The 144,179-nt window shown below is 43.5% G+C and overlaps 6 protein-coding genes across 11 annotated transcripts; 5 read left to right on the top strand and 1 right to left on the bottom strand.

Moving 5' to 3' along the window:
- The first annotated feature begins 13,567 nt into the window (after positions 1–13,567).
- htr1b (5-hydroxytryptamine (serotonin) receptor 1B) lies at positions 13,568–16,048 on the top strand. Its single transcript, XM_048974755.1, has one exon. It carries the CDS (start codon positions 13,838–13,840, stop codon positions 15,083–15,085), a length of 1,248 nt encoding a protein of 415 aa, XP_048830712.1. The 5' UTR covers positions 13,568–13,837; the 3' UTR covers positions 15,086–16,048.
- A 14,005-nt stretch (positions 16,049–30,053) lies between these two features.
- Positions 30,054–42,441, top strand: LOC125707529 (interphotoreceptor matrix proteoglycan 1-like). The gene is made up of 8 exons (XM_048974756.1): positions 30,054–30,747; positions 37,061–37,276; positions 38,378–38,544; positions 38,759–38,793; positions 39,469–39,512; positions 39,590–39,645; positions 39,737–39,910; positions 42,219–42,441. Exons 1-8 carry the CDS (start codon positions 30,681–30,683, stop codon positions 42,321–42,323), a joined length of 864 nt encoding a protein of 287 aa, XP_048830713.1. The 5' UTR covers positions 30,054–30,680; the 3' UTR covers positions 42,324–42,441.
- Positions 42,442–43,443: 1,002 nt separating this feature from the next.
- Positions 43,444–59,051, top strand: LOC125707527 (interphotoreceptor matrix proteoglycan 1-like). Its single transcript, XM_048974754.1, has 9 exons — positions 43,444–43,470; positions 43,549–44,017; positions 44,484–44,812; positions 45,297–45,386; positions 52,989–53,202; positions 53,626–53,836; positions 54,504–54,681; positions 55,472–55,552; positions 58,445–59,051. The coding sequence occupies exons 2-9, from the start codon at positions 43,576–43,578 to the stop codon at positions 58,460–58,462; spliced, it is 1,563 nt and encodes a 520-aa protein (XP_048830711.1). The 5' UTR covers positions 43,444–43,470; positions 43,549–43,575; the 3' UTR covers positions 58,463–59,051.
- Positions 59,052–60,069: 1,018 nt separating this feature from the next.
- myo6b (myosin VIb) lies at positions 60,070–99,498 on the bottom strand. Of its 3 annotated transcripts, XM_048974751.1 has the most exons (33): positions 99,329–99,498; positions 90,420–90,557; positions 87,806–87,875; positions 87,481–87,554; positions 86,764–86,893; positions 85,761–85,866; positions 85,448–85,503; positions 84,993–85,090; positions 84,699–84,863; positions 82,916–82,996; positions 80,745–80,925; positions 79,566–79,710; positions 78,054–78,211; positions 77,883–77,974; positions 77,124–77,196; positions 75,853–75,980; positions 75,104–75,199; positions 74,618–74,788; positions 71,985–72,023; positions 71,759–71,852; positions 71,421–71,551; positions 71,242–71,319; positions 70,663–70,792; positions 70,187–70,277; positions 69,831–69,981; positions 68,809–69,017; positions 67,658–67,736; positions 66,687–66,847; positions 64,214–64,317; positions 63,453–63,584; positions 62,369–62,395; positions 60,997–61,215; positions 60,070–60,644 (listed from the first exon to the last, which is right to left on the bottom strand). In XM_048974751.1, the coding sequence occupies exons 2-33, from the start codon at positions 90,534–90,536 to the stop codon at positions 60,445–60,447; spliced, it is 3,786 nt and encodes a 1,261-aa protein (XP_048830708.1). In that variant the 5' UTR covers positions 90,537–90,557; positions 99,329–99,498; the 3' UTR covers positions 60,070–60,444. The 3 variants fall into 3 exon arrangements, with proteins under 3 accessions (XP_048830708.1, XP_048830709.1, XP_048830710.1); XM_048974752.1 differs by lacking the exon at positions 62,369–62,395; XM_048974753.1 differs by lacking the exons at positions 60,070–60,644; positions 60,997–61,215; positions 62,369–62,395; ... (18 more) ...; positions 79,566–79,710; positions 80,745–80,925 and adding an exon at positions 80,963–81,016.
- A 6,044-nt stretch (positions 99,499–105,542) lies between these two features.
- colec11 (collectin sub-family member 11) lies at positions 105,543–111,188 on the top strand. 4 transcript variants are annotated; one of them, XM_048975706.1, is made up of 7 exons: positions 105,543–105,698; positions 106,538–106,709; positions 107,381–107,452; positions 108,624–108,695; positions 109,191–109,244; positions 109,425–109,520; positions 110,283–111,188. In XM_048975706.1, the coding sequence occupies exons 2-7, from the start codon at positions 106,580–106,582 to the stop codon at positions 110,672–110,674; spliced, it is 816 nt and encodes a 271-aa protein (XP_048831663.1). In that variant the 5' UTR covers positions 105,543–105,698; positions 106,538–106,579; the 3' UTR covers positions 110,675–111,188. The 4 variants fall into 4 exon arrangements, with proteins under 4 accessions (XP_048831663.1, XP_048831661.1, XP_048831662.1 ...); XM_048975704.1 differs by having other exon boundaries at positions 110,265–111,188; XM_048975705.1 differs by having other exon boundaries at positions 109,422–109,520.
- A 1,769-nt stretch (positions 111,189–112,957) lies between these two features.
- On the top strand, positions 112,958–128,703 carry LOC125708151 (doublecortin domain-containing protein 2). Its single transcript, XM_048975731.1, has 13 exons — positions 112,958–113,250; positions 113,380–113,428; positions 114,127–114,203; positions 114,349–114,480; positions 114,899–115,048; positions 115,263–115,317; positions 118,907–119,051; positions 119,576–119,623; positions 120,888–120,988; positions 121,578–121,700; positions 121,788–121,883; positions 127,286–127,333; positions 127,881–128,703. Exons 1-11 carry the CDS (start codon positions 112,958–112,960, stop codon positions 121,881–121,883), a joined length of 1,269 nt encoding a protein of 422 aa, XP_048831688.1. The 3' UTR covers positions 127,286–127,333; positions 127,881–128,703.
- Positions 128,704–144,179: the final 15,476 nt, after the last annotated feature.

The following is a 144,179-nucleotide window of genomic DNA, read 5'->3' as shown; positions in this document are numbered from 1 at the left end:
AGATGAAAGCATAAATAAGCATTTCAAACTCAGCTCTAGACACTACTGTACGGAGCTTGGAGATTTGTCTTAAATGAATGAAACAGGATCGCATAAGTGATTTAATATGTGCATCTAAAGACAAAGACTGATCTGAAACCATTCCAAAGTATTCTCGGCTAGACTTCCACACACCCACAGTGAATGGGTGATTTGAGTGAAAATCAGCCCTCAATCATTCATTCCCTAAGACAGGCGTGTCAGACTCCAGTCCTGGGGGGCCAGAGCCCTGCACATTTTTGGGTTTCTCCTCATTTAACACACCTGATTCAACTCCTTGTGCTAATTACCACACAGCTCTTGAGATGAATCGTTTATGGTGGAACAGGGAAAGAGCTAAGCTACACAGGGCTCCGGCCCCCCAGGAATGGCGTTTGACACCCCTGCCCTAAGGTATTGGGACAGCAGTTCAACATCTGCAATTTAGAACTTGGAAAGTCTTCTGGGGTGAAGGAATGATAGCAATGGAGGGTGGGGCCAGGAAGGATTTAGGGGCGTAGCATGAGTTCCAGATGGGGGCGCAGAGTGGGAACGTCAGTCAGTCCTCTTCTCCTTTCCCCATCATACCCTGAAGCTATAGGAGGATATTATAGGCTGAGCAGCAGCCAGTCATAGTGACTTTGAAGTTCTGTTTCATTTGTTATCCAAGAGCATCTTGTGAATGTGACCTTTAGATCCAGTAAAAATTGAAGCCCCTCTGGCACCCTAAGCAAATTTCACCACATGCACCCCCCTGCCCCCCCCCCCCCCCCCCCCCCCCCGTCTGAGATAAATTGAAATTGATTTGTTAAGTCGGTGCCCCCTATAGGAGACAAAATGAAATCAACTTGCTAATTTGATGCCCCCTATGTGAGAGGAAGTGAATTTAACTTGCTAAACTGGCACCCCCCCTATAAAAGTCAAAGTGAATTCAGCTAAATCAGCACCCCCTATGGAAGACAAAGTAAAATCAGCTTGTTATGTCGGCGCCCCCTGCAGGAGATGAAATGAAATCGGCTTGCTAATTCGATGCCCCCTATAGGAGAGAAAGTGAATTTGATTTGCTAAGTCAGTTCCCCCTCAGAAGATGCCGCCCTATGCGGCCTACTGGGTTGACCAACACTATCTAAATCCTTCTAAAATGTTTTTAACAACAAAAATGGGGCAGCAGTCAATTCACATTTTAGTACGGTTGAGCACCTCAGGTCTCTCCCTGCATCGCTCTTTCCTTTGATCAGAGCTAAATATTGTGTCTTTGGAAATGATCTGGTCTAGCTGGCTAAGCAACGCAACGCTGTTTGTAAAAAAAGTAACATGACTGTTATCCTGTCAGCATATATGTAGAGTCAGGCTGAAGACTAGCAGAACACATGATACTGTTCGCTTTCTTCCTCGCTAGCCTTATCGAGCTGGTATACCACTATTCTGCTCTGATAAATCGGCGCCCTGGTTCTTGTTGTCATGCATTGCCTTAAAATTGCCACTGACCTTGAATACTTGGATTTATTGATTTATTTATTACTGTTCTTTACCGAAATGTGCTGCGGCTAGTTCTCGTTTTGCAAGAAAATTATTTTAAAATCCCGATAAAACTTCTCCAAGTCTTGCTGCGTTCATCCATTCATCTTTCCGGTATAATCAGACGACATTGATGAATGGCTAAAAACTCTCGAGGTGAGTTTTCGGTCCGTACGTTCCCTTCTGAGTGGCGAACAGGAGCGCAGAGAAGGGGAAAAAAAATCTGAATTGTCGGCAATTATGAATAACTTGTATTTCGTAACAGACTACAGGGAAAATCTGTGCCCCCAAAGTCAGTAATCACTAATATCCTTAGCATGAACTGTAAAAGATTACTCTCTGTTCTGCTATATACAGTAAAAACTGCCCTGCGTTTGCAGAAACAGTACAGAAGAAAGCACAGGTACCACTAGCCTAGCTAATAAAACAATAACATTTTGGCATTGCAGAAAGTATTCAGGGTTATAGCATTTCTACACCGCAGGCAAATTGATGGAAGGTGCTTTGTACGTTTTTTTACCTAGATTGGGCATGGAAATGACTTGTGTCCTTGGCCACTAGACATAATGAACACCAGTAAGAAGCAAGAGGACATATCCATCTTATATTGAAGTGTTTGCCCAGTAGATCTGGGAGACTACCCTGCGGAATTTCATCTGACGCCAGTGAACATCTAACTGATGCCTTGCCTGCATATAAGGCAAAGCTGATCCATCTGTACCACGTGAACTTCTCCAGGCCGAGCGCAGCGGTTAAACACTTCCTCGAAAGTACTTGAGTTTGGCTGGAACAGGCCATGGGGCTTTGTGAGACCACCGTTCATATTTCGCCTGCATGCCGCCGAGATTCTCTCTGAAGTCTCAGGCACTCAAAGAGCACGGTACCTGCCAGGAGTTCGGTTTGGCAGTATCTGAATTGCCGCGTCTTCTTGTGTTTTGCTTCTCTTGGAGGAGAGTTCAGGAGATCACTAGCGGTGTGAATGTAGGATTAAATGTGTGAATCGAGTTGCTTGGATTTAATGTAGGTTTCATCAAATGTCTCCTAAAATGTGAACACTGGGAGCACTGTCAGAAAAAAGTTCAGATCTGTACCTTTTAGGGTACAATTACTTGTTCATCGGGGCTGCTCCCTCAAGGGTCTGCCAATTGTACCCTTAGCTGTAGGTAAATTTTAAGGTACAGAAATGAACTCTGAGAAACATTTTTGTATCATTGTGGGGACGTTTTCGTTGTGGGTACCTGCCCTAGCTCTGTACACTTTTCTCTGACAGTGAGACGGCTGTTAATATACATGTCATGGTCAGGTCAGTATCACCATGGCGATCGGCAGACGCAGGTATTGCGGTGGCAGGAAAGAGGAGGTGAGATGGTTTTAAAGAGGACACATTATTTATTGTAGTCTTTACAAACATCTGAGCCACTACAAACATCAACCACAAGCACGACACCATGCCCACAGTGCTGGCTGTCCTGACTGCTCAGACCATTCACTGATTGCATTCACAGATCTTTGTGGGGATCTGAAAAATGGTCCTCACAACATCAGAATGACAGGTTTTTTTCACATTGTGGTAGATATTCAGTCCTTACAAAGCAATATAACCGTAATCCACACATACACATGCACGCACACACACATGCATGCATGCACACACACATGCATGCATGCACACACACAGGTGCTATTTGCAAGGCACATGAGCATGTTGGGAAAAGCAAATGGGCTCCACGATGTGAATGCATCTTGCCAGCACTACAATACTATTTAAGCCTATATTGATTAATTGATTAATATGTAAACCCACATCCTGCCACAAACATTTTAACGCTTGCAAGGTCCACTAATGAATGGGACTGAAAATTAGCCTGTTGTGTCTATGTAGGGTTCCGAAGGTGGATTGGGGTTACATTGTAACAGGCTGGTAGATTGACATTTTAATCTCATTTGTTTGTTATGTTTGTGTGTAATAGGAGTGAAGCTCAGTAATTCTATTTTCAGAATGTGTCAATAGCCATAGCCCCTTATAGGCTTGTTGTTAGAAGTTGTTTAATTGATTTTTGTGAAAATCTACTGCAGCTTTTCTCTAAATGGGCAAGGCCCCGTAGAGACCATTGTTACTTTTTCCGACTCTTGTGTTTATTTGGGGGTAACTGTATTTTATTGATGAATATTTTGGTTACGAGAATGGTCAACTCGTTCCGTCATGAGTTTAGCCAATGGGTATTTTGTACTAGCCTTGCAGAAGTCGTTTGCGGACCACCCATCACTCCTGGGGGTTCCCTGAGTCTCCAGGAAGTCGGCACCTCCTCCCTGATTCATGCTCTCCTGGACATCACACACTTCAGCCTAACCAGCTCATTCTTTTACCATTCAGAAAGTTACCAGCAAGTCATTGAATTGTATGTCCACTATTATTCTTACAGAACTATCCCCCTTTTTGGAAATCAGTATTTCAAAGATGAGGTGCTTGCATTTTGAAACAAATGCTTTAGGGATCAATTAATTTCAACATACTACTGCCAGCTACTGTGATGGCTTCAGTATCATTTTGTGCTGATTTGCAGGAAAAGGGGATTAATTACTGTCAGGTTGTCTTTTTAAACAAATATAACACCCCTGAAAGCACCGTCCCTCTTTTGTGATACGGACTCCTCTGAAGTGTGAAGAAATAAGCAAACAATGTCCCAAAATCTAATTTTTTTTTATGGCACAAAATTCATCTGATAAGGTGCTAAGCCGCTTCGAGCCTCTTGTCCGTGCGGCGGGCAGAATTTCAAAGTTATGGAGAAGTGTGTAGGGAAAGAAAGGCTGGAGAGCAGTCAGCACCCTGCTGACTATAACGCAGTTCATCACAGCGGACAAATATGGATGCCTCTGCTAAACGGTGATGTCGGCGACTTCCTCTTGGGATCAGCCGTGACAACGGAGGTGCGCACACTGGGGAGAAATGCCCCCATGTCAGCTGAAAGCTTCCGGTGTTTATTCTTATCGTTGCTTCTCCAGGTGCGCTGCTACTTTCGTCGCAACAGAGACTCGCAGGTGTGATCTTGCAGTATATTGCGTATTGCATTGTGGGAAACCTTTTTCTTTACGAATATTTCTACAGAGGTGTCTGGGTGTTGTTTCGTTTTTAATACGGTTTGAAATTCATCTTGTGATTGTCCATAATAAGCAGTTTGGGATGGCAAAATACTGTGGGGAGACATTTTGATGTTATATGTTAAATGTAATTTTTAAATGTAATTTTTGATGTTAAAATTTTTCAAGAAACGGTCTGTTCTCCCCTGTTCTGTTTTTAGTGTGAATTACAATTTTATCCTAACTAGACTTAGGAGTTTAGTATGATAACTGAATATAATTTTGCTTTCTGGCATGAAATAACATATATATATTTTTTGGGTGGTGGGGGGGTGATTGTGCTGTTTACCACAACAGAATGAAAATGCATACTTCTAATAAACAAACTTTAAAATTGAAGCTAGGGCAACATGCATTGGCTGTGGAAGGTCCTCCCTGTGTAGACGAGATTGGATCTTCCTTTAGTTGCTAATACAGCATGTGTCCTGTGCATCAAGCATCTTGGGAACCAGGACCCAGAGTTCCCACGTGTCTGTTAACATCTCCCAGGAAGGACGTTCTCAGAGCCCATATGGTGGATTTCATTTGTATTCCTCTCTTGCCTGGAGATTCCGGTAGAAGAGTCATTGTAGCACTTGTGCTTCACTCCATAATCCCATATTGATTTGTACTGCAAGGTCCTCTTCCTGCGACCCACGATGTCACCCACCGCTGAAGCGCGTGTCACTGCTTAAACACGTTTAATTGCTTAACATATCCGTGATTCCTGACAGTTAATATAGACGTGTCCCCCAAGGTCATTTATAATTGTATGTGTAGCCCGATTATTGTAATTTCAATCAGCTTTATTTGCTCTTTGATTTATTGTTTAATATCTTGACATCAGAGGCCTCTGTTACAGGTTCTGTGTCGAGATTTCCTGCCCCTAAGCGTACGTCCAGCTCAGCAGAATGGGCTAAATTAGTCAAATTAGGAAGCCAATTCCCTCGGTCGTGTGCTCAGCTAGATTTTACACATACTCACACCGTGGGCTTTAAGGACAAGGTTTGTGTTTCTAATTCAGTTGAACAGATCTGGAAGTGAACTATAAATACAGGCATTTTTCCAGCTGAATTTCTGCCACTATCACCACTCATCCCTGCCATCACTTCTACACGCATCCTTCAACATGGCTGCTGTTCCGTGTTGTCTTGTCTCTGGGTCCCTAGATATCTGGCCAGATGTCATCAAGCTACCCTAGACTCCTCCTATGGGAGTGGCCTATGAATTTTACGCATAATAAACCTTCCTCTTTCTTGGCATTGGGAGTATGATGATGCTGTCTAGTATGAGAGCAGTTCCTTTCCACTATAATGTATCTTTTGGGAAATACCCTTACATAGCCACTCTATTAAGGCCCTATCCACAATCAGTCTTTTTCGAACATAATTCTAATCTGAGAGGGACAGACCTTTCACCTATAGTCAATTCTTGCCTCTGAGCCCCATAATCCATGAATAAACGTTCCATTTTGAATGCCATCCTTTGTGTGATTATCATATATAATAGGTCTGGATTATATGACTTATTGTGGGTTCTATACAGTAGCTATCCAGTTCTGTAGACGTGCTGCCATTATGTAACTAGTTCTGTACGTAGCTTTTTCTTCTGCTAATTTCTATTCAGTAACTCTTTGGGTGTCTTTTTGAGAGCATCAAAACGTAGTTTTGTTCTTGCTGTAGATTGTAAAATTTTACAGGGGATGTTTACAGAGCCTGAAACGACAGAGTAAGAAACATACATATTTACATGCTAAATCTGATGGCAATGAATAGCACCGGCAGATATAATCAGATAAACTATAAACCGTGTACAAAAGCTATACACCTGTGGTGTTTGGTTTCCTAAGACAGGCCTCTTGAAGAAAATGTGTTTGGATACAAGATTTAAGATGCTGAGAAATGAGACCGGATGAAAACGAAGAGTGAAGAGACATGCGGACACATTCCTCCGTTCAGCAAATGGTTTGGATGCAAAGTTGTGATAAGAAGATAAACACAGAGGGTTAAAGAACTGGTGGGGGTTTGTGGGGGGGGGGGGGGGCGTTCAAAAATAAGCTAGCTTTCGGCCAGAAGAGAGACTCCTTAAAGGGAAAGATCCGGATAAATAATCAGAGTGCCGTAGGGGGAAGGAGGCTCTGAAGATTAACTGTTACGCCTGCTGAATTACGATGATATTCCCTCTGGGTGAACGCGCCGCTCGGTGCGTGCGGCTCCTGGGGCAGATCTCTTCGGATTCACGACACGGGCGTGCAAGGAACTGCAGGCGGTTTTGGAACCTTTTAAAAACTCTTTGACAGAATAAATATATTTGTCTTTTGCCAATATTTCGGGAATGTTGGTTAAAATACAAGCAAATATAAATGGCTACATGTTTCATTAACGGTGATGCCTGGAATGGCTGAGAGTTCTGGATTCTCAAAGCTAGTTGCATTTTGCACTTGTTGTACGTGCCGCTGCCCATGCGGTCATAAACGTGACAGCCTACATATGTGACATTATTTTTACTTTCTCCACTGTTATTAAATTGGCTGGTTAGTTTTTTTTTTTTTACGAAATGATAAAACAATCTATAATAATATCATATATTTTAAATCTGGTGTGGCAAAGTGGTGCAGTGGGTAGCACTGTTATCTTGCACCTATAGGGCATGGATTCAAGTCTCCTCCATGGTTCCCTGCTGTGGAGTTTGCATGTTCTCCCCAAGTCATCATGCAGTTCCCTCTAGGTACTCCAGTCCCCCCCCAGTCCAAAAACATCCTGAGGTTAATTGAAGCTGCTACATCTCCTGAAGGTTTGTATGTGTGAGTGAATGGTGTGTTGCCTGGGTTGCTCTCCACCTTGTGTCTGCAGTCTGGGATAAGCCCCACCCCCACCCCATGACCCTGACTGGGATAAATGGTTACAGAAAATGGATGGGTCTTAAATTTGGCCAATCGATTCGTCAAGGTGATTCCCCCCAATAGGCAAATTTTACCGACATCGCTCCCGCCTCCACCCTGATCGGTAACTTTTGCCTCTGGCACCCCGTGCTTTGATTAGCATATTATTGATGTTTCATTGTTTTTAATTCCCACTTGTTTCTCTTTCGGCTCCAAAAATTTGCTCAAATGGCCCCCTTAGGGGGCCCCTAGAGAAGTTAGTCCTACGCTGATTGTTTAGCTTGTTGTATTTTATTTGTTGTCTCACAGAATAAGCACATGTACAACGTATCATAAATGCAGGAGACTTTCTGCTACGGAGACAGTAAAAGGGAACAAAAATGTCAGAATCTCAAAAAGACCTGAGAACAGAAGATCTGTCGAATGAGAGCTGAGTCTTCGCCCTTTGTGGAAATAGGCGCTTTTATCTCCAGACAGTGCTGGTGCAAAGCAGACAGTGTATCCTCAACATTTCATGCTGCAAAACAAAATTATATTCGGTTAAAATAGTGAACTCCTATAAAAATGTATGAGCGGTTGTTGAGATAAAGCTGTAATTCACTCCGAGGAGGAAATGCATGGGGTGGCAGGGGGCTACACTCCCTGGAAAATTTAATGCCGCTGTTTGCCTGGAAGCTGCAGTTTTCTTTAGGTCTGGCACAAATTTTCGCACTGAACAAATAAAGTTTCCTATTTTGTACAGAATAGATGTAATTCCCTTGAGTGCACCTCGGTATCAATCTACCATCCTCTCATCAACGGTGTCTTGCTCAACAGATATATTTGTACAGTTCTGAATGTGTAGAATTTACTTGTATGAATTTGTCACTGTGTTGGGGAAAATAGCTATAGATTTTTTTCCCTCTGTTTTTGTATTAAGCTTTGCTCTGACCGACCTCTGTCTGACACGTCTATACGTCATGTGAAGACAGTATGTGTGTTGCCATGAATGTGTGTGATTGAACCATTTCATAGTCATTTATTGATTGTGAGATCGTTGCCTGTGGTGGGTCGGACTGTGGACAACAGTGCCCTTTCGTTTAATGGCGATTTGGACTGAGGGTTTATAGACTTGATGCAATTGTTCTTGTAATTTCTGGAGTTTCAGTGAAAAGCACAAAGTGATTATTTGGCTGAATGGGTAATTATATTTCAGAGAAGGAACCCTTTTGGCATGCAGGAGACCCGATGCCCTACATGCCATCCCTGACACCACTAAAACATTTTTCATGCCTCCCCTGTACCTGTATATTCAGCAATTTTGGTAAATGCGAAATAACTTGTAATGGCAGCCAGTTGCAGATACTGCAAAGGTGTGTAAAATTTTCTTACGTGACCGATATTTCTGAACTACCAAGTGCACATTCCTTCTGGGGAGCATGTCTGGAATTTGCAGCGGGTTGGGAACCGGGGATCTAATTAAAAGCAAACTTTAATTTTTAAGGTTGTGGCACTAGCCACTGACAGAAATCAAATACATCAGTCTGGAAACCCTCCTTCCATACTTTTATCCTTCTTGCATAATATATCCAGCCATCATGTCTTTATATAGGTTTCCCTTCTGTTCCTCTACATCTTCACTAGCATTTTGCCTCTAGGATGTAAAACTCAACTCTTGGTGCTCCGTGTATCTATACCTACTTGTAGCTGTAATGTCATTATAACTAATAATCAGTTACATTTGTAGATAGATCAAGCTTTATTTGCATGCTCTGTTGATTTGCAGTTTCGGGCTGAGGTTTTAAAAACGTGATCATCAGCTGTACTTGATTTCAGGTGACCCTTATTCTTGTAGGTGTTACGGACAAGTACGGCGAAGGAAGAGACTCCAACAAAAAGGGGAGATTAAATTAAAAAAAAAACACCAGAAAGAAAAGGGCCACGATGGGTCAGAATGAAGCAGGTAAATCACAAATTCTAAGGAAGGGAGCAACACAGGAACAACCATAGCAGAACAGCAGCAAACATTGGGCAAGAACAGCTACAAACACACAATGACCTACTGAGAAACAAAGGCAAGGGCAGGAACATATACACTCAGATAGCGAGGGCAAGACCAGGGACAAGTGTGGGCAAATTACAATCAACCACACACATTAGGGCTGGGAACAACAAGACACAGGTGAGGGTCATAATCACAAAGGACACAAACACTAGGAAAGGGCTGACCAGCGACACCTGCTGGCCAGGCAGGGACTAATCCTGACAATAGGTTCTATATTCCCTAGGGAACAGGCTCAGAGTTTAACTTAACTTGACATGTGTAGACAGTGGTGATTTATCATATGAGGTAAATTCATGGGCGTCGCCGCCATTAAATCTGAGGGGGGCATGTCCCCCTCAAATTTCATAATTATTTGTTTGGACCCTCCCACATTTAACATAAAATATTAGTTTTATGACAGTGTGTGCCCCCCCCCCCCACATTCAAAATGCTTCTGACACCCCAGGTTAACAGCTTGGTACACAGCACAGAAGCTGCCTTAAGTGTGTTATTCATATCCTTTATTATTAGAAAATATTAGCAAAAAAGGCTTCATTTAAAGCATAACCTCCATCCGTTTTCCAAACCACTTATCCTACTGGGTCACGGGGAGGGGGGGGTCCACAGCCTATCCCAGAAGCAATGGGCATGAGGCAGGGTACAACCCAGGATGGGGGGACAGCCCATCGCAGGGCACACACACACACCAGTCATTCACACATGTACACCTACGGGCATGAGGAAACCCCACGACGACATGGGGAGAACATGTAAACTCCACACACATGTGACCCAGGCGGAGACTCAAACCCGGGTCCCAGAGGTGTCAGGCAACAGTGCTAACCACTGCACCACCATGCCACCCCTAAAGCAAAACATTGTATCGTAAATGTACGAAGAAATAGCATCTGTTGTATCATTCGAAGATGTTAGGGCCCTGGTCAAGTAGGAGTCAAGTCTAATTTTTGACTGGAAATAAAAAGTACCACGGTCTGACAGAAAGTGGAAGTAGGAAAGCCACTTCCTGTTGCTTTTCTCAAGGCTAGCTGGCAGACGCACTGCGCTGAATTAAGCGTATCCTAGTGTACTTTGACCTCGTTGGTACTGAAGCGTCTAATACGGTTTCCCTTTGCATCTTCCTGTGCTGTTTTGTGATCCAACGCCATTTTAATTTTCAAATTTCAACTGGCTAACGGGTCTTGAAATATGCATTTGGAAATTTAATACCAAGTGCTGTTTCATTCTGATAATCCACTGGAAGCAAAACACTGAAAATGGTCTTGCACTACACCTTGAAATAGCTTTAAGGGTAATAATGTAGGGGTGGGACATCGGATAAGCCACAACACAGTCTCAGTAAAAAGAATGAATGAAAATGAATAAGTAAAAAAAAAAAAAACTCTGAGTCATACATTTTTGGATGTTTATATGAAATTACAGGTGTGCTTCTGCAGTATTTTAAACTACAGTATATATGATTCACTAAGCAGCGGGGAGATGTAATCCATTTTTTAAAATGTATATTAATTATACTCACAGCTGTGCACCGAAATTGAATATTTTAATTCATGTAAATGCTAAATATCAATTGAGAGCAATAAACCTGTCATTCTGTCAGTAAACTGTAGTGTGTGATCAGTAAATTAGGCTACAATATCAGTTGCAGGCATGGTGTTCTGCTCAAAAAGAAGATGCATCTGAACAACTAGGCCTGCTTAAAAAATTGAATTGCAGGGTAGGTTTTATTGATTGCCTCAGTTTGACAAGGTAAATGTATCATAAAAAGGATTGCAGCTCGTGCATGATATTTTTGGGAACACTGTAGTCAATTTGTTTAACGGGTCGTCCATCCAAACTCAAGTGAACTGATTGATGTGTAGCAGGATAATAGCACATTAACAACTTTAACATCTGGGCTGGAGTGAAAATCAGACATTGAAGAAGTCGGATCCTCAATCAATATTTTCTACTCCACCTTGATGTTTTTTGTAACTCTGGTTTGCTAGGCTACCCCCACAGACGATTACAGAAAATTACAGAAGATTAATCAAAACACAATTACCAGCATAATACAAAATTAAAGATACCAAACTGTGACACTTAGACAGAATTCTACCTGCCTGCAATCTTAATTTCTTTAAGGAAGCCCTATAGCTGCCATTCAGTGAATTTTACGCCATTATTCACCGTAAAACTGCGCTCTCAAAAGTGTAAAAAATTGTACCTTTGCTTGTCACTGGGGCTGTACCCTCAAGGGTCTGCCAACTATAACCTTAGCTGTAGGTAACTGTAGCTTTTAATGTATAGAAATGGACTCTAAGAAACATTTCTGTACCAATTATGGTACATTAATCCTATTTGTACCTTTGGGATGTTCCTCAGAAGAGGAACAAGCAGCCACCAAGCAGCCTAGTACTGAATAAAGAAACCACATGAAAATAACTGAAATCTGAAATCCGGCCTGCAGCTGCACTTCTCATCACTTACATTAATCAACACCTGCCATTTTTCGGGGCACAGAGTAATCTGTCATAATCTGTCCCTGTTATATTCTGCTTTGGCCAGCAGATGTCACTGGTCACTCCGTTCCTCCCTAATGCATCGATCTCTCGCACCTGTTCCTGGTTAAGTATCTGTATCAGTGTATCTGTATCTGTGTTTGACCTCACCAAGACCCCCAGCTCAGTCATTAATGTCATCTTAGGTCTTGATAACGGTCAGTGCTGGTTTTGCTCAGTTCCGCTTTGTTAACCGTCTGTTAGTGTGCCTGTACTACTAATGCCCCGCACCTCGCTCCCATTCTTAGATTGGCCCTAAACCCTCTGTATTGTTCCTCCCTGCCTTTGTTTGATCCCAGGTTATCCTTTTGTTTCCATTTAGTTGTGTGTCTTTGTTCCAATAAAGCCCTTCAGTTCCACCAGAGGCTGAATTCTGGGTTGTCCCTCCATCTAGTCAGGACATTGTGCAGCTTTGAGCATTCAGGTCTTTACATATTCATCATCAGTATGGCTTTCTGTGCCTAGCTTTCGCATCTGCATCAATACCATGTCAACAATCTCCTGACTATGATTACAAATGTGCTGCTGTTTCTAACGTCATAGCAGTAACGTGTTTATTTTTTTCTTTTTCAGCTGCTCTTGCAAGATGCATTTATCAGAACGTTGGTTCTGTTGGGCAGCAGAATATATATATATATATATATTTGCTTCAGTAATAGCCCCCTCCAATGGGAAAAACTAAGAATAGCAGGGTTTTTCCACATTTAAACGTGTGGCGCTGTTTTAGAATAAATGTGTCCCTGTTCCAAAATCATCTTGGGACCTTTGTCAGCAGGTCACCGACCTGTCACCTGGTGCTGTATGGCACTCCTTAGTTTCAGCGTAATCATACAGAAATGTAAGAGATTAAATGGTGCTTTGGAGGACATAATCCAGGGCTCTGGATCGCCACAAGTTTAAATAACATGCAGCTTGTTGTTCATAGCAATACAAACCTGCGTTTCCTTAAGTGTTTTTCGCCCGTGGCACTTTGTACTTAGATAACCCAATTCATTCTCTGTTATTCATCTGCAAACTATCACATTTAACTGTTTCGTGAGTACCTCCATAAATAAACACACATTTATCAGTTACCGTTTATTAAAGTAGACCCATTGCCCTATTTTTTTTACTTATGTCGGACTGACGATAATTACTCACTTTAAATTCCAGCTCAGTATTTTTCTTTTGCGCCGCATTTAAGTTGCTGATGATACATAAAGGATTTTTTTTAAATAAATCGCCTAACATGCACTTTCCACCTTGGCGTTCAGTTAACGTTTTGTATCGTTTTAGGCTGAGCTTTTTATACTGAGACACATACAGCGCATTCCGTTTAAAGGAACAGTCCATTGCACTTGGCAGGGCTGGAAAAAACACGGCACTATGACCCAGGCGCTCCCCGATCGCACTCACTATATAGAGGAAAAAGGCATTGGAGGCAAAGCTGATAGTTTCCCACAGAAGAGACAACGGTTAACGTGCAACTAGCTCATCTGCCCAACTTTAGGAGTAGTGGAAATGCTATATACCTACTTTACCTAAAAAAACTAAAACTAATAACTGCGGAGGAGCGATAAAGCCTATTATTTTTCCAGCCTTTGACCATTTGATCTAAAATCTAAAAAAAAATGATGATGAATTATCTTAATATGAATGGAACATAAATACCATGTTTATGATGCATCTGAGTTTCGGTTAACCGGCTATTCAAATTAATCTGAAATTGCGGGGGGGAAACAAATGTCGGACTTTTTTTTAACCATATATACAGATTTTAACGATGTGGTCACCCGGAGTGCAGTCGGCACGCAGATTAACATGAAAACGATGGAGCGCTCCATTCAGCTGAACCAAGCATCCTCCGTTTACGCTTTAATGTTGAATAATTGCTCCGTCAACGAAACCGATGAGAATTGCACCGCCACCAAAAGAGAAGAAGATGGCGTGAATTTGATTTTGCAGTCAAGTCTAACCTTCATTCTATCCATCATAACTATAGCCACGATATTATCCAATGCTTTCGTAATAGCGACTATTTCTCAGTCTAGGAAACTTCACACTCCTGCCAATTTCCTCATTGCTTCGTTGGCAGTCACGGACCTATTAGTCTCGGTGCTTGTGATGCCGATATGCGTGATCTACACGGTAAGTCACACTTGGACTTTGGGTCAGATCTTATGTGACATTTGGTTGTCTTCGGACATTACATGCTGCACAGCATCCATTCTCCATCTGTGCGTAATTGCGCTGGATCGCTACTGGGCAGTAACGGACGCAGTGGGGTACTCGAAGAAGCGCACGCCAGCCCGGGCTGCTGGTATGATCGCCACTGCTTGGGTTATTGCAATCTCAATATCATTGCCTCCTTTATTTTGGCGTCAGGAAAAAGCGGAAGAAGTTACGAGCTGCAGTGTAAATACGGATCACATTTTCTACACTATCTATTCTACTTTCGGGGCGTTTTATATCCCGACTCTACTGCTGATTGCACTTTACGGGAAGATCTACATCGAAGCGCGAAGGAGGATTTTCAAAAATTGCCCGTCGAAAGCTGGAAAAAGGTTGACTTCAGCTCACTTGATCACAAACTCCCCGGGATCGGAGTCCTCTACGTCGCCCCTAAATTACAGGACCCAGGAAACGACCGCAGCCGAAACCTGCTCGCCAGCTCACGTTTGGCAGGTCAAAGTCACCGTGTCCGATAGTCTCCTGGACAAAAAGAGAATATCTGCCGCGCGGGAGAAGAAAGCCACAAAAACTCTGGGAATAATCCTCGGCGCCTATATAATATGTTGGTTACCTTTCTTCATTTACACCCTCCTTGTGCCTTTATGCAGTACATGTACTTTCTATCCAGAATTATTCGATTTCTTCACCTGGCTGGGCTACTTAAACTCCTTGATCAATCCAATCATTTATACTATGTCAAATGAAGATTTTAAAAAGGCTTTTCACAAACTCATACGCTTTAAATGCTGCAGGCACTGAAAGAGATATCAAGTGCAAGACATTTTGCGTTATGGTTATAAAAATGGATGCTCACGAATGAGAATCTGCGCTACCAGGTACTGCTCTTGCGTTTGGTGTGCAACGCGAATGCCGCTTGGCGCATCTGCTGTAAATATGCAAAACCCACCGGTCAGTTTTATAAACATTTACATCGCTGCTCCTAAAATCACTAAACGAAAACAGTCTGAGAAATTCGTTGGAGACAGAGAGAGAGAGAGAGTGCGGCTGGACAAACGCAATATTAAATCCAATAAATCAATTGCTGGGCATTTCAGTAAAACTCAACTGGTACAAAGGATGTACACCAGTCCAACACAAGTTCCGCGTCCTAAGTCCAGTTGATATCTTACTGACAGACACTGCCTATAGTGGGAGAAAAAAGGACCTGGAAAAAACGTACGACTCTGCGCAATAGGGCAAGCCAATTGTCGACATATAAATGTATTTTTCTATGGCATTTTGAAAGAATGAACGTCTACAACTGCTTAACCCACCAAAAACATATACGCATGAAAGTGATTTTTGGAAACCCATTATTATTATTATTATTATTATTATTATTTACCCTATAATAAGTTATTAATTATTGTTAAAGTTTAATTTGCAGATGTAGCTCAGTATATCTTGTCCCCACAGTTGTCGATAGCCTATGTATAGCAGATGTGTGGTTTGTTATTGCATTAAACAGCACACGGCTACCTCAAATCACCGGCAATTTTACTGCAGAGTTGGGTTAAGAACTTGACATGCCTTTTAAAGTTCTGGTTTTCCTGTGGAAAAGACCACTGCTCCCAAAAAATAACTGACCTTTTGCGCCGTTGTGCGCACAGAAGTGCTGGTCAATTTTTTTGCTGCTAAACACATGCGTGTTCGCTTGATTCGAAATATTACATTTGTCCGTGGTAACTGTTTCTTCATGAAAATGCTTGTTTTTTTTATTTACTCTAGTTCTAAGAACTGCACAAGAACTCATTTGCGTGTATAAATTACCATGAAATTAAAGGATAACCTTAGAATATTAGATACATAACAATTACAGTTCTTAATGACGAAGAGCTTAAACTAACATTTGCATCCATGTCTTCATATATTCATCTATCACATAGGCTATGCTGTGTGCGACCTGGTTTGTGGTGCATTCGCTCTTGGCATGAAAATGCATGTTCATGTACAGCACTGCTGAACATGTCCACCGTCCATGCGAATACAGGTTTATCGGACTGACAAACTCAGTCATAATCATGCAATAAGTTAGACTGAAAACATATTTTGCTGAGGACATCGAACATGCAGATTATATTCACTAAAGTGACAGTGGACATTAATAGACACTCACAAGAAAACAATGGTAAAACAGTGTATTTTCTGGAAGATATTCCGCGGAAAATATTTATTTAAAAAAGAAAATTTACTCAAAATGTATGTTCTGCTCCAAGGAACCAACGCCCATATTAGTTGATTTACTTTTTTTCATTTGCAATACATGGTGAAAATCCCGTACAGACAGAGGAATAGATATCGATTAGGTTAGCGGTGGGTGGGTGGCTGTATATTGCGTTATATAGCAGCGCAGAATTCAAGCAAATGGCCTGTGGACTGATTATAAATGAATGCTGTTCTGGGACAACAAATGTCCAGCTTGTCTTAGCTGACTCAGCACCGGCAAACCATATACTTGATAATCTATCATAATGAAGCACATGTACTATAGCGACCGCAAATGGAAGAAACTTGACGTTGCCATGGTAACGGCGGCGCGTCTATACCGATTTATTTTTTTAAATTAATTTTCAAATGCTGGTATGTTAGAACTGGCGTAATTACGAAAAGTACAGAACAGCACGAATAACGTGGGTGTCTTTCTTTTTTCATTCATATTTCGTGTCTATAACAGCTGTTACAATGTGACGCCAGTGATCTTCTATCTTATTGGTTTTAATTAAAATTCTAAGAAGACCCAATTTGGTCAGGCTGTTGATAAAATCTAACAGTTCACCGAGTGGTGTTTATGAAAAATGTTGGTTTGAATAAATGTAAGCCTATACTGAGAAAATCAATAAAAACGGTTTTGTTCCCATTTTCTGATCCTTGGCTCCATATCGCTCTCACAGTGTCAGAGTAGTTTATTAAAGCAGATTACATAGATTTGTTGCCTGTTATTACGATGGGATACAATTTATTATACATTTCTTTAACTTTATTTTCTTTAGCTTTAAAAGACAATTCCAGAAAGAGATTCGAATTTGTCCAGGAATTGTTCTGTTTCAGGTGACCTTTGCAGAGAAGGAAAGGTTTAAAGACGGTGTGCCTTCATATAAACTATGAGTCCATACCTGTGTCTGTAATACCCCACCCTGCCCCGCCCTGGTCATGGCCTGGTACTGTCAAGGTGACCTGGTGTTTCTGTGTTTGTGTGTGTGTGTGTGGGGGGGGGGGGTAAACTTGCAGAAGGTTTGCGGTGATGTAGCACACAGTCTTGCGTCTTGTATCCTGTACTTTCCACAGCACACTAACGGGCTCCGTCCACAGCGGTCACTTCTGTGTGCCTTGCACACTCTCATGGTCAATTGTTCATTCTGTGGCTGCGTGCTTGCTGTTCTGGCCTGAGGTGCAGGTTCAGTTTCAATACTGGTGGAGATTGAAACCTCCAGAACTAAATACACACGGTACTCATGCAATATTGGTACACTATCAGAAGTAAGAGTATCAGTTTGTACCTTTTAAGGTACATAAATGGACTCAGAAACATTTCTGTACCATCAGGGGACATTAATGCTGTTTGTATCTTTGAGAAGATCCTCAGAGTCCATTTCTGTACCTTAAATTAGACTAAAAGGTACATGGCAGATCCTTGAGGGTACAAATGGGTACTCCATTTTTCTGAGAGTGTAGTGATATGCCCCTTGATTTCGGGGGGTGACAGTCAGGTAAGTTAATAAAATCCCACCACTGCTTGGGAAGCTCAGGGTTGGATATATATGTATTTGGATACTGCTTTGATAGAAATGTTTGGGCATCTCCGAATATCTACGTTAGCTGGGTTCTCAAACCTGTTAAATTATTGTAAAGGGGGTATGGCAGAGCATTTTACAAAGGATAATTAGCATAATGATCACTTGGTCTTTTATGCACGTTATAATGTGTCACAGTAATTGCATTTTTAAAGCATCCTTGCATAAAATGTGTTCAAATGTGTGCTTTAGGAAAAACATAGATGCAGTTAGTTCCCCTATTAAATTTCACCTTGGTTCAGTACATCACAAAAAGATTGGATTTGGGTGGAGGATCAGCTTTGGTCGAAATGAGTTTTCCTTTCTGGAAACATCCGTATATCAATATAGCGCTTTCACCGCTCTGCTGTTAGTCTGCGTTGCGTAAATCGCTCCGTTTACCATTCAGTTCCGCCAAGCCCTTTTTGTTGCGGCATTGGGAAAAGGCTTTGTAATTCAAAGTCTCAGCTCCACCGTGAAAGCTGGTGGAGTATTTTTGCGGACACAGAATAAATATGTATGTAACTCACCCCCCCCCCCCCCAACGTCTGAGCACTATAAGAACAGGACCTCTGCCTTGGATTCCCTCATTCATTCTGCTCATTTCCCAGTGTCTCACAGTTCCCAATGAGACAGTGCGGTGATAAGCAAATAATTATGTACTGCGACACTGGTAGTTGTCCCATTATTCCGGACACCCACCTTTAACCCATCCAAGTAAATCGTTCAGTGCTCAGAAAATTGCACATTGCCCACAGCACACTTAATATTGTTTTAGGGGACTGGCAGAGATGTTTCATTAAAACAGTCAAAAATGGAAATCAAGACAAGACTAATAATTACCTCTCCCTACACCATAAGTATATGTTGATTGGACCACTCGTCTTGATGTGGCGTCCCATGTTAATGATTTTTTTTTTTTTTTTACGTTGAGAGACAGGAAAATTAATGTTTTGTCAAATCGGGACATTATGTGTGGCTAAAGAATTACAGGCATGGAAAACACAGATTAGCAGAGCTCTGGGTGAGTATACATCTGGTAAATGGTACCTACGGATTTACATATTAACTGTGTAGATGTGTTCACAGGCTGGGTATGGAGAGTCCACAGAAATTGATGTCTTTTCAAACCTCTGGTAAGAGTTGCTGAAGTTACTCCCTTAACACGATGGTTCAAGTCTGACGAGAACTCAGCAAACTGTAAACCTCTCCCTCTCTATCATACCATCTTAAGCCGAAATGGCCTCCACTACTTCCAGAACTTTCTGAGCTTGCCATACACTTCCAACACTCAGTTTTACACTGATTCCAGTGGTTTACTCCTTTAGACGCTCGTGCGCCATACTCTCAGACTAAGCGACGTGTCCTCATCCGCAATAACTCCGCAAACATTCCAGAAAATAATGTGTAAAATACGTACTTTTCTGAACGGGCTGCTGACATGTCACACTTTGGTCTCCAGACATGAAAAATGTCTCTTGCGTTTGTTTGAGCGAACTTTTTAACGCACGGAGCTCTTGGCTATGTCTCCCTGTCACTGCATCGATTGGCGTGACGGCGTCTGTTATTAGGCCTTGCTGAGATTTTGACACTTCAGTGGGTGAGAGCCGGAGTACAAAAAAGAAATGGAGGATCTGTGTGGGACCAAAGAGGTGGTTAAAAGCAGACTGTAACCTGACATACTGGGCTGTTTTTTTCTGGCATGTACGGAGGCAAAGGGAATGGTGTATTTCAGCGCGCTATCAAAGGCCTAACAAATTTATAAAATATTAAATCTCACATCCCGGATTTGAATGCAACCAAACTGAAGCTATGGAGCACCTTTTCCGTGATAAATGTGTATAGCTTTGATGGTGTAATGCGCTGTTTATGAGTCAAGTACAAAAAAAAAAACATGGTGAGGTGCATGCTGGGAAATGGATTTGATTAGTTTTGTATTGGTCAACTGATTGCTTCTCATTGACTTCCTGACATTTTGCTTTATATGGCCAGCAAAGAAATGCACTATGGCCTGTTTATTATGAGTACCATGAGTCGGCGGCCAATGAAATCGTCTGTCTAATAAACCTTCTATTGTGCAAATGCAAAGGAGACAGAATGAAGCTCATTCAGAGTTAATAATTTCCATGGTGCATACCTTTACTGTCTCTTTTTTGTAATGTACCGCCTGGTGTTGTTGGTCCCGCTGTTTTGAGTTATTTCAGTTGTTGGCAGTAGATGTATGATAGATTGACAAAGCCTTTAAACCTGAAATGGGGGATGTCATTCCTGTTTCTATTGAAACTAATACCTTCTCTGTTTTCCGCCTTATGAATTGTATCATGTCTGTCTTCATTCCATTTGATTCCATCTTCTCTTGTTCTGCTATTCACAGCAAAATGCAAGAAGTAACATCCTCCCTCAGTCATCCTTCAGTGATTTAAAGGAATTGCTTTTAAATGTTTTAAAGCTAAATTTCGGTAGGAGACGAGAAACAGCGTATAAATAGAAATAAATGATAACGTCTGTTCTTTCATCTATTCTGCCAGCCATATTCTAGCTGCTTATCCTGGTTGGGGTCATAAGTGGCCCTGGTGACTATCCAGGAAGCATAGGGCACCAGGCTGGGGTGCACTTTGGATGGAGAGCCAGTCCATTAGAGGGAACACACACACACACACGCATTCACACATACATACACACACATGCATGCACACACACTTTTGTACTCATATCTTTGTGAGGACCGTCCATTCATTTCCATGATCAAAACCCCAATCCCAACTATGACGACCTTAATCCCTACCCAGCCAACTTTAGCCATAAGTAACAAAATACAAGGATTTACTCATTTTTTTAATTATTTGATTGCAGTCACATATATTTTTTTATAAAATTGAGCTTCCCCTTGTATAAGAAACCAATTAGCCTAACTGCATGCCTTTGGATTTTGGAAGCAGTCAGAGTATCCACAGGGAAATCCATAGAGACCGAGGCAGGGCATGTAGCCTCTACACACAGGCAGCGGAGGCAGGACGCCAAACTCAGAGAGCGTGAGACAACAAAGCTGCCCAACACGCCTAAATAACAACAGGGATCCTAAATTACCATGATTTTGATTTTATTTCTTCTTTGGAGAATTTTTGAGTGGGTGTTTTCCCGGAGAATATGGCAATAAAGAAGATAATATTGAAATTAGTAGTATCAGATTCAAATTCTGAGGTCTGTCTCTCCGTTACACAGTTTAAAAAAAAAAAAACAACAACCTGCTTTTCTGGATATTATCGCTCCTCCCCCTCTCCAGTCCAGCGACTGACGCACATGTGAATTTCGTCTGTAATTAGAGAATTGAGCTTAACAGGATGATTCATATATTTAGTTCTCAGTGACGCAAAAACAACAATCTATACTATGTGCTCATTCTTATTTAATACTGGAAAATAAAGGGGACACAGCTGCTATAATGGTTACCTAACTGGTAACAGAAAGAAAAGCATTTTATTCATTTCCCCAATAAATGAAACGACTCCTTTGTGAACCGCGGAACTCGGTATGAGTAGAATTATATAACACCATGCTGTTCTGTGACTGAAGGCGCACAGCCGATGCCTCACATTAAACTGAACAAAATAAAGTCAACTTTAAGCAAGTACCGATTATACACTTTCTGAAAAAAGGGTAAGAAGTTGTAGCTTTGCTTGTCACTGGGGCTGCATCCTCAAGGGTCAGGCAATTGTACCCTTAGCTGTAGGTAATTGCATCTTTTAAGGTACATAAATGAACTCTGAGGAACATTTCTGTACCTTTGCTGGTACATTAATACTGTTTGTGCCTTTGGGATGTTTCCCAGAGTCCATTTCTGTACAATTACAAAGGTACAGCCCCAGTAACAAGCAACGGTACACATTTTTATGCCTTTTCTGGGAGGGTATTACAAAATAAGAAGGTGCAAAGAGTTTCTGCCGTCGTAGGTACTGGTGGGGCTTGGGCGTGAGGGGGATGCTTTTATTTGGGGAAGATTTGGAGAATCACAATCTGGCTGTCTTAGGACATTTGCTAAGGCTTTCAGGTAGTGTCAGACCACTGATGATGGGAATTTGAAACCTGCTCTATGTACAGTGTGCGAGGGGTTTGCATATTAGGTAAACTGGTGTCTATGAACGGCCCATTTGCCTGTAACATGGGGTAGGGGGCTGCACTGCATCTTTGTACTATTTCATTTATACAGTTACAGTTGATATATTTACGTTTATTATTGTTGTTTTATGGCTTCATTACAATAATGGCAGATATTTTATTACGTCTGAGCTTCTACCCCTCAAAATGTCTCTGGACAACTGTAAGAGGTGTTGATGTGGCCAGTAGTTTAGCCCATTCTGTGGTCAGTGTGGAATCCAATGCCCCAGTGCAGTGAGGGGGACACTATAGCCAACAGGTTAGCCCATGCTGTGGTCTGTGTAGGTCCTAGTGCAGTGATGGTGACACTGTGGCCAGTAGGTTAGCCCATTCTGTGGTCAGTGTGGATCCCAGTGCCCCACTGCAGTGATGATGACACTTTGGCAGGTTACTTCATCCTATGGTCAGTGTGCATCTCTGAGGTCACCAAAGATCCCCTTGCATCTTTCGAAAGAGTAGGGGCGGTACCCTGATGTCCTGCAGTGTAGAGTAGGGGCGGTACCCTGATGTCCTGCAGTGTAGAGCGGGGGCGGTACCCTGATGTCCTGCAGTGTAAGGTAGGGGCGGTACCCTGATGTCCTGCAGTGTAGAGCAGGGGCGGTACCCTGATGTCCTGCAGTGTAGAGCAGGGGCGGTACTCTGATGTCCTGCAGTGTAGAGCAGGGGCGGTACTCTGATGTCCTGCAGTGTAGAGCAGGGGCGGTACCCTGATGTCCTGCAGTGTAGAGCAGGGGCGGTACCCTGATGTCCTGGCTAAAACTACCCACTGTGGCTCTTTCATATCTGGTCTCCTCATCATCCTCTATATCTAACTCATGAATTCTGTCCTTCACCGCCTTAGCTACTGTATGGTGAGCATACTGGTGCAGAATGGTTACTGTTGCACCTTCCAGGTTGGGGCTACACAGTGGTGGTGGATGAAGTGGCTCCCCATTGCTTCTGTAAAGCGCTTTGGGTGTTTTGAAAAGTGCTGTATAAATGTAACATTCGTTCATTCAACATTCATAACATTCATTCTGCCATGGTGTGTGTGTATGTGTGCCTTGTGACAGACTGGCACCTTACCTACAGCACACCCACCCCCCCATGCCCTACACTGCCTTAGAATGGCTCTGGGCCGCCTTCCCTAGGATTCTGTATTAACAGTATTCATGCCTATTGTACTTTTCATAAAGTACATCATTAAATATAGCTTACAGTGTGTAGATGCTTTGTGCCTCATTAACGATATAGATTTTTTTTGTGCCCCTCCATTAAGCTTTCATGTCAAGCGAACGCTTTGCACGGAAACTTGCCTTAGCATTTGCACTTGGTGTCCCATTAGTTGCATCTCTTGATGTAAATCACAATATCATACTGCATTCCGCAATGTTTACTTTCACGTCGCGGTAATTTGACGTCCTTCAGATCACAGAGAAAGACCGCGCACATAATATCAGGTAAATATCATTTAATTAATTGCACAAGCGGGTTGCGTTTCTCATTATTTTTAGATGGTTCATGTGCCAGTACGTGTTTAGGTGTGTGTGCTGTTGTGGAACAACTGGAAGACCCTGAAAAGACTGCAGAAAGGGATTCTCCATTCCTGCATTGGCATTACACACCCAGGCATACTTAGAAATATTTACAGCAAGCAGCACAGATCAGTAATGTGACAGAATATAATGTTCTATTCCAATGGCCAGTTCTTTTCAGAACAAAATGTCCATATGTATAAAATAGTTTTGCTACCACAGTAATAATAATAATAATAAAAAACAGCATTATCCTGCTCCTCCTTCAAGCCGTCCTTAATACATCTTTTAACATTTCTCTACCGCTATCCTGAATCCTTCCTTAAGACAGACTCCCTCACTCAGCCACAAGATTCACTGTCTTTATATTTTACCCTCTTTTCTCATTACAGCTTCAGCTTCAGCCAGCTACAGTCACCCCCGCACAGTACACAGTCCATGAGGTCCTTCTGTCAGCTTCCTACCCAGAATTCCTCTACTGCTCCTCTGGCCATCGCTCGTCACGCCGTCCCTGATGGTGCTACTCCTGCGGGCTGTGAGCTCTGCGGACTGCCTCTGGGAGCATGCTGTTTAAGGATGTCAAACCTTTCGATGTTAAACGTTGCTGGTTGGGGCTCCCGTGGTGCTGGTGGTGGTGGTGGGGTCTTACTCAGCAGTATTGGCTTATGAAAGAGAGCTAAGCAACAAAATGATTTATAATAATAATGAAAGTTATCTGACAAACTGGCTCACACGGCTTCATGGGAATATTTCTATTTCTGGCTATTAATGTAGAAGTAGAAATGTAACTTAAAACACTGCACTCTACCTGCCCAAGTCATTGATAAATTTGGGTCCGACCTCCGATGGCTAACATACTTTTTAATAGGGCTCCACCATGGGTTGAACTCAAACATTTTTGATGCTGATAAAGACCTGGCACAAGTCCAATGAAAAGAACGTAAGCCATCTGAGTTCAAATCAGAACTTCATTATTGCTTGTTATTATAAATATAAAATTAACATCTGAGATGTATTATTTTGGCTGTGCTTAAAAGAGACTTCTCTTTGAGTATTCTACAGCAAAGAATAATAATGCTGCAAGAATTGTTACAAGCAATTTTGTGAGTTTAGAGGTAAAATGCACAGCTTATTTAAAATTCATTTCAAAATGAACAAACGGTACAGTGTATTGATTCCCAATATGTGCGCCCAAGATATGCACATACAATTGCGTAATTATTCAGTTCCAGTGAAAACTCTGGACTCACCTACTGGAAATCATATGTTTTTCAACAAGATAACAACACTAAGCTCACCTCAAGGTTATGTAACCACTGGCATGGTGGTACAGTGGTTAGCATCCTGGGTTGTTCCCTGCCTCGTGCCCATTGCTTCCGGGATAGGCTCCGGACCCCCCGCGACCCAGTAGGATAAGGGGTTTGAAAAATGGATGGATGGATGTATTATCTTGTGAGCAAGCAAAGAGATGCAGTGCTGTGATAATTGATAAATGATAAATGTGATAAATCTTCCCCCCCCCCCACAATCCCCCAACTTAAACCTTATAGAGCTGTTCTGGGATGAGTTAGATTGAAGACTAAGAGCAAGGTAGACAACTTGTCGGAACCGCTTCAGGACTGTTGGAGAAGCATTCCATGTGGCTACATCTGGAAGCTGGTTGAATGAATGCCAAGAGCCTGCAATGCTCTCATCAAAGTAAAGCGGGCTATTTTGAAGAGTCTAAAATTTGAGAGAGTCTTGTTCATTGCAATATTTGATATGTAATACTTTGCCTCGAGGCCTTTTGCTATAAAGTGAATAACAGCTGAAATAGAGAGAAATGCATTAGAAGTGGGTGTGTCCAAACTTTCAACTCACACCGTATATAATTCAACCTACGCAGGGGGACTTGGGGGGTTTCTTGTGAGTAATGTAAAAGCATTTTGTAGGGGTCAATTAAAATGAAACAGTGAGAATAAATCTGTGATGCGAGAAATGATCATAAACGATGACACACTGAAATTCAGATGAGGCACGGCGGGATGAACGGTACCCAAACGAGCTTTGATCTTTATTCACGAAGCTCGGCATGAAGGACCTGCGGAACCTGGGGGGTGGATGTCGGCTGCGTAATAATGAATAACCAAATTTTACTTTCCATATGCATACTTCACTGTCCTGCTCTAAGACAAAAGGGACTCTTATTTTAAAATGTAAATACAGTGGGACCAGATACAGTATATCTGATTTTTGTAAAATACAACAGGGGCGGTGCAGTAGGTCACGCTATGGCCTTAAACCACTGCCGGTCGAAGTCACACAGCCCCAGGCAAACTTCACTGCTGTCGTGCATCGTCAGAGGCAAAGTGAAATTGGCTTGCTAAGTCACCTTCCCCTATGGGAAACAAAATGAAGTCGGCTTGCTAAGTCAGGGCCCCCTATGGGAGACACAGTGAAGTCGGCTTGCTAAGTCAGGGCCCCCTATGGGAGACACAGTGAAGTCGGCTTGCTAAGTCAGGGCCCCCTATGGGAGACACAGTGAAGTCGGCTTGCTAAGTCAGGGCCCCCTATGGGAGACACAGTGAAGTCGGCTTGCTAAGTCAGGGCCCCCTATAGGAGACACAGTGAAGTCGGCTTGCTAAGTCAGGGCCCCCTATGGGAGACACAGTGAAGTCGGCTTGCTAAGTCAGGGCCCCCTATGGGAGACACAGTGAAGTCGGCTAGCTAAGTCAGCGCCCCCTATGGGAGACACAGTGAAGTCGGCTTGCTAAGTCAGGGCCCCCTATGGGAGACACAGTGAAGTCGGCTTGCTAAGTCAGGGCCCCCTATGGGAGACACAGTGAAGTCGGCTTGCTAAGTCAGGGCCCCCTATGGGAGACACAGTGAAGTCGGCTTGCTAAGTCAGGGCCCCCTATGGGAGACACAGTGAAGTCGGCTTGCTAAGTCAGCGCCCCCTATGGGAGACACAGTGAAGTCGGCTTGCTAAGTCAGCGCCCCACTCAGAAGGTGGCACCCTAAATAGCTGCCTATGTCACCTTATGTTTTGACTAGTGCTGCTTCACTCTGCTTTCTGCGTTAGTTTTGTTTCTGTCGCAGCCCGGCATGTGTGACATTTGTATGCTCATTTGTGTGTTCGTCACGGTCTCACCCAGGTACTCAGTCCAAAAATACATAGTGAAATGAACTGCTGTCCCTAAATTGGCCATAGTGTTTGTACACGCGTGTGTGTGTGTGTGTGTGGTCCAGGTATACAGTACATTACATTCTGGGGACCAAATCTTCCCACAATGTGTTAAAAAACTGCCAAAAGACTTGTGTTTTGTTTGGGTACTTAAGGCTGGGCTGGGTAGGGGGGTTAATGTTGGGATTAGAGATTTCCCCATAGAAATGAATAGAGAGTCCCCACAGAGATACAAGTACAAACCCATGTGTGTGTTTGTAGGTGTGTGTGTGTGTGATCAGGGTGTACCCCTGACTTGTGCCCTGTGCTGCCTGAGATAGGCTCTATTCACCTGGGTATACAGTTGGAAAGACACATGGATTCGTGGATGGATGGATGTTTCTGGTCAGTGTCCCAGGAGTGACATTGTTTGAAAAAAGTTATCAAACTGCATATGTGGCTAATGAAGTTATGCTAGTTTCTGAACCCCCCCGCAGCCGCCCTGAGCCAAGCGGAGACAGATGCTTCTTTATTTTACTTGCAATTCTCGCCGCTGTGACCTGCAGCTCATTATAAGGACATCTTAGCACCATCCTGCAAATGAAGCATCTCTGGGCCACAGGAGACCCCGGTCACGCTAGCATTGTCTACAGAGAGTGCCTGTTATGAATTTACCCCTTCAAAAGCGTATTCATATTGAAATGAATGTCTGAAGCCATGCAAATTCATGAGAAATGCAACAAAACGATAATGCGGCAGATGGAAATTGCGGAGCAGATTATCTGCGGTGCCATGCTCATTCTTGCTGAATTGGTACAAATTCAAGGATTTATTGTTGTTTATTTCGTGGGTCGTTTTAATCCTGTTTTTGCTCTGGAAATGCAATTTTCCTACCCTTTCAATTTTATACCTCAGAAGCTCTGCCGCCTACTGGCAGTTGCAGGAACTTCACATCCTGCCCTTAAAATAGCTCTCCACGGACAAACACTTCCTTTTCTAGTTTCAAAGCCAACGAGCATACTTGAGTGAACATTTTTGTTTTATAGCAGCTAAAGCCATTCCTAGTTTGCCATTAAAATGCATCAAAATTGCTTTAAAAATGGTTCAGAGTTAATGTTCAAAACTGTGAACAGTTTTAATATCTCAGAATAAGTTATTTTATTACTGTTGTAATGAAAATAAACCCACTGAAACTAAAGGCCACGCAAAGAACATAAAAATATTTTTCCAGAAAAGTCTTAAAAGTGGTTTCTTAAAAGCAGCCTTTTGTATGGTCGACTTGCCAAAAATCTACAAATGTGAATGTTTACCGAGTGTTAAAACCACTACGTAAAATATATACTACTGCAACACTGATGGAAATGAAGATACTTCAAACAATATAGTTTTGTAAAAAGTATACAAGCAATGTATGAAATTAATCATTAATTTAATTGAATAATTTTTCAAGGTGCAGATGGTTTTAACAAAATAAAAAGTGAAAATAGCCCACAAGTTGACACAGATTTTCTCCGTTTGTATCCAGGTTGGCATCATCGTTCAAGGACACAACAAACCACCAGGACAGAAGGTCTCGCAAAGTTTAACCAACCCTCCCCGCCCCCCAACTCCTGAGACACACAATCTTCATTGCAGCCCCAAGCACTGCAGTGAAATGTTCCCACCATCTTTTCCCAACAAATATTGGACAAAAGAAAGTTATTTCCCCACCGAAGATTTAATAACCCCAGAAAAGTGCCCAGTTTGAGATTCTTCTGGAAGAAATAAAAGGCATTTTTTTTAGCAGACCCTTCTGTTCAAAGCTATATTTACTTGAGAATGTCCCTGAAGCAATTCGGGCTGCACGGACTTCCCCATGAACCCTACAATGAAATCACTCTGCTGACTGCGGGATTTGAACCATCAACCTTTAGATCACAGTCCCAGAATGTTCACCTGCAGAGAAACAAAACACATTTTTCTCTTAGAAAATAATAAAATATTATCATTCGGGTGGCCATACAGCCCAGTCAACTGCAAAGAAAAACAAGCTGTCATGCTTAAAGTCACACTAATGACTATAATGACTAAAAAAAATCTGGGCCATTTGTGGCTCAGTGGGTTAGGATGGTGTGCTTGAGATTGGAAGGTCATTGGTTCATATTCCAGGGCTGGCAGAGTGATGTCACCTTTGGACCCTTGGACAAGGTTCTTAACCTCCAATCACCTCTGGGACTATCTGAGCACACTTTCACAAAAATTGGTGTCACTTGGGATAAAATCGTCTGCTAAAATGAATAAAAGGTAAAAAACACAGGCAGTGTAATAAATTTGCAAGCTCAAAATGCTAATATAAGGGATTTGCTGCCACTAGTGTACTGGATTTGATTGGGGCAGTTCTCCGCTTACAGGCTTCCAGGAGCATGTGCTCCAATTTCTCCAAGTCCTGAGAGTATCAGAAGTGTGCTGTCGGTCCGATTTCCAGCGTCTTCCTGGGGCCAGCAAACGACAGCTGTTTTAATCTCCAGCATGAGTTGGGTTCTTGCTTTTGCACACCGAAGGCTCTGTGCTCGTCAAAGCTGCCCTCGATCAGTCATCCAGGGGGAGATACTCGTCCCATTTTAGAGGGACTTTGAAGAGAGAATAGGTCATTATTTTTATTTCTGGAGCTGTAAGAGTAAATCAACAGTAGCAGTTTGGTTAGATGATAAGAATAGGTTGGCCCTGCTGTGACAATCTTGGACCTCTGGCCTTCTAAGGTTATTCAAATCTTCATGTTTAAGGAATGTTCTGCCCGATCCATGGCTTTTCAATATTTCTGAACTGAAAGATGTAGGTCACCAAATAGTGCAATGAGGCTATGATGCTCAGTCATCCTTGTCATAGTAGTTTTCATCGCATGTATTTGCCTGGATTGTTCAAGATGAAACAGTCCTGGTGTAGAAAATGTAGAAAGGGTTAGGCAGAAGGCTATCAATATAATTTTTTCCAGCAGGGTGCTGGTGTTATGGGTCTTCTTAGGGATTTGCCTTGTTAAATAACAGGAAGTGAAACAACTTTTCCTCCAGTTACAGAAATCTACATTCAGAGTTCCAAAATTTACATTGTGGTGGATTAGGATAGAAAAATGTTAATGAAGTAGCTGGATGCTAAGCCCCTGTGGCATTTAGTGTTAGATGAACACCCCCACAGCAGTGCAGATGGTGGAAGCAGAGAAGCTGTGGCTCAACCGTGGACCTCGTGCAGAAATAAAAGCCGTCACCTTGTAGGGGGATCGAGGTTTTCGGAGAGCTGGTGTTGGGCGCTGTGAATTGGTGGTCGCTCTGGGTGATCTACGAGGAGGGAGCGATCGTGGAAGGGGTGACCGAAAGTGTCGGAATGTGTGGGCCTGGACTCCTTTGAGTGACAGATGCTTCTCCAGAAGGTCATTAACAAGATGAAGATGCAGGATTATGTCTGAGCTGAAGATAAATAGATTACTCCCAAAACAGAATGTGATTTTGTTGTTTTTTCCTCTATCCACTTGGCTGCTTTTGTGACACTGGGCCCATCCCTCTTTCTCCCTCTCTCTCTTTCTCTCTCTCTCTCTCTTTCTTTCTCTCTCACCCAAAGTTCTCTGGGATCATCACTGTCTAGAATTCCCACCATCTCCGTTCTCTTCTCCTGACCTACCATCCAACATCAATGTCCACCCCTCTATACATTTACTTGAAAGGAGCCCAGAAATATCACCAATCCAAAGGACTTTTTCCCTTCCCGTGGATGCAAGATGAAATGAATCGCGAAAATCCATCATGCTTTTGAAAAATACAATTTTCTTTACACTTTTTTTACTTGTGGTCCAAGCATCTACAATCAAAGGTAAGCCGGGAAATGGTGATGTGATCATTAAATGGAGAATGGCTAGCTTTACTTTGGTTTAATTGAGTTCTACACAGAAATTCTTGCTTGATAATGCACAAGGATTAGGGAGATTGGTGCCAAATGACTAACCCTTTGTACAGGCAGTGTAGACATTTCCTTTATATATCGGTTCTGAAAGGCATTTACTGTAACTTGATTAGAAAATTCTACTAAATTGTTTAGTTTAGCTATAACTGATTCATGTTCTGATTTTTATCACAATGACCAGATGTAATTGTTCAAACTTTTCATAAACTTTTAAACTTTTTGTTTAGAATACTCATAGAAACGTAGGTCCTTTATTATACAAAACAAGCCAAAAATTACTTCTCATTCAACAATAAACTTTCCCAATAATAACATTAAAATTTTACAGCACTTCCCAAACTATTAATGCATTAAAGTGCCAAAACAAGACCAATGACATATCGCACTTGATTTCACGACTGCATCAGCTACTTAAAAATAATTTGCTAATGGCAGTGAAGCACTCAGATGCAAGTTACCTTAAACGGTCTTGATTAATGAAACACATAATGTCTGAAACATTAAACTGAGAATGAACATGTTGTAAAATGAAGCTCTTGGTGTTCATGGATGATTTCATCTTTTCTATTTTCTCTTGTTTTAAATGACAAAGAATGTTTCTCCGATGTTTTGTTACGGGTGACTTAATGAGACAGGCCGTTAGCCCAGAATGCTCCTGAGTGAGTGTGTGTGTGTGTGTGTGTGTGTGTGTGTGTGTGTGCGTGTGTGTGTGTGTGTGTGTGCATGTACCAATAATATTTTCCCAGGAACCCTGGTCATGAAATAGATATCTCAGTGCTAAAACTTTAACGTGTCACCCATATCTCCTTAAAGTCCTCCATCAATAATGAATGCTTTTAACAAAACTATGAGTGCCTGAAATACTTCGCAGATCCTAATGCTCTTTGGATTTGGCTCTCATAATTTCAGTGATTATGGAAGTGCACAAAAGCCCTCTGTTCTTTGGCGTGTGGGACGCTAATCTCTTCTGGCTTGTTCCCCCCCCCCCCCCCCCCCCGCCCACCCCAACACCCATCGAAGAGTAACAGCAGATCTTCAAAGACAGGCGTGATGTAGAGCGATTACCTTTCTGCAGGTGCACTTTGGGTGGGAGTTTAATTTCACATTTAACGAGGTCCTCAGTAACTTGTCAGCACGATCTTGAGAGGTTAATATTTCTTGAGGTGGGACTGCGCAGAGTTTGCAGGTTCACTGCTCAGTCACACCGGTGACATTTTAAACACTGAAATGAAATAGGTTTCGTTTCAGTGTTTCGAGAGTTTCAAGCCGACATCAGATGTCTGCAGCTTACATACTGTACAGACATGACAGAGACGAAATTGATTCCAGATGATTCTACGGTACGGATGAACCAAAACCCCACTAATGAGTGCAAAGCTGTTAACAGGGTATTGTCTGCTGTCTGTTATTTGTACGCTTCTATTAATTAGGGTCAGGAAAAGGTTAATTGCAAAAAGATACGTATAAGGCAACAAAGGACATAGCAATGAGGCAATGAGGTTTGTTTTGAGACCATGCAGTTCCTGCCCTACGTTGGGTTCTAAGTCAGACATTTGCAAGTTCTGTCATTGTTTTTCCAGTTTAACTGTTATCCGACGATGTGTAATAACTCATTGGATTAATCCTGAGGACAATCATGTCACCCACTGTCAGATTTGCTGTCTCCATGTCACGGTTCTCATTTTAGGAGATCATTGCGGAAGTGCATGAAGAGTTTTGTGGTATTCAGTTGTTCATAGCTAATAACTAGCTACGGTAGCTAGCTTATGTATTAGCACAGATTTATCCAAATTTCTGTATCATGACAGTTTTATTTCATTTTAATTTTATACAAAAAGCCAAATAGCTGTTCTCTTGTGTTCTATCTAAACTCCGTCCTCAATTTTAGTTTTTAAATTCACTGTATGATGTTTCTGTCACCGGTGTTTAGCCATAGTCAGGAAAAATGAGGGGTTACAAGCTCTGATGGGTTGATTCTGCCACAACCTAATAAGTCTAATAAGGTGAATCAGGTTCAGTGTCCTGCCCCGAATGCTGTCAGTTTAGGTCAGGTGTGGTCACTGGTATCATCCTATGAAAACTGCTCCTGGAAGGTTTCTGTTCCTATGCCAGTTAAGCTACTCTAGCCTCTGAGCAGGATGCCAGACACTATAACCGGCAAATTCCATTAACACAGAGCCGTGAGCAGGAACCGAGCTCCCTGTCTTGATCTGGCATACCTCAGCAACTAAAGGGAATTGCTCAGTCACTCCCAATCTCTTTCATTCTATCCCGTGCTAATGTTTGTGCTTCTATTTTGAGTTTACTGAGTGATGCATCCCAGGATATATGGCATAGCAGCGAAAAATTTTCCGGCTTAAGGAGCCGACAATTATATAGCTATGGGCTGTCGCAGATGATGGGATAAGAGTGCTGGCTGGTTCTGCATGACGGGGAAAAAAACAGGCGGGCAATGTTGGGGCAGGATTTACGTTACACGGCACTCAAGGACCCAGCAAGGACCCTACTTAGTGTGTTAGGTAATCATGCCTGATTTTTAATTTCTTTTTTCATTTGGGTCTGGAATCATACCACAAGTAAATCGGAGGACATGAAGCACAACTAGATATATCTGAGTGGCTGAGCTGCTGTCTGGTTTCTTGCAGTGCCAGCCATGGCTGGATTATGGACCAGGCCAGTGGAACCAGTATTCCTGGGCCTTGGGTAGGAGGGGACCTCGGAACACTAGTCACCTCGAGTCGAAAATCTGAGCTAGGAATGACGTCACACCACATTGCAACAGTGAAGCAAGCCGGAAAGCCATTTAGCAATACCAGTTCTAGCCAGGTTCATTATGTTAACCATTGTTAGCAATATCAATTTATAACAACACATTATGCGGTATTTTTGCGGTAGTTTGTGTGGCTGTTCCAGTTGAAATTTATGTCCCAGAACCTTGAAATTTCGACTTCCCAGTTGAAATGGGACGCAGCATAGCAGTGCAAGCTAAATGCTATGAGCCTCATATACAACGTGAATCGACCAACAGGACCCTTTGCTTATAGAGCAAAAGAGGACCTTCAGAAGCCCTGGATCCTTTGATAATTAACCACCAGGGGCTTCCAGGACCTTCTGTGTGTACAATGCAAGCAATCCCCACCAGCATTTACAGTGAGCATTGACCATCAAAGCCGCAAGGCATCACAACATATATATCGCATGTTAAGCACGATCACTGCACCTGTATGCCCCCCCCCACCCCCACCTCCCTATGACAGGGGAGCCCCCAAACTCCTGAGCATGATCTGGTCCTGGCACCAACCTACTGAGTTGCAAGATCCTTCTGCTTGTGTTTTGTTTCAAAGACCTTCTGAGTGAGTGTCGACCATAACGTTCATTCTTCATGCCGGTTTGGCTTCCACTGGATAATAGGCTGATTGGATTTTCATGTCCGTAATAGACTTAAAGCTCTGTGTGGTTGACAATCTTGAGTATTACCATGAACAGATCTGATCTCTTCTATTTGACTCTCCCTGCTGCCCCCTGGAGGATGGGCTCCCCCTCTGAGTCTGGTTAGGGTTAGGGATTCCTCTACTGCCCCCTGGAGGATGGGCTCCCCCTTTGAGTCTGGTCCCTCCCAAGGTTTCTTCCTTCTGGGGAGTTTTTTCTTGCCACTGTAGCCTATGGTTTACTCACTATGGGCTTTGGGTGGGGATGCTGTAAAGTGCTTTGAGTCAATGTAATGTTGTGATAACGCGCTATACAAAAAAATAAATTTATTTGTTGTTTGATCAAAGTGTGTTAGCTGTTGGAGCTGAAGGAGTAGTGATTATTTTATCCCATAATGTATGTTAGTGTACTGGAAATGTGTCAAGTAGCCTCATCATCATGCTTCGTTAATAGCTGAAGTTGAAGTCTATATCTAGTATGGAAATACATCAAATCAAAATATTGTATGACATTGTCCTACATATGAACATATAACAATATCAAATAATGTTTTCATCAACATGGTCCTGTGGCAACAGGATCTTTCCAACAACCCTACACTGGATAAGAACTTAGAAGATGGATAAATGTGAACATTCATGTGAATCTTTCCATTACAGCTAAACACTAGAATCATAATTGTTGTAATATATATATAATTTTATTATTTTTATTATATATTTATATATTTATTATTTATAAATTATTATTTATAATTTAGATTAAAATCTAAATTGTTTATTTGTCTCAGATAAATTTAATTGAATTTCTTCCCATCATAGTTGGCCTGTACTGCTTAAAAATATTTTGCTGCTAAAACTTAACAACACTATTATTATTATTATTATTATTGGTAGTAGTAGTAGTAGTAGTAGTAGTAGTAGTAGTAGTAACAGTATCAGGGTCGGTTCTGTCCAGCTCTACCCTGTTTCGCCAGCAGGTGTCACTGGTCATCCCACTTTTCCCCTCCCTGTCTTATAGCCCTGTAGCCCTAGTGTATTTCCCCTGGATGCTCCCCAGACTGCTGCATAGCTCAGTGGATTTAGTGTGGGGCGTCAAGGCTGCAACCCTCTGGTCATGGGTTTGAGGCTGTTTATATTTATTGCTGTTCCCTAGTGTTAGTATTAGTTATCTTCGCTTCCCTGTTTTTGTTTGCCCTACTTGTGTCTTGTTTGGTTTTGCTTGTACTTGTTCCTACTCTTTTCCTAGCTTTGTTAGCCCTCTGTTAATGTTCCCTAGTTCCTGCTCTTTGTTAATCATAAGTTATTTCACCTGTGTCTTGTTGTCCTTCTTCTTTTTTGATTGGTTGATTTTGTGTGTTATCCACACCTGCCCTTGTTAGCCTTCGTTATCTGAGTGTATATTAGTGCCTGCCCTTGTCCTGTTCCTCAGTCAGTCATTGTGTCAGTGTAACAGCGTGTTGTTACCTGTGTTAAGTTACTGCTTGTTTGTTACTCTCTTTCATTGCTCCCCATGTTGCCCTGTTCGCTCATTGTGTTACCTTCTTGTAGTTCACTGTTGTTTGTTTCAGTTGTTTTTTCAGTCCCCAGTGCTTTTGCCTGGTGTTTTCAGTTTGTTAATAAACCCTTTCGTCTTGGAGCCATCAGTGGATCATCACTTTTTTTTCCCACTTGCACCGTACCCCACCGGAGCTAGTAGTAATATGTAAACCAGATTCTTTTATAATAGAAAAACAACTAATAACAGGTGAAAGCTCAGAAAGTGAACTTACAAAGGCAAAATATATTTTAAACACTGTTTATTGAAAGGAGCTTATATATACAGAAAATCATTAAAAGCACAGTGACCTGGGAAGTGACTTTTGTTGACAGTTTAGAGTAAAATTTATGTGAACTCAAAATTACCATTTTAATCTGTGCATGTACACTTCATGCCTTAATCCCTCCTGATTTGTTTTAACATTCCTGTATTGTGATTTTGCATTAAGGAAGAGGTCTTCCACCATTCCCCACATTTTAATCCTTCATATCCCATGGCAGTAAAATAACTGCTGGGAAATTAAGTATGGTGCATGTGGTATCACATTGTCACCTTATTTATGTATCATTCCTAACACAGAAAATATGACAAACCCATGAAATGAACCTTGGAATTGTCCTTTAAGCAAAAACTTAAATGTAGTTTAAAAACACACCAGTTTGACTTTGCAGGTTTAGCCTTGGATAGTTTTCTGATAATCAGTCTAAGGTCCACAGGGGTGAGCTGAACCTCACCATGTCACATATACTGCGGTACCTGACGCATCCTGCCTGCTGTTTCGGCCTCGTCTACATGTTTTATGCTGCGAGGGAGTGAAAATAAAAGATTTCATTGCACGCTAGTAGCCAGTAAACCTTTCCCATGTTTCTCTAGACTTGCCTGTTGTGCTCGGGTGAACTTTCTGTGCGACCTATTGCAAAGAGACAGCTTTCCATTAGTGAGACATTTCGTGTTTCTCAACAGCAGAACAAAGATCCGGTGAAATAGAAAATGTTATTTAAACATGGAGAATTAAGGGCAGCCATTGATCTTTTTAGTTTAATTCTGATGTAAATGATGCTGGTTATAGAAATATACCACAGGATCTAATCATGCTAGAAAAGTAATATATACCTTCTGTAATGAAAAAACCAGTACAATGAAAGTTAGACAGACTTGTCCTCTGTTTGATGTACATTTGTCGCGCCCATCTCCCCTTCAAAGAAAAAAGGCAGGAAGAGAGTCATTTCTTTTTTGCAATTCTTCTTTGCTGTAGATCTAAATGACCACAATGCCCCATTGTCCAGAGACAGCCGGAAACAAACAGAAGAACAGCCAGAGATGACCAAACAATTCAATGTCAAAAGAATGTTTGATCTGGGAAGACGGAGAACAAAGAGGTCTATCATCTACCAAACAGGGGTTAAAGTCTGTCCTCAAGAAAGCATCAAAGACGCCCTTGCCAGTCACCAGGCTTATTACAAGCTGAGAGGTAAGAGGTGCCGGCTCGATTGGACTTTATGGCCATTACATTACGAATCTTGATAATACTTGCACTTCCTGTTCTTCTGTCCTGTTTCAAAAACTGACAAATCCGTTCAAGCCTTCTAAAGTAATGAGAAGTCTCCCTTTGATCGTCCGCTGGGCCTCTCTTCCTTTAAAACTCCCATTCCGAGCCAAACAAGACTCGCGGATTTCAAAGGTTGAGCACAGAGACACCCAGCTATGTTTGATGGTTCAGTGCATCGCGATCAGCAATGCAAGCCAGGGGATCGTCATGAACAGCGCACTTTTATGTGAACGTTCTCAGCGTTAAATTATTTAAGGCCATTCTATAATGCCTGACGAGAGAGTACGGCGGAGATTAAGGTAATATTAGAACATCATCGCTCAGTAATGTGGACCCCTGTTCTGGGTGCTTATCTGGACATGAAGCGATGTATATCGACCAAAAGGATGCCACACCCCCTTCAAATGATTGATGAAGGGTTTATGAAAATGATCAGCCTGTAGGGAATTTTATTTGAATCAAAGTCTAAACACTGAACAGGGCCACAGGGTCAATGTTAAGGGCACATATTCAGATACAGTCTCCAGAAATAGAATAGAATAGAATAGAATGGAATAGAATAGAATACAATATCTTGATTATCATTGTGCATGTAAAATGAAACTCTATGTGCTTTTTTCACCAATATTACATTTAGTTAAAAAGAAAATTAAAAGTACATACAATATATAGTCCATCCATCTATCTATCCATCTATCCATCCATCCATCCATTTTCTGTAATTGCTTGTCCTTTAGGGTATTGAGGTAGATATGTAGTATATAGTTGAACAGTGAACCAAAGTGTAGAAACGCCACTATTTATTCTTTTTATCATCATTAAACGTAATGATGAAGTTTTTTCCTTTTTTTTAATTAGCGTATGTTTAAAAATTAGCTGCACGCTAATTGTTTGAGGTGTTTGAAGTTGTGCATCCGATGGCATCAGCTGAATGAAGCAGGGATTTTGCTCAGATTATTGAGCTAGATGTCAGGCCCCGGCCTTAGAGCTCGACGGAGAGGGAGGGACTGATTCTGCTCTCAGTTTGCCAGACGGCAGTGTGGGAGGCCTTCCGCATTTTCCTGGACCGAGTCCCCAGCACCAGCGAGTATGACAGCTGGGTCTCCACCTGTCAGCAGGAATCCCTCTGCATGAGCGACCTGCTCCAAAGCTTCAGCAGCTCTCGGGAGCACCTGGAGATGCTGTACAAGGTACATGCCTTGGTGGACACTGTAACCTTCTCGTTCTGCTGGAAAAACACAATTGTGCCTGTGAATTCTGATGACTGGTAATTTATCAAGATACAAATTCGGAAACTTTTCTCGAACTGACTTTGCTACAAACTTTATGTTGGTACAAATCTGCATTTTTACACTATTGTGTTCCTGCCCCCCCCCCCCACCTCACAATCTTCTTTGTTTACAGACGGTGAATGTGCAAGACAAGATTGACCGAGAAAGGTAGACACAGAGACAATCGGTTGTATTATAACGATCTTGACGTTAGCATGTTTGGTGTCTTATAGGGAACGTCACACTGTTGTTCGGGGGCCATTTTCATTACCGAATCTCAACAGGAAATTAAGGACTGAGTTCCTAAAATTGAAATACACAGCTTGCTTTAGCGTCGTGGAGCTATCGGCTGTAAAGGGCCAGCTGCAGAATACAGATAAGGATTTGATACGGGAATAGGTAATTCACTGTGTATCACAAACTCAACCATCACAAACTGTCAGAGATGTCTGAGGAGTGCAGATTAATGCTATACTGGCTAGACTAGACTCAAAGTTAAAATAGCTAAAAATTCTAATGTTTTAGCTAAAGTTACTTCAATAGGTCAGAGCGTGAAGGAAATTGAAGCTAAACTTGAAATGCAGCATTACTGTTCCTACCCTGAGCCAATCCCCAGACTATAACTACAAGCACAAAAAAAAAAATCAAGCGGAAGAAATAAAAACCTTCTGAAATTGATTATGATCTGGTTAAGTCTGCATGGATCCGTGCAGGAATGTGAGAAGATATGGGGCAAACACCTTTAGTGTTATTCAGTCTTTGCATTTAAATTTAAATTTTATTCTAAAACTGATTTTTTTCCCCCACCTGGTTTCAATCTGACTGTAAAATCTTTCATCTCAGGTCAAAACAGCATGATCCAGAAAGGGAGCGCGAGAAAGTCCACGGTGAGCATTGATTACTGCTAAAACCCCTGTTTGCTAAACGAGGTCCTTACATTTAATGAATGACTTCTGCCCCATAGAAATTCCGTCTGCCAATCCCTGTGAAATACTCCTCCCCAGCCACGCGTCCCAAGAGGTGAGAACCTCGTCGGCATCGGCCTGAACGAGGCCAGGATTGTCCCGTGATCCTGACGTCGCTCATGTGGCCATAATTGTTTGCTTCGCAGAAGGTTATGGGCCATAAAGAGGCAGGAGCTGAGTTCTCCAGACCATCACCAGAGGAGCCCGAGTACCAGGTGCTGGAGTTCAGCATCACCATTGCGGATCCGACCGTAAGTGAACTGGTGAATGAAACCAACGGCGCCCGGTATAAGGAACTGACCCTCAACCTACGAAACCAGGTGATTACTGATGTTTCATACTGTATGGCCTTCAAAGCAGAGAGGAGACTGACTGCATATAATGTGCGTTAATGTCAGCCCAGTCTAATAGCCTTGCAGTCCTGCCCTTGGGAAACTCATACCACTGTGTTTTATTGGTTTAATCCAGAGTGACACCCGCATCTGTATTTTATATATATTTTTTTCAAATTGGTCCCATGATATAGGATTGTAAATGAGCCTGGAATGATCGACCGGAAACGGGTTTATGGGGGGAATGGTGTAATAGGAAGGTGGCAGGTGTGCTGAATGCGGTGTGTGACTTAGCAGGTTAGGCTGCTGTGCCTGCAACCGGAAGGTTGTTGGTTTGAATCCCAGGGTCAGAAGACCGACCTCACCAATGGGCCGTTAAGTAAGGCCCTTAACTCCCAATTAGTGCAGAGACAGGCTGACCCTGCATTCTCAAGTAATGTAGCTGTACTGTATGTTGCTATGGATAAAGGCATGTAATAAATATACTGGAGCAGAGATAGTGATGATGTACCAAGGGCAGGCTGCCATCTGCCAAGATATTAGATAAACTTAAAAACACATATTTTCAGTTTGGTAGAAATTATTAGAAATTAGAAATTATTATTGAGATATGCCATATAAAAGTTAATATGTTTTTCTTAAATTGAACTGAATCAATACCAAATCAAAAAGCTCTGCACTAAATTTATTTTTGAATAGCACGTTCTCACAACATTACATTGTCTCAAAGTGCTTTACAGCATCCCTGCCCAAAGCCCACAGTGGGTAAGCCAGAGGCGACAGTGGCAAGGAGAAACTCCCTAGAAGGAATAAACCTTGGGAGGGACCAGACTCAAAGGGGGAGCCCAACCTCCTGGGGCCAGCAGGGAGAGTCAAATCGGAGAGATGGCTGAGTGCCAGGTCACGCTGTCTAAGTCATAAAATTTCAGTCACAACTGGGGAGCAGGGAGGTGATGACAAGCAGGGAGTAGTGCTCCTTCAGATCACTGGGCAACCAGTAGTAGGGCAGCCGGGCTCACGTGGAGGATGACAGAGGCAGAAGGGCGAGCTGGACGGATGGATGTCATGGGTAGTGGAGACGTCGCATGTAGCAGGGTGTGCAGGATATCTTGAAAATTTGTGGTCTCCAGGCAGCACCCCCCAGGGGGAGTAGGGGAAATAAAATGTGCAATTAGTCAAAGTAGGGGAGACAATACACAGTGCTAACAGTTAAGTGAGTGCAATTTGTAAGTGCAATGTGCAAGCTCAGGTAGATATGGCTATGGCAGCATAAGTAGGAGGGAGAGGCAAGTGGGAATGCAGGCATGGGGAGTCCCTGAAATGTCAGCACTCCAGCTCCACAAGGGGGTGGGAAGCTAGAGTGACAGCACTGACAGTCCAGTTTATCCAAAATCCAGTGGCACCGATCCCCACCCAGTGCTACACCTCCCACTGCAGGTCTAACTGGGAGTGAACAATTAGCTAAAGCTTGGACTAGAGTCTCTATAGGCTAGACTGAATAAGTGTGTTTTTAGTCCAGACTTGAATATTGAGAGTGAGGCTGAATCCCTCACATCTGGTGGAAGACCATTCCACAGCTGAGGAGCTCTATAGGAGAAAGCTCTGCAGCCTGCCGTAGCTCTTTCTGCCCTGGGTACTAACAGATATCCTGCCCCTTGAGAATGAAGCAAGCGTGGAGGGTTGTATGAAGCCAGCAGGTCACTAAGGTATTCTGGTGCTGTTACAGAGCTGCTCATATTGTAGAATTTAAGGAACAATATTACTGTAAATGCTGAAGTTTAGCTGGCATATTATACGATTAAAGTGATTACCAACTCCCTAATAAATTACCTTGCTATTCTAAAGCTGTTGGACTAAATTCTGAAACACTAGGGTAATTGTTTCAAATAGGTAAAGGCTCTGTTGAGATCACTGGCATTTTTGCCACATAGATTGAGGGTCGATATGGACGAAAAGGGCAGAACCATAGATGATAAATTGCAAATGACCATTCTTATGTCTGCAGCGATGTAACATCTAATACCTGAAGCCACATTGCAGTGTGCAGTCAATTTGCAACAAAGGGCTCCTGGAATTAATTTCATTGAAGTAAAACTTTTAAACTTGGCTTTAAGTGTCACTTTCACTTTCTTTCGGCAGATGCTACATGTTCTTCAGAAACTGTCAGGATTTAAAGAGATTCGAGTTTTAGGATTTAGGTAGGTTGTCTGTCTGTGTATATCTATCTATCTATCTATCTATCTATCTATCTATCTATCTATCTATCTATCTATCCACCCATCCATCCATCCAACAGAGGGTTGTATTTCTCCTGGAGCCTGATGCAGGAATCACATGGCTTGGCCCAGGGACACCCTACAGCACACAAACCCTGACATCCTGGGGACTCCAATTAATCTAAATGCATGTCTTTGGGCTGTGATGTGAAAGCATAGAGTGCCAAGGACAACCTGTGCAGACACAAGTATTAGAGACTCCAACCCTGGAGAAGCTACACACTGAGACACAGTGCTACCTCACCCACCTCCTATCCACGACTGGACAACAGAAATATGATGATGCCATCTATGCATCCATCCATGCGTCCATCTATGCATCCATCTATGCATCTATCCATGCATCCATCCATGCATCCATCCAAGCATCCATCCATGCATTCATCTATGCATCCATCCGTGTCCATCTATGCATCTATCAATTCATCCATCCATCTATGCATCCATGCATTCATCCATGCGTCCATCTATGCATCCATCCATGCGTCCCTCCATGCGTCCATCTATGCATCTATCCATGCAACCATCCATGCGTCCATCTATGCATCTATCCATGCATCCATCGATGTATCCATCCATGCGTCCATCTATGCGTCCATCTATGCATCTATCCATGCATCTATCTATGCATCTATCTATGTTCCACCCACCTAAGTTAGAGTTGGGGAAAACAGGAGAAGGCCTCCATCATTTATGCTGTGATTTGACTAAACTCCTACCTTTCACAGCAATTTTTCCTTGGCAGGTCCGGACATGTCTCCGTCCACTACGCTGCTGTCTTTGAGGGAGACGCGTTGGTCTCAGAGACAGCGGGCAGCGAGAGCACAGTACCGGGTTCCGGTCTGGGTGACCAGATGACAATGAAAACTCATCTGAAGGACATGGTCACCAAAGCCCTCAGAGAAGATACATCACTGCCGTTGGACATTCATTCTGTCTGCTTTGGACCTGGTTAGAAACCTTTGATTATATGCAGGATTTAGGCGAAACTTTAAAATGACCTTATGTTGCATTATGTACTAGATATAATCCAAAGGAATAGTATCATTTGACAGATGACTCTAAATGTAGACAGATTGTGGCTGCAAATTTATATTCCATGCAATAATTTGTTTCCAAATGTATATATTTATGTGAATGTACTATTCAGGTAGAAATGAGCTTTTCACCCAATATTTAGCTTTGTCAAGATTTTTTGATGTTGTAAAATAATTTTTCTTTTCACTTTTCATCCTGAAAGAGCACGTAACAGTAAGATCAACGTTAGAAGAGGTAAATAATTCTCTAATAAGTTAATAATAAGTAGCTAAACTGATATTTTTTGATGTTTCATAATGTGTGTTTTCTCAGACGCCAACATCAGAATTTCACAGTGAAATGAAGATGACTGCAGAGACCACAGCAACTGCGATTGAAGAACCTCGTCTTTCTCCTGCCCCCGTAGAGGTGGGAAAGAGTCAGGAGGAGAATGATGTAGCTAAAGAAGACATGGAACAGAGCGTGGAAACCACGAGCGCACCTGTGACACGCAGCAGAGAGTCGGCAAGGACAGAGAGTGTCCCCATCACTGGAGGATATGACCTTTCCACAGGCGTTGGTGATAGGGGTCGTGATGTTGTCAACCACCCCGTGCTTTCATCCATGGACGAAGTGTTGGGCCTTTATGAAAATGTATCCAGCACTGTGCTGGTCACCATGACACAGCCACTGGACGAGCCAATCACAGAAGCTCAGCCTGGCGAAGGCACAGACAGGGCCGAGCATGGGGAAGATCTGACATCAAAAAACCCTGAAATCCCAGCTTCTCGTGCTACAACAGGTGAGCAAATCACGTGCGATCACTAATATTTGTTAGTTCTTGTGCGAATATTGGTGATTCCACAAGATCTAATACATTAGTTCCTTTCAATCCAGTCCTCTGGGACCCAAAGCCAGTCCACGTTTTTGTTCCTTCCCAACTTCCAACACATCGGTACCAGGCATTCGGTGATGTTGTTTACTTTGTTCGAATATGGTGGGAGCCAAAACGTGGACTGTGTGGACGTCCCCAAGCACTGGACTGAGACACACTGCTTTAAATGAAGGTACAAGAATATAATACAGTATCCCATCATTAATATACATGATGTATTTCTTTTCAGGCACATGGGGGGAGGGGGGCTCTTCTGCCTCCTTGATTGAAAGTGCCACGATTGTGATCGATTGTATATGGTATGAATGAATGAGGAAATAGCTCAATGCACATGGCCGATATGACATCTGGATTCTTTCCAAATTTGTTGCAGATAGCGTGGTCTCCGCCGTCCTCACCACTGCCCATGGACAGGAAGATAAGGACGACACCAGGCAGGAGGACAAGGAGCGACATCCTCAAAGCAGCATCCCTATCCCGATACATTATGACAGGGGAGATCCGGCCGGGATAGACCATCCCTGTGAACATGCAGCTCCGTCTTCAAGGGCCGTGACCAGCGGTGTTTTGACCGCGGAGAGCCAGAGCAGGGAGATGGCGGTGGTGTTTAGTTTGCGGGTCGCTCATTTGATGCTTGCTAACGACCTGCTGAACAAAAGCTCCCCTGATTACAGATTGCTGGAAAACGTCTTTCTTCAAGTGGTAGGTAAACAAGTTCGTATATTATTTTCTTCCCAATGGCTCCAAGCGAAACAAGGCAAATGTTTCAGATCAAGGTAATTCAGCCACGTTATTTGTACTGCACTTCAGTAGGAGACTGAACTTTCTGCTAATTATTCCGATGTTTCAGACGTAGACAAACGTGGTTTAAATAATTAAACATGACAAATGTTTGTTCTACATCAAGGAGCAGTGAGAAACCCCTGCAAACATTTATATTAAGTTTCAGTATGAGGAATAACACTCACACCTCACTTTATTAGCTGCAAAAGTCAAATATTAAATATGATAAATTATGTTAATACTTGATTTATCGGAAATTCGGTAATTGTGTTTCTCATTATTAGTTTGTTTTGATAAAATCAGCCGTACTTTGTTTTTCAAAAGCAATTTCAGGGGTTTTAACCGATGCAAATGATCTTAAATAATCTTCATCAAACAGGTGGTTGTGTTTTGTCTCGCTTAGATGCAGATTTCAGATTCTCACGACGGGCCAAACTCTGGCTCCTCCGATAAATCTGAGCCTGGGAGACAGAGGATTGCCGCATCCATCCCGGTACCTATCTCTGCTATGTGCCTGTCATTCATTATAACTAGCTAATTATAACGTATTCAGTGATCATGTGCACGTGTGTTTTCATTGTCTAACGCTAAGGATTCATTTAGCTATCTCGCAATGAAAGCAGTCAGGCCCCGTTCTGCAGTTTGCATCAAACTGGACATGGCTGAGATCGCCTCGTTCCCCTATAGGTGTGCAGTAATGTTTTGATTCATCGCAATCGATTCCTCAATTCCAGCAGCAGTATCCATGAAAAACTTGAAGGATTCATTGAGTACTCCCCCTCCCCTGTCCCCCATGCTGTCAAAATGAGTGTCGGGGGGGTTGGCAAATTTCAAAGGGATTCAAACTCGTTATTTTACTACCTCTCTGGTGCCTGATCAGGTGCAAACCAATTTCAGGAGTGTGGGAGGTCAAACCCGTAACTTTACCATGTGGCTACATGCCTGCCCCAGTCACACAGCACCATCTCCAGGATGCCTTCACCTTTGTAGTACAGGCTGCATCTTCCCTACATTCATTTAAACGTTATTTTGTAACTTTTTATCAGTTTTATTTTCCTCTAAACATTCCTTATCCCCCTCTCCCAGTTTCCGAGTCTGACCGTTTCCAGCTGTAAAACTTACCATATTTTATACCGTGCCTGTTGTGTGTGCATCGTGGGATGTGACCTTTCTACCAGGGTGCTGCAAAACAAGCCCAAAGTGTCTCTTTCATCTCGCTGTGCCTCTGCCTGCATCAGAGGCGACTGCTGCCTCATTAAATCTTTCCTGTGAGTCATCATTCACTGCAATATGTAACCTATAACCGGTCACTTAAGTCAGAAATGCATATTTCATCAGGAGTTGTCCGACGGAAGTACTGCCGCAGTTCCTAGTTTTAGGTGTCTCATTGATGTTACTGTTGTATACGTGTGGTTAGATGCAGATATATGTTGGAGTGAGTCAGTGGCAAAGCTGTGAAATAAGGGTCCTCTGTCTTCATAGCTTTCAGTGCGTGACTGGGCTTTGTGAATGTTGATACGCTTTGTTTCTCATAAACTGCCTATAAGTGGATTGTAGGATACGGAAGATGGCCTCATGACTATGCAGCCTAATGACTAAAGTACACTTCACTGTAGACTGGAGAGAAATGAAAAGATTTGGGTAATATGCAGTTAGACCTGGCACTTTGTGATAGCGTGTTGAGTGCTATGACCCTCTCTAACATACACGTGTGCGTGTGCGTGTCTGTGTGGGTGTTCTCCCGCTATGTGCGAGTGGGTGATATTTAAGTAATGCAGTTCTTAGCATGTGAGGATGTGCTGTTTTTAAATATGCAACCACTGCAACAGCTCAATTGCTCAATATTTTATGAAGAATTGATTCCCCTCCCCCGTTCCACCAGACAATAATATACGCTAAGCCTAGAAAGCAGCTATTTATGGATTTGTGGTTCTTTGCATGTTTTGGATGTGGCTGGTGTTCAGTGGAGTGTTTTGAGATTAATTGTGGGAGTATTCCTCATTTAATGGTCTCAGGTCTCTGCAGACATGTCCGATATTTTGTCCTTGCCACCTTTCTGTTATTAGAATTTTTGCTTGTCAACATTAGCTGCAGTACTGCAATTCTGATTATGTGAAATCTGAGAATGATAGATAGATAGATAGATAGATAGATAGATAGATAGATAGATAGATAGATAGATAGATAGATAGATAGATAGAACTTTATTAATCCCTCGGGAAGGTTCCTCTGGGAAATTCTAGTGAATATATAGCGAGGATACATTTCTGTTGTTTATCTAAACTGGTGTGCTTTTAGATTTAATTACCACAGTAACGTAATTTTATTGAGCACTGGGTGACATTTTGATATACCTGTTCCAGTGGGGCACGATGGTGCAGTGGTTTGCAGTGGTTCTCACTGTTGCCTCACACCTCTGGGACCAGCATTCAAGTCTTTCAAGTCATTCAAGTGTATGCATGGGTGAGCAGAGTTGGGTAATTCAGGTCCAGAGAGTAAAAGTCCAGACTGGGATTCTATTTCAACCAACCAATTGAGTCACTGTGACTCTTTATGCTCAGCTGGTTGGTTGAGACAAAATCCCTTGGCCTGAATTACCCAACTCTGTGAATGAGTGAATGGTATGTGAGTGTGCCCTGTGTTGGGCTGTTGCCTGCACTGTTCCCATGGGGTCCAGACCCCACACAACCCTGGATAGAGGAATGGATGGATGGATGTCCTTATTGCTTTTCATGCTCAGAAGATGGGACAGTAACTGGCATTCTGTTGAAATTTCATCCATAAATTTGCAGCCTCATAGGACCACTTACATCTTGATTTTCTTAACCATGGGAGGGTAACTCTGCTCTAGTACTTAAAGAGTTGCCTAATGTTAACAATTTGTAACTCGTAGCTGTATTAGTTTCCATACTTAAGAAAAAAGTCAATCTCACAAACATTGAACCAGCTTGCTGAACAGTTTTACGACCATAGACTGTTATCCACAAAGCACATGTAGACAACAGAGAAGGCAGCATCTACTGCAACCAACTGTGGAAAGGCTGGGGATCTGCAATGACCCGTTTTTATGAGTTCTGTTGGTCCAGGTAGAATGGGGAGACTCCCCTGAGCGTACAGAATGAGGGAAGAACACTGTCTAAAAATATTCGAGGCAGAGAACAGATATCCGGGTGATGAGGAAGCGTGCAGCGAATGATCCCTGGCCTGACTTGATGAACGTTGACCTGAATTCCGAACTGGCGGCTCTCGCTCAGAGAGATGCTGGTGTGGATGCTGCCTCCGCGCAACTGGGGCGAGGTGATCCCAGTGATCCTGGCAGTCTAGTGGATGGCGGATGAAAATGAAGAAATACTGTGTCCCTTCTTACCCTTGAATTGAATCGAAAGAAAAATAAATGGTTGAAATCAAGAAAATATGGAGGAACTGAAAGTGTCGGGAAGGACTGAAAGATGCAAATATTGGCTGCGACTTTGCAATGAGGTATTTTACAATTTTTCTGTTAAATTCACGCCAGCGGTCTTGTTCTGGATTGGTGGTTAGACGGCGGATGGCTTATTTATCCGCCAAAGGTTGAATACAAGGCCGTCTTCATCAGATTGATGCTGGTTCATTTGCTTGGCATTATGTTAGTACCGTTGAATACGAGGTCTTTAACTTTCATTGTTCCAGGAAAAATGCGGTTCGTCATCGCACAACTGCATCTTCTAAATAAGTGAATCCCAACCTGTGTCATTAGTTCACTTTGTAATTATGCTTTGCAGTCCGGCAAGCTTGAACTTACTCTTATTCTCAAAATCAGGACAAGAAGTATTTGTTTTTAAGGTTACAGAGTGATTGTACCATGCAGTATGTTCCGTATTTAATGAGAACACCATGTAAATTCGCCCAGTACAATTTCACATTTCAGTTCACCTAGGAGCCATTAAGTTCCTGCCCTGAATTAAAGTTCAGTTGATTCGGTTATGGACCAGGACCTTGAGAGAGGGGACAGTAGGTCGGGTTTGACAATGGCAACAGCTTATCTGTGACTCCATTTTGAATCTTCAAGGGGCAGTTCACCCTAAAACTGAAAAATATATGTTTTAGTAGGGCTTTATTGCTATGTATCCATCTAGGTGGTCCTGCTGGGAGTTGCCTAGTTTTGGTGATATTGTCCGTAGAAATGGTCCGTCTTCTCTCGAATATGATGGGAGCAAATTGCATTAATTCTGTGGTGCATTTGAAACATTAAATAGCAATGTCATTTACCAGAAATCATGCCCCGGTTACTCAAGATATCCACAGACATTGCAGTTGTTACGATTGCTGGGATCATGACGAGAAGGGAAAACTCCAGGTGTCGGGAGAATGCAGGGTTTAATCCAAAAAAAGGCACAAAAACATACAGCAAGATGTTGCAACGTTAATGACCAGACTAGGGAAGGTCTGACAAGGACTTAAATACACTGAACTAATCAGAAATCATGCATAATAGCTGGTAAACACGGGGAATCTACACGGGGTAGATGAGGGGGCGTGGCACATGGGAGGATTGGACGAGCGGGTCATGACAGAACCCCTCCCCAAAGACGTGAACTCCGGCTGTGCCTAAGGGGAGCGAGGAATGAGACTGGGGACACAGGACCTGCAAAACAAAAACAAAATATCAACGGGGCACTGGGAACAAGACAGGCACAACGGCAAGAACCAGGACAACACCTGACAAAGAACAGAAAACGCAGTCAGGCACAGCAAGAACGGAGACACCGGGGGAACATAGACCAGAGTAACAAAGGGACTAGGAGTGAACACAGGAGACACCGAGGGACGAGGACCAAACACAGGAGGCCAGACGGGAAAACACGGGGAACAACGGGGAGTCCGAGGGAACCCCAGCGGGCGAGAGGCAGTAGCCGCAGGGGCAGCAGGCGACCGCGAGGTTGGAGCCGGAGGGACCCTCGGCGATAGCGAGGCAGGAGTAGCTGGGGACCTCGCAGGGAGCGACAAGGCAGATGTTGGGACAGGCGGAGGAGGCGAGGAGGAAGTCGCAGGGGGCACCAGGGGATGCAGGAGGACATCGAAGGGGACCTCAGTGAAGATGAGGAGGGAGGGGAAGCCGCGGCAGGTGACGGCACAGCTGAATGACGAGTCAGAGAGGAGGAGCCGGCAGGTGACCGACGAGGCGACGGAGGACCCACAGGCAACCGAAATGTGGGGGCCCTACTGGGATCTACCATGCTGAGGTGGTGATTGAGAAGGAGTCACTCCTCCATAGGGGATCATCAGGGAAATCCCTGAGCGGTCCGATTTGAGCTCCTCCTCCTTCAATCAAGGGAGGAGGAGCGATGGTCTGACCGTCGGGGACCACCTCGGGGACAGGGACTGGGGTCAAGGGAGCAGGTGGTGCAGAAGCGGGATCAGGAACTGGGGGGTCAGGGTCCTTGGAGGGCAAAGCAGGAAAGGGTGGAGCAGGGATCTCAGGGAGAAAAGCAGGAACTAGAGTCACAGGAACATTGGGCGATGGAGCATCGTCCGCCGGCACAGGAACAGGCGGAGCCTCAGGCAGAGGTGCAGGAACCTCATGCGGCGAAGCAGAAGGCGCAGGGACCCCTTGGGGATTTCCATAATGACTACCCCAATTAACCCCTCTGGTGGGTCACCCCTGCCACCACCCGAGCATGGCAGATCCCGGCCAGGACCTGGTTTCTCAGTGTCCCAAAGAGGGAGAGGACACCTGCACAGGGGTCGGATCCCACCCACGCTGCCCCCTGGCTTGCCTTCAGTCCCCCTAGCTTGGCGGTCATCTGCGGGTTCTCATCTTTATTAAATATTTTAAAAGGCAAACAAATCAAAGGTGAGGGAAATACCCCACGAAGGGTGATTTTTAATAACTGCACAGCAGCTAATGCTTTTCGAAGAGGCATGTGTTTCATTTCCTACAGCATAAACATCTGCTTTTGCCAGGGAGTTGAGCAAATGGTATTTGTGACACAGAGCTGGCTGATGGAGTTAGTTTGTTGGGAGAAGTGGCCCGGGGTGCAGGTCACAGGGCTGCTTACGGTGTCCGCTAATGCCTCCCTGCAGCTGTTTGCGGGGCTCGACCAAAGAGGGCCCTCCACGTCGCTCCCATGTTGTTATGTTCATTATTCAGTATAATAATCTTTATTAAAATTATCATTTTTTTCTCCCCCAAACTTTTAAAATCTAGAATTTCCCTTTTTGGAGTTTTTAATGTGATATCTCCCATAGTCTTTTAGTATGTAAAATAATGCAATTAAATATAAATTTTTATCTAACTTTATCTAACTTCCCAATATCACTTTTTTCATACTGATTATTATTTCTTTATATTTTAAATAGCTTGATTACAGAAAATTGCACTTCTTCTGTGAAACCGTAGCATTTCGTGATTCTTTCCCAGATTAACGGCACTTGTAGCCCCTGCTGTTGTCTGTAAGTGGAGCATCACCGAATGCAAAGTTAACTGTTGAGCTGTGACCTAAGAGTCTGGATCAGGGAATGTATCTGACACAAGGGGCGGCACAGTTGCAAAGCAGAAGTGGGGGGTATGTTCACTGATTCAGCTGCATGTTACTGGCGTATGACTTCAGAGCAGTTATTTACTTAAACACACGACACATTTGCATCCACGACAGACACACATACGTTGAAATACTATTCAAATCAGCCTCTCTGATCCGCCACCAGCGCGTAGGAAAGAGATGAAGAAGTATCGTAAGATTGCCTCGCATCTTATTTTTAATTAATTTTTTTTTTTAACTCTTTTAATCAGGGCAGTGCAGCAACTTTTTGCGGGGCAGATAAAATTTGCTGGTGTCCCACAATTAAATAGTGCTATCGTCTGTGATAAGCTGGCACTCAGTAAAATTTGCAGACTGGGGGCAGGACCCCAGCACCCCCCTCCGCACATCCCTGGATATAATTCATACTTTTATTATTAATTTATTGTAACTTATTTGTAAGCCATTTTCCATGGTGCAGAGACCTGACAATGAGCTCTTAGAATACAGTGTATTCATCATTCCTAACCCAGCTCCCACAGCACTCATCTTGCTGCAATGATCCAATTTTTCCCGAACTCTGTCATTCTGTGCATTAGAACCTGGCTTCTTCCTCTGTGCGCTGATTGTAAATTATGCCCCATAGACAGACACTTGCCCTGGTCTTGAACCTAAAGGGCGACAGCTGGATTAACACTGGGTGTCCATTTATTTTTTAATGGGAGCGATGGATCCGCTTCCCAGCTCCTGTTCCATTCTGCAGACTCTGCTTATAGATTTCAGTTCAGGTGACTCGCGCTTTTAGGAACCAGACCTACAAATATTGTGTGAAAAGCATTTGCAGTTGGGGGAGATTTTACAGCCATTATATGCTGTAAGCACATTACCTACTACATCGAACCTCTTTTAGCTTCGCTGGAGGATGAGAGTAAGTGATTGTGGTTTTTAATTTAAAACTTCCAAGGATGAATTCCACTCTTATTCAGGCATTATAAAGCTCTCAAGATCGATCGTTGATTTATTTCAGGTTTTCTGATTTTATTTAGGGGCGGCATGGTGGTGCAGTGGTTAGCACTGTCGCCTCACACCTCTGGGACCCGGGTTCAAGTCTCCGCCTGGGTCGCATGTGTGCGGAGTTTGCATGTTCTCCCCATGTCGTCGTGGGGTTTCCTCCGGGTACTCCGGTTTCCCCCCACAGTCCAAAGACATGCTGAGGCTAATTGGAGTTGCTAAATTGCCCATAGGTGTGCATGTGTGAGTGGATGGTGTGTGAATGTTCCCTGCGATGGGCTGGCCCCCCATCCTGGGTTGTTCCCTGCCTCGTGCCCATTGCTTCCGGGATAGGCTCCGGACCCCCCGCAACCCAATAGGATAAGCGGTTTGGACAATGGATGGATGGATGGATGGATGATTTTATTTACCGCCTTTCATTTTAACCCAGAAATAATTCTGAAATAACAGGTGATATTGTAGAAAATTCGATACTGCTTTAATAGTAGAGGTGCTGTTAGATTGCCAGGTAAAGGAAAGAGTGAATAATATTCAGCCTCTCTGCTGCTTTGGGCTTTTACTTCTCGTTCTCTTTTACACTCTAGTTGCTTCCATATCTGCGGTCCAGTGTGACTGGATTTAAGGAGCTTGAGATTCTCAGCTTCAGGAACGGAAGTGTGATCTTCAGTAGGGAAATGAAGACGTCTGGGCTGCATAATGTCACAGAAGCTGTCCACTGTGTCGTCGCAAACTTCTGCGGTGGTGCGCCCAAACGCCTCGACGTTGAGGTCGAGCACAAGCCCCCGCGTGTCGAGTCTGGTAAGGGCGGAAATCTTTCTGACGAGGAGGGTAATGAGAAATTGTACCTGTCAGGCAGATCACGTGACAGCAAAGCTAATGGCTGCCTTCACCTCTGACAGTGTAGTGTGTGTGATCTACAGAACAGTCAGATTCAAAAGGATTATTCCAGAAGACAGGAAGTCAACTGAGTCAACAGTAATGCACGGATGCCCTCGTTGTCTCAGCTCCAGTTTGCCATCTTAATTAAACAAACCTGGATCACTTTCAAAAAAAGTTTTCTGAAGGTTAAAAGCCCGTGCAGGCCAGGATATCCTAATTGAAGTGAGTCATGACTTTGGCCGTCCGCCAGGTGCACGAGGGACTTCGTGTGCGTTAAGCGGAAGGGACGACAGGGTGGGGAAATGTCATTAAAGTTAACATGACCTTCCCTCCTGGCCTCAGCGGAGGTGATGGACCCTTGCAGGTTCCTGGCTTGCGGCGAGTTCTCACAGTGTGCGGTTAACGCACTGACCCGCGAGGCCGAGTGCGTCTGCGAGCCTGGCTATGGTGCTCCGGACGGGCCTCCCTGTCGGAGCCTCTGCAGCCTCCAGCCGGACTACTGCCTCAACGGGGGGCAGTGCCACATCGTCCCAGGGGGAGGCGCTGCCTGCAGGTACGCCGACTGGAAGGCACCGGGCCCTACCCAACTCACCCGGGCGTCTAAGGGAGAGAACGTTTCCTCAGTTGCGAATAAGCCGCGGAAGTCATTTTATTTTCATTTCACACATGAAACCAACAGTGTAGCAGAGAGTTTGATATTGGGGGGGGGGGCACTTAGTAATTTAAATACATTTTTTACTGTTCACTGGGGAGCGAATGAAGCCAAAATTAAATAATGCCACCATCTGTGGGCCCCCGAGGACCGGATTGGAAACACTGCTTTAGAGAATTCGATCCTGCTTGTTGCGGTTGGTCCCGTCCTGCTTTACTAATGGCTGAGTGACTTGCCTGTTCATATAACTCATTCTTTCCTCTTTCTTTAACTTTCCTTAGATGCCCTGTCGGTAGATACTGGCACTTTCACGGAGAGCGTTGTACTGAGCTGGTCTCACTGCCAGTTGACCCATTTCTAATCATCGGCTGCCTTGTTGCCTTCCTTGTACTCGTTTTGGCAGTGATAGGGATCTTGCTGTTAATTAACAGGAAATGCATCCAGGCCAGGAGGACAGTGAGTTTTGTGTAAGCATGGCTGTCTTATCAATTTCAAATTCCCTTTTTTTCCCCGCAATACACATGAACATGTAAAAAGCAGTAAGTTACGTGTCTCTTCTGTACCATAGACACAAAAATGGGCCTTTTGCATTCGCTGTGAAGTTAAACCCGCTTTTTGAAAGTGATGATGGTACCTTGACACGCGTGTCCAGCTTGACTCACACCCCAAGCACCGATCCTGGCTTCGCCGGACTCTCTGAGCAGGACACGTTGAGTTCAGTCGATGGCACGCAGCTCACTATCGAGGTAAATGACTCACCCCCCTCTTCCTTACTCTAAGAACCTTAGAATAGAAAACAGTGCTTTTATGGTCATAGTACAGGTAGCCGGATGAATCATAAGCCTGAAATGAAGCCCCAGATTAATCCGAATAAGCCCTGAATGGTTTGTTTTAGCTCAGCAGTCAAAACCTCCGTAATGCTACGATCACTGTGACTTCAGAGACAGCAGGGGCGGGGGTGGGAGAGGTGGGGGTCTGACTCAAGTACCCAACGGCAATATAAGACATGTACCACACGCTTTAATCAAACTGTTAACAAGAATTTTTTTAAGTTTTTAAAGTTTTTCACATTAAAATGTATGAGAAGAGTCCTGGAAAAGTTAAACAAATTGCAAACCAGTTATAAATGTTATTTCCTACATCGACAGATGCTATCATTTCTGGTTAAGCGGTATTGTTCTTGAATAAGGAAAGACAATAGAGGAAAACAATTTCACTTGTGCAGAAAGTATGCAAACATAATCAAATAACAGAAATAACCCTAAGCAACAGTAAATCTTGCCAATATGACACAGCAAATGCAAAATTATATTATGTTTGTCAGGTCAAGTTCCCGCTATAGAATTTTGATTATTGTATCTCCCTACAGCCAAACTTATTTCCATACTTTTCCTCTCGTGGTCATGTGTAATTGCAAATATTTTGTGTCAAAAGGAATATTTTGTATTATGTACAGTATAGTGTATTCCATTTTCGTTCAGCATCTTCATATATTTGAATATATATCAATATAATCATTTTAGATTACATCCACAGATCTCACGGCCACTACATGGCACAAGACCAGACAAGTTAGATTCAGAAATGGTCGATTTCCGCCAGTGTTTCCCTTCTGAGGTAAGGAGTATGTCCACAAATCCTCCGTCGAACACAGCTATAAAGGCTTTTCTAGTCTGGTCGATTCGTACAAGGTTTGGGAATTAAGTATCGTCTTACCTTTTCTGTCCATCTTGTTCACAGAGTCCAGCAAATGTGAACAATTCATTAATATCCCCGACCGATTCCCATTCATGAAAAGAGATATTTTGCCCTGGTTGACTGCACAGTTAATCAAAGATACGACACAGCAGAATAGGTCATATTGTTACCGAAAGACCGTTTCATCGAACCAAATCACCTCCAGAGAGATTTAAGGTTTTATCCCGAAATGCCATAACCGATAATGAGATTTTTTTTCTTTAAGCTGGAAGAAAAGTTGTGAGAACACAAAGTGAGGACCTGGGAAACATAAACTTCTTTTGAATGAAAAGCTAATTTTTAACAGCATTTCTTACATTTGTTTTCAGAGTTATATGCTATATAAAAATTATGGTGCAGTGGAGTATGAGATAAAAATGTTGCTGTTGTTAATTGTTACATTTTTTAAACGTAACTTAAAGTTAGCGTTCTTTTTCCGAAGACCATGGTTGACGATTGTAAATGTGGCTGGACTGAAAACTGAAAGCAGAGATAGGTCACTCTGTGCCTTTTTATGTGCTTCGCATGTGACCTTGCAAGCATTTTGAAGGTTTGAGGGTGTTTGGCCAGCGTGCATGTTTATTATTTTATAATTGTATATGATGGAATGACTGAAACGTGGAAATTAGCCCATAATTGAACTTGAGTGAACGTGGGATGGAGACCAAGGCTAACTGTTTCATTTTAACCGAGCATCTGATTTTTTGGGAAGAAACAGCCAGATTCTTTGTTCTTCTTCCTTGAACTGTATGCAGTGACATTTGGGGAAAAGGGAGAGAAAAAAAAAATTTTAATCATACTTTATTTTGGGATCTCTGCTCTGTTGTGGAAAGGCGTAAAACGCTTTCTTCTGGCCTACATTCTGAAAACCTTTTTAGCTACATATTACCTACCATTTGTAAATACAGATGTTCTGTTCAATCCTTTATATATGAAACATGTCAGTTGCATGTAAAAAAGAAGCAATATCATTTTGATAAAAGGATCTCTGAATGGTTTCTTCCAGGTGCTCCGTTTCCCCCTGTAGTCCAAAAACATTGGAGTTACCCAATTGCCCGTAGCTGTGCCTGTGTGAGGGAATGGTGTGTGAGTGTGCCCTGCCATGGGCTGGACCCCCATCCTGGCCTGTTCTCTGCACCCTCTCCGGAACAGGCTCAGGACCCCCCCGCCACCCTGTATAGGGCAAGTGGGTACAGAAACATAGATGGTTGGATCCTCTATGAATTCTAACTAAACCACAAAAACAATATACAGTACTTGCAAATTGTTTTTTTTTATAAAACAATAATATACATTAATGAAATACAAATTAAAGTATTGTTATACCCAGATAGTATATCTACTATATTGCAGGTAATTATTGTGCAATTAAATTGACTTGCGTTAATTCACTGATCTTGACTTTTCCAACGATGCTGTGATCTTAGCGGAGTCAATGGAGGCTCCGATCGGGACTCTCGAGAGACTGGGGGAGGAGTCTGAGTGTCTGGGCTTGCGGGTGTCTTGGATAAAAAGCAAGATCAAGGCCTTTAATGACCTCCTGGGCAGAGCCGTCAGCAGTGTGTCGGTCTGCGGGGAGAATGCAGACCTCATCGAGAGGGTCACTCACCTGGGCGGTGACAGTCATGTCTCTGGTGACCCGTCCTATGCAGTCAGCAGACGGATTGGGAGAGGAGGGGGGGGCATGAGGTCAGTGGAAAGGGGGGTGTGGCTCCCGATATCTTTGTAAGCAGCTGAAGGTCCAGGTCTTCAGAGTCCTGGTGCTGCCCGTCTCGCTGTATGGCTGCATGGTGACCTGAGACGAGGACCGGACTCCTTCGGTACTGTGGCTCTTCTGAGAATCCTTGGGTACCGCTGGTTTGTCTTTGTGTCGAATGAGCGGTTGCTAGAGGAGTCCTGACTGATGCACATCACCTGCATTATGAGGGAGCGTCAGTTACGGCACTACGGCCATGTGGCGCGTTTCCCTGCGTGTGACCCAGCTCACAGGATCCTCAGTACTGAGGACACGAGCAGCTCGTTGTCCTCTGGTTAGACCTTGAGTTTACCTAATGAATACAGCAATAACGAATAATGGATGCTGGGAAGAAACCATTTTGTTATGGTCTGTAAGCAAATTCTGCTCATCTACGGTTTCGGTCAACCCATGACGCGACATAGGCGGCCGCCTGGGGCGCCAGCTTCAGTCGGGGCGCCGACTTAGCAAGCTGATTTCACTTTGTCTCCTGTGGGGGGCGCCACATGGACTGCTCATCCGTGTGTGAATGTCGTTTTAATAGACTGGGATTTTTTTTGTTTTACTTTGGTTTCTGACTTTATGGGCAGCCATGTCTTACTGGGATTGTGAAGGGAAAAACCAGTGAGCACTGGAATGTTCCACGGATGTGTTGAGCCCACCTCCAGCAATAGGAAACGTCAATGTGCGAACAGAACTGGCGCTTGGCTTTGGAATGACTTGATCTCTGGGCGTTAGCTATTTAAGGACTTTGTGTTTACCTTCCAGATGAGTTTTTTCATTCTTTACCTCACAATGAGGTATTTATCTGCACCTTGATATATGGTAAAATACCACAAGACCCTAAATGACAGGGACTTTCCAAATCTGCACAGATGCTCCTCTCCTTACGAACGAGATACGTTCCGAACGGCCGTATGTCAAATGATAGTAACAACAGACTGCTAATTTTTGATATTTCTGAACGGTCACAAAAATTGTTTTTAATCAGTGTCTATAAATAATCCAACTTATTGTATTTTTCTCTTCTTCTTTAGGACACAACAGATGTTTGAAACGTGTCCACTTGCTTTTTCTCCTGTCTGCCGGAATATTCACGGCTCCAGGGGAGCGCAAGTCAGTCTCAGATTATGGGAAAAGCAAGTAAAGAATGAACAGTCGCTAATTAGGTATTTAATGACTACAGTAATAAGCAAGCCATTATAACCTATAGAAATACTTTGTATATTGTGTTCTGATATTTTCTTGATATTTTCCACCTAGTTATGAAAATTCTTGCATCCAGAATTAGAGAATGTTAAAAAGCTGCCAATTCCCAAGGACAATGCTAACTTTTAAGGAAATCGAATATCACTGCAAACTGAATTGTGCCAGACCATATACAGGCTTTAAAGGCAGCGTTTCTTTCTTAACACATTTTTTCCAGGAAACGGTACATATTGTCACTGTTCTGTGTAGCACTCGGTGTTTGTACAAGTTGCTTCCTATACCTCAGGTGGAAATGCAAAAAAAAATAAATAAAAATAACTATATACAGAATGTCTGATTCATGTAGGACAGTTATTCGAAAAGGAATTAAACCGGAGACACTGAATTACCGTTAATACTAAGTTTTTATGTCACAAAATAAATAGCTATATCTTTTCTGTGGCTTGGGATGAATGAATGAGATTCACAGTGCATTTTATATTTCTGATTTCAGATACGAAAAGAAGTGACTGATGCTTAGCCAGAGATTTTGTGTTAACAGATATCTGGGGTAGCTGTCTGTCAAACCGGAAAGACCGAGAGCTTGTCCACCCAGTGGGCTAAGCCTGTGTGCAGGAGGTTGCTGGTTCAAACCCAACCTCAGCACATCTGTGGCTTCTTGAGTAAGGCCCTTAACCCCCCCGGGCACCCACATGAGTGGCTTACAGCTTATTCTACAAAGAGCAAGTAGCAGGAGGCGTAAAAAGAATTCCCCCACAGGGATCAATAAAGGTATCAATTATTATTAACCTTAGAACATTACAGAAGGTGCAATATAATGCATCTACTTCTAGTCTTACACAACAGCCACACGAGTCTTAATTTGCTGTATTAAATATCACAGAAGGTTTTTAATGTATGGTTCCCCCCCCCCCAATATAAAATGTGCATTTTATGATGGAACATTTTTTTTAATTGTCACCTAGCCTCAGTGACGGAGAATTTGCATTAAAGCTACGGTACTCAAAGTTACGCAAGGCATCAATTAGGTCTGACATTTACCTCAGAAGCCTGAAATTATATCAGTACAGTTAAAGCTCCAGTAAATTAAATTCTTTTAGTAAGTGGTAACAGAAATGTAAAAAGCCACTTAATTTCTGTTAAGATGAATTACGATGGTTACAAAATGGCAAAAAATGAAATGTTTTAAATGATATGCCTTTAAGTCAAATGGTATTTATATGGATGGTAAATGGTATCTGACTCATGCAGATCAGCTTTTACATTTTGATATGATTTCAAATGTCATTCTTCATGTAGAACCATTTCGGTATAACAGTCACACCTTGATGTGAATTGAGTCGATGTGAAAAGTTGACTAATACCCAATCTTTCATAAAAATGTATCGGAGGAATCCCCAATCTTGGTGGGAAAACAACCATTGTGATAAATCAAAAAAACCACTCGGGAACATTCTTTGCTAATATTCTTTTATTAAACAATTCGAAATGCACACTATGCAGACTGACTTTCAGAGGAACAGCTCAGTAGCTAATTACAGTAATAACTTAGAAATGTCTCTTAAGGCCTCAGTAATCAGTAAGATTTAAGCGTAGGTCAGATCTTGTATAATAGAGGATGCACACTTTACTGACTCCTCTGAACAAGTTCACCGCAAAATGGGAAAATCAAAACTAAGGGATTAACAATAAAAATAACAATTAACAAAGGTCCGTTAAAACGGACTCCCCAGCGCGGCTGGACCCAGGTGTTCTGCACTCTGCATAAAGGAACGTAGGCTTCCCTTTGATCCACCAAAGGAGGTTATTCGCGGTTTACCGGCCGGTTCTACTTGAGCAGGTTCTGCAGCATGGCCGTGGCGTACGTGGGCCGGGCCTGCTTATTCTCGATGGCGCTCCGCAGGTACTGGATGCCACCGCAGCGCTCCCAGATCTCCTCAAACTGCCGGGGCAGGATCTCGGCACCACGCTTCCGGGTCAGGCCCGTCTCCTCAAGGCTCAGTTCGCACATCTCCATGTCATCCTTCCCTGTATGAGAGGAGGGGGAGAAATGGGATCAGAGCAAAAAAAATAAAAAAATAAATCAAATAAGCGATGCTGAAATTGCCAGCAAGCAATGGACATTTTTGGGGAAAAAGGAGGGAAAATGCTGAAAGCTGATTGGCCCCCAGAAAGTCCCCTCCCCTGTCACTCACCAATTCAAAACACATCATTGGCTAATATTAAGTTTGGCCCTCTCTGTATGAGTTATGGCCCCTCTTATGCCACCCACCTTAAAAAAAACATTGCTCCAGTACCAAATGAGTAAGAAGAAGAAGTTATGGGTAATCATGACCATGGTGGTCATTTTATTTTAGGGGGGGGGGGTCCTTCTTTTTACCTGCTACCAGCAGGATGGGCTGCTTGTCGGGGTGCAGTTCCATCTGGCGCGCGATCCAGGGCCCGTCAAAGTGGGCGTACCACCAGCCCTTCTTCTTGTTCTGTGGGTCCTTGTACTGGTCAGCCGGTCGGATGAAGGGGATGCGGAAATAGCGCTGCTGCCGGTTAACGGTGATCTCCTGCTGCCGTGTCGGCACAGCGGGGGTGGGGTTCTGCTGGGCTGTGGGGGGGTTAGAACAGCGTTTTTCAACCCGATCCTCGGTGACTCCAAGATGGTCCGCGTTTTCGTGGACCGTCTGCCAGGCAGCTGGTCGGGAGCAAAAACGTGGACCATCTGGGGGTTCCTGAGAACCAGGTTGGGAAACACTGGCTTAGAACACATCTCCATTCTCAGGAGGACTTTATCACTGTAATTCTGATTGATTGTCCCTTTAAGAGCCTGACAAATGGCCCTACATCAGAGACACACAGATGTTTTCTGACATTAAATGTACCATATAATATACACAGCATGTGTGGCTGTACCTATAATGTACATTTTAGATGTTTAATGGCGCATTATGGAAAGACCCATCTACACCTACGATCAGTCACCGCAGCCAGGATAGGGAAGCACAGCCGGCTTTAACAGAGCCCAGAGAACCAATGAAAAGCAGCGAGGAGAAGTTCACATGGCTATTCTGCAGCAGGAGCTAAAGATCGCCCACATCCCACAAGAGCAACCGGAAATGAACTTGACCGAATTGGCAGCCCCTTAGCATCTTAATTAGACAAAGAATCGACGACGGGTCATTACAGCCCTTATCACTTCTAATAAATCTGGCCGTCAACTTTGACTGCTTGGGGGAGGGGATAGAGATGTTTTTCCAGGGGCTGACGAAACGTCACTAGGGACCGTCTGACTTTCAATTTGAAAAATGTTAATGGAATTAAGATGCCAGGAAGCACCAGAGCGCAAACGATTGAGCGCACCCCTGGGTCTCCACTTAAGCAGGGGCCAGGCCTTCGGCTCCCTTTCGGGATACTTGGCAAGATCTTTAAGCCGTCGTGGTCCAGCGAGCCCGAGGAGGACCTCGAGCGGACGCTGTGCTGCGGCAAGCCCAGCCTTCGTCACTCCGTCAAGTTCAATCGTTTGTCTCCTTTCTAATCTGTCTGTTTATCTCACAATTAACTTGAGGGCTTCTGAGCGGGTCGCTGAGGCAATGTTGACGTCATTCCCAACTGGGAGGAAAGTTGTGACACCGCAGAGCCAAAGCAGACAAAGAAAATTCCAGAAGCAGCTAAAAAAGGGGGCTGGCAGATTTCTCCTCGTTCACACCCAACTGAAGATTTGAGACGACAGTCTAGTTATTGGCGCTCCGATTACCACTTACGTGAAATTCTCAGGATAGTGGCGTGATCTGAAAACATTTTCATAAAACAGAACCGGAATTTTACCACTTAATATATACATGACTCACACAAACAAATACATAAAAACCAAAATTAATGCAGGGTTATACTGTAGCACACGCAGTAACCATTTTAACCTGATCATATTCAAAAAAAGGCAAACTTGCCTAATCATCAAATTAAGTGTAGCTACTAATAATCAGCGTTTCCTTTCAGACAGCAGGAAGACTGTTAGCTTTGGCACTTCTGCCTATGATAGCAGATTAAAAACGCCCATGAGATAAGGGTTTCCCTGTGGATACTGCGTCAGAAGGGTAGCTGACTTCCAAACTGGAGACGCTCCTCTTTCCCCACAGTGCAGATTTCAAAATTTGAGAGAGAGAGCAAGCGGTTTTTCCGACTCCGAAAAGGCAGAGACGTGTACGTCATGAGTCGGGTCCGGTGATGGAGGGTCATGTGAAATGTAACGAGGTGTGGTTTCCTTTCAATTCCAACACCCTAATCTCCTTCATCGCCCTGACTGGTGGTCGGCTGTCACGTCGAAAGCCATTTCGAAATGACCTCAAAAACCTTTTAATCAGAAGATTAAAAAACAGCCCCGGGAACTCAAAGTGCAACAAAGCAGTTTAGCAGTACTTATCGTGATTTCTGTCATTATATAACGAGTGACCTATGACTGCCGCTGTTTCAGTCAAGTCGGAGGCGAAGCAAACTATATTACTATTTTTGCTTTTTTTTAATATAGCCAGCAGATGTTTTCATCTGAGCGTTAGAATCCAACCAGCATTCATGTTGGGTTTAATCTCTTTGCGATCGATTCGCTGCTGCCCTTCCCAGCTTCCACGCTCAGCGTTTCCGGCTGAGGGACGTACAGGAAAGGGTGCCGAACTGGTTTGGTGGATTTGGCTGGGCCTCCTTCCCTCCCCTCCATGGATCCCTCTCTCCCTCCCACCCTCCCACCACCTCCCACCACCTCCCAAACTCGCACCCATTAGTTCCATCTGAAGCTATCCAGGAGTCGTTAAAAAAAAGGAAAAATTGTCTTCAAAGGGCCGAGCCTCTTACCGTAGTCGGTGACCGACTTTGGGGCCCTCTGCTCTGCGTCGCCATTGCGCTTCTTGTTCTTTGACTTCCAGGCGTGGTACACCTTCAGTCGGCGGTGGAACTCTTCCCGGCAAGCTGCCAGGAGCTCGATATCTACCCAGGGGCCAGGAATATTAAATCCGGTCATTAATATAGCGCTCAGTGGCACACATATGCCCCGGCTAAAGTCATCACCGATCAAGGTGGCAGGCAGGGGAAGAGACTGGGAGATGGAGATAGCTCAGCGTTGGATGTGCATGACACGGCTTGCGATAATAGATGATGATTGGACAATAAAATGTTCACAATAGATTAGGCTAATTCTGTGAAAGCTGTGAGGACATATTAATTAAACCCCAGGACTACAATTAAAAATGTTTCAATAGGAAAGAAAAATTCATGCCAGAGATGGTGGGAAACCGGCCCCCTGAACGGTGCAAGACAAAGACAGGCAAAGACAATACAGAGATGTGACGTTCATGCTAATCAATTAATACTTCTTTTGCGCTGCAAAACTCACATCTTAATTGGCTGTACGCCGAAACGCACAAAGGACACTGGAGTTTTATTCTGGATATTTTTTGAGGAGCTAGAATTATCTATCAATACTTTCTCAAATTAATTGCTTTGCTCATGTTGGGGGCAAGCAGATCTTCAGGATAACAGATGATATTTGCGGCAAGCGTGTGTACAAGAATTCCCTGGTTCCCGCTAAATGCTAGGGGGATTCCGGGTCGCTGTACCGCAGGATGTGTTGATGGCGTCCCGCAGTTCGGCATACTTCCACTTGCTCAGGTCGTACTTCTTGGTGCCAGCAACTGCCTTGGTGGCCTGGACCTGGGGGCCCCTGGAAGGAGGAACAGATCCGACAAGGTGGGCAGGGTGATTTTGGGGTGATGCAGAAACACAGTCAGTCTTACGCCTGATCGAGTCACACTGCATTTACGGCCGAGGTCCGTAGTTAATAATAAACACCGATTGAGAGACGTCTGAAAGCAGACCTGGTAGGACATTAGCGGGACCCTGAAACAGGCTGAAATGCAAGCCCAGGTTGACTCAAGGCTATATAAATAAAAATAAAAATCCCATTCAGGAGCAAAAATGCCCCAGGGTTTTGTTTTTATCCTGCATAACAAATGTATCTTCCTCCAAGCTAAAAATGGAAGATCAGAACTGTAGGTCAATCAATTCATAGAAGCAGCCAGTGTGGCTAAACTTAAATTCTCATCCGTAAAGGTAGGGGGCGGAATAGAGCTGCGCCCTGTCAGTTCCCTTTGTCCCCCACACGCCCTGGACACTTTGAAGTTCCCAGCGTCGGTCTCTCCCTGCTGCTCTGTCACGGCTAAATCCATCAGCTCAGCTTTGACTCTTCCTGGAGTGATTCTCAAAGCCTGGGTCACCATTAGAGAGAAATGGACACCCCCCCCCCCCAACTCTCCTCCCCATTCTTCCTCAAAGCTACTTTTAATGACTACTACGGCCAACAAAAGGCTGGTCCAAGCTTTTAGGAGAACGTATACGAAGAATTCTCCCCTCCAGAGCGGTGTCTGATGCACAGGGGTACGGAAGAAGGGTGGAGGTGGCTGGAGCCAATCAGTGATTTCGGCAAGGATCATGTGACACCTACCAAACCAACTAGCAAACGTGCGACTGGTGTCCGTGCTTAACACCATCATCGGTGACCTGGTGTTGCCAAAACCTGTGCCGATGTTGAGCTGCTGTCTCAAACCGCCGTGTTGGGGCAGAAACGAGAACATAGGAATGCACGGGTGCTGCAAATCCTCAGCGAGAAGACGACTGTTCAAGTGCGAAAGGGACTGCCATTTTGTTACATCACTGAGAGGTTTAAACGAGAGATGCACCCTTTGGTAATGCACTTAATTTCTTAATGAAAGAACCCTATTTTGGTTCTCTCTTCAGCTACATTAACCTTCCGAATTCATCTACAATAACTTTCATGAGAATTTAAGTCAGATTTTACAGACACAAAACCTTTAACACTGCAAATGCTATGGAAATCACACTTGAAATCTGTAACCTTCAAGAAACTAAGTCTAATCATTGGATATTATCAGGGAAGACTATACTGAATCAGTAGAATAGTACAACTGTAAAGAACATGGTTTAAAAAATGAGGGACTTGTTCCGGCTAAGACTTTCAGGCCTATTTTGAGATTGAGTGCTCTGTTTAATAAATTAGTACTTTAAAGCGAGTCAACATCTGTGCCTGGATGAATTTAGATCACACCCTCAGGACAATACAAAACACGGCTGCAACCAGAGCCCTGAACGTCTCCGCAAAGGTCCCACCATCCATCGATGTAATGCGGTACTTAACGTCTTGGCACGCTTGGCCCACAGGCCCCGAAGTTATGCTACAGAAATTCAGGCTGAGTTAATTCTCCCAAGGGCATGTTTCCACCCTGGGGTTTCACCTGCATCCCTTTTCCGACTGCAACAAAAATCAATTCCTTTTTGCAGTCAGGGTAATATAAAAAAACAAATATGAAATCATAGTTTTTGCATTGGCATGCAAGCAACTAAATCATTCATGCACTGCAATGCATCTAACCTTCGCTGATCTGATAATGCTACAATGAATGGACAATCAAAAAGTTATAAATATGCACATATAAAAAAGACAAATATCACTGATTTAACGAGTTTTGATTTTGAATGCGTCTTCTGTGGTCTGTCTGGTAAACGTAATGATCCATGAGCACCTTGTTAACACTCAAATAATTCTGGAACACAATGACGCTCATTAGTGATTTAAAAACACTATTAACAGCTGAACTGTTTTCTGGGTCAGTAGATCGCGGGCGTGCAAGGCTGATGGGCTGGATAAAGGGGGTTTTCTTGGGGGTTAGGGCTGTTTACGGGGTTACTTGGATCTCTCTGATGATGCATATCACCCAAAAAGTTGTCAAAGCAAGGAAAAGGACATGAGATTTCATACATTTCGCACAGTTATGCAGACGATGCTACTCAGGAAGGTGCCTTCTGGGGTTTTTATCATGTATCCCATCGTTTTCCATGTTTTTCTCTAAACTGGCTAAAGACCAGACTTGTTTTTTGTCATTCTGAATAGTAGAGCAAAAAAGCATTTTCATCTTGGATGAAACTCTGGTTCAGATCCATGACAGGAAGTCCCCTATAAACACCCAACCGCGAACGAGCGGGCGTCTGCGCAGTGGGTGCTCGCAGCCGGCGTACCTGCGCAGTGCGGCGTCCGCCTGCGCCTCCTCGGTGATGAGCTCGGCCTCACTCTGGGCGATGCGCATGGCCAGCTCGCGGTCGCGGCGCTCCTGCTCCAGCACGGCCTGCCTCTGCACCTCCTCCTCACGCTCCAGGGCCAGCTGCAGCTCCATCTCCTCCTGAGACACACCGCGTCGCCCCCCCCCCCCCCCAGGGGTCAACTGAGCAGCATGATGCACAATGGACCCCATGGCCACTGGAACTGTGTTCTTACATGCCAACACGAGCAGCGCTAATGCTAACGCTAACAGGCCAAAGGTCAAAGGACACATACATGGATGTTTCCCAACGTGCGTACTTGACCATACTTGTGTACCGATTTTACGTCATCTTCCATTGCTAAAGATCAATTGCAATGCTAAGAAGTTCAGTGGACGGTAAAAAATCCCCAGATGTTGGTCTTGCCCCGCCCCAAATACCAAGGGTACATCGGTTGCATCCTTACCGAATGAGACCAATCCCATGATTCAATGCGCCTCAAGTTCTTGGGAGGCAAGTTCGCAAGGCCCGGTCTTGCCATGACCACAAGTATGATCTCTGCATTCTTGGCATTGAGAAACGCCTTATGTCATGGCCAGATTTGGTCAAGGCAGCTAGACCGGGCCAATGAGAACCACGGCCAATGAGAGAAGCCCTGGAAGTAGGCTGATGTGAAACTTAATGAACAGGGGAGGGCAAAATAAATACTGAGACAGGGCGCAGGGGGGTGTATAAGTAACTGGAGCAACCCAAGTGCAACTAGCTAAAGTGAACAGGCCTGCCTGGGGCTAGGGGACGACAGAGAGGCCATCAGGACAGCACACTCCGCCCCAGGGTGGCAGTGAATTAGCCAAATGGGTCAGTCCACTGGTACTCAGAAACAGGAAGACCAGCTCGGTCTAGATCAGCCACACCAGAGGAGTCAGCGGCAGTCCGTGGCCAGTCCGCACCTGTAGCCTCTTCTCATCCTCCTCCCGCTTTTTCCTCTCCTCTTCCTCGCGCTTCCGTTTATGCTCCATTTCTGCTTTCCTGCAACGACAGATTCTCCGCATTTAATTTGTTCCTCTGTTCCAAAGCGGCATCTGATTTTTGTTGTGAGCAATGGGGGGTTAAGGGCCTCGCTCAGGGGACCAATGGTGACATCACTCTACCGAACCTGGGATTTGAACCTTCTGATCACGGGCACTGAGTCTCGACCCACAGAGCCACAAAACATTTAAGGCCAAGAAAAAAAATGATGCTGGTGGCTTCTCAACCCAGTTAACCGAGAAAGTGAAACATTGTGCTTAAAATCTATTAATGACTAATGATTACAATAATGGGGGTGTGATGTTTGTCTCAGTGGGTGAGGGTGCCGTGCTTGTGATCAGAAGGTCGCTGGTTCAAATCCCAGGGTCGGCAGAGCGATTTCTGTCCTGAGCCACATGCCACCCCTGTTAGTATCACACATGAAAAGCCAGATTATGTCACACGCTAGAAAATGGCCCAAACGAGCTATAAACCGTCTTTTTTATAAACCGTGTTTATAAAGTCTCTAGCACCATCATACAGCCGTTAATCGTCCCCTTTTTGAGCTTGGAAGTCCATACTTAACCATGGGATGTTAATTCAAACCCAATTTGAATTTTCTTTAAAAAAAAAAAAAAAAAAAAAACAAGCTTCAATGTTTCCAGTAAATACTGGAGGCCTGAGACTGATTAAACAGTTATGTTCAACCGGAGAATTTCATTGGCACCTTCATTTTTTGAAGGCGACACTGCGTGCCCTTCGAAATATTTAAACAGGACGAATTAGCATAATGTGAATTATAATAGAGCTATAAAGTTACTGGCATGCTGTCACACTTCAGGTAACTTTAAAATTTAATACACAGTAAATTTTCCTGCCGGTGCCCTTCACAAACACAGTGGGTGTGTTCCTGGCTGTGGGCTATTAAATCCTGCAGTCTGGCCTGTCTGATTTAATAGCCTGGCTTTAACAGACTGATTCGGGGGACCAGGAATGAGCCATCAGCCCTAAATAAAGATTATGTGTGCAGGCAAATGTGTTAGCTAGCTAGCAAGCTACCACCGCCGCTGGCCGTGAAGGACCCCTCACTCACAGGCGTCGGTCGTCTTCCTCCTGCCTGCGACGGGCCTCCTCCTCCTCGCGCCTCTTCCTCTCCCGTTCCATCTCCTCCTCAATCCTCCGGAGACGCTCTCGCTCCTCCTCCTCCTGCTTCTTCCTCTGCATGGAGGCCAACAGCTGCTCGGACCGTCGCACCAGGCCCTGATGCTCCCGGTCGATCTCCTCATGGGTCATGACCGTGGTCTGCCGTTTGTTAGGGGGCAGGGGATGGGGGGGGGGGGGGGGAGCAGCGTCATTCACGTGAGGAATTTCAAAGGCACCGAAGAAACGAATTAGCCATGGAGGTGGCCTAATTTGACTTACTGCTTCACTACAAATTGCACAAATCGCCACTTTACATTACTATGACAACGGTTTTCCATATTAACGGTCTCTAAGCGAACACAGACGAGGCACCAGGTTTCACTGGTGAATATAAAGTCCATAAAACAGATTTGTTTAATGGTATCCACTTTGCAAATTCCATTTTTACCAAAAGAAGTCTATACTGCTTTTGCAATATACTGATTGATGTAACTGAATACATTTATGTTACAATATTTGGTAGATTTTGTAAAAAAAGACAATCCCAGACGCTATAAAAGGATATTATACAGTGACCTATACAATACAGCAATCAAGCATGAACGGAAAAAAAACCGACAGATGTTAGCGGACACTGACTGCTAATCACCTCGAGCAGGTTTAGGACAACGACTTGACCTTTGAGAGCGAAACAATTACGAATCACACAAAAAAAAGTATGTAAAAGCCTGGGTAATTAACACAGTACTTGTGTTCTGAAGTCATTCAATCAGTGTGGGACAGCACAAAAGTTACAAGTCATTATCATCAATGAGAAATAATTATCAGAGAAGTATAAAAAAAAGAAGTCTAATGGATGATGAAAAAAAGTTACACAAATGATGTGGGTCATAATGTTTCAGAGGTGGGGGCACAAAATTTCAAACAATGGCCTGAATAGCAGCGACCACAGGGTTGTTTGAATGGCTGCACCTTGATCTTTGCCATGAGGGCACCGATAGAGGCGTCCAGGTCCTGGACTTGCTTGCTCATCTCCTGTTTCCCCTCCTTCAGACCGTTCACCACCTCGTTGAACCTCTCCATCCTCTTCTTCAGGTTCCTGACCTTCACCAGGCCACTAATTCTGCGGCAAAAGAATGTCAAAAGCCAATAATTAGAACTACAATCACCACACACACACACACAAAGCAAGAAATCAAACAGAATTGGCTCTCCAGTCATCTCATTTCCACCCAACCATTTCATTCAAAAGGTAGAAGACTACAAATGAATTAACATGGTAAACGGCCAATGGCGTCAAATCATGCTCTGCAGAGGCGGAGCCAAACCTTGGCTTGTGTTTCCTCTTGCAGAGCCACATGCGGACCGTCTTCTGAATGGTCACACAGGCAGAAGCCCGGTATTTCATCTTATTTTTTACTACGGTAGCAATGAGAGAGGCAGGGTTAGTGCGAGGAAGTGCGGTTCTTCTAGCTGGGACTTACACAGATTGCAGATTAGGAAACAACTCGTCAAAATGGAAGTGAACATGAAGTAAAAAGCACTTCAAATAAAAGAATACTTCTTCAAATCTGTGCAAGTGGAAAACATTTCCATATAACAGGAAATTGAAGGTGAAGGCAGCGAAACAATTTGACACGAAAATATTGAACGTGCAGACGGGTCCATGCAATGTGCGGCAAAATTGCAGGAGTATTTCAGCAAACCGTTTGCTTTGTAAGATGTTTTCTGAACGAAAGACAGTGTGTGAATGAAGGGTCCTCGTTCCAGGTGACTCGGTGGCGGGGGTGGGGGGGTCACGTACACTTTATGACGGAGAGAGAACACCACTGAACCTTCTTCCAGCGGCTGCAAACCAACCACTTATTGACACGTTTCAGCAGCTCAGCCAAGTGGTCGGGGTCCGACTTCATGATCTGGTCAAACTCTGCAAACTGAGAGAGGGACACGTTTTTGTTGGGGGGGGAGGAGGGGGGGGGGGGTGTCCCCGGTACAGGGTCAGCCACAGACAGTTAAATCTCAATTCTTTGGTCCATGAAGTCTTTATACCCTAAACCCCTTACAGCATATCACAATTACTGTGGGTGCAAGATAAGAGAGTACAACCAGTAAATCATCCAGACGGATACATTTGTAAAAAGAAAAGGTATATATATATATTAACAATACATTATTAGTACACATTAATACGTGTCTTTGCTACATAATTTTCAAACGTGTCTTTACAACATAATTTTAACATAAGTCGTTCAAATGGCAATTCTACATGACCAGTAGGGGGTACAATTGCACCCTCTGCACCCTTGGTATAACTGCCTGTATGTCTGGTAGGGAGATCATTACCCATCTAATGATGGGGAAGAGCTAGTGGAGCACAAGTCACCTTTCCAGGTCGGAAGAACACGCGGGTCAGGCCAAACTTGTAGTCCTTGTCATTCAGCCCCAGTGCTTTAAATAAAGCCTGGAGCAGGAAAGGAGAGCACAGGTCAGGGATATGGAGGAAGGCGGGGGGGGGGGAGGGGGGGGGGCAGGCTAGCGGGCGGGGGTAATCCGCAGACAGACCTTGCAGAAGAGCCGGGGGTCCAGTCGCGTCAGCTTGGCTGGCATGTACTGCTTGTACATGTTATAGAGCTCGTGGAATGGGGCCCGAGAAGGAAACCCCCCCTGCATGAGGTCCAGAACTGACACCATTCCTGACGGGGGCACAGAATACCCTGTCATCCATGAAGACCCCCACTCCTAAGCCAGGGCAGGTTTTACACACACACTGCCTGCCGCTGCATGAAAAATGTGTGCGTATAAACACAGCGGCTACACACTGAGCATGTGGATGGAAATGAGGCCGCAAGTCTCATCTCCAGTTTTTCAGGGGGCTCAGGATACACAAGGTCAATAATTACCTGAACACTGCAGCTGGGAAAGAATCTGGGATCCTTCAAACTGGTGGCTCACCATCTTGAGATTAGGCTTCACACAACGAATGAAGCTGGACCCCTTAAAACGAAACAAAATAAAACAAATGGATAGTCGCCTAACTAAACTATGAACGAGAGACAGGGATTCTGCTGCCCGATGGGGGAATGTCAATTACTGTAAAAATCCTGAGTTACACCTATAGAAACTCACCGTGCTGCGAAGCTTTTCAAGTAGAAGGTTCAGCTGTGTCTGTAAAACAAGGTGAAAACAGGGGCTGTTACTCGACAGCCGACACACTCGGCTATAACATTAGGCATGGCGAACAAGGACGTTAACGACACATGTGCGTCCAAAGAGCAGCTAGTAAAACAGCCAATCTAGGGGCCGGAGGAAACTCCATGCGAGCATAAGTCACTCAATGTTTGGGCTGGGATGCCGGGGAGACTGCCTCTGAACACACCCCACCAGCCACTGTGTAATACAGGCACGGACCACAGAAATGGGGGGGGGGGACCTGGGCCCGTAAACCGAAAATAAAAAAAATAAATAATAAAAGCCTGAATTATATCTGCTTTTCAGGTGAGGCATCATTCCCTGAGTGGTGCCTTTTGGACTGGTGTGTGAGAGTGTGAGTGACTGGTGTGTGAGGGTGTGAGTGACTGGTGTGTGAGTGACTGGTGTGTGAGGGTGTGAGTGACTGGTGTGTGAGGGTGTGAGTGACTGATGTGTGAGAGTGTGAGTGACTGGTGTGTGAGGGTGTGAGTGACTGGTGTGTGAGGGTGTGAGTGACTGGTGTGTGAGTGACTGGTGTGTGAGTGTGCCTGGCGATGGGCTGGCCCTCCATCCTGGGTTGTTCCCAGCCTCATGCCCATTGCTTCCGGGATAGGCTCCGGACCCCCCTGCGACCCAGTAGGATAAGCGGCTTGGAAAATGGATGGATGGATGGAGCCTTTTGAAATCTACCAATGAACAGATGTTTTTCTACATCTGTTTGCACATCTACTGTTGCGTCACCAGCAGCGTTAGCTAAATCTCAACATGCATTAAAAGTGCATCGTATGGTGAGCAGGCTTTGGCAATTTAGAAATGAAAATGAAGTGGCAGAAGGTTATAACCAAGTCAAACGCAGACAGGTGAGTGGATGTGACTGTATGCACCCCCATTGTTCAGATGCTTTCCGTGGTTCATGAATACAGCTGTTATAAATGTCCATCTGAATGTCATGACATCGCCTCTCAATCGATAAATACCGATCGAGACCAATTCAGAAGGTCTGTCAATAAAAGTCAGTGTGTCAAATAAAACTAAACATTTTCAACTTTTAACGACCACTCACATTTGTGCATTCTGTTCACATCTCAAAAAACGTAAACAATTAAACTTGTGAAAATGACCAATCAGGTGATCTGGCTAACAGGCGGTTGGGGGGGTGTCACTCGAGTTGTTCTCTCATTTATGATTAATACACTACAGGGAAATTTCAAGTGCTGAGTACAACCAAGTGTCAAAACCGATTATGCTGTTCTGGGAAAGTGTGGAAAGGGTAACTAATAAATGACATAGTTATTGATCTGACCGATCAAGCTATTTTTTCCCATCCAAAGAAGCGGTTTTCTTATTGTGAAGACTTTACGCTACACTTGCGTTTAGTTACTTCAGTTGATGCTGTTTCTTTAAAAACAAATTTGCACAGATAAAGCTGGATATTTTTTTTGAGTAAATAATGGCTCTGCTAAACTGTTTTAACCAATTTACCACCTGCTGCTCCAGCTTTTCATTATAGAGGTTTTGCATGAACGGCTCCTAAAATGTGATCTGTTCTTAATCTAAGCCATTCATGCAGAAATCAAGATAATTCCAAAGCATTCGCAAACCTCTCACAGCTGCACAAAAGCTATCGGGTTTTTTTTTGCAATCTAAAAAACTTTCCTGAATAATTCAATTGAAAGCACCGTACACTAAAACTTTCAGTGGAGATCGTTAACTATTTAAGGGGGTGATGTGCAGCTGAGCTGGTCAGGACGCTGAGCCTGTGATCAGAAGGTCACTGGTTCGGATCCCATGGTCAATAGAGTGATGTCACTGTTGGGCCCTTGAGCAAGGCCCTTAATCCTGATTGCTTCAGGGACGGGCTGATCCTGATTTATCAAATGTACATCACTTTGGATAAAAGTGTCTGCTGAATGTGTTTAGGCTACCTGGGATGTGGCAAGCAGCACAGCTCAGTTTTATCGCTAGAATGAAATGCTCCGCTCATCCTTGAGCTCAGGGAAAAGACGTGATCAACAGTGGGTGGTTAACAAACTCGGGAACAGAAGTGAGGCCTTCGCATCCCTCACGCATGGAACAAATTCACCGCACGAGAACCAGTTACCTTCGCGCCCTGGCTGACTCTGTGTTACACCAATCACTACTTTGCTCCCTAATGCCTTCTCTCCCTCCATCTAGACATGCTGAGCTGACTCTATTCAGCGTACAAATCACGGCTCTTAGGGAAGAGATCTGGAGACAGGAGGTGGCGGCCTCTGATTGGATGGAGGAACATACAACAGAGAGGGAAGAGTCAAAAGGAGAAGTATCAGAACATTCAAGAACACAGATACAGGCAGCAGAATTTAGCTGAGATTATAAGAAATCTACCACAACTTATCCTTCAGATGTCTGACAGAAATACAGATTTAATACAAAGTTTTGTTAAATAGTTCTAATGCTATGGAGTACTTGGTCAAAGCAAATGTTTATATTCCCATTATGTATAAAATTCCATTATGACACCAATGACTTCTAGACTGAAAGGCCTCTTTGTCCAGCAGAGTCGTCACAAAGGCGGACGCATTCTTCACCTTGAATTTGTTGCCCACACTGATGAAGCTGAGCTTCCCGGCCTTTTGCTTGGAGTCCTTGGAGTTATTGGAGTTTTCGAAGAGCTCGCGGACGAAGGCGTCCTTCGACTCACACACGAGACACTCCAAGGACATGTGGAGAGCGTCATTGTTCTTCTCCACAAACTGGGCCTAGGAGGCACCAACATACCCCAGAGCATGAAGGTCAAGCCAGGAGAGAAGAACATGACACATCTGATTCACATTCTCACGTGATGCCATAGGATGGCAGGTTTATAGGCAGACTTACACAATTGCGTTCTAATTAAGAGCTAAGCCCTTAATCGTCCGACTTACTTTCAGTCATATAAAATGCCCCTAATTTTATGGTAAGATAAGGATGCAAGAGGTTTAACTCCAAATAGCATTACTGAAGCTAGACCCAAAAAAGCAAGAGCTACTTAAAGTCAGCATATGTAAGGAGAGTCTTATTGTGGATGGACTTACAGTTTCGTAGCACACAGCGCCTGCAAAGTGTCTGATGATGAATCCCTCGTCATCTCTCACGTTCCGGTGGACCGTCAGCTTGGACTTCCTGGGAACCTGAGGTCGGGGGTGGGGGGGGGATACTCAGCCATGACCTCAAGTAACCTCACATTCCCCAAACCAGAGGATCAGGCCCACGTCGCCACTTACGGCTGGGATGCAAGGTCGATGCTCGCATCAATATAAACAAAGTACCATTTCTCAGAAAAAGCAAACATAGCATAAAAAAAAAAATGTTCATGCTCGACCTCACCAAAGCAGAAACACCAGAAAGGACAATGAAAAACAGAACGCGATCTTCTCCACTGTACAGTTGTGATTCTCAAGAACTCTGCAGAAGCTACTCCAAACAGCCGGACACTTAACTAAAAAGGATAACAAAATGGATCCATGCATGAGTCCCTACGCTCATGTACGCCGTCCTCAAGCCAAAACGCAGGATAGATATAAAAAATTAATGATCCGAATATGCCAGACATTCATTTCTGTGTATGATCAAATCCATACTGGAAGAAAACAAGTTGGGGGGAGGGGGGGGGGGGGTACACCATAAACTTCCTTCCTGACATTAAGTGGAGTACAGGGTCTAAGAAAAAATAAATCAAAGAAGTCAATGCAGCTTGACTAACAGGTGGAATTATGACACCGTCCCTTTAACAGCAGGCCCCGCCCACCCGGCTGTGATATAAATACACTAAGGCGCATCTCACGGTCAGACGGAAGTGGTCCTTGTGCTTGCTGTGCACAGTCTCCACAAAGTGCTGGTCACTAGGTTGAGGTAGGCGATTCTCTTCGTCCAGGATGTCGAGGATGCCGACGACCTTGGCCTCCACCAGGTCTGCGAGATAACATGGAAATTCAGCCTCCTTCTCCAGCTCACCAACTGATGCTAAACTAATGTTATATGGTCACGACTTTCATCCAATTTAAATCCAGCAGAATGGCAATAACTCCTATAGTACATTACCAAATACACATTTCTTCCAATACAAGAAATTATGACATTTTATTCTCTCATTAATAGAAAATTTTAGTTTTTATGTAAATAGGTAACCATACAATAAAGGCAGAACATTAGCTAATATTTTTTTACAAAACAAATTGTAATCTATGACAAAATAAAGTGTTTGTTGGGTTTATTGTTAACATCAAACACTGCACAACTAAACTGAATAAAATTAATTTCCCAAACATTTCCATAATAAAGGCTTCAGAAATCCCAGATGCTTGCGAAATTAAGTCTGTCAGCTGCAAAATAAGTGTCTCAATCGCAGAAAGACACCCGTTTAACGGCTCTGAAATCTGCGACAATCCAGATAAATGGTCAGAACAAGCTCCCTCTCCTTCAGACATGGCGATAGCCCTGCCAATTACGCTGTGCGAGGCAGCCTTTCATCATTATTTTATCTATCCTCTATTTTTATTGAAATATTTCTTCACAACATGCAAAAACATTATCTCTCTGATCATCATCTTAACAAATATCAGGGGATTAAGAATGGTTAGCAAAAGGTTACCGGTGTGATCCACCGGACGGACAAAAGCTGCCTCTTTAAAAAGGTTATCTACGGAAGCAGATGGTGCTCTTGGCACGAAGAATTTGTACATCGCAGATAAAAAGCTAAAGACAAATTAGCCAGGAAAGTGAAAGTGGCATCTTAAGCTCACTGGCTGTACTGGGCAGGCTCCAGTGATTCCACAGACTATGGCTTTTCTGTCTTCGCCGTTGGCCTATAGGATCAGTGCCAAGACTGTCGTCCCCTAGCGCCCCTGTCCATCGCCACATTCTATGCGAGTTTATCGGAGTCTGTTCCAATTTATGGTTGGATGAATTTTGCTTTTGTGTGTAGGCTGAGCGTAGCTTTGATCTTGACTGCTACCTACTCTCTTTGTTCCTAGATTGCGAGCCGTTCTCTGGGGGGCGGGTTTAGGCAAGCAGTGCCCCGCACTGGGGGGGATTTCACTAGCGATCAGGACTGACCTATGCAGTCTTGGTTGTCGACGTAATGAACTTCGTTGACACCAAGACCTTCCCTCTGGTACAGCTCCTGTTCCTGTAATCATGAAAAAATAAACATCATCAGTTCATCATTTTACTTGCCTTTATCTATAGTTATTTATGAATTCAGCAGTATATCCATCATTTAAATTTTTAATCCTAGGCAGCAAAGGGCACAAGACAGGGGGATGGGATGCTAATCCATTGCACGGCAAAATGACACACTGCATGTAATGTAGGAACACCGATTCGCATCACTGATTGTCTTTGGACTGCAGAAAGAAACCTGCATGACAGGAGAGAACATGCAAACTCCACCCAAACTCCACCCAGAGAAAAAAAGAGTCAGATTCGAACTCCAAGAGGTAAGATTGCTTCCCACAGAACCACCCTACCACCCCCGGGTCAGAAATATATTCCAATAGAAAAATAGTCTGCCTTAAAAATATTCAATATTTTTTAACAAAATATATTTAGCAAAAATTTTTAGGCCTTAAGGTGCGTGATCTCGATGGTCCTTATGAATATGTATTTTTCTTACATCCCCAAGGCAACCCTACAAATGAATTAAACAGAGGGGAGATTTAACTTCATCACCTTCCCTCCTAGGCTAGGATTTAACATTTTGGCCTGTCCAAAGTGATGGAAAAGTCACCCAGCATTTCAGAGGGTTGCCAGGCAGCCAATCGGAACCCGAGGCACGTAAAGAAGCACGACTGGAGCTGCGCCCAGGGTCCTCACCTCCTTCAGGATGCGCTCGTTGAAGAACTGCTGCAGTTTCTCGTTACAGTAGTTGATGCAGAACTGCTCGAAGCTGTTGTGTTCAAAGTATTCTTGAGGAAGTAAAATCGATAGTCAATATGCGTTCATCCCATGACACTTTCATCATCATCATCATCATCATCCACTGACCAAAACCAGCGATGTCCAGGACTCCAATGAAGTTGGTCGAGTTCTCGAAAGGGAAGCACTGGTTGACCCTCTTCACTACATGATCGAAGAGACGGCTATAGACGGCCTTGGCCAGCGCGTCGCGGGCGTTGTTTGCTTGTTCTACCTTCAGTGGCACCCTAGGGAGACGAAGTAGGTGACGAAAAGACGCCAGTCATTCCGTGGGTACACCTCATACAAACGATTCTATCAATGTGGATAGTAATTTTTCCTAAAAAATGAGCATGAAAAGTACAAAACAAAAATTTTGCATAAAAGTTGTGGGAATAGTAGGGCGATCGGTGAGCAGGTTGGCCCGAGGCAAAGCATGACCTTTCCACCTCTCTCTTCCGGCCACCAGACTAAGTAACGTGCAGCTTAAAGCTATGATCTTCGGAGGTGTGAAGCAGATGGTTCTGCGGATCCCACTGAAAATGCCAGAAGCCTTCGGCACTAACCCAAGCCTCAGGGAACGGACCAGCGCCGAGGCTGACTTGGAAATGTGCCGGTAATCTACCGTCACCATGGATTTCCGTATTTACACATTTTAATTACATTGTTACTGACGGGGGGCGGAGGGGAGGTTTTAACTCCTTGGCTTGACCACTAGGTGGAGTGATGCGTCCACTGTCAGCAATCTAGAATACTGGTGCCTCTCAGCTCCACTTATCCTCCACCATCTTTGCCATACCAGACACCAAACACCTCCCAAGTGTCACCTGGCTCTGCCCACCGTGACCGCAACCTCCCTAGGGGGCTCCTGACGTGACTGCTGCCACCTTGCTGACCTTCTAGGACATTAGATCCTCAGAACCTAGGGTTGGGGGATGGGGGACCTGGCTTTCTGTGATACCGCCCCTCTGAGGCCCCTTTCGAGACACCGGGATACTCTCCGTCTACATTATTCATCGGCCAAAATACTCTGAGGCCGGCATCTGTATATGTTAAAATATTAATCTGCTTGGCATTTCAAAGAAGCAACAAAAACAAATGGGGTAGGGGGTGGGGCTTCTGTTCAGTGTAGCATCCTGCTCCTTTGTAAACCTTTGAGTCAAGTGCTCAAATCCAACAGATCATTGGTTCTGTCAAAAGACGACAAAGAGGGCAACAGGAGCCTTGGCCACCCGCACCCGCCACTCTGCGTACACCCGCGCAGTGACCGCTCCCTGTCGCGTGTCTGCCAGGCGGGATCCTGTGAAAAGCACCTGGACCCTATCAGCTTACCGGGGGCATCGCTTACCGCAGACTGGGCACCTACGGATAACCAAAGCATCAATATTCCTTTCACAAACCGACTCAAGTCACACTCTTGGAGATAGATAAAAGTGGACATAAGGTCTCCCAGGAGTGGTAGGCGGTCATGTCTAAGGCCACATTCGTTGCATGAATAATCAAAACTATATTACTGAATTCCTTATTAATAAACGCACAAATTGTCAAGGGCATAAATTCACAACAGAATCAGAAATCATATGGTACAACAGCAGCTCTTACTTGATTACAGTCCCTTTGGTTCCCCCTGATGTAGTGAGCATGACCCTGGTGGTGAGGCTGGCTTTCAGATCCTCATGGTCCAGCCCCAGTAGCTCTGCACAGTGCTCTAGTGTCGAACTGGACGTGTTCTTCAAGGTACAGCCTCCTGGAGAGAGACATGGGGCTTCAGGGTTCAAAATCCCATTCATGGGCATGCACACAGGTTAAAAAAAACAGGAATGAAAGCTCAAAAATCTAGGTGCTGTCGGAAGGACAACAACGTATTAACCAGACGGGTCCATCATTAAAAGAAGATTCTTTATTAAAAGTCCAACTTTTTGTATTTGGGTGAATTATAGATCTTTACCCATATAATGTGTCTGCTGAGATTGAAAGATCTGTCAAATACTTTTTGAGTTATTGTGCTAATGAGATAAGTCATCTGTGGTGGTGGACCGGTAACAAAACCAGCAGCAGGTGCTTCAGGGCGCCTAGCTTCAGGTGCCGTGGAACTGCAGGACGGTCAAGGCTCCCTAAGTCCTTCTACGACCCAGACCGAGCTGGCTGTTCATATCGGGACACAGCAACATCACTACAATGCCTCACTCAATGGTGGATATCAAAGATGTGGGGAATAAAATTAAACTCTAAACAAACTTAACCACAAATGATTTAACACGGGGGCGAAATGTCTTGTGAGCTACAGGGTCGCCACTAAATTGTGCCATACTTCCATCTAAACACAGCCCCTCTCAGGGTAGACCAGGAAGGAAGCATCACTTCTTCGCTTGACTGGATAATTTCAAATCACGATGACTAAATGGAAACTTCAGTGTCCTGCATAAAGTTCCCCATCAGCATTTCCAACCAAGAAGTTACTATTTGCTTTCTGAACACCAGATCGTCGTTGCAGGACTCTAATCTTCAGAAAGCAGCACCTGATGGCTTCTCTGCAGGTTTGGCGCCATGGCGATAAACTTCAAATCAATCCCTGGCTGTCCCCTGCAAATTTTAAACCGTTTAACCGTTCGTAATGCGTGAGAATGAGCACAGATTTCTGGAGTGGGCATCTATGAGCCAAAAAGGCCTACTTGAGGAGATAAATGAAAGTAGAACTGGCAGAACATCAAAAAACTGATCTGGCAGCAAATACATGTGGGTCATGTCCCATCTACTGTGGCGATGGGGAGGGGACGTCACCTGAGGTACTGCCGGTGTCTTCAAAGTCGATGTTCCCCAGGTGTAAAACCCCTGCGACCACCCGGAAGAGGTTGAGCTTCTCGGCGTCATCCAGGCCGATCTTCTTCATGGCCACGCACATCCTGTTGAAGTCACCCTGGTCGTCCAACAGCGGGTCCTTCAGGGCACTAAGCTTCAGGTGCTGCAGAACCGCAGGAGGGTCAAGGCTCCCTTAGCCCTTCTGGTACCACCCAGACTGAGCTGGCTGTTCATAACTGGACACGGCAACATCACTGCAATGCCACACTCAAGATGAACATCAAACATGCAATGAAACTCCAAAGCTACCTTTCACTGCCTCTGTCACACAAATACTTCTCTGGGCACAAGGAGAGGGTGTGCGGAATATTGCAATTCTTTCATATGAAAGGACAGAATCAGAATGCCACAGTATGATGCAGAAATGGACAATCCTTATGTGTTGACAGTGCAACAACAATTACATTAAGTGGTTTCGCTTCTGCAAAAAAAAGTTACATTTCCAAATTATAGTGGATCGCAGCTGAATATATATAACCTGCTAAAGTCACTGCAGAGCCAAAATGTCTTAGTAAAAGCAAGACAGCAAGCAGGCCACCATCACAGCTATATGTGCTGTGCTGCTGTATACCGTACAATGGAACACGATTTCGTTAAAGCCTTGGTTAATTTTTAGTTTGTGCCTGACTGCCGATAAAAACGACAGCATCGTGCTCGGAGTGCCGTGGATTCTGTAGCCAAAGCAGATTTCTGCGTGCGATCAGGGCATCATCCAGGTGGCGTTCTGAGAAACTAGTTGAAATGGCACTTCAGATCCCACACCGCTGGCAGAAAACCAAAACGCTTAATTAACGAGCAGCGGCATGCGGCTCCGCATTAGACGGCTTCAATCCGGAGGCGGGCATTCATGCCACACAAACACGGGCGAATCACCTTATCCTGCGTTAAACAGAGGAGGTGCCGTGTGGAGAGATGGCGTGGAATTAATGTCAGCGGGGAGTACATGGTGTTAACGACAGTGTGGAAAAGGGAACGAAGACTCGCGCCATGGGGGAAAAAAAACACTATTCAACCTGTGGGTCTTTATGAACGTGTCTAAAGTTTACGCAAACTTGTACTACAAATAGCAGCCAGACTAATAAAGCAATGGGTAACGTAGCTTTTGAACCAGGCACATAAAATATCTCCATACATCTACAGACTCTGAGGTCTTTAGGAAGAATTCCTAGGATCTTTAGGGAAACATTTCAAAGCACCAAACGTTGCGTGAGCAGCACTGCAGGTGCCCTTTTGTAACTGTGCTAAGTGGAAGCTAATTAAAAATAATCCCCTTAAAAGTGCTATGTGGCAAGTAACACCAGTTACACCACAGACATGCATAATTAGAGCATTAAGTAGAAAAAAAAGCTTTTTCAGTAATCAGTAAGTAATTAGCAATTAATGTTGCTTATTATTACTTGTAGATAATTAATAGCACAGAATCACTCTACAGATAAGTACCTAACACATATTTTGTCTAACTATGCCATTAATAAGGCCTAGTTCTTAAGGGAAAATTATATTTTGTTTATTGATAGGTGTGCATACACCAGTCAGCAATAGGAACATCTGCCTGCCTTCATTTTCGGAAAATACACGACCTTTGGGTATTAATTACCATTAAGCTAATTCGGAGCAGAATTCGTGTCTACACCGAGATAATTGCAAGTAATTTCACTCCACTCAATGTCCTGTTAATTACTGAGAAAAAATATGCGGAACTGATTAATCGTATCTGACAGCGAAATCGCATCCACTAAAATGCAAAATGTATAAGTTGTGTAAAACTGTAAGTACTCAATTTCCATTCCTTTCAGTATGAAGACATACCTGCAATACTATACAAGAAGGATCTGCAAGATATTTTCCAATGTATTAATTCTAATCATCTTTAAAAAAAATATTTTAATAAAATTACCATAACCTGTTCTCTGGGTAATTATAAGGAAGATAAGCTTCACTAACCTGGAACACTCAAAAACCCGTTTATAAAGAGGAGCGCAGGTATATTAACAGGGACTTTTCGTGAAAAATATCCCCTAATCTCAGACGTGATTTTGCCCTGATTTTGTGGTGCAGAGACGCTGACAGACGCAAGTTTAAACGTCGCCTACCTCTGGACTCTTGCGGTTCTGCAGAATTAGTTTTTCAGTGTCTTTGTTTGCGAAGAAGCGGGTGCATCCTCGATTCAGATACTGCCAAGAGAGAAGAATCGAATAAACATTTCAACTGTACACAATAAAAATGTAACCTAATACTATGTTATCAGATAAGGAAAGTAAAGCAAATAGCGGCGGGAAGTCATTCGAATATTTATGCCATGCAGTGTTACCGATTTTAATATCGTGTCACTAATACAAAGTGCCCAGCAGACTGATCTCAGCTAACGTCATTTGCATCGCTAGAGGTACACAGCTCAGGGCGACGTGTGGCTCAGAGGTAGGCTATACCACCATGCCCGTGATCAGAAGGTCACTGGTTCAAATCCCAGAGTTGCAGAGTGATGCCACCATTGGGCCCCTGTGCAAGGCCCTTAGCCCCTGACTGACCCAGTGACCGAGTAACCCAGATTCTTCTAAAAAAAGTGTGCTTTGCTTTGGATAAAAGTGTCTGCTTTATAAATGTATTTCGACTTCGAATTCAAATTCGTACGCCTCACGTCCGCCCTGCTAGCATTCCTCTGTTTGACAGTGCACTCCATACCCAGAGTATGGAGAAGAGCCACACTGCGCACACACACACGGTAGAGGCTGGATTCACACCACTGGCCAGCGAGTTAACAGCCCACCGTCCACAGAGACGGCGGCAGCAAGACGCTTAATAAGTTCACAGAAATGTTAACATCCCTGTAAACAAGAGCAGCCCTATAAATCACCATAATGGCTGACTTTTCAGCAGGCTCGTCTACTCCAGATAATTTGGAAATTGCAATTGATAACAGGGAAAGAAAACACCGACGTTAACATTTATGAGGAGGAAAAAAAACACCCACTAGAGCAAAGGCGCATCAATTAAGACCAATAACTCTCATGCTACACCTAAAAGCTCATAAATAACAAGATTCTTTTGCTTTAATTTCCAACATGATGAAATGCAGACGTCAAACGCGGCCAGGAACGGTATCAGATAATCCTTTTTATTAATATGAAATATATCGAATTTAATTTTCGTGAGTTTCAGGGACTTCAGGGATCATGCTGAATAGACAATTAATTATGTGAGCAAAAAGTTAGAGAAAGTTTTCATTTTAGCCCTGGTAAAAAAAAAAAAAAAAAAAAAAGTGATTAAGTTATCAACAGTATGACAACATGCATAATTGTACGGTAATGAGTAGAGATCGAGAAGAAATGAGGGAGCCGACCGCACCGTCTCCGAACGACGGCCATGCCAGTATTACCTCCTGCACCAGCATCAGACCTTCACAACACGGGAAAACATATCAAATATAGCCGTTATTTGTTACTTTCAACTACCATATTGTTACAGATACTATTATGTGTATTCTAGCGACATCTAGTGGTCATAAAAAACAGTTTCATTAAGTCAGATCTTACTTATCTAGTCCCTTTAATGTTTTATCTGGGGAGAAATATGCAGATTAGGCAAAGTAGTAGCATTTACACTACTGAGATTGCCAATGATGTTTAACTTTCTTGCTGATAACCAAATACGTGTTTTAAAAAATGACAACTAAATTTCAGTACGCTAAACTTGATTCTACACTATTCCTGTTAGTTTGACGTGATGGTGCTGGACACACATAATATCCGCCATGCACACGGCGTCAAGGCATGATGGGTAAACTCAGACACCATATTCTGGAGATTCCCATCAAGGAGGGAACCTACCATATGCTCATTCATGGAGGGGGGGCAAGCATGGCTCCTACTGTCTCACCCTAAAGTTGTCCGGGGATCCAAGATGCAACTTTTGTCTGATTTCCTCAGAGGCTCCGGCACACAGGCGGTAAAAGATGTGGTAGTTCCTCTCCTCCTTGCTCTGCATGCAGATGCGAGACTTCTCCAGTAGGTAGTGGGACACGAAACCCCCCACCACTGTGCTCTGAATGGTACGGACGAGACAGGTGACTAATGTTAGCGAGCCTCCTCGCCCTTAACAGTAATACTTATTAGAATTACACTTTCCCTACGATCGCTGAGAAACTCCTCCGCTTAATGCGCCTCGCTGTACCTTCTCGTTGAAATGGATCTCCACAAACTTCCCGAAGCGGCTGCTGTTGTTGTTCCGGACAGTTTTCGCGTTGCCGAAGGCTTCGAGCAGAGGGTTAGCTGCAGAGAGACACTGACTGTTCAGCACCAGCTATGACAAGGATTTGTTTGCCAAACAAACACTGAAAATCCAATTTAAAATGTAATCATTTGGAGGGCATAACAGGGGCCATAATTAATACAGAACGGCCGGCCTTATTATCAGCCAATGACATCTTTTGAATGTGTGAGTGACAGTGGAGGGGACACTATAGGGGCCAATCAGCTTCGAGCTGGCCCCTATGGCCCCACCCCTGTCACTGCATTTGTAAACTTGAAGCCCCTTATTTATTTTATTAATTTAAATAATTCTGTTTTTTTTTTACTGAAACTTCAGTTTTACATTCAACATGACTCCATTACACATACAATCAGTACCTTCAACTATTCTCTCATCGATATCTTGACCTGTGCCATACGAGGTTGTTAAGTACCTGAAGGAAAAAGAAAATTAACACAAATAATAAAGCTGGAAAAATAACTCTTTCATAATATTGCTTAGAAGTATAATTTAAGATAAATACCCTCTAAAGTATTTGCATATATATTTTTTTAAGAAATCAGTACATCCGTAGACACATTTTTACGACACAAATACCGTCACCTCAGAAAAATACATTTTACAAAACAAAAGGGATTCAGTATCTTCTCATTAAATATTTTGGGAATATCGCAATTTGGGGGGGGGTACCTGAGAACAAACTTAGTGTTTTCCGTCTTTCCGGCTCCCGATTCCCCGGATACGATGATCGACTGGCTCAGCTTCAGCACCTTCATGTCGCGGTAAGCCTTGTCCGCTGAAGGGAAAGGAAACGTATGGCTTCGTGCTACATTACTTACACATTTCAAAACACTATGGAGGACAAAATCCACGGTAAGGTTTCAAAGGCTGCTCCTGTATACAGAGGTATATTAATGAAAATTAGGGGAGAGAAAATGTTTTACAGCCAGCCAGCCTCCCATCACCTCTTAGGGCGACGACACACAGGGCAACTTTATGCACATTCCAATTGATATTGGGCAAAAAAATATTTCAAAACCTTTCATTGGCAGTGGGCAACTTCCCATGATCACCGAGATGCAGATGAGTTGCCCTTTGCCTCACTTGGTTGGCAGTTGCCCAGCAACACTGCTCAGAAAGTTGCCCTGTGTATCATCGCCTTTTTGGCATCACAGATAAGTTGCATACCGATGATATAAAGGTGCTTTTATTGCACTGAACATGCAGGCAAGAGCACCGACGACATAAGGAAATGTACAGCCACACTAGGGGAACTTGATATATTGTCTTGACAAGTCAGTTACTACCAGCCAACTAGGGGAACTTGATATACTGCAGGGGTCTCCAACTCCGGTCCTGGAGAGCTACCGTCCAGTAGGTTTTCTATCCTACCTGGCTTCTGATGAGCCACATCTGCTCTCAGGTAAATACCAGGAACAGGTGTGACGCTCATCAGATGCCAAATGGGACAGAAACCCTCCAGGACCGGAGTTGGAGACCCCTGATATACAGTTAATACCAGCCCACTAGGGGAATAAACGTTCAGATAAATAGTCGTGAATAAAGCATTTGAAAACATCCATCCATCCATCTATCCATCCATCCATCAATCCAGTAACTGCACATCTTCAGAATGTGGGAGGTACTGTGCAGATGGGATGCAATAGCACCCCCCCCAGGGCATGATGCTCACCGACTGCGTAAACATGGGGTGGCAGTGTGCCCAGGGATTTCCCCTGGTACTGCTTGATGGTTTCCGCAGAGTAGAGCTTGGGAACGTCATAATAAGGATTCACCGCAATCAGGATGTTGGCGACGAACGTCTGGCAGGAACAGTGAGTGATAACAGTGAGATTGGGGGAGGCGCCCAGGGGAGACATTCCAGCGGCAACATCGGCGTCAGGCACATGGAAGCAGTGAGGAGCAGCATCTGGCTGACCGGCTGGTTTCCACAGACCACACCAAGGCGTGCAGTTTAAAAGACACTCAGTTACTCCTCACCTCAGCCAGATATGGGGGGGGGGGGGGGGCAATAGACCTAATTAACTTCACAGCGCAACACGATAGCGATGCAGGAGATATTAGGAGTGTCACCTGAGATGAGGGGGGGGGTTTGTTGGGGGTGGGGAAGGGACAGAGAGACAGCCCCCCCCCAACAACAACAGTGCTCAGGACGCCCAGAAAACTCAGGAAGGGAGGCGGGGCATAAGTGACACCCCCTGTGTCCTGCCACTACTGGTGCACCCATGGGGAACTGGAAAAGTCAGGGGGACGATTACCAAACGAGTTCAAATATGGGGAATTATTCTGTGTGTGAACCACCTCATGAATTATGCAAATTCACGGGGAAAATTAAAACCTCTCCCTGTATCACAGGGGCCCGGAGATGCAAATGGAGCCCAACACTCACATATATTTTATCTTTGCTGTAGCGAACACGGATGTTGTTCAGTAGGGTGGCTTCGTTCAGGTACATGAGGGAGCCTGCGACAGAATGAGATGGATTCCTTTGTTTTCATTTCCAACGTGATGAAACGCAAAAGGTCAAACGCGGCCGGAACTGTCCCGAATCACCCAAATCACAGACAAAACATAACGAAATCAAAATACCTCATGTGACGCGAAACATTATAGCAAACCGAGGTTCTATTACTGTGCCCTTGATGATTATTTTTTTTTAAACTAAAGATTAATTACTGTCTCCCCGTACATCATGACAAAAATCATTAACTTACAGTTGTCTTCAACGTGTTTGTTGACATCATCCTCAGCAGGGAACACTTGGCTGATTGGTGCTAAAAGGGTCTACAAAAGATGACAGGGGAAAATATATACCTCTCTCTGTCTCTCTCACACACACACACACACATTGTATTCATGTCCTTATAGTGACTCTCCATTCATTTCAATGGGAAAAACCCGAAAGCCCAAAATGACAACCTTAACCCCCACCCAGCCCTAACCACAAGCAGCCAAACAAAATACAACACTTCTGACATTTTTAGGTTTTCGATTGCAGTCACGTGTTTTTATAAAATTGAGTTTCCCCTTGTGGGGACCAAAAAACGTTACCCATAATGTCAAAACAACAGGTTATCATTTGGGGACATTTGGTCACCACAATGTAATACATACATGACACCCCCCTCAGCCCACACACACACACGCACACACACATGGCCTGAGGCAGACCATGCAGGCCGGGGCACGTTAGCAATCATTTCTCCACCTCAACTCTTGCTCGTTTACATTCACTTAGAGCAGTGGTTCTCAAACTCGGTCCTCGGGCCCCACTGCCCTGAGAGACAGCTGGGACGTGTGTGTGGGGCAGGGATAGCTGGAAAACAAGCAGGGCAGTGGGTCCCGAGGGCCGAGTCTGAGAACCACTGACTTAGAGGAAACCAGAGACGGCAAATATAACAGCTGATTTAATCAATCGAGTGACCTAATCATTCCTCTGAGGATATCCGAATTCCATTTCGGTTTTCATCAAATTCTCCATGCAAAATGTCAGCAAACGCCAACAGTATTAATAATGGCACTGGATACGCAAGACCCAAGGAATCTGCGGCATCTGCGTGATGTCAACATGGACCAAAGTCTCCGGAATGTTTCAAGCACCTTGTAGAATCTGTGCCACTTTCATTTAAGGCAATTCTGACAGCAAAAGCAGGACCAGCCCGATGCTAACAAATAAAGTGGCCGGTGAGTATCACTGCTTATTCTGATGGCGGAAAAGATGCGTGTTCGTTTTGATTTTAGCCTCTACCGCTAAAGGGGCGCCATACCGCTAAAGGGGCGCCATACGTCAGACCAAATCGTCCTCTCTCTTTTCATGGGGTCACGCTGAATCAGTGTCGACTTGACGCGGTATCAACAATCCACATTCCGAGCCTGAGCCGTCATGGTGAATCATGATAATTGTTGGGGGGGGGTGTGATTTGCCCCTCCAGCCAGTGCCCCCCCTCCCTTTCCACCACATTAAAGGCCGCCCCATAATAAAGACGGCCCGTTTAAAGAATACCAGCTCGCCCGCACAATGACACATTGCTGCCGCTGTGTGTCACATGGACCCCGGCTGCCGTACCCTCACCCGAGCAGGAGTGGGATTGGGGGGGGTGCATACACAGCACAGACAGGACTGTGGCGTGAAACAGGCACCGATGAAGACAGACCAGCATTGTGTGTTGACCTGCTACAGCTCCACCGCTGCTCGCTAATGACCGTGTTTCACACGCCGGGAAACGCTCTTAACTCGCAGGCGGGCTTGCAGGAGGCCTTCAACGGTTGGAGGAATTTGTATGGGATGCAATTCGACCTTCGCTTGGGGTTTGGGATTCTGACGGACGAGGGGGTAGCGTGTCTTCGCGGCGGGGGGGGGGGGGGGGGGGGGCGATAACGGATAACGGGAATATTGGGCGCCTTTGATCCACCAGTCTCTTTTTGTGTAGCTACCATAAATGTTGGGTTTTTTTTTCCTTCCGTCCGCAGTCACCCCACCCACACCCAGCCTATCGCTCATTACCCACAAGCCCCTCCAATACTCAGGCTTGAATCAGCCCCTCTCCCGTTACTCGTACCGAAACTTAACATTTTTGTGCACCCCCACTTCTATACTGATCCTGTTCCAGCTCCTTCCCTTGGGGCTCATAAGAGAAAAACCCGACCATTCTCCCCCCCCTCTTGAATCACATGGTTTTGTTTTTCCACTGTTCTGACCAGAATGGTTCTCAGATTTCCACTGTGCTCCTTTGCATGGCAACACACAGCGTCCATCATAGGGTCTATGAAGGAGGAGGGAGCCAAGTCAACAAGAGGACGCAGTCAACGGGAAAGGTTACAGCGAGCTCTCACTAGCCCTGCGTCATGCCAGATATTAATATGCACATGCAATTGTTGCACCACAAGGACGATAGCTAAAAATCAACGTTACGCTAAAACATATTTACTCTGTCATAAGCAGGTATCATATCACGATTATCTAGTATGTTTAAAGAAAAAAACACAACAACAAAATAACTGGCTTTTGCATGAATTCTGCATGCACTCCCCAAGCCCATCTCTCATTTTTCAGCCTTGTTATTTGACTCCCTCAGACAACGTAGAATTAAGAGGAATTTAACAGAAAAGCCAGAGGAGAAGAAAAGTGAACAAACGCTGGTCATTGAAAGACTTTCGTGCATGGAAATATTTTGGATTCGACAGAAACGATGATCATCTGTCAATAGATAAGATTTATTTTGCCGCAGTTTGCTTTGAGTACATTTTCAACCGCAATATTAAAAAAAACATCAAACACCGGAACGTGCACTTTCTCTCTTGCATCGTTCAGCCCCAGGCCTGACTTACCTTGCCCTTCTGACTCAGGGACTCTATGGTCAGCGTGTCGGCCCCGATGTCCACGATAACTCCCAGCTGGAAGCCCTCCGTCGGGTGGGGAGCCCACACTGGTTTCCCGTCCTCCATTACACACGATATCCGTCCGGGCTGTGGAGCAGAAGAGCAGGCGAGGGAATGGCTAAGCATCGCTTGCTAATACCTTACAGGACCCGAATGGAATTGCAACTTGGACATTATTATCTGTAAGAAATAAAGCAACATAACTCCTTTTGTATTGTCCTCACACTAGATGCCAGATCAAACATCGCAATTTATTTCTAGCACAGGGTAAAGCAAACCATCTCCACTGCGCCCTTCGGCACGGCCCTAAACCCCCAAAACACTCCAGGGATGTTGGATAAATGGGAGACCCTGCACTTGGCCTACAAGCTTCACACTCCGCTGTTTGTGTGCGCGCGTGTCTGAAAGCTAAGCATGATGGGAGATGTGAAACGAAGCATTCCAGAGAACCTGTATCCGTACTTCTGCAAATGGCAAATAAAGGATGACTTCATCTCGCAATCTGCGCTAAGCTGGGATGCCACTTCTGTGATAAGAATGTGACCTTAAGTACCAAGAAGACACTACAGAATCGCAAAAGCGTCACCAGAAACATTTCGAAGAAGAAGAAATGTCATCCATCTTTTTCTTTTTTTTTTGGCACGACGGCTTTATCGGCCGGCAAATACCACGGCGTCGTGCAAACTGCAGGGAGGATTGTGCAAACGACAGCCTACTTGCCGGATTTAAAATGTAAAAAAAAAAAACAGGACAGAATTTTTGGCTTCAGTGCCCACATTGCAGGATTGAGCTGCCAGCTTGTCCTATAATATGCAAGATCTTATCGAAGGTGATCGAATGAGGACCAATCACAGGTGGCTTTGCTCTGGGGAGCGGAACAAGGTTTCTCAGAAACTCTGACTGGCATTTAATCTCCTCGGAGCATGACTGAACTTGAGCATCTCCGAAAACAGTCGCTCATCACCTTGGCATTACTCTTCTTTGCTTGAATTACTTCCCTAAAAACAAACACTACACTCCAGAAAAGGCCCAACAAAATTTGACTTATTCAGAAGTGAAGGAAGTACGGAGGAGGGGGCTACATGGCATGACAGCTTTTCAGAGTGCTGGACCGTAAACAAGAACAAATCAAATGACAAAAGATGTCATCGCACTTTGCTTGATCCAGTTTTATTGCTGGATGACTCTGCAGAGTCATTTCAGATTAAAGCCTTGGTCAGTGTGTTGACGATGTTGTTGCGATGTCTCTTGGACACAAAGACTCGTTTACCGAGTTACGTTTCAATAATTCAGTCAATCCCCTGTGACTTTGCAACAACCGAGTTATTGTCTGCACACTGGAAACTATCTGCATCGTCAGCTGGACGAGACCAACACCTTTTAAAATAATTAATACCCATGAGGAAATAAGGTGATCAGTCCACCACGAGATGAGGGCTGCCAAGCTAATGAGCGACCAAGATAAAACATTTGTATACAAAGGCTTCCCTTCGAGTGTCTCTTAACATGGTACTGCTGATAGATGAGTCAAGAACCATCGAAAGATACAGTATGCAGTATAAAATTGGAGCTAAGAAATAACTGCGTGCTATTTAGAAATGATGTCAAAATGTGCTGCTAAGTTAAGGCTAACTTTTGGCTTTGAAAACTCAGCTAAAGCTGAAAACTACAAGACTGAAGGGAACATCAAGGTGAATCGTAAACTTCCACACCATGATGTGAAGAGCAACAGAGGCAGAGAGCAGAAGACCTGCTCAGACAGACTGGAGGTTAGAAGCGATGAATCACACACTTGGTCACACCTTTGGGTCAATGACGGACCAGATTTTTATAATCCTGTCTGGGTCAAATGTATGGTTAAAGCCAGGAGATCAACCACCAGCTGTCGTTCAGACACAATGAATGACAATGTTCTCTCTAAGATAGGATCACACTTCTGGATTCAGCAGACAGACACACTTCCAGGATGCATCTCGTCACCACACAATCTTTCCTGTGCAGCTACTCTGAATATTTAACTTCCGCTACTGAAGGGGGCGCTACTGAGGTGCGTTACGACAAACAGCAGCTTGCAGGGCTGAGAGAGATCAGCCCCAAGCAGATGGAGCGCTGAGTGTAACTCGGCATTCAAGGCGCTGCGATAACACGCCATAATCTCTGAATGGGTAATTACGGTTTGCTGACTGCGTTCTGGAAACACGCATTACGTAAACAATCAAGATCGACATGCAGTGCATTAGCCTCATGTTTATCCACAGCAATCGAGCCATTTTATTTAAATGCTCCACCACCATCACCCAAGGGTACATTTGTTTTACTTATCTTTTTAAATCCCGGAAGTTCAAAACTGCAGGCCAACCACAGACATTTTAGAAGTATTTAATTTGAAGAAGTTACTCTACACGTTATACCTTTTTTTAAAAAAAGTATCCTTGAAAGTATTCCCGCGGGGATGTTAAAGTCGAGCCAGTAAAACAAAGATTATTAAAGACGTGACCTTACAAAAATCCAAAAGATCCCAAAACAATAATCAAAACGAACCGCTAAATCTCAGCGATGTAACTTCTGAGATGATTTAAACCCGAGCTATCAGTGCTCTTTCACACTGGCTGGATTATGCTACATCTACTTACATTTACTTTATTCGGCAGACGCCTTTGTCCACAGCAGCATGAACGGGGACAAACAGCCCATTACAAACATATATATGGTTGTCAAAGAGTCAACTAGGCGTAAGTGCAGTTAGGCTGAGCTTCTAATGAATGCCCAGGTGCAAGGGTTGGCAGCACTGGAACAGACTGGGCACCGACAGACACTGCAGTCTGCAGACTGTACTCATCATTACCGAAACGCATCACTGCTAACGGCAGAAGCTGCCCGCGCTGACAAGCTTTCTTAGCCTTGGCCTAATAAGCCTGGATGACTCAGCGTCTCTGTTCCCACAGGAAATGTGGTAAACAGAGCAGCTATATTAAATACACAGCAAACGTATCCTGGCTGCAAACACACAGCACGTGAGCGACTTAATGATGATGTCATTTCAATACCACAGTGAAAACAGTCCAGACTGAAGTGTAACAAGTGGGGAAGGGAGGGCACCCCCCCCCCCACTCCCAATACTTAATGTGGCTCATCCATCGCACTCAAGAAATAGATTTCTACATTTAAATTAACTGAGCCCCCCTCCCCCACCAATATTAAACTGTCTCTTATGCCACTGCAATTTAGTATAAACAATCCAACAGAAATATTAAATCCAACGGACAGGGTCTCAGATAATGTCGTCTTTCACTCATCGCAGGACTCCAGTCTAGACTGTCCAGCTGGTGCTTGTCATGTAATCGCATCCATAGTGGTGTAGGGAGAGAGCTTTGTATATGAAAATGTGACGTCCTGAACAGCAGCCATTGAAGTAAACAGACGTTGAAACAACATGGTCCTATGGCGGGGGGGGGGGGGGGGGGGGGGGGGGGGTTTGTCTCAGGAGGGAATCTCGGGACTCAGGTGACTCCTGGTAACCATGGAGATCCCTAACACTGCATTCCACCTGTTCCTTGCTTTGGGTTTCGGTATCCTGGTGTACCTGCGTGATCCCTTTTGTTTTGCAAGGAAAGAGCAGCAGAATCCTCCGGTCAGACGAAAGCCGGGCAGGGCCGTGAGGCTGTGTACCTGCGACGTACTTTTTAAAAACACTTTTTTTCACTGTCCTGATTCCACTTCATCGTCAATGAAATACTGCAAACAAACCCGACTGGTTATGAAATCAGGGATGCACGTGGCTCCGGCGTTCCCACGGAATTCCAAACACCAGGATGGGAAACATTTGCATATGTGCACATTACACAATCCGGATACGCACGGGTTCTGGTGCTATGTCTGCTGTATCGGAAGTGCCTTCAGCAAACTTAACATCTGCTCCCTGGGATTCCAGGCAGATACAGAGATCACTATAAAAAGAATAATAAAAAAAATGAACATCTGGGTTTGGGGAGGGAGAGAGAGCGAGAGAGCAACCGCCATGCAGTTTCCATATGAGGTAGGTGCTGCATTGGCAGGGAAATTCGGGGCTTGCTTTGAGTAACCATGCAGTCAGTCAAAGCGGGCAAGTTGGCAGCTACTCATTTGCCAACATGTTCCTGATGTTAGCAGTTTTTTTCGGGGGGGGGGGACCTAGTTTCACCTGAAGACCACATTCCAAAGACTCACTGGATCTGACTTCTATACAACTACTGCTCTCGGAACCAGGAAGCAGGAGGAGGGACCTGCGACGTCAAGGAGCGACCAAGTAAATTCATTTAATCTTAAAACTGCTTGAGGTTTCCAGCAAACAACTTCGTATGAAATTCTGCCATCTGAGGCATTAATCATTTTCTGGGACGTTTTTATTTTAATCATAAACAAAGCTGTTACCTAAATTCAAACTCAATTACAGCGTTCACCATTATGAATTTCATTATAATTAACTAGATACTTTAGTGCCCAGAGGCCGAATATATTTATAATATGGACGCTGTTGAAAACAGGTTTAAAAATGCCTTCTGAAAATGCCTGAGAGGAAACAAAAGGGAATTTGAAATTAATGCAAATCTTTGCCTTTGGATGCAAAAGTAAAAAGCTTCAGGGTAAAGTTGTGAGCCATTTCCTCGCTGAATATCATTCACCTTGTTCTGCTTTTTCTGTTACATCTGATACACAACAGATCAGAAAAAAAGCACTTTGGAAAAGACGCAGCTTAGTGTGGATTATCGGGTCGCGTTACACACCCGTAAACACACCCCTGCGGCAGTAGGAACGCAGCCCGGCGTTCCACTTTTAGCTTTAATGAGAGCTTCTGCAAGAGCCACCACAGGCTGAAATCGACACGCTAGTGATGCAATCTCAGTAGCTGAGTGCTAAGCTCTGCTCGTTCGCTTTGTACGGGACAAAGGCAAACGTAAATAAGCACCAACTTGCCTTTTTAATACTTTATGCTGCAAGTGAAAATGATTATTACATGGCAGAAAAGGCAACTTCAACACGATGCAGAACACTGCGATTTCAAAATGAAAGAAACGACCAGCTTTTAAAATTCAAAATCCCTTTCTACCCATATTGATAAACTGTTCATTAAGACGTAGATCTATATTCAAGTAAACTGAATAACACAGGGCTAAGGACCTTCCAATTAATCCACAATTTCCAAATCGGACCATCCATCCATCCATCCATCTTCCCCGTTCTCTTATTCCGCAGATGTTCATGACGGCCCCATCATGGGATACACTGGGCACAAAGCAGAATTCACCAAATCCTGTGCTTATTCTGACAGCTAAATGCTTGCTTCAAGATCATAGCAGTTTCAAGACCCCTGAATGCTCATAAAAGTTGTAAAAGGTTCTGGTTCTCTCCAGAACACTGACAGCCAACCTAATACCAATCCTGTCACATTAATCCGAGTTTTCATCGCAAAAATTCACAGCTACCAGCAAAGAACCTGCGCTGCAGAATCTGGGCCATCCCAGTATACGTCTCCACATACTGTAGTAGAAGATCAGCACCGCAGAAGATATTAATCATTTTAACTGTCAAAAAAAATTAATGAAATGTGTCTGTAATAATTCAGAACAACCAGTAGCGGACACCAAGCAAAGGAACGAATATGGTGCATGATGACTTGGCCCAAGCACCTTGAAGGTGTTCCCAGTTCAAAACACGAGTGAGATGTTTCTCCTGGCTGCTAGAGTCAAATTTCACTAAAAGTGTGAGCTACGAGTCCACAACCCCCACCCCCATTGCCCCCCACCCCACATGAATGGAAAAACCAGCTGCTGACTCAAATACAGCCACCATCCATCCTGGAGACGTGTCCCGGACTTCTCACAAAAAAAGGCCAACTTGCATTTCCTGCTCGCATGCTTGGTGGCGATAGCTGGAGGAAGGATGGGGTGGGGGGGGGATGGATGGAAAAACACATCTCCGGTATCTGGGAGGGGCAAGCCTCACAGTCGGGCGGCAGGGTGAGCTAAACGAGAGGTCGCTGTACCTACTGCGATGCTTGGCATTTACTGTGGCCCCCGTTACTGATCAGAGGGTAAATCCACAACAGTATCCGGGATACTTCCCGTTTGGAGATTCCGTCAAAGACACAGGTGAGGAACATTACCAAAAAATACCACTGATATCACTAAATAAAGTCATTTATATCACAGCGCGAGCAGCTGTGTTACACGCAGTGCTGAGGTCACCCGTTGTCACCATTTTATGACAATGATAACATATTACTGTCGTGACACAGTTGAATCTTGGAAATTGAAGAATCCTCTTCGATTTCAGCGGGCGCAGCGAGAGAGAGAGAGAGAGAGAAGCCAAAGCTGCAGGAAACGATTTACCTGCAAACATTCAGTGCATTTACACCGCAGGGCATTTAACTGATAGAGTATTGGACTATTAACTGGAGCAGGACAACCAATCGGTGGAGACAAATTGCCATTAGGGTGGAGAAAGCGCAACTTCACTGATTTACAGACCGAAAGCCTCTGCCTGTATGCAAATGTGCTTCATTCATCAGGACTGATTTCACTGTACAAGAACCATCAAGAAGCATTATAGCCATTTTTTTTTTCTATACAGCATTTGCCACTGATTCAGGGCAAAGGGCATCGCCATGACGAGGTTTAGTAAGAAAAAAAATGTACCTGGCTAAAACAATAACTGTAGCTGAAGATGCTTAAATACAAATTTTTGGCGGGGGAGGGGGAGAGACAGTGTAAAGGGCATGTCAACAGCGACTGCAGTGACTCATTATATTATCTCTCCGGGGAAGAATACATCCATTCAGGGGGGGGAACAAAAGTGGAAAAGTGTTTATGCAAAACCTGGCCTATCACTGATCAGGGGACACGGCAGACATCAGGCAAATCATGTACTTACAGGCAGTATCGGAAAAACCACCTCCGTACAGAATTGTGGTATTATAGTTTTAATTCAGTTTCTTACATATATATATATAATTCGTTTACACTGTCAGAAAAATAGAGTACGAATGTGTACCTTTGCTTGTCACTGGGGCTGTACCCTCAAGGGTCTGCTAATTGTACCCTATAGCAGTAGGCAAATGTGCCTTTTAAGGTACAGAAATGATCTCTGAGGAACATCACATCAAGGTACAAACAGCATTAACGTAGCATCAATGGTACACAAATGTTCCTTAGAGTCCATTTCTGTACCTTAAAAGGTACACTTACCCAGTGACAGCAAACGTACAAATATATACTCTTTATTCTGACAGAGTAGTTGTTAAAGTTGTTAAAATGTTATTTTCGTATCTTATTTTGTTTAGAGTTTACGCAAATGTTTTGGTAGCATGTTACTTGATGGAGCACAAATACTTAGTAATAACAGCTATTACTGAAGCAGAAATCATGAAGAAATATAGTCGCTACTTGAGATAAAAGATGTATCACGATTCATTAATGATAAACAAACATGAGTTAAGTAGCCTATAACTTATTCATTACTTGTTCCTTCAGTAATTCACAAACATTTACAGAATTAACAGACTTAGTGACATATAGTAACTGCTTGAGATAAAACATGCCTCACGATTCATTATTGATGAATTAACATATCAGTATGTAACTAAGACTTAGTGTGTAGTTGATTAATACATAAGTAATAGCATAACACTATATTATTTGTGCGCCGTCAAGTGTTACAATGTTTTATTATAGTTTTCGTTAACAATAATAACCCTGGTAGATAATCTCTCTGAGGACAGTGGAAGTGGTTTCGGGGCGTCACTCAAGGACCGATCTCCCAGGCGAGGTCACTTATCGGCATTGCTGAACTGCGAGGGCAATTTGCAGGGACGATTGCTTCACAGAGTATAATATTAAATATCACAGCAGCTCGCACTAAGTTGGCAGCACAAAAACTTACGGAAACCCAGCCTACATACGCTGCCTATTGACTCTAAATCCACCCCCCCCCCCCCAAAAAAAAAAAAAAACGCACGGATTTGCTCACTTCCTAAACTCCAACTCAGCAAATTTTGACAATGGAACAACTTGCAATTTTACAATTACTTTTTTTACACTGGAATGAAAACATTCGTCTGTATCTTACCCTAATCTGATACAGTTTACGTAATTATCCAGATGAAATTACCACATTAAAACAATCAAAATTATTAAATGACACCTCCTATGTTTGCGTTGGACTGCACTGCCCAGCTGCAGACCTCAAAACCACCGGTACCTGAAAACTACGATCGCAATTAATTACTTTTAAAAGCTCTGCACATTTACTCACAAAATGCCTCTTTAAGCATAACATAAGTGCCGACTGCGGCTGAATTATTTAAAACCCAAAATACGTTTTACCATATCCACTTAGCCAGAGAGCTTTTCTGTCGTCCAACTGGCCAAGTCAGGAACAGAGTTCCATCCCAACTTCCAACAAAGAGTATATATATTTATATACATGTTTTAAGGATGGTAGTTTTATTTTAGAATATGTAGGCCTATTATCGGTCTGCGATTGAGAAAAAAACCCGCACCAAACAATCGGTTACATGCAGGGGCAAGCAAATACAAGTGTGTTTTCATACAATATTTCCAGTAACGGGGGAGTGTTACATCATTAAATGGTGTTACGGGAATAGCAAACTAGCCGTCCCCCTATCCAGCTTGATGCATTCGGGGGAAAAATCCCGTCCTGCAGCCTGCACGCCATTGTACATTAATGCAACAATATTTATAGTAAATATGCAGGCGTTTAGATCCGCGATCAAACGTCGCTCGGAACAACCCAAAGCCAGCATCCGGGACGCTGTACCCAGCTTCAGGAAAAATATAAATAAAATAAAAGTTTATACTTACTTATCTACGTTCGTCTAGATGTGCTATCCGTGCCTCTTTGTTCTATTTATTTAAAAAATAAAAAGAAAAGTTCAAGTTTTCTTTAACAAGTACCCATTGGCAGATCCGGTGTTCGTGTCCTTCCTGCCGTAAGCATAAGCTTCCAGTCCCGGGGAATAAGCTCAGGGAAAAGGACTAATCTGACGTCAGCAGGCGGCGAGACGTAGTGGCGGTTCCCTGTCAGTGGTAGCGCCACGCTATACGCTCCTGTTTCATTCTTTCTCTTTCTATAGCGCCCATCCTCGCATAACAAAAGATTTGGCAAGAAACAAGTTGTCTTGAAGTTTAGCAGTTTAAGAGCAGTCTAATGCATGGGCATGAAGGAATTAATGGTGTGCAATTTACAAATATATATATATATATATATATATATATATATATATATATATATATATATATATAACTGCTCAGAACCATAGGCTATAAAATTATAGCAATTATAATTTTACAGCAGAAATTAATGAAGATAATGAATCTATATATTGGATTCCATTCACTATAGGTAGCATAGCTATCTGATAATGTGATTAGTGTAACTTCCCAGCTGCAAAAACCAGAATAGACCAGCATAACTGTTTACCAGTATGACCAGCATTGAGCATGCTAGTTATACCAGCATATGTTGTGTTTTGGTGCTGGTGGACCAGCATGAATAATATAATATTGCTGGTAGACCAGCTTCATGTGTAGGTAGACCAGCATAGCTACACTGGTCCGCCAGTTACACCAGCATGGAAATCATGCTGGTCAATGCTGTTTTTTTCCTCTTAGCGGGGTTTTAATGGCAGTAAGACAATCATGAGCGCCAATAGGCTCACCTACAATACTGAGCAAAAGTGTTCATGGTCAGTCGCATTAATATCTTGATTCGTGCCACTCATCAGTTTCTGGTGAAAAAATAAACGAGAAGTTATTAACCGGGAATTTGAGGTCCCGCGCGGCTGCAAGACGTGTTTCTGCAGCGGGTTCAACGACAAGCACGAAGCGGCCCTGCGTGGGAATGTCGAGTCCGACTTCGCTGCACCTGAAATCGCACTGCGTTTTAAACGGAGGTGCCAGTTCATGAGCTCATCTATTTTTTAAGGGCGGGTAACCCAAAACTTATGTCCTAAGAAGATACCATACCCCCAGATGGAAAGTTAATACTAGATGAGTAAATTTAATTAGGAGGACGCCCGATGCAAGGCGAGCTGAAACGATCACGTTTCTGGTTAGGAGACAATGGCACACAAGCATGTCTCCCGAAGTGTTTACACGACAGTTCATTTTCTTCATGTATGAGAAACATGGGGGTCCGGTGCCAGGTTGCACACTCGCGGCCGCAAAAAAGTGCCCCAATGCCGCATTTCCAGACCACAAGCTTGCATGCTGGGAAATGATATATCAGTTTTCTTTGAATGTATTTAACTATATGGCATATTCAGCCAATGCAGAAATGACGGCACTTAGGACAATGATGGATTCAATAGACTTCTTGAGTCATATTATCCCTGTGTCAGCAAAGAGTTTGGGGTGCCGTTTGACGTTTTATGCAGACAGATGGGGCGCTTATTAAAGATTCAGGAGATAAGACTGTTGGTAGAGTAACTGAAATGTCTTAGGAGCAGGACATTTTATGGCCTAGTTAAGCAAATCTTCACCTAAAGTCCATTTACAATTGTACGGTTCCAGAATATATACTTACATATAAGGAGGGGAAATGAGTTCCTGTTGACAGTTCAGACATCCTACACAGATATTACTATTAAAGCATAGTGAGTCCATCAGAATCTCCATCAGTTTGTTTCGTCATAGATCCTTGAGGAAACATCACCGTTTCAAAGTTGTGTTCTTCGTGCCTTTAATACTCTCAACAACATTTTCCATGCAACAGATAGGATAAAGGGGAAGTGCTGCATGTGATAAATTCACCAAGAAATAACATAAGAAATAAAATATTAGCCTCTGTGCTAACAGGAAACACAGGGAACACGAACCTGGCCTGCGGTCTGTCCGCTGCTCCGGAATGGCTGGAGCTCAACGGCGCCACCTGTTGATGGTACTTGAATAAACATTGGAATATCAGCTGATGAAGCCTGCAGCCATTTCATCGCTGTCAGAGAGCTCACAGCGTTTTGTTTGTTTTTTGTTTTGTGTTAATAACAAATATTTAAGCCTGTTGTATAGCACTATTGGCTTCAAATGCATGGAAATAATGCAAGGAAGGCTTTATTCGTGTGGTGTGTGGTTGTTCAAAGAAGAACCTGGATACTTTTTTTTGTAGAAAATTATTTATGCAAATATACAAAGTTCCAACCCCTTGGAGGTGCGCGTAAGTTAAACCACACTTAACTAGCTGGTTAGCTCTTGGTTAGAGTGTGGTACTAGTAACGCCAAGGTCCTAGGTGAGATCCCCGAGTGGGGCTATGCTTTACTTTGAAGAATTTCCCCCTGGCAGCAATATGGTTTATTTTACCTTTATGACTTTGGTTCCCCGTGTCAGATTTCCTGCAGCACACAAGTCTCTTTCTGTCAGGTTGAGCATGTGGCTGGAATGGGACTGGGGGGGAGGGGGGTTATTAATGTGGCCTAAACCTTCTCGTCAGTTTGTTACCGGCGTAGGATTCAGAGAAGGAGCCTGTCAGTCTCCTGCTGGGTTTGTCTCACTGCGTTGCTATGAAAACCAGTGTTAAAGCCACTGTCTGATTTATCTATCTGTTTAATAATCAGCGATGATCAAAATTAGGGAACAAGAGATGTTTTTGTAATTTATAAAGTCACAGCTTATCCAAATTCAAAGGTAATGTAACATGAATAGGGGAGATGCATTTTAATCACATTCCATCAGTGAAAGCTATGCCACATCAGAAATAAATTGTGTAAACAAGAAATTAGAAGAAGGTTTGCATTTAAAATTGGAGGACGATTGCAATTTCTTTGTTGAAGAAGCCTACAAATGAATTCTGTCAAGTTTTTTGATGGTTACAGCATTCAGAAATTAATAGGAAGACTAGTGGCTCTTGCTGTCAATGTCTGGCACGTCAACGCCCCCAGGGCATAAACAATTTCTTGCACCGCTCTGACGCAATTTGGTAACTGTAGTGGGTTTGTTTGCCGTAATTTTGATGCCACTTACCATCCAGAGATTCTTGATAGGGTTCAGATCAGGACTCTGGGTTGGCCATTTCATCACCTAGATTCCTTCAGTTTTGTGGAATTGGTTCACCCGTGTTGCAACGTGGTAAGGGGCATTGTCTCGTATATAAAAGACTGGCTGACTGGGTGATGCCCGTAGGAAAGGAACTGCATGTTCCTGAAGGAGGTTCTGATGCTCATTAGCATTCACCTCGTCGTGCAGCCATATGCGAGGCCTGAATCCTGAGGCAGAGGACATACTGTACCCCACACCATGATACTTACCCGTCCGGCCTTTACTGACTTCTTCACACACGTTTGGTGGCATCTTTTCCCAATTCAACGCCACACATAATGTTTCCCATTAGAACCAACTACACTGAACTTTTGCTTTTGTCACCGAAATGAACCTTGGAGCAGCTCTCTTCTGTCCACAAAGCATGCAAAAGAGCAAAGAGATCTGAGCCTTTTTATTCTTCTTGGTGATGAGTGACTCGCTCACTATGGATGACAAGACCCTGTCAAGACAGGTTCTTGTCTTGCCCAGAACTAACACTGCTCTAAAATATTAAGGGAACACTTAATCATCACCGCGCAACACCAAGTCAATTAAACCTCTAGGACGTCGATCTGTCCAGTTCGTAAGCGTAAGCGACTGTAAATCGGTCTCATCTGCTGTGGTGAAATGAAAGCCATAACAGCTGAACAGGATGGGGCAACACCCAAACATCCCCCCCCCCCAAAAAAAAAAAAAAGTAATGGTTTTGCATGTGGTGACGACACACCACTTCTCTCTCCTTATCCTTCCTGATTTTGCTGGTGGGTCAATGATGATTTGGGGAGGTAAATCTTTGGAGGGTCTCACAGACCACCACGTGGTAGCTAACGGTGCCCTGATTGCTGTTAGGTACCAGGATGAAATCCTCAGATCCAGTGTCAGAGCTTACAGTGGTGCAGTGGGCCCTGGGTTCCTCCTGGTGCAGGACAATACCTGGCCTCATGTGGACAGAGTGTGTAGGGCGTTCCAGGATGATGAAGATATTGACGCCATTGACTGGGCCACTGGGACATTACGCATCGGTGCATCTGATACCACCAAGTAGCACCACAGACTGTCCAGGAGCTCACTGATGCTCTGATCCAGATCTGGGAGCAGATTCCCTAGGTCACCCCCTGCGGTCTCATCAGGAGCGCACACAGATGTTGTCGGGAGTGCATACAGGCTTGGGGGGCCATACACACTACTGAGCCACATAATGAAGTGCTGTGATGTGATTTGGAATCCAGCCCTCAGTGGTTTAATGATTTTGATTTCCATTGACCGTTATTGCATCATTTCGTTTTCAATAAATTATACAATGTATATGAATAAAGATTTTGAACTGGCATATTTCGTTCTTGGAGGTCAGAAGTGTGATTTTAGTGTTCCCATAATTGGTTTGGGGAGTAGAATTTAGCGAGCAATTCCAACTGCGGTCCGATTCCCCATCGAGAGTCTCCCTATCATCCTTTTCATTATTGCCCTAATCATATGTGGGAAACCAGCCTTTTTAGGGACTTCAATGACTTAGTTTCTTTGTTCAGCTTCAATATTTGAGCAATGAAGCTCTTAAAATGACTGCTATCTCCTCCAGTGGGTAAGAAAGTCATCCCATCTGCCTTCATCTGAACATTCTGATGCCACTGGGTCTCATCTTGGAGAGACCCACCCTCCTGCAGAATGCCTATCGATGTGGTCAAATAGACTGCGGTTACCAGATATTTCAAGAAATTGTTCAGATTAGATCCAAAAACTGTCCAGTACAACAAATCGTTCTCTAATTTTGATCGCAGACCTTATTTGACTGTCTCGTTTGAATCTTTCATTGATGGAAAACGATTAAAATATCTCTCGTCTTTTCTTGTCAGAATAACTTATTGAATTCGGATAAGCAGCGACTTTGTCAATTACAAAACTGTCATTCATTCTCTAATTTTAATCGCCACTATAGTAAAGTATTATTTTTTTAATTGAATTGCTGTCAGCCTAATGTCTGAGAGGACAGATGACAGTTCTTTCATTTAGTAAAACAGGCTTCTTTATTCTATCCATTGATACATACGAGTTCCTGTCATCCACTGCTTGGCTTCCCTGATGAAAGAAATATTACTGGTTCGCAGAAGGAAAAACTCCTATGAGTTTTCTCTAAATCAATAACAAAAACATAACGGTTGTACTTAGATACAGTGTAACATGCGCAAAATTATCAATTCCTTTAGTTAATAAAACCTTGCAATGCGCTACAAGTTAGCATTTGTAATTCAGCAAAGAGCGTGGAATGTGGCATGGACTGTGTCATAGCGACATCTAGCGACTCTTTGAGGCAAAGACAATCAAACGACAGCTAATGGAAAAAAAGTTTAAAATCTGTTTATATCAACGCGCACTTACTTTGGATATACGGATACCCGGTTGACAGTTAACCTTAATAATTACAAGATTGAATTAATTGTTGCTGTTCCGTTGACTGGATGCAGTTGCGACATATCAGCACTAGAGGGCAGGAGCCAAAGTAATTTTCATTTCCAGTGCAAAACCTTTCAAGTCAATAAGAGAGAGCGCCGTTCGACCATTTGTCAAATGAGAATGCAAATTTTATGCAAAGTTAGAGGTTTGATAATTACGTGTCTCCTGCAGATAAATACAAGACAATAAGAAGGGCAAGGTAACGAGCTCCGTAACGACATTTACAGAAAAGTATCAGGATATTAAATTCCATGCAATAAAAATGTATCTGCTATAATCCACTTGAAGGAGGATGAAACTTCTAAGATTATTACACTGAACAGTCCATGACTCATTTTGTGAGGAATTAACAATATGTAATACTATTACCAAGTCTTCCTGGGCCCTTGATGATAATTTAGACATTTATTCCAGTCAGGGACCATGTCTGCTAATGACCGCAGAGCCGGTGCCGCCGGAGTCCACGCCCCAGTCTGCCCTTATCGCATAAGCGGAGCCTTCCCACGCGTTTTATCGCCGCTCCCTCCAGCTGTCACTCTATCAGGGAAAAGTGTTTACGGCTCGGTTCACTGGGGGTCCCGATGAGGAATAAGCAAATGTCTCGGACAGGCCCCCGGCGTGCATCCTTCTGCAGGCGGCCATGAAGCTCATTCATGCCCTTCTGCGTGCAGAGTGCGCTTGTCCAGGCGGCTTGCAAGGCTGCGTTAAAAGGTAAGGGCTTTTCTCATCTTTTTCTGTTCCAATCTATAGAAACCAGTCTCGGGTGGAGTATGCAGAAACGTGAGTTCGCAACACCTTAACAGAGGAGCACTTCTGCAATGTAAATTACTTAACATAAACGGCACCTAAATGTTCCGCCTGCTTTTAGAGACCTGTTAATATATGATCAGATCATACGACTTATCCTGCAAAATGTTAATTTTTACTATATTTATTTTTCCCCAATTTTTTTCCATTTAGTCAAAGTTACAACTTAAATTAGGCCCTAATTAAAAATGCATTGCGCTAAAATATATATATTTTTGATACTTGACATGTTTGCAACAATATTTTTACTTATCTTTATATTACGTTCTCTCATAGGCGGGGCAAAAGTTTTAGAATTCCTCACGAAACGGAGCAAATGAAAAAGTAATGACCTTTAATTTAAAATCTGCAATAGGTCCCCGCTGTATTTCTGTCTGCTTTTAAACTGATTAGTTACGCGATATCCATCGTTATTCACCATCAGTTTTGAAGCACATCTTCCGTCATGCCGAGTGTCTCCGCCGTTGGCTTGCTGATAGCGCAGCTCAATGCGCCGCTTGGGAGCCGGAAATCAGCGCACATTGCTGCTTTCCTAAAGGGGCGCTCTCGGCTTTTGTTCAGATAAATAATTGCTTGCATTGTGAATTTATGGTCTCATCGTCAGTATGTCAGCGCTCCTGCATCATGTATGTGCTTCGGCCGCAGTCCAGCAGCTCGTTATCTTGTCTTATCGCACGTTGCCGAGTTTGCACGGATTACTTGTTTTTCTGTTTACTTGGTGGGTCTTGCTCTTACCTTCCCAGGAGCTGAATAGCGAAAGGAGCTGTCTTACTGCCGGCTGTGGGATGAGGGCAGGGGCGCTGTTCCTGTGTGGTCTTATTAATGTGCTGGGATTGACACAGCCGAGGTCAGCCCTGTGTCAACACATGTCCGAAGAGTCTTGCTCAGTCCAGATCCTCATCCCTGGACTCAAAGGTATGACTAGGGTTGCAGAGTTCTATGATTTTTACTGTTAATTCCCATATATTCCTTTTAATTCCCATGCAAAGTCTCCAACTTGGAATATTTACAAAATTCCCCAGTTTAACTTCGCATGGAATGGAAAGTTTCTGGAAAGTTCCATCCCTTTGCAAACCTAGGTATGGGTTTGCCTACCTTGGGCTTAACATTGAGGTGGGAAGTGCAATTACTAGCAAAAGCGCTGCTGAAAAATTCAGAACATGGATAGGTCCAGATTGGGGGCCGAACATGATATTCTTTCATGGGGCCTGACATCTCTTGCGGCCCCCCTTGTCATGACGCCCCTGACCAGCAGTCATGCAAGAAGAATCAGGCCATAATTTGCCACAATCAACACTGACACCCTACTTGAAAAATTGTCATTGTTGACACGCAACAATGAAATGTGTCCTCCGCATTTAACCCATATGTGACATCGTAGCAGACAACTATTATTTAGCATCCAGGGAGCAGTGCATGGGGGCAGTACCTTTATAGTCAGGGATTTGAACCAGCAACTTTTCAGTCACAGGTATGGTTCCCGAACCCTTAGGTCACCACTGCCCCGAAGGCAGCGATACATCCAAACCACAGGTAGTGATCCTATTACCTTTTTCGCATTAATAATGATTTTCTTTTATCGATAGGTGAGGTAGGAAACAAAGGAGAGAAAGGCACACCTGGAAGACCTGGAAGAGTTGGACCTCCAGGAGATACAGGTTGGTGTTCATACTCCTTATGCATTTAATACCCAGTACAGGGTGAGAACAAGGCAGTATTCCACCATTAAGCACTGGGAACGGGATGTATACATCTCCTGTTCCCTGAGGCTGTAATGAAAATGTTGCGTGACCAACGCTGCCTCACGATCACACTTATAATGAGAAACGTTAGCGTGCCGCATCATGGCGTAGGATTTATGATTTAGCCCCGGGGGAAACTGTGGGATAAAACCTTACACTTTCAGATGTTTCACAAATGATATTTTTGTTTGCCACTAATGAGTGACATGATGCTTAGGAATTAGAGAGATGAGGAATGTTTACGTAAGGGGTCAGAGGTCACGAGAGCGGCATTAGCACAGGCGGTGGGAGCCGTGCTCCAGGGCCGCTAATGATGGCGCACTTGCCTGGTGGCCGCTAATGAGGAGATATCGCGGCTGAACTTGACCCCCGCCCACCCCCCACTGATAGGAATAAGGCAGATTTTCTTTCTGCGTTTCCAGCTGAACTCCAGGCATGAAAACTGATCAGAGCAGCTCCAGCGGCACGGACAGAGAATCTGGCATGTTTACGCCATGCGAAGTGCAGGAATGGACCATGAAAACCTTAGATCTGCCACTAAAGCCACATCTATTTTAACCCCAATTCCCTAGGCTTGACCCTGGCAACTCAAATCCGAAAGGTCTTTTCGACAACAATCCAAGATGATATCAGAGAATTGCTAGCTAGCTCCCCGTAAAGCAAGCGACAGTGTGCCCGAAAACAGCATTACTTCAAAAACTAATATGCATCTACTTATATATGCATCTTTTGCATTTTCATTTAGCTCAGTCTTTGCCATCATTGGCAAGGATAATACAAAGTAGCCAATTCCAGGTAAATTTATTTATTATTTGCAAAACCCCCTTGTTAATTATGACACCTGCTTCATCCATTTGCTGCTGGTAAATCTCCTGATATCCCTTCGCTCATTACCGTTCTCTGTAAAGAGCAGCAGGTAGGCACATCATACAGGGAACAGCAATCGGGGCAAAGGTTATAGCCTCGTGGAAGCAACATTAAATCGCTTCTGTACAATTTCTATGCCGAGGGAAATACAGCATTTTAATCGTAATGATTATGGGGCTCTGTGATGGGAAGGATGCATCTGTGAATCTCCATTTTCCAGGACATCCAGGGCCAAAAGGAGAGAAGGGATTGATGGGGCGCTATGGAAAGATGGGTTCTGCTGGATCTAAAGGTAGAAACGTTTCTTCATATTAAATACAGTGATGTGATTGATTGGATTGTGCCTGATAATCAGGATTCACAGTGGAACGAGTGTTTTTTTTTACCCCTTTTCCATTTATTCTATAAACTGCAGATTTTTTATTCTTGTTGAGCATTGAGAAGTTGAGTAAACAACTATAAGTGAAGATATAAGTTAAATAAAACAAAATTCCTCTATAATATGGAGAGAATATGTGACTGTCTGACATCCTATTAACTGGCGATGGCAGTCATATGCTTTAACTTTAAATACAGCATTACTGTTATAACTGCTGGAGGAGGTCACTTTGATGAATCAAAGATATGACGTTTTCTTGCTAGTAAAGGTACTCAGATGGTGAAGATACTGTAAATGTATTCGTTAGAAAGGAATATTGAGTTTAAAGGTTAAGTGAGTAACATGCAAATGTAGAAAATCTCAGTCTGTGCTAAACGTTTTGACTGCTACAATATGTTGGTTGGGCAGGTTTAAAGGGGGATATGGGCGATCCTGGACCCAAAGGACCTGATGGAGAACCAGGTATGATGTACCGTGGATTTCCACTACACTTACAGTATACATAGCGAATGATTTATTTTTATTAATCTAATGATGCTAATTGACTAATGTCAGGAACAAAATCCCAGGAACTGTATTATACGATTAAGATATGAAGAAGATACACTTGAACTGCATAATGTGAACTCATGATGTCAGCAGGAGTTCCTTGTGAGTGTGCGCCGCTCAGGAAGATGATTGGGGAAATGGATATCCTCCTGGTGCAACTAACAAACGAGCTTAAGTTCATAAAAAGCGGTAAGTTCATAAATATTCCGCTAAACTATGCAACATGTCGCAATGCTAAATCTTCACGGCAAATTAACGCAGCCCAATTCCAAGCACCGTACCCTTAGCTCACACTATTTTATCATTTCGGTATTGTTTATAACGTAGACAGTGTGTTATCCAGACCTTTAAATGCCACAACTGACGAGAATTTCCATGTTGTTTGTAGAATAAGCGTTGCAAACGGGGCAAGGCTTTACGAACTTCGGACGTGAACAGCTACGCTGTCTGACGTCAAGTATAACGTGAAACTGAAGCACAGAAAGCTCTATGAATCATCAAACGCGTGACGTAACAGGTGTAATCAAATGGGAGCATTTGATACTGAGTCGTAAAGCAGGCTAGCTAGGCTACACTTGCTCATCTTATGTCCCATTTTTCTTCTCTGAACCCCATGTACCATTTGCTAGGGCCACATGTCTCGCGCGTCTGACTTTCTTACACCTCCAGTCATAAAAGACCAACAAAAGAAATCATATCCAACCATGAAACCCAAACTAGCCCCGAATCCCGCAGTGAGATTACCCGTCAGCTGCCAAACTTTTGTCTGCCTTGTATAATTAATGTTTCCAGATTAAAACGGCATGATCACATGACACTTATACAGCCTCGGTTCTTGGTATTAGTTTTCTTTATTTATTATTTTTTTTTTTTTAGCGCATTAACCATGCGTGTGGCAGAGTGATTACAGAATCATAGGTGCTCATTTTTCAGCAATACGCTCCCCCGCAGCTGTCGCCGGCGTGAAAGAGACGGATAGCAAGGTGTACCTGCTGGTGAAGGAAGAGAAGCGGTACAGGGAGGCCGAGGATTACTGCCAGGGCAGGGGTGGTCACCTGGTCATGCCCAAAGACGACGCCTCCAACACCGCGCTAGCCACCTACATCAGCCAGGCCGGCCTCAGCCGGGTTTTCATCGGCATCAACGACCTGCACCGCGAGGGCCAGTTCACGTACGTCGACCGCTCTCCCATGACCACCTTCAGCAAGTGGAGGGACGGAGAGCCCAACAACGCCTACGAAGACGAGGACTGCGCCGAGATGGTGGCCTCGGGGGGCTGGAATGATGTCGCCTGTCACCTCACCATGTATTTTATCTGCGAGTTTGAGAAAGACAGCATCTGAGGCCAGTCGCATTCTCAGACTCTATATACTCAGGTGGGCGGGGCCAGTCATTATGATTAGCATTACAGGAACATTTCAACCAATCAGTGAGGATCTCCACTTGACGCCAAATATAGAATTGTTATTGTTAAAAATTGTACTTGCATTAATATGTTAAACAAGAGTTTATTCATGCTAAAGCCATTTATCTGTGGAATTCATAATCTTTGACTAATCTATTTATTACTGCACTAATATATAAGTTGTAAGGATGCACTGTGAAAGCATAAATAAATCTTTTACAGCCAAAAGTTACACATACTTGAGCTTCTGTATTTTTTGGAAGACTGTGTTTAGTTATTTTCGATTTCTTTGTTTCCCTGAAAAACTTTCACCCAATGTATTGTCAACGTTCATGACAGCACAATGAAACCGTTCAGCCTTTCGTGTTATGGAATGAGTTCATTCAGTTGAATTGTCTATTTGGAGTAAATACACACAATAAAAATATATTTTGTCATAAATAATGAAAAGATTTTTCTTGTCTGCATTCTTATTTGTTACTTCTAAAAAGTCGTAATTATATTGAATTTCCCCCTGCACTGAATTTGATTTTCATGATCTTCAATGTCCACGGGGCCAATTCCGCGTCATTCAGTCCAATATACATCCTGCTTTGGGTCACCGTGAACATTTAATCTGTAGTATTATAATTTATAGACATTAAATTTGTAAATTAGCTTTTACGTTTATCCAAAGCAATAAAAAGAGTTAAAAGATTTTTGTTGCACAATTTATTTAAATAACTTGTAAAGAATGGGCCATTGTACATATACAATCTTCACCCGCAGGCCTAAACGAACAGAAACCTAACTATCAGAACTGTATAATTCTTAAGAGATTTTACATCTGAAGATGTTTCCTCATAGACTCTGGATACCCCCAGAGATCACGTGGTGGGAGGTACCGTGGATGGATCACGGGTTAGTCTCCCGAAACCTTAGAAATGCTACGTCGTTCGTAAGTTCTATGTTAAAAGATGGAACTTACTAACGACGTAGCGTTAAGGAGGCTGCGGGAAACTCACCCCCCATCTGTCCCACCAGCAGACGGGGAAAGGGTAACTCTTCATACGTGCTGTATGAAGCCAATATAAACCAATCTTATTCCTCGTAGCAGACAGAGATTGCTGAGTTCGTTGAATAATATCATAAACATTTATATTTTGCTTTTCCATCCCCTAAGTGTCAGGGTCTGACGCTGAGACTGAAATACCGGCACTTTAACATCTCTTTATATTCATTATGAGAACAGTATCTTGGTTCCCTATGCGAACTACTTGCATAGCTCTCCAACAATACCGAGCACTCTTAAATTTGGCTAAATTCTTTCTATTTAAAACCTCAACTAAGCCAACATTATAATTTTGGAATAAATACTTTTATATCGCAACAATGTAGTAGATAAAATGATACGGATAAGTATTATTATCTATTTGTAGGTAAGAAAAATTAGTTACGTGTGTAACACGATTGAATATGTAATAACAGGATGAATTATAGGCTACCGACAGGGAATTGATTGTTAGGAAACACAATGAGCTCCATTGTAATGAGGGGGTCTCCGGTTACTGCTCTCGTAAACAAATACATACATAACAGTTTCAAGGCTACATGTAAGGGCGTGAATTGGACGCAGTTAAGTTTGCTTGAGTATTTACAAAATAGCCGAGTTCAAAGCAACTTATATGTTTCTTTTTATGCCGTGTTTTATTTTCCTAAAAGACTAGAGACGTGTGCTTTAAGTATATTTTAAGTAGGCACATTTCATGTTAATAAGCAGAAATAGTCTGTAGCTACTCAACGTTGTGGCGCTAGTGTCTAAATTAATGTATAAATGTCATATTAACGTAATATGCAACGCACAAACTATTCAGAGGAATCTGGGATTAACGTACAGAAACCTGGTCTGACTTAATGCATGCGTTTTTTTTAACCCTTCTGTCACGGTTATCAATTAAATTAAATTATTATTATTATTAATGATAATAAAAATCACTGTCTTCGGTAGCCAGGGAAACAGAGCAAACAGCGTGAGTAGAGAAAACCACAATTGGGGTAAGAAATATCAGACAAGGAAATACAAGGATACTTGATAAGACGCTGAACAGTTGAGGGAAGCGCCGCCGCCTTGATCAGATACCTCCGTATCTCACGTTACCTGTAGCTATTTTAATAACTTTTGCCACCTGACCTGGGCGCTTGCACGAAGTGGCTGTTGCCGAAGACTTAAATTAACGGGGTTATGTCTGGGACCTCAGGTAGGGCATCCCTTGCGCAGCCTCCGCTCGCAAAAACCGTCCTCGTATACCGCAATGGGGACCCTTTCTTTCCTGGGAGGAAGATCGTGGTAAGCCAGCGCCGCACCTCCACATTTGACGGCTTTTTGAGCTCGGTGACCCGCGGGGTGGAGGCTCCTTTCGGGGCGGTGAGAAACGTTTACACTCCCCGGGAAGGACACAAAATCGTTGCTTTGGAGCAACTGCAACACGGGGACGAATATGTTGCAGCCGGGGCAGAGCGCTTCAAAAAGCTGGAGTATGTGTCTGTGTGACTAGAGATGCGATTGTCATTTGTCGCTGTCATACTATTATGCTAGAAGAAGATCTCTGACCTCAGATCTAGGATCTAACACATCAGTCTGACACGATGTTCTCCTTCTTTTAGTTACTGTCAAATAACGCCCAAAAAGCCGCAGAGGAAGAAGAGCGAAATGGTAAGATGGGTGTCTTAAATAACCGAGAAAGTAAGGATTTCCATTCTGGCATGAGGTTGTGCGGAAAATAAACTTGCTGGAAGTTAAGGGCCTGTCTCACATTACATATTATTGACATTACCGCTGAGCGGACCGGCCTCTTGCTGCGGTCACGTCGGATCCAGTGAAGGAGCAAGAGCGTGATCCGTATGATCTAAACCGTCCTTAACTCTGTAATTTTAATTTGCGAAAGGTTTTCTCCGGGAAACCCCGGGTATGGTTTGTTTTATAATGGAAACCAACCCAATGTCATTCTCTATTACCTGCGATGTACATAAAATCAGATAAGTTCAAGGCTTTTCTGATTGCTTCTCTTCCTTCTAATTTTGTGCTTAATTTGTGGTGAAGGGCCAGGCTTTTGAACTGCATGTGTGTTAATAAACGACTGAACCAAACAAGGGCCGAGAGCTGGCTTTAAGTTAACCCTATGTGCGGCTCCGTTAGAATGCAGTTAAGACTGCAGCTGTGGATGATGGGTAATCAGCCTACTGAAAGACATTTAGGAAATCCATTTTCAGATTTAGTTTTCTAAACAAATTGGATTTCCATGAAATAACTGAAAGCGAATCGTAAAATGACAAGATCCCACTTAAAAAAAAATCGGTGTTTACAGTACCAGTTTGGCTTCTTTGCAAAGCTTTTGTCCCGTTTCCTTACAGATACGACCCGTTGTTCACAGCAAATTAGCGGTTTCTGCGCGTTGGAAAAAAAGCATCAATGAACCATGCACTATAAAGTGAGTGTGTACTCTCCATTTGATTTGCGGATTAAAACATATTGTTTCTCCTTTACATACTGCAATGTGTTCAAGTTTTAAAAGTCTCGTATTTATTGACAACTGGGCCATATTCCTAAGTTGTTTCCATTGTTGTGTTTTGCAGTGTTTTTACCAACGGAAATATCTTGGCTCCTCCAGTTAGGATACTAATACCAAAGTACACTCTTAGAAGCTGGGAGAATGTACTCGCTATGGTAACAGAGAAAGTGCATCTTCGCACAGGAGCCGTGCACAGGTGGGTGTTGCTGCAAAAGGATTTAATGGAAGAAACGGTCACAGTCCTGATTTGTAGGCTGCATTGCCCTTAGCAGGTGGTGGTGGTGGAATGTTTGATTTTATTCTACAAACAGGTGCTGTCCTCTACACAGGGGGTAATATATTTATTTAAAACCAATGATTTGCAAGTCGTAATAATGTTCGGTGCATGATGGCAGAAATAAGATTTTTGAATGTGTGATAAATTCCATCAATGGTGAATTTGAAGGATGCATTTTTACACTTTCAGAAAAGGGGTAAAAAGTGAATCTTTACTTGTGACTTGGGCTGTACCTTAAAATACACAATTACCTACAGCTTAACCCTTGTTTCTGAGAGTGAATGGTAACTGCCTGTTTATAGGTAAATACCCTCTCTGTGTTCTTTTTGCCCTGCAGAATATGCACGTTAAATGGGACTCCGTTACTGGGCTCAGCCGAATTAGAGAATGACCAGTATTACGTCGCTGTGGGTGCAGAGAAATTCAGATTCCTGCCGTACTTTCACTGGATTACTAAGAAAGGGAGGGGCGTGGACAAGAGTCAAAGGTCAGCAATGCTGGGATCCGTTTAGCAAGAATGCATTTAAGTGGCAGAAATGCCAGGGTTCTCAATAGACTTTTCAAAGGTAAATCAGATTAGATCATATATTACATGTACTTTGGTAATGTGTATTATTTTCCTTGCACATTTATTTTGTTGCATGTCTGAGTTTCTCCATGTGATTCATAGTGGAAAAAAATGTTTTTTTTTTCCAATTTAGGGTCTTCGATGACTTTCATCCATCAACAAGAAAGTATAGAAATGCAGAAGCTATGGTAGGTAGTCATGCCTGAGAATGACTGAGGTGTAACTTGCGACTGGCACCGTTAACCACAAGGCTGTACTTCTGCTCCAAGATCATTTCTCGAATCATATCAGGCTTTCTAATTAGTTATTTAATATTATAAGACAGAGTTTCCATTCTAAGTGCACAGCAGAGACTGAGTTTCTTTCACACAGCGCCTCTGCCCCCGAATGCCTGGCCATGGTTTAATTACCAATACAAACATAAAAAGAAACGTGATTCTTAAGTAAAAACTGCGTGTCTGACAGCCTGCAGGCCTGTGACTCCTTTTGGAATAAGTTATACATTCCTCGGCCAGTCCGCGTTGCCTATTATCTGTGAGGAGAACGATTAGGTGATGTTTATATAAAAACGATTTAAGCATGATTTTCCCGTCTGTTTTTCGTCTTCTTTAGACAGTCCGCTGAAACATTCCTTCCCAAACGGATACTGCCTTTGAATGTTGCCTGCTGATTCAGACATTCAAAACATACTGTATACACACATAACGTATTCTGTTTTTCACACCGTTTTTAATAGCAGTGATCAGTTACAATGAATGATCATCCGTGCTTCTATATTGCAATTAAAAGTACGATTGGCATGATCCAGGCAATCTGAGTTCTTGCATGAGACGTAAGCGCCATCAATCACTGTCCGTGGGAGGTACAGCGTTACCCTGTCTAACACTATGATAAGCATCCAGCCTGTACGACGTGGCCGTGCCGCATGATCAAGTGCGTCTGCTCCCTAGGAGCGAGCGGACTCACCGGGGGAGGGGATGGGGAGAGGGGGGAAGGGCGAAGGGGATGAGCGTAAACAAAAATCGCTCTTTCTGCCAGCACGGAGCATTTCGGATTGTGATTAAATATGTGGCGCTGAAGTGGGTGCGCTAGGCATTCAGAAATGGCAGGTATGGAGAAAGGCGCAGCTTGGGCGCCGACAGGGGAGAAACACGTACACTCAGCACTTCTGACTGGGACAGCAGCACAAAGATATATCTGATGTCTGTTTATTATAACCATGAAAAATCATTGTTCACCCTTAACCGCTGAAGGTTGTTTTCTTTGTTTTGCCTTCGTGTCACAAACGTATAAGGATTTAGGCTATATGAAGGAGTGCGATTTCCCAGTCAGAAACAACAAGAGGTAGTTCAGTAAGAAAGCTGACTTATTTGTGTGATGTTTTGGTGCTTCATATATGTTAAATCAAAATTAGACCGTGGCAGTGTAATACACTGAATGGCGAATACGGGACTAAGGTATGACTTCGAATCTTAAGACCTGGTTTTAAAGCAATCATTCATTTAGGTGATTTAGCATATTACGTATGTGACGAGGTATATTTGCGGTGAAAATGTAATTTTGTTTAATGTGACTTTTTCATTTTAACATAGCTTTTTCAAGGACATAGTTATAACTTGTGTTACTGACTGTAGGGTATGCATCTGCAGAAAGGCAGTTCTGCAAAATGAGTCGTTTCTCCAACATTCACCGCTAGGGGGAGACAGTGACTAAGTAATTCATATCCACTTTCTTCTTGGAGCGGTGTTCAACGCACTGTGGAAAAACATGACCTCATACATGCTATATAGCTGTTCGCTCCATCACACAATGATTCATTTTGATTTTTCTTCTCGTTTTCGCTTTCCCCCCCACCCCTCCAAACACAATCTGACCCTTGCTTCTCACATGGGCACTTTCCCTCCGATAACGGAAGCTTCAGAATTTTTACACCTTTTCCACTCAGTTCTTTTATTTATCGTCTGTTTATTTATGGAGGCCCTGTGAATTTTACAGATCCCCGTTCTTCCTGCTACACTTTGCCACACTGTGGAAACTGTAACTCACACCGCAGCGTGAAGGCATTTATTCTCGCTGCGTTTTCTTACTTTTTATTGCGCATGAGTCAGCCGTACGATATTACTGGGGGAGCGTGCGCGCCGCCGGTTGACATGATCACACAGCCGCAGTATGATCACCGAATCCGGCGAGCGCCGCGCTTTTTATTCACTCCCGTCTCCGCCGCACTCGGTGACGTGGGCACTGTTTCAACGACCGTAGACGAACTGGCAGACCGGACAATGTGCCCCCACGACGCCCCCGCTGGTTGTCCGGCACGGACCCCGGTGAGATGTGACGCCCCCCACCGGTAACGGGATCCCAACAGAGTGGGCCGTTTGAAATAGATACCTCCTCAGCTCACTATCATATCAGAGTTAGGGCGTGTGGGGAAACAGATTATTATTGCATTTCACACACTGATCACTCCACAGTCTCAGCTTAGGTTCAGATTCAATAAAAATGCAAGGAGCAATTTACTATTTTTTAACAACTCTGGCGCTTAATTCTGTGTTGTTGCCTTTTTGCAGCTATCACAAAAAAGTACCCCAAAGACCCAGTGCATCAAAAACACACACACACACACACAGACGCACACACAGATCAGTCATAACAAAGCACCCTGATAAATACATTTCTGTCGTAACCGTTGCTGGGCTCTTTTTCATCAGCCCTGCAAATCTTGGAACTTTTGTTCCCCCTTTCTCCAGTCCACTGGAGGATTGATAGTCATCAGTCTGCCAAACAGGGCTCGCGTTCAAGTTAAGGTCAAGCGTTTTGCTCTTCCACAAACCCAGTGCCGTTGAACCAGCAGCTGCCCCTAGTGTGTGTTTGTGGAAAAGCAGAAGATTTGTTAACTACTGCTAAGTGGGTTTTCCCTTCAAGTTAACCAAATACAGAAGATAAAAATAGAATTAAATTATTAAATTTAAAGCATAAACTGTGTGCCCTCCTCAGTCTATGACATGGTGACACAGTAACAGTGATTAGCACTGCTGACAGTAGGGTTTGAGTTTGAATCCCACCCTCAGCTCTGTGCATGTGTGGAGTTTGCATGTTCTACTGAGATACTCTACTTTTGTGACATGGATGGATTTTCCTTCATCCTCAGAGGAGACACATGTCACCTAGATACCTACCACGGCTGTGTGGGCGCCGTGAAGAGAGAATTGGCTCATTCAGGGGCATTAATTCAGATGTGTAAGGCACTGTGGGTGAAGCCGTCCGAGGTCATTTCCTACCCACTGCTTTCCTTGACTTCCTCTATCTAGTCGCCAAGACCTTTCCATCAATACCAGTCGCCGTCTGCCTCAGAATAAGCTTTTCCCCCGGAACACTTTTCTCTCCCGCTCCTTTTAGCTTGTTTGGATTTTCATTGTTTGAACTTGATAAATAAGACAAATGCAATTGGAAATTCATGGCTGGCCTGTTTCATCAATAAATGATTAGTTTGCAGTGCTCTCCGGTGATTGATAGGCTGTTCATGGGGTCGTATTGGAACCAGATGAATTCAATACCACGAGAGTCATCGGGGAACTACAAAGTATATGCTCATGAAAAATTGAGGTCAATGTAGAATGAAAAAAAAAAAAATACAAAAAAATAGGAAAGGAAAAACAAGTTTGTATCATATGATCCAAGCAAGAAAGAATCTCCTGAAACGTTTCTGTGGTGATGGAACTACAAAAGTATACATCCACTGATTCAAAGCCTAAATGTGTCTTACTGTTATTTGTGTAGCTTAATGGTCGAAGGGATCCGTCTCCCGAAGGAGGTCAGGAGCGCAGGGTGCTGCTGAAAACCCACTGGGCCTCCTTATTCTACACCAGGCCGGAGCGAACGACACAGCAGATTGCTAAGGGCCCACGTCTCCTCTCGACGGGAGGTGGGTACAGCACCTCCTCAGCCTGACCTCCCGCCGCTTAATGTATGGGTGTAAACCTCCACCACATGCTGGCTCTCCTGATATAAATTGGATGCGCTATGGTTGTCGCGGGCCGGTGTGTGTGTGTGTGTGTGTAGGTGTGTTTCTTTGTACGCGCAGGTTTCTCGGGCTAGCCGAGAAGGTCGATTGCGATTCTGGAAAGTATTCTCGCGAGGACGGCTGGAAGAAAATCCTGGAAGTGGAATCTGCACACTTAGGAATGAACTGCTTTATTGTCCGTTTGCATAAACACAGGTGCATCGTAATGCGTGTTTTCACATATGCCATCAGGTTAGGCCGTTTAATCCGACGCCCCCGGGGTGTTTCGGGGGGGGTAAGGGCCTCGCTCGGGGGCCTAACAGAGATGTGGCAATGCTGCCAAGGACAAGATTCAAGCTGGTGACCTTCCGCTCGGAGGACCCGCTGAGCGTCAGACCCAGAAACACTGGATGCTGCTCCCTAACTCGATTAATTCTTTCAATCAGGAATCGCTGCAAGTGAAGAAAATGCAAACTCTGAACACAGACATGCAGGTTTGCCTCTTTGCACATCGACAGTGTATTATTGGTTTTATTTACGGCCCAGCAGAGTCACACATCACAGTGTTTCTCAATCCAGTCCACATGGACCCCCAGACTGTCCGCATTTTTGCTCCCTCCCAACTCCCAACTCACCTGTATCGTGTATTTGGTGTTCCTGATTGTTTGGGTCGTTCTTGATTGTTTGGTTCAGGTGTGTTGGGGGCAGGGAGGGAGTTAAAATGTGCATTGTGTGGGGGTCCCTGGGTACTGCGTTGAGAAATAGTGGTGTATCAGATCTCTGAAGAATTTCTTCTACTAGCGGACCTGAAAATTGGGGCCCTTTAACGCGGCATGAGGGCGCATCCCTGGCCGCTACTCGGGCACGCCATTGTCAGTAATGGTAAAAACAGTGATCCGGCAGGCCGTCTCTTTTAAGTAGCCCAGTCGGCCACAACAGGACAGTCTGGAGAGGCGCGATGCCAGGCCCCGCTGCGGAGTGCCTCCGACGACAGATGTTTCCAGAACCTCGCCTCAGCCGATAAAGTTTATAAGCCGAGCAGAGCACAGCTTGCTCATTAAGTCTGATTTAGTAGCGCTTGAGTGCTAAAGTATCGTATATTCTACGCGTTCTTGGTTATTACCCGGTTAGACAGAGCATAGGTAGTGATTATAAGTGTAGGGGCAACTTGCGATATTTTATACCCACCTGGTAGGTTGATGGCTTAGGTGGTGGGAAGCAAAAACGTTGAAATGAAGTGAAAACAGAATTGGGAATAAACAAAACATATTATTTCATATATTATTTACCCCTATTAATTGCAACAATGGTTAACAGATGTAACTGAACTTACTGTATTTTTCCATAGACTTGTGACAGTTTGAGGTCAATCCATGACAAAAACAATTGTAGTATTAATTGTTTCATCTATTTGCTGCTACAGATTTTTTTTTTATTGTGAGCTAGCTGGGTGTATTAAAGTTTTTTCAGGCTTTTACGTCAACTGTTTAGTTAATGACGCAGTGAAAATGGACTTTGTACTTTTGGGTTTATCAAAAGGCTGTTATGCATTAATGTGTTCATTCGAGTTCAGTAACAAAACTTTGTTTCGTCTGCAGTGAGGACATTTGTTTTTCAGCTGCCTTGAAATGTTTGGTCTGGATGCGCGTGTTGTATAAATAACTTGACTGAAGAGACTATTGATTACCCTGAGCACAATTTGGCTTGTTCGGTGACTGGCAGCAGTCAGAGTAAATAGTGATTTATTTCTTTCTTTAGACTGGAGAGTCTTCAAGGCGAAAGGCGTACGGAGTGAAGTGGCAGGAGCGACGGTGGTGCAGGAGGATGGCGGAACGATGGCGGAGCTGCCCCTGGATCAGGTAGAGGTCACCTATCCGTGCGGCACAGATATGTCACGCAGTTACTGTTAACATGGGAAGAATTTTGAACTCTCTCGGCGATTCCATGGAAATTAATTTACTACGGGACATTTCTACAAGGACATTGTCGCAAACTGGTTTATAGTAAATGGCGATAGTTTTTTTCTTTAAAAAAAGAAGAGTATTAATAATTTGGGATATTGAAAATCTGATCCCAATTTCTTGCTTATGAGAAATTTACTTGCACGTCCTTATCTGAAACGGTGCTTTATTTGTTGTTTGCGGAAGAATGAGCACATTGGAACGCTTCTCCTTTCATATGCCATCATGCTGTCCTTTAAGATACACAAACGCAAACACTTTATCTGGACCCCTGGAGCCTTTTTCATGTGGTTAAGATCCTCATTCAAGGGCCTGATGTCGATTTTGCGAAGGGTGGATTTCAAACCGACAACCTTCCGCTCACCGGCAAAGGCCCCCCTCCCTGAGCCACGAGCTGGCCACGCCGCACCCTACCTGAGGACCAAACGTAGCATATCTTCTCCCTCTCTGCTTACATTTATTGAGTAATTGCTGCGAATCTCCACAGACCAAAGCAGAGGTGGTTGATGAAGAGCAGGATCGGCATGAGACCTCCTGGCCGGGAAGCGATGCTCTGAAACAGCCAGTGACTCCCAGCGCTCAGAGAGCCGTGGCAGAGTGCTCCACGACGGTCAGTTCGAGTGCCGCGGCGGTGCAGCAATGCATTGGCGGTCACCCTTCTGAGAAGCTTATTAACCAGTGTGGTCCTTGGTGGCAGGCCTCAGGCAACACCGCGACAGCATCTAAAGAATCCCAGAGACCCTCAACCGGTGTCAGAACCAAACCTGCACCCGCTTCAGAACCAGAGACGTAGGTATGTAGGCAGCTTACCGATCACGCTAATCATTCTTTTCTTCTAATCAACCGATTAACTCAGTGTTTCTCAACCCAGTCCACGGGAACCCCAAGACAGTCCACATTTTTGTTCCCTCCCAGCTCCCAACACAGCTGCATCGGCCATTCGGTGTTCTTCTCGATTGGTCGGTTTGTTAATCATTGTTTGGTTCAGGCATGCTGGGAGCTGGGAGGGAGCAAAAATGTGGACTGTCTGAGGGGTCCCCGAGGACCTGGTCGAGAAACAGTGCTTTAACTAATACTGCTTTAGAAACATCAATTGTTAATGTGAAGAAGGAGTGTAAACAGACTGCATTTTAACTCTCGACCCCTGGTACCCAGTTCACAAGAAAACCCATTGCTGAAATCACCCAGACCTTACGATGAAACATAAATGGTTTACGATACGCAGAGTTTATCGTGCACTGTTTCCGTTTCCTACACCAATAGCATAATGAGGTCCTGACCATGAAACCAGGGGGTTTCTCCATAGCACTTTTGACCACAGGTCAGACACACACTTTCATAGCTTTTAGTAATTAGTTTCCATTTTCATATTCATGAAAGGGCCATTTTCCCATAATGCTAATTCTTTTTAATGGATCACATGAGCATAACAGAAGGTGTGATCACAAATAATAACCATGTATATTACAATATCATGCAGTTTCATTCCCTTTTAAAACACCAAGACTTATTTTAGTAATCACCAACTGACCATTCTGGTTAATGAAATCTATAATTCCGGGCCAAAGCAATTACAATGAAGGATCTTTACCATAAGGATTATGAGAATGCTGTGCAGTGCACTTTCGCAATTAAGATACTGTTGTCAAAAAATATTGATTTCTGGAGGCAGTTATGACCTTCTTATAGGCCATATAAATAATACTATTAATTATAGCATTTCGTCAAATTGAGACGTTGCTGGGTTAGAAACGCGATAGTCACTGGGAATGGCAGGGATATAATAGAAAGTATTGAATCATCCTTCTTATCCCAAACTGGACTAATTAATGGAATGATCTTCAGCGAGAAGATTGAATGACTCCTGCAGATCTTTGTTTGGTTCATACTTACAAAGGAATAACAGTCAATGTCCAGCAAAGCATTTTTGTAGTTTGTAGAGAATCATAATATAATTCTCAATTAATAGAAAAATGATACCATTGTAATATAAAATCATTATAGGAGAGAGTAATCAGTGAAGGAAAAATTCTGTGGGTGGGTCATTTTTTTTTCCCTGTAGTAATTGACAAAGTAAGTTGTTATGCTCTCTTTGAAAAGGAAACTGTAGCTGAATTTTATTACGTGAGCTTAATTTCCCCGTAAAACATTGTTAAATTGCACCAGTCACTCACGGTGCGGCATGCTAATGTGAGAAAACCGTGGATATTCATGCGGCATATTTTTTGCCGAACGAATTTACGTTTATTTCGTTGCGTTCCTTTGCCCAAACATACATTACATCATGTGCAATGTGTGTAAGTACAGCGTCGCTATTAAATCATGACTCAGGTCAATTTAATGATGACATCATTTTGTTTTTCTTTATGATCTATTGTGGCACATCATTTACTCTAGCAATTAAATGAGAATAAATCTTTGTTTAGAGCGTTATGTTGATGCTAGTGCCGTGTTATACTGTGTTATCGTAATGATCTGTTGTTATCCTGCCTGCGCCACTGTGTTAAAGCTACACAGTAAGACGTATGCCTGCTCTCAAGGGCCGGACCAGTCCCCTGTATCAGCTGCAGTCATCTTTGCTTATCCTAACTGTTTATTGTAATGTAATCATATTGACAGAATGGCCAGTAATTTCGCTAAGCAGTTTTTCCTCATTTAATAGCCACATTAGTCAATATTAAACAAGACTTTGCCTTTTCCATCCTTTTTTGTGGAATATCATCATAAATATCAAATGTGAATTGATTTTCCCCATTGATTTCTGTATTACTTGAAGTTCATCCACCCCCCCCCCCCCATACTTTTCGGTTGTCTTATGAGAATTTCCTACCTTGCTTTTGATGTTCCTTTTTAAATATACTTCACAGGCTGGCTTACAGCCTGCAAAGTGGGCAGTCATTGGCTACTTGGTGCTACTGCATCCCTTCTGCTGTAAAGGTTCATGCACGGACTAAGGGTGTTACTGACGAGTAGGACTCGCTTAACAACTATGTTACTGACGAGTAGGATTTGCTTAATGACTATGCACTGTCTAACGAGCAGCAATAAAAGCAAGCACTGGGTTATGCACTGCCAAGCAATTGAATAGCTTTTAAAAATAACTTTTAGCTGAGTATAAGCTTCTAGTTTGGCAGCTTAATATTTGATTTTGAATCAATTTGCTTAATATGGCAATAAAATATAGTCACAATCATACACAAATATCAAAGTTAACAAATCAGAAAGAAAACATTAACACTGAAGGAAAACGGAGTAGCTTTGATTTTGCGAGTGTGCATGTTACACCACTGCAGATGACCTGATGCGGTAAAAATAGAGTAAATACAGTTTAGATAACTTTTACTATAACTCCTTGCAGGGGGGCGCTAGAGATTTTGGGCCCCATAAAAACATGTCATACTGGGCCTCCAACCCAGAATAATCCAATTATGCTCCACATTTTTTAAGGCCCCCGACTGACATGGGCCTTTGGAATCACCCTAACTTCCCGCCTTATGGTGCCCCTGACTCCTTGACTAGTTTAACAAATCGCCCTCCAAACTATAACTCAGTTTATGATCTGGTACGGCTTTGATCACTACATCCTAAAGTTCTGGGTATATAACATTTAGTCAGTGTTTTTGTCCAGTGCTGGATCTATTCAGATTTGGTGCCTGGTTCAATGGTGCAAGTACAGAGTCTCTCCTAGGGAATTAATGCACATGCTTAATGCCCTTAACAACTACGCCACCTGCTGTTAGGGGCTTTATACTGTTTTTCGTTTTGTTGTGTTTCTGAATATCAAATTTGGTTTGTGAGGTTGTTATTTCTCAGTGTGGATAGAAGTTGGGCGGTGTTGACAGTGGAGAAAACTGGACCGCATTTTGTGGAAGTCTATAAATGTACGTTTTTTTTGTTGATTGTTCTGGAATTAGAGGAATGTTGCACTTTTCCTCGCAAATGGCTTCGGTAACCTAATGTATTGTGCAAAAAGCTCCTAGATGACATGTAGATGACATGTAAAATGACATGTAGATGACATGTAAAATGACATGTAGATGACATGTAAAATATGGTCAGTCTTTAGAACCATAACAGAATCCGCATCATTTCTGAATGAATCTAGATCTTAAAATATCAGCTACCGTGAAATAACTCAAGCTGCAGGCCACGGTAGACGAGGAAATATTTCACACTCTAAAACAGTCAGAGAAAATACATGTCTCCTGTATCAATATTAAAGTGTACAGCATAAACATATAGGGGAAACCATGTTTGCTAACCTTCTATCCTGCCTGTCAGAATTGCATGCAGTGGAGCAGAGTGTGGAGTTGGCCCATCTGTTGTTGATGTTGTTCAGCTCCATCGCTTGCGCTGGGACCTCAGTTTGGCCCTGAACCACATGTCTGGCTCTATTTAAATAAAGCCAACATAAGAATGTCAAGCTTAACGGGCAGCCTCAATGGTTCACGGAACGTTCTGGCCCTTCCGTAAGGCCGACCAGCGAGAATACCAGGAACCAGCAGCTCAGGTACAATCACAGCTTCAGTCTCCCATCATCAGTCACCGACAAGCGTGCGGTTTGTTCTACAAGAGCTTAATGGCTCTACATTATCATTTACTTGATCCGGGTTTATTTCATAACAATATAATGAAGTCATTTTGTATTCCAACACGTCTTGGGACGTTCATCTCATGTATTCTATTTGTAAATTGAATGGCACTCACGCTACAAACAGCACAAATTAATCTTAGCCATCTTCATTCTTAGAGAGCTCTGGAAACTTCTCCGTCACCCTTTCAAAATAATGTGTCAGTCTGGCTCTTTATATCAGTGTAATTATGAGTAGAGTATAAGAGTTTTGGATATCATGTAGGTATGTATTCTATGTGTGGTGGGAAAAGCCGTATTAAGTTTGACGCTCGCTTGAAGACGAAACACCGATCCAAACACCAGTTATTTATAACAAACCTGTTCTGGGTGGCGATTTTCTCCCCCCCCATCTATCAGGAAAACACAAAACATTCATCAAGGCTGAACCTCGTCAGTGCGACGCACACATAAAGTCGTGGCAGGTTTTGATTATTCCCGCGCCTGTTACGCACCTTCGCGGCATGCGGGACGGTGTGCTCTTCTCCACCAAGGTTCTCCTTCAGAAGTTATTGGTGGCGTGAACAATGGTCGCCTAATTTATGAGCACCGTTAGGGTCTGCTGATATTGGCAGTAAAATACCACAATTGACTGCAGATAAAAGATGTCTTCAGCCACCATATATTACTCCCTGCATGCATATCTTCTGCCCTTGTGCAGCTTCATGTATTACAGTTAAATTATTCCATGAGCCTAAATGAATGCGCTGTATATCAAATTCACTACCAGGAATGATTATTCCTGAATGATGACCTTTACGTCGATTTTTGTTTTACTTGTATACATCATGGATGCGGCATTGATGAATACGGCATATCAGGCAGAAACAAAAGAGACCGCATCAAAGGCTACACATTTTTTTTTCCGCCATACAGACAAATAGCTACCAGAGCCCGTTCAATGCCTTGATTTTAATATTTGTTGACATGCTTCTCTCTTCATCATAATTTAAGAGCTGCTGCCTTTAAGTCCTGCAGGTTTTACATGTAAAAGTGATAAAAAATACGTTGCATGTCGTTACAAAATGCGATATTAACTCACCTTGTTCATGTGATTCTTCTTCTCTACCATTCCTTCTAATGGATTATTATTATATTATTATGAAACTATTATACGCCTCTGAGGATCATGACCTTGGGGTGGTGGAGAGGTGTTTGTGCTTCAGTGATCCACAAAGCTATGTTGTCTGGAGTGTGAGATGCTGGCAGGACCTTGGTGAGAATGGCACGTACCACTAGGTAGGGGTTGCGGGGACAGACCCAAGGCCTGCTGGAGGAATCATGTATTCCAGCTGGCTTGGGAGCGTCAGAGGAAGTTCCAGAATGAACTCGGGGCCTCTGGCCTTTGAAAGGGAGGCCTGGTCCGACCTGCTGTTATACTTATCAGGAGAAGCATTATCATCATGATTATCATGACCATCAAGCTATTATAGACGTCTTTTAGTGGCGGTTCAGCTATTCACCATTTTTAACTGACCATAACATCCGTGCTCAAAATTATCGGCAGATAATGCATAGTTTGGTTGGTAATCATTTCTGATATTCCTTTGTCTTATTTTCTCCAGATAACAAATGATGGTCGTCTCACAGACCAGTCTCCGTGTAATTAAGAGGTGAGTCAGTATTCCCCAGTGTGTCACAGCTGATGTTGCATGTCATTGATGAATTGGAGCACTATTGTCGGACAAACATTTACAAAAACAAATATATATTTTAACTTTTTCCTTTTGGGGGCGGCATGGTGGTGCAGTGGTTAGCACTGTTGCCTCACACCTCTGGGACCCGGGTTCGAGTCTCCGCCTGGGTCACATGTGTGTGGAGTTTGCATGTTCTCCTCATGTCGTCGTGGGGTGTCCTCCGGGTACTCTGGTTTCCCCCACAGTCCAAAAGCATTCTGAGGCTAATTGGAGTTGCTAAATTGCCCATAGGTGTGAGAGTGAATGGTGTGTGAGTGTGCCCTGCGATGGGCTGGCCCCCCATCCTGTGTTGTTCCCTGCCTCGTGCCCATTGCTTCCGGGATAGGCTCCGGACCCCCCTCGACCCAGTCGGATAAGCGATTTGGAGAATGGATGGATGGATGGATGGATGGATGTCCTTTTGAATATGCTTATAATGTTTTTTATGTTTCTATTGACATTTCTGCTTCTTTGCATATCAAAGAAAAAACAGAGAATGGTCCGGAACGCTTTCGCTTTCCCAAGACTGTAAAGCCTACATGTTCCAGCCCTAAATATGCAGACTGTCTGAGGGAATCTCATAGCATTTGCATGGAAATTAAATGACAAGGCCACATGCCCACCCAACATGCTCGACCAAGAGAGGTGCTCATCTTTGTCATCTGCTGGTCCCCCTGAAGCACACCAATGCTCAGCCTCGCAGCAGCTTTGATTGTCAGTTTATCCCTCTGATACAGTGTTTCCCTTGGGGAACTGCAGACAGTCCACATTTTTGCTACCCGGAGCTGTGAGGGAGATGAAATGTGAACCGTCTTCTAGGTCTCTAAAGACTGGATTGGGAAAAACAGCTCTAGCGTAATGTTCTAGACTCCCTTCGTCCAGTGTGTCACTCCAGCGTTTTGTATCCATTTCGGTAGCCGTCTAGGACCTTGCTGACCTCAGCACACTAAGCTGAGGAGCATAGCGTAGAATTTACCAGAGTATTAGATACCTGTCTACCTTATTCTGTGTCAGTGTAAAAGTTCAGCTCTAAGATGTACCAACTCAGGAAAATGTTGGATCTGTTTTGTACGGATTGGAATTTGTTACGTCTTGTGCCCTTAGAGGCTAATGGCGAAATGATTCTCAAGACATGGAGGGTGTCCATGCTAGTTTAAGATTGTAGAGTATAAAGAATTTTTCAAGAATCCATGTTGCAGAGACTGTTGAATTAGGGGCATTTCTCACTCATTGTCTCCTCATATGTATGGTTTAAAAAAGCATTAATTGAGTGTTATAAACCAAATAAAATATCCAAATCTCATATACCCCATTGTGAACCTATATCTTTTTTTTGTTTCAGAAAATATGTAGGATAATTATGTATCTTATGAATATTACATGGACCCTCAGACTGTGTGTAGGGTAAGTAGGGTAATTGTAGGGATTAATTATTAAAAAGAGAAAGTCCAGAGAGGGTATCAAAGTAGCAGCCTTGATGGATTATTTTTTGCAATTTTCCGATGAATTATTATTGGGGTTTTTGTCTAATCAGCAAGTGCGGCATGCAGCATAATTGCGCGTGAGAGAAGCCTGTCATCTCCCGAGACGAATTACTGCCATGATTAAAACCGGTGGAATCAACTAATAGCATAATGATATATACACTTACTGTCAGGCCGGCGGGGCGCGTTGGAGCTGCGGGGGCGTGTGATTATGTGCTGTCAAGATCGCGAAGGCTGTGGTCAGACCTGGCCGTGAACGCAGTGCTCAGGAACGCTGAATGTTCCAGCCAGCACCGCACAGCAATGTAAGACACGCTCGTTCTTTGACAAGGAGATGAGGTCATACAGCTCTTTCCATTATTTACACGACACGAGCCTGCAATTAAATCCGATACGTTAATATAGATGGAAACTTGCCCGCTCGTGATTTAGTATCAAAAAAGCGACCCCCCCCCCACCCCCTGGAAAATTTTACGTTCCCTTCAGGCTTAATTTATTATCCATATGTACTCTGAATACAATGAAGTTTAGTCTCAGGTTTTAAAAAGCAAGCTTAAGTCACAGACTTAAATCACAACTCAGGCTTATATTATGGCCACAAGGCACAAGTGAAGTAAGCGGCTGACTGTGCTCGGCACCCAGCCCCCACATACACACCAACCATTCTTACATTAGTACCAAGTCATACTACACGGATGAACGTGTCTAACGGCAAATAAATTAATATTGGATTAAAATCCAAACGGAACCTTTACAACTGGTTTTCAAGGCCATGGGGAGTTGGTGAGCAGAAAGTGGAGATTGTATTTTACGTAGCTACTTTTTAGGATAATAAAAGTACCCTTGCATTTTAAATTTCTATATAAAATATGATGCACAAAGCTTATTTGTAAGAAGGCCTAATTCAGTGATGCACATGTGGCCTCACATATATGCTTACACCCCCTACAACGCCACAGACAAATACATTTCATTTTTGCAGTGGTCAGCTTTCTTCACGCTAGCAGATACTACAGGTATACAGTGACTTCTAGGCCATTTTAAGGTGCATCATGACCCCATTAGCAAATGCGAACTCGCAGATATTTCAGCTCAATGAATTGGACGGGCCCGTATTAATCTCGGGGGCCAGCCAAGTTGATTCCGAGTGCTGACCTCCCTCGTTACAGCCAGGGCTGGTGGGAATCAGTTTAACCCCTGGACTGCATGCGAGTCGAGTCCAACGCGAAGGTCATAAATCTGCCTCCTCAGCAGGGTTATACGGAAAAATAAATAGTAGTTTGGCCAATATGAAAAAGAATAAAAACATTAGATAGTAAAATCATACTTTGTATTCATTATAGTCCTTGTGTTCTTGCCTATAGATAAATTGCTCTAGATTTTAAGCATGCTGTAAGCATTAGGGATGGGAGAAATTAGGAAGTAAATTAACACAATTACAAATGAATTACAACAGTCCATTCAACATCATCCTACTTAGTATGCTTAAAAGATTACAATCAGATGCAAAAGGATCACAAATTGGCCTGCAATTTGTAACGAACATGGTAAAATGGCTCTATGGAATAATAATAATAGTAAAAATAATAAATGACAGTGTTTTTTTTTAAATCCAGAGCATCTCCAACACAAAACGATTAGATGGGTCACCATTTCATCACGGGACGGTGGTGAGAAAGTCATTTGTTCACAGGATCATAGCGTTAATGAGGACCCCAAAAAGGGGAAGATTGATTACACTGATGCAGCATTGATGGATTCAATTTATTGATGCCAGCGACTGTTGGCTAATTAGCTGACTGTCAGCACAGGGGAAGCTAAACAGAAAACACAGCTGGATGGAGCCCAGAACCGCTGCATTATTCAGAATTTACCGCGACTCGCTTTTGCGGCGCCTTTAATTTGTATTCCGCTATCAGGAGTCGGCTAATCATTTTAACGTTAAACCTGTAGGTATCCTGAACGTTAAATTAAGAGCGAAATCAGCTAGACACAGCAATATCCGATCTCTCTTCAGGAATCCTTCTGGGACTGTGAGACTATAGATTACCAAGAAATAATGACTGCTCCTCCATCTTGGCAGTTTAATTACTGAGGTTAAGTTCAAGGATTCTTTGCTAAGTAATGTTTGACGTTACAAATTTATGGCTTGAAGGTGCTACTTAAGGTTGCCGAAATGATTTTGGGAACATCGATGAGTGACTCGAGTCATATTACTTGTGTCCTGCTGTGTTAAGAATCTGAGGTAATCCAACGTAAATCGCTCAAGCGCAGCAGTAAACACATAAATACGGAACGTGACGTTAGATGTCATCACATGCCCACGGTGACAACCCATAAACCCCTTGTGCAGAGAGAGGCCATGTGACCTTATAAAAAAAATAATTTCTATAAGAGAGCTGTAATTCCCCCCCATATCGTTTGAGGGTGGTCTGAAATTGTGGTAGTAAGTTAGTAGGAGAGAGGAAGGGCTTCATCCAGAATAACAAACTGTGTCTGTTTTCCCCCGGTGCTGTTCCCAGGTCGATTCCCATAATGCCCTTGAAAAGCTCAGCTGAAGCGGTGTGATAAGAGGAGGCTCTGAAAAATGTCTCTGAGGCTCACATGCTGATTACGCTGCCTTGAGTAAATGTACTAAAAACAAAAACGCATGCAGGCAGATTATGTCATTTCCAATGTGGCTGAGAGCTGGAGAATAGTCACCTCCTGGGACTCTGTAATGACTGTGAGTTTTCCACTCGCACCTTCTGCCTCTGATAGTTCAAGGGGTGTTTTCTTCGGCTGTAATCTAAACCCTGTCACCTGCCTAGCAGGCAGACATTATGTCAATTTCCTCATTATCGTTGTCGGTACAAGGCAGTGGTGACACGGAATCCCATGTATTCGCATAACAATGTAAATCTGTGATGTCACAATTGCATATGTGATGCAAGAAGTTTTGTTAACATCGCATTCAAATGAGAAGGCTGCCGGCAGCTGTGTTTCGCCTGCCGCTGTTGATTTCCTCCGACGCAGCGCAAGGACGGAGAAATTTGCCTGCATTTTTGTCTGTTTTCACCCTCCAAATAATTAACACATGAAGTATCTGAGATTTCTCACAGTTAGTGGTCGGATCAGGGAGTCAGGAAACACGCTCACGAAAAATACCGATACAAATGTGGCAAAAACGTAAAAGCAGGATTTACAGTGAGTACAGTGGCAAAGGATGTGACTGGGCTGTGCTGATCTTTAAGCTTCAGTGTCTTACAGTCTGCAAACTTTCCATAATGATCTTCTTTCCACGCACATGATGTCATGAGAACCGTGTTGCTGGGGATTAGCAACGCAAAATATTGTAGGGAAAATTCACGCCTGACTAAAATACTGACTCAACGCTGAATGCAAATTCTATCACATTATTTATTTATATACAGCTCACTGACTCTTCTTATACAGTAATATTTTGAGCTCAAACATAATTATATATTGAGTATTATCATACTTCCCACAGTATTCAAATTTTAAAGGGATGTTTATTTTAATTCTGGGAAAAGGAAGAATTTCACAGACATATATAATAAAATAAAAATACTCAACTGCATCATAATAGAAAATTAAATCATTTTATTTTGTAGATGTTAAGTTTTTTAGTTAATATGTTGATCCAAATAACATATATGGCAGGACATATATGTCTTTATTTTACCAAAGTAATATCATTTTCTTAAGCCTTTGACAAACTACAGCTACTTTCAATGCATGTACAGTAGATGTAGGTATTACGTTTCACATCCCCAGAACACCCCAGGAGTTGCATATGTGAGTTAATTTATTGCCCCCCCCCCCCCAACACATATCACCACCCCCCCCCCCAGTCCACCAAGGCCAAACCTTCAGCTGCTAAGGTGTTTTCAAGACCATATATATGCTTTGACCCCACAGGAATCATCTTGTCAGCCAGGCTTAAAAATGACAGAGATTAATTCATTAATTGATTAGTCAACAAGCGGCAAACAAGCATGGCGACTGCTGCGTGGAATAGACCATCTTCTTGCTCCTCAGACGTCGGTACTCTAATACTCCATAGTGACTCAGAGGATGCAGAGATATCCTTTCTCTCTGACGTGCAGTCTACCACGCATCAAGACAGCCTTCATGACAACCATTCTGATGCTCTTCTGATTTAACGGCCAGCGGTTGTAAAGCAAACAAAGCCTACCTTTTGTTATGACACTGTGATTCCGGAAGCTTCTGAGAAAACGGCCTCCCTCATAAGACATAACGGCAGCGTAAGAAGTTCCATAGGAGACTTCTGTACATTTATATGCTACAGAATCTGAGCAGGTCCGGTGGGGGGGCATTGAGAAAATGCAGACAGCTTTTTGCTCATTTATATCACCTGGTACCAGCCCCCTAAATCCTCATAGGTGGGAGCACTGGGGGAGTCGCACCTGAGTGTCTCTCCCGGAAAAACAGGAATGTTTCATCCTAGTTTCTGAAAAATACTGCAAGAGCCTAACCATGAAAAAAACAACATATATGTGTCATTTGCCCTAAAATAATCTTGTGTATAACCTCAGTGTCCTGTGAGCTGTACTGGGATCTTGCAGTATTTTTATATACTGTACATATATATTGTATATATATACCTTTGGGGATTAAAACCAAATGAAGTGGAGATGAAAACCAAAGTCTTGCTATTTGTGTGAAATTTCCACTCAAACTGTCATGGCTGACACCTAGAAATGCCACCCCTGCTGTCAAGTGAAAGGAGATAAAATGCCAAAAAGCAGTTTGGTCATTATTTTTCAAACAAGCTCATCGCTTGCCTCCACCCCCCCCCGAAACGGTCAGGCCCCCCCCCCCACCTGGGGGTATATATATACGACAGGGGATGAGAAAAACAAGTGGATGCAACAGAACCTGTCATTTCTATAAACATGATGTTTTTCCTCTGTCAGCTGGTATCTTGGTGATTGTCTCCTGCCGGGAGATCACCGGCGTTTTCGTTTTGGGGAGGGTGGGGGCTTTGTTAAAGGCCTTATCTAAATGCATTGAAAACATCTCACCTCTCTGCATATGCCCTGCTGAGGACGGCCTCGATCTTCTGCCAGCGTTTTGCAGACTCAGCAGATTCCTGCCGCGTGGTTGTGCGCTGTGGGGATGAGGAGCCCAAGGAGGGAAAAAATGGAAAATATAACCAAATTAGAATATGTGTTCTCGCCCGCCGCTATTTGCGTTTTGAGGAGTGATGTACCAATTATGTAACACTTAGGATCATGTATACGAACCTCCCCCCCACACACACCCCCAAACCTAAAACTGCATACCGCCATATTATTTAAAAATATGTTTATTGAATTGCTCGGGGCTACAAAACAGAAAACAAAATTGGCAGAATTCTTGCAGATAAAACATAACAGTTCTCTTCTTCGCTACCCAATGACGTGAGTTTTTCTTATCTTAGGCTGCAGGATCCGTGATCCAGATGGGTGAGCATTGTCACGCCAGCAGGATTTCCCAAGATGCAATGCACTCGTCCGACGTGCTTTACCATCGAAGGCGTAGTTAATTGGGCAGATTAAACATCCATCAACAGTTCTGAGTTTCACAATACGGCAAATAAACACAGATTTTAAAAATAGTACCGGATGTCAGGCCAATTTCAGGGTAATGCACTTCTAAATCTGTCTATTTAAATTTTTTATTTATATTTTTCACATTTCCTTGATTTAGCTATTGTTTATTTTCCTTCTTGGGTTCAAAAAACAAAGCAAAACCGAAGGGATACTTTACTTCCACTCTGCAGTCATGACGGTCACCCGCTTTTGGCCAGAGGTTAAAGCACTTCTGAAGCCACCTGCAAGGTGCGGGAGGTGCAGAGACAACAGTTTACGGCAGGCTAAAGATCACGTGAAAACGAACGAAAAAGACACGACACAGAGCAGATCCGGCAAACATGCGGAATGAGGTTTTCTGTGTGTGGGGCCAGAGGCAGGACAACCAGGATTTCTATGTAGAATGTGCCGACGTACACGGCTCTCTGAACTCGGGCGGGGAATCAAAGCTTCAGGCAATTTTCGATCCGTCATCATTTCTCATAAATCCAAACGGCGGGCGAGCCCGTGGCCTCTGACAGCATGACTGATGAGTTCGCCGTCGTGAATGTCAGGAGAAATGGTCTCCGGCACCTTATCTAGCCGTTCCTCATTGTACGTAAGACTTAAGTTTTATGGGAAAATACAGCTGTTCAGATGGGCTTTGCTTGCCGATAAGGAGGGGGCCACCGATATGGAGCCGGGCATTATGGGATGGACTGGTACCCATTTATGCGCTCTTTGTAGCCGGAAAATGAGTCCCATGCTCTGAATTCATAGTCATTCGAGGTCTGTGTAATGACTGAATGTTTTACAATCACACCTAGAATTAGTCATTTGGAAGGCAATCATTGCAAATGTCTTACTGGTATTATGTTCTATATTTTAATGATGCTACAATAATGTAGAAGTGTAAATTCTCCAACCTAATTTTCATCAATTCTGTTTAATCTCACGTGGGACATATAGTCTTTGAGTACAGTGTTTTATGGGTTGATTCAACTTTACTTTCAAAACGGATTGTATGAATCCAGGGTCACAGCTAGAAATCATGGTGCCCTTGGTGAAATGTCATGAGCTCTTTGAGGCAGTCGCCCAGAATGTGCCGGTGTCTTTACGCTCCTGCATGTAAGTATTAAATGTATTCTAACAAGTATTCCATTGAACCACTGTAGCTGAAACAGTAGAAAGAGTGTTTTATTTCGCTTGTGCGTTTCATGCTTATAAAGCAGCCATATGTTATGACTAATTCTCCAAATAAAAGTGGAACAGTGATCAAAACGTTGTTTAAAGTCTGCAGCTAAAAGGTGCTTTTTAAGCGTATCTGAATCATTCTATCCATACTCTTCCAATGCCCTTATATATATATATATATACTGTAAGTAGCAAAAGTATTACATGTGACATTGAAAAACAGCAGCTGGGACAATACTTATAGCTTATACTGTAGCACAAAAAGTACAATATTTTTGCAATATGCTTTATTCTTATAAAATAGCCACATAATATGACTCCAGCAAACAGAACAGTGGGAAAGTGATGGAAACATTGGGTAACACGAGCAAAGGAAACGTAAATTTTTTAGCATAATGTTGAATAACTTAATTGATAAACTCATTGCCGCTGTGCTGGGGCTCATCCCGTTGACTCCGCCCACCCTCTCCCAGGTTCATTTCTATTCATGGTTCCTTCCTACTCTCTGTCACACTGCCACTGAAAACATGACCTCAGCTTTTGCTGTCTCCCGGCCTCCTCACGCCGCTAATTGGTTATTTAATAATTCCGGACAGGAGCTTGGATTTCTTGCCGTGTTCTAATGCCAGCATCAAACTGAACCTAATTAGCCATCCATTGAAAGTCCTGTGACATCACCCCGTTTGAGCCCTTCTTACGGGATATACATACTTCTTTCTTCCCACGATACAAAGCCTTAACGATAATATTTATGATTCTCAGCTGTTTGCGCGATTGCCTCTTTTTAGCTAGTTAGCCATCGATGTATGTTTGATGTGTGTTCTGTGTAATATTGGCCATTCCCAAAGAAAATTGGGCGTTGAATGTTTTTCCCCCACTCTTTGGAATTAACTTTTGAATGACTATTCTCGCTTTACATATAAATTAGCGGACAACCTTAGTGAAGTGAAGTTGTAATTTCATAAGAACAGACATCAATAATCTAAAGCAAATCAGTATTCTTTGCTCAGGCATGGATTAAATTCAACCACATTATCTCTACAGATAAAAATCTGCTAATTTTTTTTCTTTACCTTCTCCAAAAAAATAAATTCCAATCATATATAATATACTAATATAAATCGATATCTATAATGATGCACATTTGTGGCTACAGTTATACCCCATTTTTTAAGCCTAACTGGATCATTTTTTTGGAACTGTAAAGGGAATATTTATAGGGGAACTCATAAGAAAAATGTCGAGATTTACTTATCAGCTCGTATCCTTTGTATGTGAGAGTCCCAGCGGATGTGAAGCTAATGAGAGCTGAGCTGGGTTTTTAGCAGTAGCTATTAGCCTGCCATCTGCATATTCATGAAAGCGTTCGGGAACATTTTCTGCTATATTTCAGACAGTTCTGCCCAGGGACTTGACAGCCCTCCTTTGAGATTAGGATCTAATACCCTTGTTAGATGACAGTGCTAGTTGAGAATCTCGCAGCTACCGCCCACTCTGCCTTTTTTTCCAGCCCCAAGCTTGCTAATTTTCGCAAAAAGGACCTGCTCGTCTAATGGAAGTGAATTTGTGGCTGCCGAGGTTGTTCCTCGCGTGACGGTAAATGGCGGGAGCTACAAGTTGATGATGTAGACCTCCGGAACAATAGCTTAGCAGTCTTTACCTCACCTCATAAACTACGTGAAACAATTTGAAGTCCTTTATTTATTTGTTCAAGCTATATGACTTCATAAGAGACTAAATTTGCATATGTAAATATTAGCTATGACAGTATATGCATTTTCCAGCAAACATATTGGTTAATATAACCATCCATCCATCCACCCACCCACCCACCCATCCATCAGGGTTACAATACTTGCAGCAACAGATCGGTGTGCTCTGTCATCATTTATCCATGCATTGAGGGGAAAATCCCTCCACCCATATTCCATAAACACTTGTCCAGTACAGGGTAACGGTGAACCTAGTGCCTATCCTGAGAATCACAGGGCTCAAATTTGGGGGGGGGGCCTGGACGGAACACCAGCCCATTGCAGTGGAAACCTAAACAATAATGCAGATCTTACATGCTTTTATATCATACATGAAGAAATCTTTACAACAACAGGACTAGTGGGAGTGAAAAACAGAACAGTAAGCAGTAGTTAGTAGAGTAACTGACCATGATATAGGGTGCCAGGGCATGGAAGCCAGGTTAGGAAATGGGTTTGTGTTTCAACGGGAAAGTTGAGCAGTTCAGAAGGTACCATAAACCCTTGTCTTGTTACTGAGAAGTCCAGCAACCTGGGAAGCTGTGTTAGATAGATACCTCTCTGGGCAGCATATTCTCTATAGAGGATTCTTGTTGCTGCACGAAATAAATCCTTAAATTCGTTCCCGTTATGTCAACATGCAGTAACACATGGATTTAGCTACTAATAATTACTTAGGGGCAAAGAAAAAGGCAAGTGGCTTACAAGACTGCGGGAAACATTCCCTTATTTTCCTTTTTTAATCCCTTCATGTATCACAGTGTTTCAAAGTGCGAGATTACAAAGTCCATCTTTAAAGATGTTTGTTTTTTTTGGTTCATGAGCTCTCGGGAGACTGACTTTTGAAAACACGCTCGATAACTGTCATCTTACAGTCACCTGATACATTACACCTGATGTACTTTGTTTTATGGCTGGATCCAGCAATGCATCTTTGTATACTTTGAAACACATCTGAATTCATATTATGCATTCAGCAGAAATACTTGACCATCAAAGCTGTCCTTAAGATATTCCGTGTGAGACGCCTTGAGTTTGAATGAAGAGCGCTTGCAATAGAAATATCTGCCCAAAACAGCAAAGCTGCCTGTTTTTCGCAACAAAAACATAATGTTGGCAACTCAAGTTTCAGAAATCAATCCTGTTTGTAATAAATGACTTCTTATTCCTTGGTTTGTCTATGATTTCTCTTAATGTAAACATTCGATCCATAAATCAGTTTAAATGGACCAGTTCGGTGAATGTAAAATCAAACAAAATGAGGTTAGTATAAAACAGTGTTCAAGCAAAATAAGTCACACGGAGGATAGATGGACTCTTCTTCCTCTGCAGTGTATTTCATCAGACTTGAATTACTGTCTAATTTACTGTTTTAGATATAATACATTTGGTGTGACTGCAAATATAAATTCTTGTAAAATAATAATAGTCTGTCACACACAATTTTTGACCCATAGAAAATGTATTGTTGCGTTTCGAGAGCACAATGCAAATTCCCTGCCTGTGTTGTTACTCTGCACCATTTTCAAGTTGAGGTCCTCATCCAACAGAGCTGGTGTTTAGACACACTGCCTCGTTCTATTGTCTTGTCTGAAACATCTGGAAACTTTGCGTCGCGTTTCACGTTTTTATTGTCACATGTGTTCAGACACAGTGAAATTCTTATGCCACAGCTGCAGGGGAGGGGTGCATGGGGGCACAATGGGGCAAAGAGCAGTACAATACAGGACAGACAGCAGCGTGATACAGGACAGACAGCAATGAGATACAGGACAGACAGCAGCGTGATACAGGACAGACAGCAATGAGATACAGGACAGACAGCAGCGTGATACAGGACAGACAGCAATGAGATACAGGACAGACAGCAGCGTGATACAGGACAGACAGCAATGAGATACAGGACAGACAGCAGTGTGATACAGGACAGACAGCAGAGTGATACAGGACAGACAGCAGCGTGATACAGGACAGACAGGAATGAGATACAGGACAGACAACAGCGTGATACAGGACAGACAACAATGAGATACAGGACAGACAGCAGTGAGATACAGGACAGACAGCAGCGTGATACAGGACAGACAGCAGCGTGATACAGGACAGACAGGAATGAGATACAGGACAGACAACAGCGTGATACAGGACAGACAACAATGAGATACAGGACAGACAGCAGTGAGATACAGGACAGACAGCAGCGTGATACAGGACAGACAGCAGCGTGATACAGGACAGACAGCAATGAGATACAGGACAGACAGCAGTGTGATACTGGACAGACAGCAGCGTGATACAGGACAGACAGCAGTGAGATACAGGACAGACAGCAGCGTGATACAGGACAGACAGCAGCGTGATACAGGACAGACAGCAATGAGATACAGGACAGACAGCAGTGTGATACAGTACAGACAGCAGAGTGATACAGGACAGACAGCAGCGTGATACAGGACAGACAGGAATGAGATACAGGACAGACAACAGCGTGATACAGGACAGACAACAATGAGATACAGGACAGACAGCAGTGAGATACAGGACAGACAGCAGCGTGATACAGGACAGACAGCAGCGTGATACAGGACAGACAGGAATGAGATACAGGACAGACAACAGCATGATACAGGACAGACAACAATGAGATACAGGACAGACAGCAGTGAGATACAGGACAGACAGCAGCGTGATACAGGACAGACAGCAGCGTGATACAGGACAGACAGCAGTGAGATACAGGACAGACAGCAGCGTGATACAGGACAGACAGCAGCGTGATACAGGACAGACAGCAGTGAGATACAGGACAGACAGCAGCGTGATACAGGACAGACAGCAGCGTGATACAGGACAGACAGCAATGAGATACAGGACAGACAGCAGCGTGATACAGGACAGACAGCAGAGCAATAAGACACAAAACAAAGTTCAATTTGCATCTAACACATTTGTTGATCACACAGGATTAAACTAAACGTGGTGGAGGTAAATGTGAGGATTTTTATAGCCGTGTTTCTGATCCGCTTCCACGCCAGGGGTTGTGTGGTCCTGAAAAGCATTGATTTCAGCTCGACGGGAAGGGAAGGAGATCAGCTCCCACTGGCATCTTCGTGTTTACCAGCCCTATTGCGATGCGGCCCACATCGGCATGGAACTCGCCCACTGCAGTGGGCTGCCATACATTACGAGTGTTCTGGGAATAACTCGCGCTTGGCTCTTAAGCTACAGCAATCAATATAAATTCAGCACAGTAATAATCATATACTCTTGCTGGAGCTCTCCTGTGCTTTTTTGCCTCATATTGCAAGTGGCAACAGTATATAAACCCAGGCATTTATATAAAGAGAGTGACCGAAGTTGGATCCCTTTGCAGTCTGGGCCTCAGTGAAAATTATGAGGGGGGAAAAAAATAAATAAATAAGCTTAGAGCGGAGGGCTCTTGCAAATGAAAACCACATGTCACTTCAACGACACAAGACAGCATGACATTAAAGTCTGTTAGGCCCCTGAATTGGACGGGCAGTGCGGTACCGGTGTACTGCTTTGTCAAGAACCGTGTCCTAGAGTTTGGGTCCTAAGTGGAATCTGTAAGCGCAGGAGACTAAGCGTCATTGGATATGGGGGGCGGGGCTGGGTCAGGGTGGGGTGGGGATGATGTCGAAGATGGGGCTGTTTAAGTAATCCGGCAACGCTGAAGGGTTTGTTTTGGCGGCTGTTTGAGGATCGCCGAACAAGCCCTTTGTGCGTCAGATAGCCAGGGATACACTGTAATTTCACGTAGCATAAGGAGGAGCAAACTCTGAAAAACGAGCAGAACTTCCAGAAGTTACTTCCATTAAGATAAATGGATATTTTTTTCTCATATAAACGAACACAAGTGTTTACCACGTCATGTGAAATTCATGACGTTTTCATTTCGTTTTGTTTTTTTTTCCGTTTTTTTTATTTTCTGGGCCGCTGACGTACCGTTTGTTCTGACACACCGTTCAGGCACCAGGAATTTAGCAGAGACCTGAGCCAAAGCTCACTGCCATCTTAAGTACTTACCGGTTTTTAAAAATTTGTCATGTGAGGCACACAGGAACCCAAAGGGAAGCCCTAATGCGGCGGCCAACCCAGTGTCCCTGACATTAATAAAGATTGAACACGTGCAAGAAATTAAACCTGCATTTTTTCTCCCCATTGTGATGAGACATTATCCATCACCAGACTGTTTAGTCCGGCGATCAAATTGGAGCTTAGTCAGCCCTCAAGCGATGCTGTTTTTATGCCTGACTGAATGCCTTTTATAAAACTATGGAAAGATTTAAATAATCTCTCTATATGTTAATGGTTTAGCCTGAGATGCCTGCTGTTCTGTAGCCTCCGGTGTACAGAGGACAGAGGCCGCAAACCTTCCACCTGCACACCAGCATCACAAAGTGCAGTAGACAAAAAAAATGGACGCGGCTTGGTACCAATTAGCTTATATACTTATATAGATGCTGCTCAAGGTTCAACGCTCAGGTTTAATCATAAACGAAGTGCTTTCTCATGGTGGCCACAAGAGGGAGGTAGTTACACAGAGGAGGGTCTCGCTAATGCTGAGAAGCGGGTTAGTTACGAACGAAACACAATAGGGTCCAAGGTGCATTCATTTGATTCGGTTCTTCGAGATCACCTGGACTTTTTTTGCGTCTTCTTGAGAGTCGTCTGTGTCTAATGTATACAGGGGAAAAGCACTAGAGGCAGATGGAGGCAATGTAGGCTCTGATGTAACAGGCTTTATAGGTAATAAGGGCCGTGATCAAAGGTTTGCATTACCCAAACGCAGTGAGGTTGCACTGAAGAGGGGAACAAGTGCTCTTTCTCTCATCTTGCTTACTAAATTGCCATATTGGCCAATAGGATTTTTTCACCGGATCGGGCTCACACTACAGTAGCTGAGGGTAATTGAAAACAACTCTTGAATGTACACATCTGGACACTTACATACTCTCTCCCCAGAAGCAAGGTGACACGAATGATGTTTTACGGGTAACAGCGGTCCTGTAAAAACAAACATGCTCGGTAATACTTGGTCGTGCTGTTTACTGGGAGCGACTTTCGCCTACGGTGCGACGAAGACCCTCACTGGCATTGAAAAATTGAAACCAGCAGCACTGACAGGTAACTGTGTCAGACGAAATAAATGTATCCCAATTAATAAAGCATTAGCTTTGGCTCAACTATCAACAGTTGTTTGTCCTGAGTTTTGTCAACGGGTGGTACCTGAATTCTGGGAAATTCTGGGAAAACGAGAAACAGAAAGACGGCGGATGGCTGTTATACTTTAGCATAAAGCGCAGATTAACGAAATATGATATGAGACGTAAAAGCGTGACATCTGGGAAGGATTCACAAATATATGAAACAACCTTCCCTGTGCAAAGAACAATTATTTTAAGACCTGGTCAGTTGGCGTTGAGCGATTTTTTTTCACATGGGCGACGACTGAGATCAGTCCAAGACGCTGTGTTTCCTGCCGGATATCCTACGCGGCCTGGGCTACATCGTTCGTCATATAATCGATAAACAGAGTCATACCGCTGCATTGGACTTAGCAAAAACATGCAATGTGCGATTCAGTTGGACAAAAAACGCACAGATCTTAGCTGGGTTAATGGAAGCGTGAGAGATCCGTCGAGGTTAATGCTACTCAGGTGACTTTTGCAATTTTTCTTGACTATTGGGTGCAATATGACCATCGCAGGAGAAATGCAGTAAATGAGCAATTTGATAAAATGGCCACATGTATGTCGTATTTATCTATAACGACAAAAGATAGCTATAGAGCATGCAGCATAGCGGTTCTTCAGCGCAATTCTGAAACTGCGGTACCCTTGTCTTCTGAGAAAGCCTATGGGATATGGAAAGGCTATTATCTTACGAAAGTAGTTCTCTGTGCGAAATGTGTACTTCCTGTTACCGATGATGGTGATGATGAAGAAGATAGCGGTAGCGATTATTAGGCTACCATCTCGGTCCATGTGAAACAGTTTTTTTATTTATCGTTTTGTTCTATGTGAATTTTCCACTTTGCCTGTGGGGAGTTGGTGCACCTTTCTTAATCTGGGAGCGAGCGCATAGTCAAAAAGCCGCTAAGGAGACAGGTGTCTGGTTTAAATTCCCCAAACAAACTAGTGCAGCTAGGTGCAGATTGCATGCGGAGATCGCATTTGGCACTAAAATGATAGGGTGGGGGGGAATCCACCGAATGCTGGCACAGAGTATTTTGAAACAAATGAATTCCGCTCCGAGGAGCGAATGTCATAATGACAGCTCCCAAGTCAAAACTTACGGTTTCAGATTTGTTTATTTCAAAAAAGAAATAAGCATGAAATAACGAATGAGAAATAAGAAACATGCTGTAGATTTTAGTATAATTTATATTGTGTGTACAGTTACTTCATAGATATTGTCATAGATATCTAAAGGTTTCTTTTTCAAAAAAAATAAAAAAATATCTGAGCACATTTTAACAGGACTGTTTTTTTTTATTGAGCACATTCACCAGAAAGCGGCTAAGTAATGCATAATGCATCATTCATATTTAAGATAACTGACAGTGCTTTTAAAGTTCATGTTTGAGTTGGGTAGTGTTCAAATTGTTTTATACTAACTATGCGCACAGCTACAGAAAAAGATTGGCAATAAAGGGGTTTCTAAGGATCCGTATTAATGGTCTGACACCATTTTCATTCCCCAGTTGCCAACATGATTTCTGGAAGCTTCTGTGGAAACAGCCAATATAGTCAAT

The sequence above is a fragment of the Brienomyrus brachyistius genome, chromosome 14 (assembly GCF_023856365.1).
Source record: "Brienomyrus brachyistius isolate T26 chromosome 14, BBRACH_0.4, whole genome shotgun sequence".
NCBI classification, from domain to species: Eukaryota; Metazoa; Chordata; class Actinopteri; order Osteoglossiformes; family Mormyridae; genus Brienomyrus; species Brienomyrus brachyistius.
The sequence above is the reverse complement of the archived record's forward strand: the minus strand, read 5'-3'. Positions and strand labels throughout refer to the sequence as shown.

What these genes read in the sequence shown, in the direction of transcription:
- htr1b (XM_048974755.1), top strand. Translation starts at nt 13,838, where the DNA reads ATGTCGGACTTTTTTTTAACCATATATACAGATTTTAACGATGTGGTC.
- LOC125707529 (XM_048974756.1), top strand. Translation starts at nt 30,681, where the DNA reads ATGCTTTTGAAAAATACAATTTTCTTTACACTTTTTTTACTTGTGGTC. An exon ending in GGCTTATTACAAGCTGAGAG is followed by an intron (nt 37,277 to 38,377) that starts GTAAGAGGTGCC and finishes TTCTGCTCTCAG; the next exon opens with TTTGCCAGACGGCAGTGTGG. An exon ending in CCCTCAACCTACGAAACCAG is followed by an intron (nt 39,911 to 42,218) that starts GTGATTACTGAT and finishes TCCATCCAACAG; the next exon opens with AGGGTTGTATTTCTCCTGGA.
- LOC125707527 (XM_048974754.1), top strand. Translation starts at nt 43,576, where the DNA reads ATGAAGATGACTGCAGAGACCACAGCAACTGCGATTGAAGAACCTCGT. An exon ending in AGCTTCTCGTGCTACAACAG is followed by an intron (nt 44,018 to 44,483) that starts GTGAGCAAATCA and finishes AATTTGTTGCAG; the next exon opens with ATAGCGTGGTCTCCGCCGTC. An exon ending in GCACGCAGCTCACTATCGAG is followed by an intron (nt 54,682 to 55,471) that starts GTAAATGACTCA and finishes TTACATCCACAG; the next exon opens with ATCTCACGGCCACTACATGG.
- myo6b (XM_048974751.1), bottom strand. Translation starts at nt 90,536, where the DNA reads ATGGAGGACGGGAAACCAGTGTGGGCTCCCCACCCGACGGAGGGCTTC. An exon ending in ACCAAAGGGACTGTAATCAA is followed by an intron (nt 78,212 to 79,565) that starts GTAAGAGCTGCT and finishes TCGTCTCCCTAG; the next exon opens with GGTGCCACTGAAGGTAGAAC. An exon ending in ACGAGCGCATCCTGAAGGAG is followed by an intron (nt 77,197 to 77,882) that starts GTGAGGACCCTG and finishes TCATGATTACAG; the next exon opens with GAACAGGAGCTGTACCAGAG.
- colec11 (XM_048975703.1), top strand. Translation starts at nt 106,580, where the DNA reads ATGAGGGCAGGGGCGCTGTTCCTGTGTGGTCTTATTAATGTGCTGGGA. An exon ending in CCTCATCCCTGGACTCAAAG is followed by an intron (nt 106,710 to 107,380) that starts GTATGACTAGGG and finishes TTTTATCGATAG; the next exon opens with GTGAGGTAGGAAACAAAGGA. An exon ending in GCTTAAGTTCATAAAAAGCG is followed by an intron (nt 109,521 to 110,264) that starts GTAAGTTCATAA and finishes CTCATTTTTCAG; the next exon opens with CAATACGCTCCCCCGCAGCT.
- LOC125708151 (XM_048975731.1), top strand. Translation starts at nt 112,958, where the DNA reads ATGTCTGGGACCTCAGGTAGGGCATCCCTTGCGCAGCCTCCGCTCGCA. An exon ending in GAGCGCTTCAAAAAGCTGGA is followed by an intron (nt 113,251 to 113,379) that starts GTATGTGTCTGT and finishes TCCTTCTTTTAG; the next exon opens with TTACTGTCAAATAACGCCCA. An exon ending in TGGCAGAGTGCTCCACGACG is followed by an intron (nt 121,701 to 121,787) that starts GTCAGTTCGAGT and finishes CCTTGGTGGCAG; the next exon opens with GCCTCAGGCAACACCGCGAC.